At 35.4% G+C, this 107,341-nt stretch overlaps 11 protein-coding genes across 13 annotated transcripts; 4 read left to right on the plus strand and 7 right to left on the minus strand.

The window, feature by feature from the left end:
- Window positions 1-11,615: 11,615 nt before the first annotated feature.
- Window positions 11,616-14,360, minus strand: LOC110783335 (probable LRR receptor-like serine/threonine-protein kinase RKF3). The gene has a single exon (XM_021987664.2). It carries the CDS (start codon window positions 13,917-13,919, stop codon window positions 11,958-11,960), a length of 1,962 nt encoding a protein of 653 aa, XP_021843356.1. The 5' UTR covers window positions 13,920-14,360; the 3' UTR covers window positions 11,616-11,957.
- A 4,382-nt stretch (window positions 14,361-18,742) lies between these two features.
- LOC110783240 (uncharacterized) lies at window positions 18,743-24,047 on the minus strand. Its single transcript, XM_056827137.1, has 8 exons — window positions 23,869-24,047; window positions 23,712-23,779; window positions 22,455-22,574; window positions 21,641-21,714; window positions 21,478-21,532; window positions 21,293-21,394; window positions 20,907-21,018; window positions 18,743-19,271 (listed from the first exon to the last, which is right to left on the minus strand). The coding sequence occupies exons 1-8, from the start codon at window positions 23,928-23,930 to the stop codon at window positions 19,151-19,153; spliced, it is 714 nt and encodes a 237-aa protein (XP_056683115.1). The 5' UTR covers window positions 23,931-24,047; the 3' UTR covers window positions 18,743-19,150.
- Window positions 24,048-24,717: 670 nt separating this feature from the next.
- Window positions 24,718-26,200, minus strand: LOC130459547 (uncharacterized). Its single transcript, XM_056826992.1, has 3 exons — window positions 26,187-26,200; window positions 26,000-26,090; window positions 24,718-25,255 (listed from the first exon to the last, which is right to left on the minus strand). Exons 1-3 carry the CDS (start codon window positions 26,198-26,200, stop codon window positions 24,944-24,946), a joined length of 417 nt encoding a protein of 138 aa, XP_056682970.1. The 3' UTR covers window positions 24,718-24,943.
- Window positions 26,201-26,875: 675 nt separating this feature from the next.
- Window positions 26,876-33,143, plus strand: LOC110783338 (hydroxymethylglutaryl-CoA lyase, mitochondrial). Its single transcript, XM_021987667.2, has 9 exons — window positions 26,876-27,270; window positions 28,520-28,642; window positions 29,101-29,257; window positions 29,488-29,667; window positions 30,606-30,686; window positions 30,774-30,937; window positions 31,318-31,454; window positions 31,983-32,098; window positions 32,678-33,143. Exons 2-9 carry the CDS (start codon window positions 28,521-28,523, stop codon window positions 32,924-32,926), a joined length of 1,206 nt encoding a protein of 401 aa, XP_021843359.1. The 5' UTR covers window positions 26,876-27,270; window position 28,520; the 3' UTR covers window positions 32,927-33,143.
- A 1,115-nt stretch (window positions 33,144-34,258) lies between these two features.
- Window positions 34,259-40,796, plus strand: LOC110783339 (uncharacterized). The gene is made up of 6 exons (XM_021987669.2): window positions 34,259-34,428; window positions 36,612-36,668; window positions 36,754-36,802; window positions 37,266-37,306; window positions 40,358-40,417; window positions 40,523-40,796. The coding sequence occupies exons 1-6, from the start codon at window positions 34,363-34,365 to the stop codon at window positions 40,586-40,588; spliced, it is 339 nt and encodes a 112-aa protein (XP_021843361.1). The 5' UTR covers window positions 34,259-34,362; the 3' UTR covers window positions 40,589-40,796.
- LOC110783340 (uncharacterized) lies at window positions 34,435-35,959 on the plus strand. Its single transcript, XM_021987670.2, has one exon. It carries the CDS (start codon window positions 35,514-35,516, stop codon window positions 35,766-35,768), a length of 255 nt encoding a protein of 84 aa, XP_021843362.1. The 5' UTR covers window positions 34,435-35,513; the 3' UTR covers window positions 35,769-35,959.
- A 5,212-nt stretch (window positions 40,797-46,008) lies between the features above and the next one.
- Window positions 46,009-49,435, plus strand: LOC110783341 (60S ribosomal protein L10). Its single transcript, XM_021987671.2, has 4 exons — window positions 46,009-46,163; window positions 46,929-47,430; window positions 47,995-48,076; window positions 49,133-49,435. Exons 1-4 carry the CDS (start codon window positions 46,154-46,156, stop codon window positions 49,208-49,210), a joined length of 672 nt encoding a protein of 223 aa, XP_021843363.1. The 5' UTR covers window positions 46,009-46,153; the 3' UTR covers window positions 49,211-49,435.
- A 3,744-nt stretch (window positions 49,436-53,179) lies between these two features.
- Window positions 53,180-56,157, minus strand: LOC110783342 (10 kDa chaperonin, mitochondrial). Its single transcript, XM_021987672.2, has 3 exons — window positions 55,886-56,157; window positions 55,389-55,528; window positions 53,180-53,479 (listed from the first exon to the last, which is right to left on the minus strand). The coding sequence occupies exons 1-3, from the start codon at window positions 55,988-55,990 to the stop codon at window positions 53,431-53,433; spliced, it is 294 nt and encodes a 97-aa protein (XP_021843364.1). The 5' UTR covers window positions 55,991-56,157; the 3' UTR covers window positions 53,180-53,430.
- An 875-nt stretch (window positions 56,158-57,032) lies between these two features.
- On the minus strand, window positions 57,033-61,254 carry LOC110783343 (uncharacterized). Its single transcript, XM_021987673.2, has 4 exons — window positions 60,970-61,254; window positions 58,244-58,314; window positions 58,057-58,143; window positions 57,033-57,766 (listed from the first exon to the last, which is right to left on the minus strand). Exons 1-4 carry the CDS (start codon window positions 61,103-61,105, stop codon window positions 57,473-57,475), a joined length of 588 nt encoding a protein of 195 aa, XP_021843365.1. The 5' UTR covers window positions 61,106-61,254; the 3' UTR covers window positions 57,033-57,472.
- Window positions 61,255-63,501: 2,247 nt separating this feature from the next.
- Window positions 63,502-66,397, minus strand: LOC110783242 (uncharacterized). Its single transcript, XM_056843757.1, has 3 exons — window positions 66,196-66,397; window positions 64,356-64,499; window positions 63,502-63,884 (listed from the first exon to the last, which is right to left on the minus strand). Exons 2-3 carry the CDS (start codon window positions 64,476-64,478, stop codon window positions 63,825-63,827), a joined length of 183 nt encoding a protein of 60 aa, XP_056699735.1. The 5' UTR covers window positions 64,479-64,499; window positions 66,196-66,397; the 3' UTR covers window positions 63,502-63,824.
- Window positions 66,398-67,065: 668 nt separating this feature from the next.
- On the minus strand, window positions 67,066-93,186 carry LOC110783344 (uncharacterized). Of its 3 annotated transcripts, XM_021987674.2 has the most exons (35): window positions 92,891-93,186; window positions 91,389-91,556; window positions 91,185-91,274; window positions 90,869-91,005; window positions 90,683-90,773; window positions 90,443-90,525; window positions 90,225-90,331; window positions 89,495-89,647; window positions 88,795-88,859; window positions 87,727-87,814; window positions 87,507-87,585; window positions 87,304-87,412; window positions 86,864-86,923; window positions 85,758-85,876; window positions 83,492-83,864; window positions 83,217-83,401; window positions 83,070-83,142; window positions 82,004-82,154; window positions 81,733-81,899; window positions 81,282-81,632; window positions 80,544-80,711; window positions 80,151-80,444; window positions 79,798-79,974; window positions 76,334-76,597; window positions 75,568-75,666; window positions 75,302-75,486; window positions 74,727-75,062; window positions 73,740-73,893; window positions 73,512-73,622; window positions 73,210-73,377; window positions 71,047-71,173; window positions 69,243-69,401; window positions 69,046-69,158; window positions 68,893-68,952; window positions 67,066-67,541 (listed from the first exon to the last, which is right to left on the minus strand). In XM_021987674.2, exons 1-35 carry the CDS (start codon window positions 93,101-93,103, stop codon window positions 67,338-67,340), a joined length of 5,481 nt encoding a protein of 1,826 aa, XP_021843366.1. In that variant the 5' UTR covers window positions 93,104-93,186; the 3' UTR covers window positions 67,066-67,337. The 3 variants fall into 3 exon arrangements, with proteins under 3 accessions (XP_021843366.1, XP_056682996.1, XP_056682997.1); XM_056827018.1 differs by lacking the exons at window positions 67,066-67,541; window positions 68,893-68,952; window positions 69,046-69,158 and having other exon boundaries at window positions 69,262-69,401; window positions 71,047-71,133; XM_056827019.1 differs by lacking the exons at window positions 67,066-67,541; window positions 68,893-68,952; window positions 69,046-69,158; window positions 69,243-69,401; window positions 71,047-71,173 and having other exon boundaries at window positions 73,237-73,377; window positions 74,842-75,062.
- Window positions 93,187-107,341: the final 14,155 nt, after the last annotated feature.

Genomic DNA, 107,341 nt, shown 5'->3' on the forward strand with positions numbered 1-107,341 from the left:
TATAAATTTATATGAGCTTTAAATTTTAATTAAATTTGTATGTTTCCGGTTAGACTAGAAATACAATTTTATGTTTAAAATTAGTAAAGCATATGAATTTATTGGTTTGAGTGGGAGCGCCTTTTAGTCATAAATTCTTGATTAGGTCTACAAATCCTTAAGGTTAAAACAACTCGATTAGAATTAATAAGGACTGAATAATTGGTAGATTATTGGTGACCTTGATTAATTGCTGCAAATGTTTACGTGATGCATAATGTGTTTTACTAACCAGCTATGTGGGCCATTCATGATAATGAATGGGTGAATGGTATATATTGTATATGTACTGTTTTGCAGGTTATGAAGTGACTAGTATGGCCCAAATAGGATAGAAAATATGGTCTGCGTACCATTAATTTGAATGTAATTGGTCTAAAGTACCAAAGTTATTTTTCAATTCAAATATGGTCTGCGAACCATCAAATAGTTGTAATTAGTTATAGCTTATCCTATTTGAAGAAAATGGTGCCTCCCAAGGAGATTTTCAAGACGGACTTTGAAGTCAAAGCTTCAAGATGAAGTCGGGCCATACTAGATCACAAATATCTTATGCATGTTTTAAGTTATTTATTGCTTTAAATATGTCTTAAAATGCATGAGATCAAAAGCTTGATTATGTTGCATGATTAAGGATTTTAGTTCACTTAAAATCTAACCAACATAGTAAGAGCCTTAAGTTCCAAACTTAAAAAATTGAGTTAAAAGGTGCCATGCCAAAATATACACTTGCTTGGATATCCTTTACATCAATCTAGTAATAGTTTTCGCTCAGCGAGGTGTTACTTATTGGTCCTAAAGGGGCAAGGTACACAAATAATTGTGAGTACATGTTAGTTTTGGTGAAACTCAACGATATAAGTAAGGAGTCCTTTTATGTCGTGGCAAATTCGATAGGTTTACCTAATAAGTTCTTAGACGTACCTATCAACCAAGAATAGTTTCTAGACTATTAGCAAAAGGCTTTTGCTTCCCTAAGATGTTCTAGGATTAAGTCGACAAACTGTGCTTAGTTCTTCAATGATTTTAGGATCTTGGAATCATTTTATTCACACCTGCCGGAACACATAACTTGAATAAAATGCTTAATAAACATTGAATTATGCATGTATGCTAGAATTTAAGTTTATTAAGAGAAACTGTGAATGGTTATTTATTTGTTTATTCTTTTCAATTGTAGTTTTTAATATGGCAAACAACAATCAAAACATCATCATGGGTTCTGAGCTTATGGTCAAGCTGAACCTGACAAATTTTCTTGAATGGGAAGCTAAGCTAGTTGAAATAGTCAAACTCAATGGACTTGAGTATGTACTATCACATCCCATGCCAAGCTACTATGCCAGAGACATGACCCCTGAGAGATTTTACGCCTGGGATGCGGATCTCAAAAAGGTTATGAGTCTCATGCTGAACAATATCCCTGATGATTGGGCTAGAAGGTTTGTAGCTTATGAACCTTTTACGCTCATCAAGAATCTGAGGGATATCTGTCGTGGAAGTACGGAGGACAGGGACCTGAACGTCCATGAGTTGATTGAATCAATGTCTGGGCTAAAGGTTAGTTCTCCCAACAGGTGTTATAGGATGGAGGTCCAAGAAACACATGTTCAGCTCCTTCGCACCAAACAGAGGGTAGGCGTCCCACTGAGGTTCCATGTGGATCTTATGTGTTCATATTTTGATCGCCTAAGTCTACTAGGAACACCAATAAGCGAAAGGATGGCAGTCTCTGTCTTGCTCAATTCACTACACAGTGGGTTTGGTCGCTTCAAGCAACAATACCTAAGTGAACCAAGAGAAGAAACAATTGCAGAATTTATTCACCTTGTCAGAAAGGCTGAAATAGTACTGGACTGTGAAGCCAAAGATTTACTCAAGGCTAGAAAGAGACCATTCAAGAAAGGTGGAAAGTCCAAGGGCAATGCTAAATCAAAGCAGGACAAGTCCACATCAAGCTGTCTTTATTGTGATGGAATAGGCCATTACAAAAGAGAATGTCCGAAGCTAAAGGAAGATCAGAAGAACGGAACAGTCGTTCCATCTTCAGGTATTTTCGTTATAGACTGTATACTTGCTAATTCAACTTCTTGGGTATTAGATACAGGTTGTGGCTCACACTTATGTTCCAATCCACAGGGACTAAGAAGAAGTAGAAAGTTAAGCAAGGGAGAAGTCGACCTACGAGTGGGAAATGGAGCACGGATTGCTGCATTAGCCGTAGGAACTTACTATTTGTCGTTGCCCTCCGGGCTAGTTTTGGAACTGGAAGAATGTTTCCATGTTCCAAGTCTTACTAAAAACATCATTTCAGTTTCTTGCTTAGATGCTAAGGGATTTTCCTTTATAATAAAAGACAATAGTTGTTCGTTTTATTTTAAAGAGATGTTTTATGGATCTGCTAGATTAGTCAATGGACTTTATTTATTAGATCACGACAAACAAGTATATAACATAAATACCAAAAAGGCCAAAAAGGATGATTCAGATCTCACCTATCTGTGGCATTGTCGATTAGGCCATATAAACTTGAAACGCTTAGAAAGACTTCAAAGGGAAGGAATTCTAGAACCATTTGACTTAGAGGATTATGGTAAATGCGAATCATGTTTACTTGGCAAAATGACAAAGCAACCTTTCTCTAAAGTTGGAGAAAGAGCAAATGAACTATTGGGTTTAATCCATACAGATGTATGTGGACCAATGAGTACAAATGCTAGAGGTGGTTTCAGCTACTTTATCACTTTCACTGATGACTTCAGTAGGTATGGTTATGTCTACCTAATGAAGCATAAGTCTGAATCCTTTGACAAATTCAAGGAATTTCAGAGTGAAGTAGAGAATCAATTAGGCAAGAAGATTAAGGCACTGCGGTCTGATAGAGGCGGTGAATATCTGAGCTATGAATTTGATGACCATCTGAAAGAATGTGGAATTCTATCAGAATTGACTCCTCCTGGAACACCACAATGGAACGGTGTGTCAGAACGGAGGAACAGAACCTTGCTAGACATGGTCAATGATGGGTCAGGCCGAACTTCCATTAGAATTTTGGGGACATGCACTAAATACAGCTGCACTCACTATAAATAGAGCTCCGTCTAAAGCTGTCGAAAAGACTCCATACGAATTATGGTTTGGAAAGCCTCCAAATGTGTCTTTTCTTAAGATTTGGGGATGTGAAGTATACGTCAAACGATTAATTTCAGACAAACTTCATCCAAAATCTGACAAATGTATCCTTGTGGGCTATCCAAAGGAAACAAAGGGGTATTACTTCTACAATACATCTGAGAACAAAGTGTTTGTTGCTCGAGATGGTGTCTTTTTGGAGAAGGATCACATTTCCAAAATGACAAGTGGGAGAAAAGTAGACCTCGAAGAAATTCGAGTCGAACAACAAACTCTAGAGAATGCTCAAGATGACATTCAGGATGAAACTCAGAGATCTTTAGAAGAATCTGGTGAGAATCATGGTCAATCTAGAAATGTTACCCCGCGTAGATCGCAAAGATATAGATCTCAACCGGAAAGGTACTTAGGTATTTTGACGAACGAGAGCTATGACGTTCTATTACTTGAAAGTGATGAACCTGCGACTTACAAGCAAGCTATGACGAGCCCTAGCTCCAAGCAATGGCAAGAAGCCATGCAATCTGAATTAGACTCCATGTCTGAAAACCAAGTATGGGATTTGGTCGATTTGCCAGATGGCTACCAAGCCATTGGAAGCAAATGGGTTTTCAAACTGAAAAAGGACAAGGATGGGAAACTTGAAGTTTTCAAAGCTAGATTGGTTGCAAAAGGTTACAGGCAAGTCCACGGTGTGGATTACGATGAAACCTTTTCACCAGTTGCAATGCTAAAGTCTATTCGAATAATGTTAGCAATCGCTGCATATTACGATTACGAAATATGGCAGATGGATGTCAAAACTGCTTTCTTAAACGGCGTTTTAACAGAAACTGTGTTTATGACACAGCCTGAAGGTTTTGAGGATCCAAAGAATGCTAAAAAGGTATGCAAGCTAAAGAAGTCAATCTACGGATTGAAGCAGGCATCCAGGAGCTGGAATATACGTTTTGATGAAGCAGTCAGTGACTTTGGTTTCATCAAGAACGCAGACGAATCTTGTGTATACAAGAAGGTCAGTGGGAGCAAAATTGCTTTCCTAGTATTATATGTCGACGACATATTGCTTATCGGAAATGACATTCCTATGTTGAACTCTGTCAAGATTTGGCTTGGGAAATGTTTTTCGATGAAGGATCTAGGAGAAGCACAGTACATATTGGGCATCAAGATTTACAGAGATAGATCTAAAAAGATGATTGGACTTAGTCAAAGCACTTATATCAATAAGGTGCTTGATAGGTTCAAGATGGCGGACTCCAAGCGAGGCTACCTACCCATGTCTCATGGAATGACTCTAAGCAAGACTCAGTGCCCAAAAACACTTGATGAGCGTAGACGAATGAATGGGATTCCATATGCATCATTGATTGGTTCAATAATGTATGCTATGATATGTACACGCCCGGATGTTGCGTACGCACTCAGTGCTACGAGCAGATACCAGTCAGACCCAGGAGAGGCGCATTGGACTGCTGCCAAGAACATTCTGAAGTACCTGAAAAGGCACAAAGATGACTTCCTGGTCTATGGTGGAGATGATGAATTAATTGTTAAAGGCTATACGGACGCAAGTTTCCAAACCGACAAAGATGATTTCAGATCACAGTCTGGGTTTGTCTTCTGCCTCAACGGAGGAGCAGTAAGCTGGAAAAGTGCTAAGCAAAGCACCATTGCGGATTCTACAACTGAAGCGGAGTACATTGCTGCACATGAAGCAGCAAAGGAAGCTATATGGCTAAGGAAGTTCATAGGAGAACTTGGTGTAGTCCCCTCCATTAAAGGACCAATAGCCCTGTATTGTGATAATAACGGAGCTATTGCACAGGCAAAAGAGCCTAGACACCACCAGAGAGTCAAGCATGTACTTCGTAGATTTCACCTTCTACGAGAGTTCGTTGAAAGAAAAGAAGTCGAGATAAGCAAAATTGGAACTGATGACAACATATCAGATCCATTAACTAAACCTCTGCCGCAAGCGAAGCACAACTCGCACACTGCAGCTATGGGAATCAAGCATATTGGAGAATGGCTTTGATGTCTCTGTTTAATGTTTTAAAGTTTTAGAGTTTAAATCTTTGTAAAACATTATTGGTTAATCATTCACAAATAAATGAAAGGAATTCATTTTTCCATTTAATTCGTGGTTTATTAAATGATGAGTCCCTTCAACTTGACGATATATTCAAGATAGACTGTCAGGACCAGTCCTGTGACTAAGAAATGTCTATCAAGTGAACTTGAATGTCAAAGGTTGAAAATGGTCCCTAATCGGAGTTTTCTATAAAATTGGACGCATAGAAAACGTTAGACGATTAGAATGCAAGATGACTAGTAGTTCTGTTTCTTGAACTATGTGGACATGGCAATGTCATAATCATTTGCATAGATACTTACTTTGGGAAGACTAGTATCGGACAAGACCTATGAAACTTTACTGTAAGAGATGAAAGTCTGTCATAAGTAAATTTCATTAAATTATTAGACACTAAATCCTCAATACCTGAGTGATTTGAGATTACTTGTTTGAGAACTGGTTACTTTGACGTTGACCAACCGTCGCACCGTAAAAGGAGGCTATAAAGGCAACGCTCAGGTAATCACCTATCAAACGAAGTCTAATCTCAAGATCGCAAGATTGGGATTGTCCTCCCATAAATCAGGATGAGATGCTTAAAAGTTGTACAAGGCCACTCGGAGAGCTAGAAACTGTGAAATGCATGGCCGTGCTCGGATGAATCATAGGCTATGATTATCTGTTTATTTGATCAGTTGAACTCTGAAACCGAGGAACACCTCTGGACATAATAAGGATGACAACTCTTACCTTATGTTCAAGAGCAAGCATCGAGCGACAAAGGAATTAGGAAATGCACACTTGTCCCTAAGGACAAGTGGGAGACTGAAGGAAATAATGCCCTTGGTCCAAGTATGCATTCTATGTTAAGTCTAATAAATGCGGTTCAGTATTAATTAACAAGTTAATAATTCAGTGAGATCAAGTGAGCTGAATGCCTAGCTAGAGGCCGCTTCAGTTCAAGTGGAATTAATGATATTAATCCACAGCTTACTCTTGACTGAACCCGTAGGGTCACACAAATAGTACGTAAACGGATCAAGTATTTAATGGCATTAAATACTCCATCTATGAATATTCGGAACCGACGGATCTTGGTTTCAGTGGGAGCTAAGATCGTCACAGGCAAGAAATGAATACTCCGGAAACGATGATATTGCCGGAAACGGAAATATGGATCGTATCGGAAATATGAATATTATCCAAGTCGTAGATGTTGCCGGAAACGGAAACATGGTACGTATCGGAAAATATTATTGGAAATGGAAATATTACCAGAATCGGAAATATTGCCGGAAACGGAAATATTGTCAGAATCGGAAATATTGCCGGAATCGGAAAATAATTCCGGAAACGGAAATATTAAATATTTGTTCGAAACGGAAATTAATTCCGGAATCGGAAATATTAAATATTGTTCGTATCGGAAATAGATTCCGAAAATGGAAATTTAATCGGAAGCGTATCGTACGAATTAGCATCGGACGAGGCCTGCCGGACGAAGGCCCAGCACGAAGCCAGGCCGTCGCCCAGCAAGCACGCACGCCACAAGCCCAGCGCGCGCCAAGGCCACGGATGCGTGGGCCTTGCTGCGTGGGCTGCAGCTCGCACGCATGGGCAGTCCTTGTGGCTGCCGTGTGTGTGTGAGTTTGTGCTCATGCGTGATTCCTGAATCTGCAAGAGTCAGTGTATGATTAAATGTCTATTCCTAATTGGATAAATTAATTAAATAGAATTCATGTAGGATTCTAATTCCAATTAATTCGCATCCTACTAGGATTACGATTCCTTTTCCATAACTCTATAAATAAAGGCCTAGGGGTCATAATTTATATACAAGTTTCAAAGTATTCAAAAGTGAGTTTTTTGAGAGAAAATTAAAACACATCTTGCTCATAAAAGTGCCGAATTTTCTAGTACCTTAAGGGCGATTCTAGTTGGTCAATCTTAAGGCGGATCCGGACGTGCTGTGGACTATCTACGGAGGGACGACACTTGGAGTCCTAAAAGACTTGTTCTTGTTCGGTTCGGGCGCAGCTAGGGAGGGCACGCAACAAAGAGTATGCATCTAATTATGCTATATGATTATGTGTAAATAATATGATTCCTGGGTTAATGGTTGTTTCCGCATGATTTATGTAAATGTCATATGTATCATAACCTAACAATGCGTGCATCCATCTTGTTCAGGCGTTGGGTCACCGGATCGGGAGCTTCTCCGTCTTCTTCCTCGCGGGTTTCCTCCTCATCGTCGGTCACATCTTCGAAGTCATCGGGCATCTCGAACGTTAGCTTTTTTGGCTTCCCACCTTTGTAGCGGGACTGGTGCTTGTTGCTCTTCACGGATTCGAGCTCTTTCTGGAGGGTTTCATTGGATGCCCTCTCTTGGGCTAGCTCGGCTTGGGCTTTCTCGTAAGCCGCTTTCATCTCTGCGATCGTCATCTCTCCAGTAGTCATGGTGAAAGGGGTGCTTTGTGTAAAACCTAGTTAATGTCCCCACAGACGGCGCCAAACTGTTTATGCCAAAATTCGTATGGAGGCGACTTTCGGCTAGGATCGACACTAACTAAGCAAAGAATTAATAACACAAATAAAAAGACACGACACAGAGAAGTGTTGACGCGGAAAACCCAGGAATAAGGTAAAAAACCGCGGATAGCTATGAGGCTATCAATCCACTAAGTATTCTGTATGATTGTTTATGCTCTTCTTTTTGAGAATTGATATTGAAAATCTAAAGTACAATAATGAATGCTAAAACAGTTGATAGCTTAAGAGTTTGAGTGCTTGAGTTCACGTCTCCCTCCATCATGCCGTTCTTTATGCTTTTATATGCCAAATGCTAACGGTTCTATCGGTTGGGAAGATCCCTGGAAGATAGGGGTTTCTCCTTGGCCGTTGCTCACGTCTTCAACAAACTCCCTAGTCTTCGGTCAAAGCTTGGACCTTTTCCCATCTTATGACGGCGTGGCCCATGTTGGGCTTCTGGGCTTGGAACTTGACCTATCTCCTCTTACTTGCTCAAGCGTTGTTCTTCTCTTGTCGTCAGACCCCTGTCGCTGGTCGTATGTCGCCTAAGCTTTGTCTTCCGTCGCCTCACTTGACAAGCTCACTTGACACGACGCCACCTGCGACACGATGATACCTGGATGGCACGACAATATCAGACGTCAAAGCAGTTATGTCGTTAGTTCAATAAAGTGGGATAACACAATCCAAGTTACATCGTTCGAGAAATGTGTAATAAATTGGGTTTTCAACAAGAACAACGACGACGTTTTGATTTCTTTACCTCCTTACACAAACAAGACCTTAGACTACGAAAACAACGGAAATATAATCTACTTTATTTTTGCCAATTGCAGAGATCAGGCTCGTTCGTTTAAGTACACATATCCTGAAGAGGAGTTTTATAACCCTTTTATGAGAGCGACAATTGCCAGCCTTGTTGAGAGGGGTTACATTAAGGCTAACTCAAATTACGAAAATGATTTGATAGAAACCGATGCCATATTCAAAAGGGGTGCGGAGTTAAGAGAACGTTGGAGGGCCAAGAGCCGTATTCGATGAAAATATTGGCAATTGGCCGGATTCGTTACTGAAAGGTACAATCGATATACGGTGAAGATTCTCGAAAAAAGTTTTTATTTTTATTTTTATTTTGAGTTTTGAGTTTGGAATAAATGTTTTCTTTTAGAGGTAAGGTCGAGTTATGATTTGTTTAGGGTTCTAGTACGTTAGAAGAGTAGAGTATGTGTTAGTTTAGATACGGTATGGTCCAGTGTCGTGTGTCTATTATATTTATGTTATGTTTTTTCTATATAAATTGATGTAACATATATATATATATATATATATATATATATATATATATATATATATATATATATATATATATATATATTCAATTATAGGATTATCTTTTCCCGAAAACTATTGTTTAATTTTCTTTTTCTTCTAATCACGTTCGAAGACTTGAGAGTGTGATCGCACATCTCGTTGTTAGATCAATCCCCTCCGTAATGGCGTAATGCTATGCATAATTTGATTCGTATTCCAAGTGTGATTCTAGTACATAATCTCAAATATTATTTTATTTTTTGAAGGGAAGTAAATAATCTCAAATTGAGCCAAATTAATAATACTAGGTTAGCACCCGTGCGATGCACGGTTTTATACAAAGATATTGTAAAATTTGTTTACAATAATTTTTTTTCCTAACCTGAACATTAGTAAATTGTATTTCGTATAACATATATATTTTCAGATATACCCGTATGAGGAATATTATTTTAAGTTACTCTGTAATCCGTAAAACATAATATGGAGTCGCAATTACAATTTTGAATAATTATCTTCCAAAAAATTTATTTTTAAATTCGATTTTTTAAATATCTCATTTAACGTCAATCATTAAAACACTTGGTGTCTCAACCAAGTAATTCAAAAAATAAAAAATCTCAACCAAACTTTCCTCTAACTTCTTTTCTTTTTTACGGGAGCTTTGCACTAACTCAAATAGAGGAAGCTCCAAAAAAAATTGTACCACTAAATTGATTTTCTTTATAGTAAAATCGATTTTATTAATAAAAAAAAATCATATTATCACAGGTAATTAGAGATCCCCTAAATAACTACGGAATACTTCGTATCTTCATTATCAAATCAACAATCCATGATTGAATTGGAGTTATTAACAACATGTTGGCTTCTGAATGGCAAATTCAATCATAAGAAACAAAATAATATAAGTATTTTTTATATACGGAGTACATGGTTAATGGAATACAAATTCAAATAAGAAGATACTCCCTCCGTCCCGGAATACTCGACCCGGTTTGACCGGCACAGAGTTTAAGGGACTTGAATTGACTTATTTAATTTAATAAGTAGTAGTTGATAGTGGGGTTTTATTTTAATGTAGTTAGTGGGAAATGTGTAAAGGGTGGGGTTGGGGGAGAGTAGGGGTTGAATTTTTAATTATTTTTTGTATGGGGTAGGAGGTAGGTGGGTTAATAAGGGTGGAGTGAGAAATAATATAATATTGTTAGAATATTTCCATTTTTAGAAACAGGTCAAGTATTAAGGGACGGCCCGATAAGGAAAACAGGTCAAGTATTCCGGGACGGAGGGAGTAGAGAGGAAGAGATGTACACTTGTTGGGTTTAATACTTCGTATACTGGTAGAGGTACAACTGAGAGGGAATTCACATCTATTTATATAGTAAATTCAGTATTCTAATTGATAGATTAATGTAATTATTATTTCAGTATTTTGAAGAGCCATGCTTGTTTAAAATACACATTAACAAATTAATCTAGTACAATGAACTACTGAGTATAATCGTTTTAGAAAAATGGCTTTGTACATTCTCCTCTAGAAAATTCCCCCAACTGTAATTTAATAATTTCTCTTCCCAATGCATGGAAATATGATTTCAATGTGAACATATTTTTAAATTAATCTAAAAACATTAGTTTCCATTATAGTGCACGGATAAACATGTACACTTCACATTCCACTTTAATGGGAACACAAATAATTATTAAAATCTGATTAATATCAATTAATAAGGGAGGATGAATTGTGTAGCAAGCAATGTACATTTGAGCGGGAAAATATTGAAGAAGAGAGTGACACGTGTACAGTTTGGAGGGAAGATGATGTCAGCAGTATTTCTTTTAGTAATAGTTATAGAAGATGAGGCCAATAATATGATGGTTGTACAATATTTTTTTGTTAAAAAGTAAGACGAAATCATTCAATTGCACACTACACACCTTAATGTAACATAGCATGATTCTAACTTAACTTAATTGTCACAATACTACCACAATAAAGAAAAACCTCAGTCCGGAATTAATTATCACAAAAGACTTCATATTACACCTTGATCGATGATTAAATATAAGCTTAAAAATTGTATAAACACGACGCGCGAAGGGTGGTTGCTTGTGGGTCGAGCTTCGTGCCGAGCCCACAAGCCTTGGGCTTAAACAGGCTCGACCCATGCTAAACACACTTGTTTCACACTAGGCCACTCCAGGCCGAAAACTCAATAAGGTGGCTCAAAGTCTCAAACACGACCCAAGCACACATGACCTCAAGCCAGGTTGGGTTGTGTCTTCGTACCTAAGCTTAATTTTACTCAACATAACGTGCCATGTCTTACTTTTTCAAAAAATTATGGCCCTGGCCCAATCCACGGCCCATAATTTTGTGCTTGTGTGAAACCGTGTTTTTTTCATGTCGAGGCCCGGCCCAGCCCAATGCCTCTTTACACACGGCCCGCACACTTCTCATCTTTGTAAACTTTTCTTTCCGAAGGTTCTCATCTTTGTCAACTTGACTTTAAACAACTTCAAATGAGCAATGAATCAATGAACTAATGAAGTAAAGTTTTGAGCTTTATATATACAACCCATCCCTATTATTTTTCCTACTCATGGTACAAGTTCATCTTCAACCCACAAAAAACCCAAAGAAAAACCAAAGAAAAAAGACATGGCTAATCTATACAATCAAAGTATACTACTACTCCTACTACTACAAATTGAGGGATCTAACGATTATCTGTTGGTTCAGCGGTGATTGAGTTGAACATGGTAGGAATGACTCGTGTTCAATCCCCCGCAACAACAATTGGGAGGGGACTGAAACCCATCCACCCATAACTCACCCCGAATAAAGATTAACCCTAAACTAAAATCATCTCAAATTCGTACCATTATCTTCTACTTCTTCCAACCCATTATGACTACCAAAATCAACATGACCCATCGAATAATACGACTGAAACCCACCGGAAGTCGACATTTGACCCGACCCGCTACTACTCGCCGACCTCTCAATATCCTCCAACTCCGCATTAAACGAAATCGGCCGTTCCGGTATCGCCGGAACCTGCATATTTTCCGTCTCCAAAATCTTCACAACTTGATCCATTGTTGGCCTAGCATACAATTGTGGATGCGAACACAAAACCGCCGTCAAAACATACTTCTCCATCACAGATTCCGGCCCCAATTCCGGCATCCCTTCTTCAATAACATCTAACCCATGCCCTTTTCTGACCAACGACCACGCCCAATCCGTCACCAACGACGGCGACAACGACGGATTCCCGGCGTCAGATAAGATCGCTTTCTTACCACTCAAAAGCTCGAGTAAAACAACCCCGAAGCTGAAAACGTCGCTTCTTTCCGTTAACTGACCGTAAAGAGCATATTCCGGCGCAACATACCCCATTGTTCCGGCAACACGAGTACTCAAATGCGAAAACCCTTCTGGGTTAAACTTCGCAAGACCGAAATCAGCAACTTTCGCTTCAAAATTATCATCCAATAATATGTTGCTAGCTTTAATATCACGATGAATTATCGAAGGTTGAGCTCCGTAATGAAGGTAAGCTAACCCACGCGCCATCCCCAACGCGATTTTCTGTCTCACCGGCCAACTGAGCTTCGTTGATCCGTATAAATGATCATGTAAACTACCATTATGCATTAAATCACAGACGATTATTCTTTGGTGACCTTCTAAATTGGTGGTGGCGACGCAATAGCCTCGGAGTTCGACGAGATTAACGTGACGAATACTTGCGATTACTTCGACTTCGTGGGTGAAACTAGCGTCGCCGGCGGCGGAGCAGTTTTTGAACCTTTTGACGGCGATTTCTGTGGTGTTATCCGGTAATAGACCTTTGTATACGTTTCCATAGCCGCCTTTTCCGATGAGGTTATCCCGGTGGAAGTTTTTTGTGGCGCGTTTTATCTCGTCGTACCCGAATTTCATCAAATGGGTACTTCCACCTATTGAGGAGAGATTCGGTCCTGCTCCTGACCCGACCCGGTTGATTCTCCTTTTTTTTTCAGCCATTTTCGCTCGATTCTTCTTCAACCTCGAGAAAAAGTAACCCCCGACGAAAATTGAGCATATTCCGATGAACCCTACGACTGTAATTAGAGAAATCAGCAGTATTTTTTTCTTCCGATTGTTGCGATTTTGGGAGGAGGAGAAATCGAGTGAGAATAAGCATTTCGCGGTGCCAGGATCAGACGGTCCGTATTGATTGATTAAAGCTCCGGCGTAAATCAACGGTAGATTTGTACAATCGGAGATGTTACCGTTGAAAGGACTATTGGAAGTGAGATATGAAGCTTGCAGAGTGGTGAGGCTGGTGAGACAGGAAGCGCAAGGGGACCCGTTTTCCAGCGACTGGTTACAGTTCGAAACGGCGTCGTCTAAGGCGGATTGAGGAACGAGTCGCTCGAATTCCGACCGAGTTGAGATGTTCATACAACCTTCGGAGATCCACTGAGTTCTGAACCCGCATGAGGACCGGATCTTGAACCCGGGGAGGAACGAGTCGACGACTGAGTCGTATGAGGTCCAGCATGACTCGGAGGTGTTAACGGGTGGGTAGAATGACCCGGTGGATTGGAGGTATTGAGAGAGGACGAGGCGTAGACCTTCTGCTATGTAGCCGCAGTTTGCTCCGACGTCGTTTGAGGGTTTCACGTCTGCGTCTCGGACTAGTGTGCTCAAGGTGGTGAAGTTCAGTGGACATGGTGAAGAAGATGATGAGGTGGAGGGTACGGTGTCGTTTTGAGCTGAAGAAAGGAGTAGGAGTTGAAGAGAGAGAAAGAGGAGAAGATGGAGATGACACATTTCTATTCTAGAGTTGTTGTTGATTCCATGGATGTGGGTTTTTGGTTTTGGTTTTGGGTTTTGAAAATGATTGGATATAATTGGGATATGTTGATTTCAAGAACTCAAAACAAAAGTTGAGAGTGGTTGTTGAATCTATGGATGTGAGTGGGTTTTTGGTTTTGATTATGGGGTTTGAAAATGATTGGATATAATTGGGATTTGTTAGGGTGTTTGTATTGCCGTCTGTTATGTTGATTTCAAGAACTGACAACAAAAATTAGTTGAGAGTAGTTGTTGAATTCATGTATATAAGTGGGTTTTTGGTGTTCGTTATGGGTTTTGAAATAATTAGATATAATTGGGATTAGTTATGGACTCGGTATTACCGGCTGTTATATTGATTTCGAGAACTGATAACAAAAGTTATTTGAGAGTAGTTGTTGAATACATGGAGTTGAGTGGGTTTTTGGTGTTCATTATGGGTTTTGAATGATTGGATATAATTGGGATTAGTTAAAAGGTTCGGTATTACTGCTGGTTATGTTGATTTCGAGAACTGACAACAAGAAACTGATTGTTGATGGGCCAAGTGGAGGTGTTAACCAAGCAAGACTAAGAGCAAGCGAGGGCTCTGATATCACCACCAGTTATGTTGATTTTGAAAACTGGCAGCAAAAAATGGTAACGAACGTGGCAAGTGGAGTTATTAATCAAGCAAGATTAAGAGCTTGTGAGGGGTCTGATATCACCGCCAGTTATGTTGATGGATCTGACAACAAAAAATGATAACTGGCGGGCCAAGTGGAGGTGTTAACCAAGCAAGATAAAGAGCATGTGAGGGGTCTGATATCACCGCCAGTTATGTTGATTTCGCAAACTGACAACAAAAAATGGTAACACACAGCGCAAGTGTAGGTGTTAATCAAGCAAGATTAAGAGCATGTGAGGGTATGATATCACCACCAATTATGTTGATTTCGAGAACTGACAACAAAAAAGGGTCACGAACAGGGCAAATAGGGGGGTGTTAATCAAGCAAGATTAAGAACATGTGAGTAAAATTAAGGACTAATAATAAAATAAGATATCTGGAAATTAATAGTGCAAGGAACAGCAGCCAGAGGGATAGTGTGTAGTGATGTTGATGCTGAGCTGATACTATGAATGGAGACAAAGTTAGATGGCTCCTTCATGCTTCTAGGAAAGTTGGTTTATTCCTTTTCATGTTTTTTTTCTTCTTCTTCCTATTTTAAGGGGCCACTTGTAACTATGTAGAAGACTTTTGACTGGAATGGTAACTAAAGGTTGTTAGAGCAAGCAAGCTCTTGGTGTTGGTCTTGGTGGTGGACTGGTGGTGCAGATGGAGGAGCAGAGTTGGTCGCAGCGGGGCGTGGAGGGGGAGACCGTGGTCACGAACGTTGAGGGTTAGTTTGGGGATTAGACAATGGGATTACGCGGGTGACTAAAGTTGGTAAAGAGGAATTCATAAGCAGTATTGTATGGTCACCTCAATTTTCACAGATTCGTGTTGATCATTACTTGTACTTAATATACTTCGTATAAGTTATTCATGATATATTGGGTAAACCAAACTCAATGTATGTTCTATGTGGAGTACATATCTTATCATTGGATATACTTTTGCAAATATTCATTTCTTTTACTTTTATCGCAAAATTTTGACTTTGCAAATAATAAAGAACGGAGGAAGTAACTCTTTGATTTCGTAACCATTTTCTTGTTTAGCATACAATAGAACATACTCCCTCCGTCCCTTAATACTCGCACCGTTTTGACTGGACACGCTTGCCAATGCACAATTTTGACCACCAATATCTTTAACTACATATTATAAAAACTTGTAAAAATATTAATATTTTGAAAATATATATTAAGATGAAGCCAACAATATATTATATACTAACATTTGTTTTCATATACTAGCATTAAATTAGGGTCAAAGTGAATTATGTGAATAGTGCAAAAAGTCAAAACGGTGCGAGTATTAAGGGACAGAGGGAGTAGAATTTTTAAATAAAATAGTAACATAAATTACTCAAACACCCTTACCTAAACTCTAAACTCTTCTTTCCCTTTTCTTTTTCATTGATGGAAAAATGGACAGTAGGTAGAGGGTGTTGAATGATCATCCCAAACCCTACCAAAAATTCCCACTCAACTTAAACAAATATGAAGAGATAATGGGAAGGGTTATATGGGTCATTCTACTTAAAAAAATATACTAATAAGTTGTTGAAATTAGGTTGTACATAGTGAAGTAGTTGTTACAGACTTACAGTTCATCTGGGCAGGTTAGCTCAATGATTTGGAGTATTATTATGAGATTTAAACATGGAACTTGAGTTACACTTTTGGTCCAACTGTCCAGGTGGATTTAGAAGACATGAAACTATTTCCATCTCTCAGCAAATAACGCAAATTTTTGGCTATACCCGGGTACAGCCAAAGCTGGCTGTACCCCCATCCAAAACGATGTCGTTTTGTGTTGTTTAAAATGAATATTAATATACTGGTACAAAAATGAACATCTACTATTTCGGAAATGAACATTTATTTATTTATTTGGAATGAACATTGACTATTTTGGAAATGAACGTTTATTTATTTATTTGGAAATAAACTACAAAAATGAACATTTACTATTTCGAAAAAGAACATTTATTTAGTTATTTGGAATGAACATTTACTATTTTGGAAATGAACATTTATTTATTTATTTGGAAATAAACAATATAGGCGCTTGTAAAAACATAAAAGACCAATGAAGTGAATAATTTCATTATGAACATTAACCATATATTTATTGTGAACAAACAAATAAACAAGAAAGAACAAATAATTCAACAAAAAAGAACAAACAATATAAAAAAGAACATAAAATTCCAGAAAAAAGAACAACCAATACAACAATTATGAACAATTTTATGATGAATTTTAAAGCCAACATGAAAAAACAAACAATACAACAAGAAAGAACAAATACTGGTACAAATATGAACATTTACTATTTCGGAAATGAACATTTATTTATTTATTTGGAATGAACATTTACTATTTTGGAAATTAACATTTATTTATTTATTTGGAAATAAACTACAAAAATGAACATTTACTATTTCGAAAAAGAACATTTATTTAGTTATTTGGAATGAACATTTACTATTTTGGAAATGAACATTTATTTATTTATTTGGAAATAAACAATATAGGCGCTTGTAAAAACATAAAAGACCAATGAAGTGAACAATTTCATTATGAACATTAACCATATATTTATTGTGAACAAACAAATAAACAAGAAAGAACAAATAATTCAACAAAAAAGAACAAACAATATAAAAAAGAACATAAAATTCCAGAAAAAAGAACAACCAATACAACAATTATGAACAATTTTATGATGAATTTTAAAGCCAACATGAAAAAACAAACAATACAACAAGAAAGAACAAATACTGGTACAAAAATGAACATTTACTATTTCGGAAATGAACATTTATTTATTTATTTGGAATGAACATTTACTATTTTGGAAATGAACATTTATTTATTTATTTGGAAATAAACTACAAAAATGAACATTTACTATTTCGGAAATGAACATTTATTTATTTATTTGGAATGAACATTTACTATTTTGGAAATGAACATTTATTTATTTATTGGGAAATAAACAATATAGGCGCTTGTAAAAACATAAAAGACCAATGAAGTGAACAATTTCATTATGAATTTTAAAGCCAACATGAAAGAACAAACAATACAACAAGAAAGAACAAACAATAAAGCAGATAATTATTATGAACAAAAAAATAAACAAAAAATAACAAAAAATAACAAACAATATAAAAAAGAACATAAAATTCCAGAAAAAAAGAACAAACAATACAACAATTATGAACAATTTTATGATGAATTTTAAAGCCAACATGAAAGAACAAACAATACAACAATAAGTTTGATGAATGAATTTAAAAAACAACAAGAAAGAACAAACAGTACAACAAGAAAGAACAAACAATACAAAAAGAAATAATAAAAGATTAATGAAGAGTTTAATTATGAACATTAACCATATGATTATTATAAACAAACAAGTAGACAAGAAAGAACGAGCAATATTAAAAAAAAAACATAAAGTTCTAGAAGAAAGAACAAAAAATACAACAATTATGAAAATTTGATGATGAATTTAAAAAACAACATGAAAGAACAAACAGTACAACAAAAATGAACAAACAGTACAACAAGAAAGAACAAACAGTACAATAAGAATGAACAAACAGTACAATAAAAAAGAACAAACAGTCGACAAGAATGAACAAACAATATGAGCGCGTCATTTTTGGGGGGTACAGCCAGAGTTGGCTGTACCCGGGTATAGCAGTTAGCAATTGAGCAAATAATGCCTCTTAAAAACTTATTCATATAATTACATAAACAGCTGAATTCGAGTAAGCGATCATGCATTTAGGTACGGGTCAGGTCGGGTTTCACTGTTTCAGGATATTCTCTTTTTGAGAGTTCAGGTTGGGTTTTCAGACCGGGTTAGAGATGGCTAGCTCTCTCTAGTCCTCTACTACTTAAACGTAAAGGACAATTTGGGTTTAACACCTAATCATCGTTCGAGAACTGAGTGTTGTGCTGGATTCTGGCTATTAATGGGCCCCCAGCCCGTTGAACAGGTCTCTGCTGGAGTATCAAACACCAATCCTAGGAGGGTTTCAACACACTTTCACAAACCAGGCTTAAATGACATCTAAAATAACAGAAAGCAGCAATTATTCTTCCCCATATGCTTGTTATGCTCATAGCAATCATGTCACAGAAAAGAGGTGTTCCATTCATTCACAAAGGGGCATAAAATAGCTATTTCTAGTTATTAATTTGAATCTTAGAGAGATAACTGGTGATTGATGAACACCATCTTCTCAAATTTCTAAAACATAATAATGTGATGCATCAGTGTGCATCATAACAGAACAGCAGAGGAATCCGAGTGAAAAAATTAGAGATATCATTAAAATGTTAAAAGCTACCTTTCGTTTTTCCTATGTTTTATCAATATTAAAGTTCTCTTGTTTCATAATGTTATGCTACCGTTCCTATGTCTGGAAAATAGGCAATGTGTCGTTACCTCAGGTTGCACCTTCTTGCTTACTATCTATCTGAAAGCTGTATTTGATCCTAGGCTCCAAACTCCAAGTACAAAGCAAAATCTGTTTGATCTACTGAAGGGTAATCTCGTAAATGACCCCTTCCAAGTTTCCAACGACTGAACGGGTTCCACAAACTTCTTTCGTTGACAAGCCATGTCCCTGGGCCTCGTTGAGCACCATCTGATCCATTCTGTGTAAGGATGAAAGATGTGAGTATCAAAAATACTTTCATAGCAAGAATTTTGAAAAGTAGATAACATAGATGAACAACGATACCATCAGACACGGACACACCAAAAATTAATATCCAAATTTTAGTCATATAATATCCTTTTTCTTGTCTTAACCATAAGAGAGTCATTTTTACTGTATATAATTCTAGTTCTAAATCTATACCAAGTATAAGGAAAGTTAACCTAACATCATATATCCAGAAACCGGTATACAAAAGGGGGGAAATGAGTGGTTTGTAATGACTTTTCAAGCTTTTCTACAGAGTATCGTTTTGGTGTCATAAGAGAGAGTCCATTTTTATCTACTCATTTCGGATCTTATACCAAGTATATGCGAAGTTAACCTAATATCATATAATTATCAAGAAACCGTTATACAAAGGGGGGGAAATGAGTAGTTTGTACTTTGTAATGTCTTTTAAGCTTTTCTACAAAGGATTAATTACTTTTAATAATCCAACCTTTGAGCCATTTTCCAAAATTAATCCAACCTTTTGATTATTATCTAATAATCTAACCTTTATACCCCTTTAACTAATAATGCACCCTACCTGTTACGAAACAGGTAAAGCCGGTCATATTGATGACGTGGCTTATGGCTGTTGTAAGTAGTGTGAGTGGGACATTTAAAACACCACTTTCCTTTTATTTGTCCCCCTTTACATTTATTCCTCCTCTTCTTCTTCTCCAGATCCTTAGAAATCGCCATTGATGGCCAAGCTTCAATTTTTATTTTATTTACTTTTAATTCAAGGTTAATGGCCTTTCATGGATCTTTAGCAAGGCGATTAGCAATTCGAACTTTGATGTTTGCTCTTGTCACTTCGATTTTGCCCCTTTTGCAACTTGTGATTGATATTGATCCTGCAAAACCCATGTTTATGAGCTCTAATGGAGTAATGGATGTGATACTAAAGTGGGTTATTTTGACCCGGATTCGCTCTTTGGCAGTTTCTTAAACTCAATACTCCATTCGTATTCCCACATTTGAGATCTGTTAAAGGGGTATTCCCAAGTCCCGTTGGCAGCGCGCAATGCTTCAGTTGACTTGTTCAGTCGGTTCCCAGTTTTTTGGAGCATTATCGGTTAAAGGGGTATAAAGGTTAGATTATTAGATAATAATCAAAAGGTTGGATTAATTTTGGAAAATGGCTCAAAGGTTGGATTATTAAAAGTAAATAATCCTTCTACAAAATAATCTAAGTATATTTGTGCATAAAAATAACCAATTTGGCCATTGTGGTAGGCCTCTACTATGGTTAGCTAACCACATTCTCTTCCGTTGTGGGCCCTCCTAATCTCTTCCTTCTATGGGTTGAAGTTACGGAAGAAAGAGAGAGAACCAAGAGAAGGTATCAATAGAAGCTCATATCAAACGTCTTAACATCTAGCAACTAGCATTGGGTGGACCTTCTAGTTTATACAAAAAGTTAGCATAAAAGATGAAAATATATCACTGTCATAAATTTCCTCAATGTTAATAGCATGTTATTGTTATAGATTCTTTGCTGAGAGATCAACCAACAAACTACATGGCTTAAAAGTTTATTTTAAAACAATGGAAAATTTAAGAAATCACGAAATTTACTCACACTTTGGCGCGAGAGACATAACCCAGAATGAATCTGCATCTTCCTTTTCCTCTGATTTGAAGAAGCCTCTTAACTGTATCGAAAAGCAAGGGAATACTGGATTGTTGGAAGCGTATAAATTGTCAAGGCCCACAACAAATATATGCCCACGAAAATAAACGCAAAAGTGATAACTGAATACTTTTCTACGAAAAATTGCACAAAGATGACAAACATCAAAGTAAATCTCAATCAACTGCACGCTTCAACAGTCTATCAGTCTATATATAGACATAGGCTGGTTGAAACATAGCACATAAACACCATCAATGAAATAAGAACTAGTAACGATAGCATGATTTGAATTTGCAAGAATTCACAATAAAATAAGAGAAAAATCAGGATATAAATATCTGCTCCAAGAATTAGATCAAATCCTTCCGGATATCTTTGCAGAATTTCATTTCTCTGGTCAGAACTTCCCCATTCTAGTTTTTCGGCTTCCAAATCTGAGAGAAAGAAATTGTAAATGCATATCAGTTCACTGACATGACATATACCACAATTGCTGCTCCAAGTCCCTTTTACACACCAGAGCAAGGGAAATTCTCAGAAGATGCATGTAGATCTATATTTTTCTTCAGGATCTGCATGACAGGAAAACACAAACAGTTACGCCAACAAAATTAAACCCAAATCTTCTAAATCTAAGTCTATAAACTATTAATTATAAACTATTAATTACATGACCTTGCCTTAAGAACTTCATCACTGTGGTCAGTCATCAGAACTTTTTTGCAAAATCTACTACAGAGTACTCCGGTGACACCTGTGATATTGGAGTTGAAAGTTGAAAGATTTGAAAAACAGTACAGTAGGTAGAGAAGTAGGAAAAAAAGATAATTGTTTATGCAATTTGTTTTAAAGATGATGTAAGAGAAAATGAAAAAGTACGAGACAGATTCAAGGTTCCCCCACAATCTGCAACATATCTCAATGCATGGGAATAGCATAAATTCCTTGTAAAACAAAGAGTAACACACAAAGTTCTTATGCTGAATTTGTCAAGAACTATCACTATCATTCTATCAAGGACATGGCCTGATGGCTTCTATAAAAACCTATTTCCATTCTTTTATTAATTCCTTCGAGATAAAGAGGTGTTCAACATCATAAGCATCTACTCGACCATAATTTATCAAGGTTGCATGGGAATTGTTAAAGTAAAACATAGCATATTTGGCTTTCTGTTCACAAAAACTAACATTACCAAGTTCAATCCAATATAATAGTTGTGCACACTGAAACAGGCGAACAGCTGAAGAGTGGAAAGGGTGGGGTGGAGAGGGAACATACACGCCAAATAAATAAGCTATTAAAGTTAAAATGAAAGAAAGCTCAAGAGGTCAAAGCTCTGGATTCTTGAACCACACCAAACACAGATATAATTATAGCCTTATTGAGCTCACAATTTATCCAAAATACAACGCGACTAATTTCCAATTCCAGATTACAAAGTTCTACAACCCTACATAAAGAAGATAGCTTAGATCAAAGAAAATGGCATACCAACACCAGAGCCTAACTCAATAACAGAAAGTCCTTGAAGCATCTCAGCATTTTTCGACAGGTATTCATTCAACAGCACCGCTCCAGGCCACACCAGTTGGCCAGTCAGATCAAAATCAGCTGCCCCAAAACATACCAATTTCAGTATTACTTCTCCATGGTACATTTAAAAATTACCAATAGAATTCTAATCAAGTAATCAGGCTTTGATTTTTGAAATAGATTATGCGTAATTGCAGCACATAAATGTAACTGATCAACATCAAAATGGTTATTTTCTTGCAAATTCCTGAAAACCCATTTCATTAAACCAACTATTGAAAGCAAATTTACTCACTTCAACCTAAATGAAGGCAAAATAGCTCAAAAAAATAAATTGTTCTTACAAAATTGTTTGCAATTCCAGAACATTTTACCCAATAGTGTAATCAACCAACAACAGTTGAAGTTTTGCACAATAAGTTGTAAAATCACACAAAACTCAACTGATAATATTAACAATTGGAAGTGAATTTACTCACTTCAACCTAAATGAAGGCAAAATAGCTCAGAAAATTAAATTGTTCTTAAAAAATTGTTTGCAACAGCAGAACATTTTACCCAATTGTGTAATCAACCAACATCAATTGAAGTGTTGCACAATAAGTTGTAAGATCACACAAAACCCAATTGATGATATTAACAATTGGAAGTGAATTTACTCACTTCAACCTAAATGAAGGCAAAATAGCTCAGAAAATTAAATTGTTCTTAAAAAATTGTTTGCAACTGCAGAACATTTTACCCAATTGTGTAATCAACCAACATCAATTGAAGTGTTGTACAATAAGTTGTAAGATCACACAAAACCCAATTGATAATATTAACAATTGGAAGTGAATTTACTCACTTCAACCTAAATGAAGGCAAAATAGCTCAGAAAATTAAATTGTTCTTAAAAAATGTTTGCAACTGCAGAACATTTTACCCAATTGTGTAATCAACCAACATCAATTGAAGTGTTGCACAATAAGTTGTAAGATCACACAAAACCCAATTGATAATATTAACAATTGGAAGTGAATTTACTCACTTCAACCTAAATGAAGGCAAAATAGCTCAGAAAATTAAATTGTTCTTAAAAAATTGTTTGCAATTGCAGAAAATTTTACCCAATAGTGTAATCAACCAACATCAATTGAAGTTTTGCACAATAAGTTGTAAAATCACACAAAAACCCAGTTGATAAAATTAACAATTGGAAGTGAATTTACTCACTTGAAGCTGAATGAAGGCAGTATAGCTCAAGAACTTGAGACCCAAATGTGAAAGTGGTCAATTGGTAACTGCAAAATCAAATTAATTTACATAATTGATTCAACATTCAGCAATATCAGTTGATAGATTAATAGATAGAGAGGGAGAGAAGGGTTACTTGTCATTGATGAAGAATGATTCGTCCAAACAAACAATATCATCTTCCTCTTCTCCTTCCATTGTTAGGTTTTTGATTTTCCCTCCACAGAGATAGAACCCTATTCTTCAGAAAAATACTGGGTACGAGAATTAGCTTTCTTCGATTTTTTGAAGTTTGGATGCTACTTGAATCCATATTCGTTTCATTTCGGCCCATGATCAGCTATGTAACTATGTTTGAATTTTGAGGGGAAAAATTAGTGCGTTCATTAATTAAGGGATACTTTGTCCGTGAATATATAAGAACGTATTTCACTGTGACAACTGTTCTCCCATTATTTGTTATAAATTGGACGTCACTAACTTAGCTAAGTGATGGCAACGGAGTTCTCATCGCTTTTGACATGAGACCAATCAACAAAGGAATAATATGTGCTAACTTCTAAAACATCCTCAAGTATAGAATCAGGTCTGGAGAATAAGTTAAAACATCACTCAATCTGGTCACCATGCTCCGACAATCTGATTCAAGAATAACTCTCGACAACCCGTACCTACGAGCGAGCTTGGTAGCAAATAAGATGGCCTTGCATTATGTTATGTCTGGTGGTCGATCAACTTCCTCGCATACGCCTGACTCCGACAAATAGCGTTATGTTTGAATTTTGTTCTTGATATATTTAAACTTTTCTTAAATGAAAAGCCTGTTTACCATCATCTTGATTTTGTTGTATACAAAATAATGTTTCAAATTGTTCTCTTGAGTTTTTTTTCCCCCTAATAAAACAATGAACAAACTGAGATATGAGAAACTTAGTTTGACTGGTTAGAACTTAGAACTATGAGTGACCAACACAAGCTACCTTATCAATAATTTATGGAATTGAATCGAAAGTTGATTCTTGAAAATGAAATCGGAATGTTCCCAAGTCATCCCGACCTATAGCAGACTCAATAGCAGAGATTGAACCCTAACGTTGTGAACTTGAGATTGAAAGCTGGAATCTTTTCTAGATGGTCAAGCAACTTGTGCACCACTGCAACACTATGGAAATAATTAGCCAATATGTAAAACCGCAACATCATGGTCTTTATTACTTTTCCACTTTTTTCCACAAGACATAGTAAATTAGGAGGAAGTATTTACACATATCTGATATGTGTAACCCAACACATATCTGACTCAAAAGAAAAGATAAAATAAAAAGTAAAGTGATTTTGGGGGAAAATGAAATTGAATAGCGAAAGACAAATGACATCTCTGCCAAGTTGGACCATGTGACGTGGAAAGAAGGGAGCTTCACCCCAAAACAAAATTTGTCTCCTTTCCCCCAAATCGTCTTCTTCTCCCCCAATTCACTTGTTCTTCTTCTTCCCCAATTCACCTTATCTTCATCAATTCTAACCTATTGATGAACAAAAACAAACAAATTTAAACCACAATAAAATTAGCTTCCGAATTATGGACGGAATAATTTTTTTGCGATGAGTTCGAGAGAAATAGATGCTGAAACTGGACGATTATCAGGCTAAATATAGTTGCATTCCACAATTTAGATAGTGCCATTCCAATTAAGAAAGTACCATTTATACTTTATAAAGTACCATTTCAATGTATAAAGTACCATTTCTTATTAAAAAACTACCATTCATATTTACAAATTCAACGTCATTTTACCTGAATTTTGCACTCTGAGATTAACTAATTACGAAACTTTTGGGAATAATCCAACAACATTACCATTAAACAATAACACTCCGATACATTACACACGAAAAAATCCATTAAACAATCACATTAACAAATTTTCAGATCGACTCAACCAATTTTTCAATTCAATAAAAAAATTGAAAACTTAGGGAATTACCTTCAAATGAAAAAGACCCACAAAAATCTGAGTATAATCACACTTCTGAGGAGAATCACACTTTAGAGAAGAGTAGATCTGAGCTTCAACAAGGAGAAGAGGTTGGAGGAGAGAGAAGAGAGAAGAGAGAAATGAGGGAGATGAGAGAGATTGACGAAAGATTCGAGAGAGCAAGCAGAGACTAATGCCACGCTGGAAAACATTACCCACCAACAACCAACACACATGGATTTCATTAAACAAGTCAGCATTTTCAAATTTAGGATGAAGTTACCAACATACCCCTGATATGTTTTTCTTGGTGCATGTCTGATAGCCGCTGCAAAAACCTCGTAAATTAGAGGAGTAATACACTAAAGTAGATGCAATTTGACTTAAATACAAGTCAACATTTAATGTCAATTGAAATGGCAAGGGACTGGCTTTTTAAGGAGCTCACAATCTTTGAATTGATGCATATTCTCCTCACCTCTTCTTTGTCATGAAGTGTATAGTTAAGGGGAAGTATTGAGTTTCACTTAAGTTACTTTTCTCATTTATATTTTAATATACATAGACCTTTTTTTAGGGAATATTTTAATATACATAGACAAGGTTTCACTTAAATCACATTTCTCATTTATATTTCAATATACATAGACAAAAAAAAGTAGCTTTAAAATTTTGAAAAGTAAGAAATATTTCTTCCGCGACTGATGTAACACACGAAATAACCTTCTCTGGATGTCAAGTTAAAACATCTTAAACATTTATTTTTAAAAAAGTAAGAAATTTTGATTTTCATGGCTTTGCCGCTCACTAAAACAAAAAAATATAAGTCTTGTTTGACAGTCAACTATTTAACATGGTATTTAGTTATTTTAATTTGCTGATTCCCAGTCAACCACTCATACGATACTCCATACTACATATTATAAGGTAACTTTCCTAGAAATACCAAATGACGAATTCAACTTAAATATTCCTTAAAAGTCACATAATAATATTATAACATCAAGAGTAATTGACTTAAAAAAGCAAAAGAATAAATGGAATTGAAGAAATTGACCAACTTCCAACTAAAAACTACCCACCCACCAATTTCCCTCCCTTTCTTAACTTCTTTGGTCATCAAAGGTTGAATTTTTAATTGAAAAATACAAGTCAAGTGTCTCAAATCACAAACCTTTAAATTGGGACAAAGTATTTTTCCTACCACAAGAATCACTCTCACACCTTTCAACAATCAAGAATCAACACACAATTTTCAATTTTTTTCCATTTCTCTCTCAAAAATAGTTTTAGTTTCTCTCTCTACATCTCATTTTCTACAACAAACACCAAGAACGATTTATGAGCAGCTAGCTCCCTTTACATGTTTGTTGTATCTTTAATTATTATTATCAATTTTTCTTCTCTTTCTCAACTACCCACAAAAATTTGATCAAAAAAATTGAATATTATTGAATTTTAGTGGAAAAAAGCAAAAAGCAAAAGAGGAAGACAATTCCCCTTTTTTCCCTGAAAAATCTAGGGTATTCAGTTCAATTTTGGGTTTTTTGACTCAATTTCAGGTTTGTTTTTAGTTGAATTTTATGGGTATTTTTCTTGTTTTGTTGATCTTGTTTATTTGATTGGGAACAGAGGATCAAGAAAGATAATGAAATTAGGGTCACGAATTGGGGAAAACCCTTTTTACTTTATTTCTGGTAAAATTGGTACTCGAATTCAGCAATTTAGGGCTTTAATTACATTTTTCTGTTATTTTACCGTGGAATTGACTGAAATTGGAACTGGGTTATCTGAATTCCTCTGTTTTTTTCACAAGTTCAGCTCAAATGGAAGTTGTTCTTAAAATTGCTGGGTTTTACTTGTTCATATAGTTGTTGGGTTGGATTTGATGTCAATGTTTACAGTACTGGCACACCAATTAAGTAGTTATTGACGAATTTTGGTATACACATTGTCATTTTGGTAGATTCTTCGGTTTTCCTTAAAATGTTAGGTTGATCTTGAACTAACTATGTTAGAGTTCATTTAAGTTGGTTAATTCCAATTTTGGCAATAAATTGGAAAACTATGTTTAAATGTGTCTAGCATTGAACAAACTGAATGTGATTTTAAGTGCAAGATACTTCCTCCATTCTAAATTAATTGCAACACTGCGAATTTTGCCCTATTCATATACTTCTACAGTTCTACAAAAGTGTTTTGATCACGTAAATTTTACTATTGCTTAATAAACAATTCACATAGACTGTGCAATATATTAGAGTTCATTTAAGTTGATTGATTCCGGTTTTGGCAATAAATTGAAAAATTGTGTTTGAATGTGCTTATGTTGAGCAAACCAAATGTGCTTTTGAGTGCAAGTTACTTCCTCCGTTCTATATTAATTGGAACAATGCGACTTTTTCTCTATTCATATACTCCTATAGTTCTACTTACTAACTTTGACCACATATTTTTACTATCGGTTAATAAACCATTCACATGGAGTGTGCATTATAATTGTTGGTTGACTTATTTTTCTTAACAAGCTAACAAAAAAGTACTGTAGTACTAGTTTCTGGTGAAGTGATCCTGGTCCATTTCTATGATTGTAGCATTTGTGGGATTTATTGGATTTATTCTGTTTGATCATACTTAGCTGATTTATTTCCTTAGACAAGTTAGTGCACCTTTCTTCAATGTTTGCGGAATGCGAGGTTTGTAACCTATAGACAAGATGCTAACAATCTCAAACATGGCTTATTTGAAGTATCTATGGAGAAATTTTGTTTAGATATTTAAATTTTTTTCTTTTCCCACATGTACTTTCAGAATGTCGAGTTTGGAGGAACCCCTCAGGTTTTCATCTGGTTCATGTCGGCCACGAGGAGAGGATTTGGGCATGGGAGCTCGTTGGATTGAAGGAAGCAGGTGCAGCACATCCAACAGTTGCAGGTCAGTGTTCTTTAAGGGCTCATTTATAATACTCCCTCCGTTCCTTTTTGTTCTTAACTTTTGGTATTACGCACGCGATTTAGCGACTAATTAATGTGCATTAAGATTCTTCTACTTTTTTTTACTTAAACAAGGCAAATTACGTTCTTTATAATGTTTTCACTTTTATCAAAAATCCGACACTAAGAAAATGAGAAAGATTTAATTGCCCAATGGAAAAACGTGAGAGATTAAATGACCCAATCAATTTAATTGGTTAAAATAATATTTGGACACAAAGTTTGATAGAATATTAAGGCATTTATGTGATATTATAAAAGGAAATGTAAAGAACAAAACGGGACACCCAAAATGGAATATGTAAAGAACAAAAAGGGACTGAGGGAGTATTATCTTATATGCAAATCTTTGTTTGTGGCGGAGTTTTACATTCGATGTGCTTCTTAATTTTGTTGCAGTGAGGATACCGAAGATTATATGGGAGAAGCTTTTCTATGGGGGAGGAAAAGTAGGGAGTCCCATGGTAACTCTTTCAGCTGGAGAAGCTTAAGCTTAGGTAGAAATCATATGACTTATGTAAATCATGACAAGTGCACTGGTGCCAAAAGGAGTAAGGTAATTGGATACTTTGTTCATCTATTCTTCGAGTTCTAGTATTTTGTAGCTGTAAATCTGTAATGCAAGTCTTTCGCAGTAAGCGTTTGGCAATCATTTTATTCGTGACGTGAATTTGGTATATGGATTCCTTTTCATCCGGGAGTTGCTTGAGTTTTGTCAATTTGCTTCATTGATTTTTCCTTTTTCTTATGGACTTTTGTTTCCCGTGGCATTCAAACTTTTTGCAGGTTACAAATGGCATACCAAATTATGTGAAGATCGTGGAGGTTGGTCCGAGAGATGGACTCCAAAATGAGAAGAACATGGTGCCTACTCATGTAAAGGTTGAGTTGATCCATAGACTAGTTTCTGCTGGATTATCTGTTGTTGAGGCAACAAGTTTTGTCTCGCCCAAATGGGTACCTCAGGTATCTTATCTTCCCTTTTTCTCAGTGATTTGTACTTATTAGGCCCCGTTTAGGGATGTCAACGAGCCGAGCCGAGCCGAGCCGAGCCGAGTATTTGGTTGTTCGAGCTAAGCTTGATAAGATATTTCTAAGCTCGAGCTCGAGCCGAGCTTAATCGAGCTTTCATTCCCTTGTTCGAGCTCGGCTCGTTAAATTTTTTCATTGTTCGAGCTTAGCTCACGAGTAGCTCGTTTAAATTCAAGCTCGAGCCGAGCCGCACTATATCAATATAAACAAGCTTTTCACAAACGAGCCTCGATAAACGAGCAACATCGAATTTAATCTTCGGTATATATCAATAAACGTAATATTATTTTAAAAATTTAAAAAATAACTAATTCAAACAATTTTTTTGCATAGTATACTTACTAATACTATTTAATAATCTCATAAAATAAAGGTATTCTAAAAATTGAAGTCTAACAAAATAGGTGCAACTTAGTTCTAACTTTAAATTCGAGCTTGAATGAGCTTTAAACGAGCTTATAAACGAACACGGACGAGCTTATGAACGAACATGAATGGGCTGTTCGCGAACCTAAACGAGTTGAACACCAAGTTGTTCGAGCTAGCATCATTATTAAACGAGCTTCAAAATTTTGTTCGAACTCGTTTATTTATTAATGATCGAGATTTGACCGAGCTTGTTCACGAGTTGTTCACGAACATATCAGCTCGTTGACATCCTTAGCCCCGTTCGGTATCACGGCCAGTTTCCATTTTTTGGTTTTGTAAGTCATATGATTTAGATTGAATCATGAACTTAAAAAATAGTCATACCTATCGTAATCATGTTGATTTTGAAAACTAGCAACAAAATCTGGAAACAAAAATGATATACTGAACAGAAAATTGTTCAATTCCCGGGATATTCTTGTAAACCTTCTTTTGTTTTGCAGCTCTCAGATGCGAAAGATGTTATGAAAGAAGTTTGCAATGTGGATGGTGCTCGTCTTCCTGTGTTGACCCCAAATTTAAAAGTGAGTGATTTTCAAGGTTGATATCTGTACTTAATAGGAATTCACATGAATAGTTCTATAGACCTGTTTCTTGTATTCCGTTTCCAGGGATATGAAGCAGCTATAGCAGCTGGTGCTAAGGAAATTGCTGTTTTTGCATCCGCTTCAGAATCCTTCTCAAAGTCGAATATAAACTGTAGCATTGATGAAAGTCTTGTTCGTTATCGTGCTGTTGTCTCTGCTGCTAAAAAACTCTCAATTCCAGTTCGTGGGTATGCTCTATACCTCTGGTCTGAAAATTTTGCAATGTTCGTAAAATGTTGACATATTTACATAAGGAAAATTTGCAAATTACTACCTAGGTCTTTAGTTACAAATTACCACCTAGTTTGTTAAAAGTTGTCAATTACACCATCTAAGTGTTTAGTTATTGTTGTCAATTACTACCTTAGCTCATATTTCGGCTAATTAGTCACTAATCATATCATAATCAACTGGTTAAATGCTGTCTGTTTTGCTTTAGTTCATCTGATTTGAAGATCATTCTTTTTCTATACATGCTATTGGATTTGACCAGGTTACTGAACAGGCGAACACATTTCTCTTTCTAGTTTATCGAATACCGATGCTAAATATGAAGATAATTTTGTAGGTATGTTTCATGTGTTGTTGGTTGCCCGGTAGAAGGGCCGATTCCTCCTGCAAAGGTGGCATATGTAGCCAAGGAACTGTATGCCATGGGCTGCTTCGAAATCTCTCTAGGTGATACTATTGGCACCGGAACACCAGGTAATGTTGTTGTTATCTGAGCTATCTTTCTTCTCAACCTAGAAACGTCTTCCGTTCTTATTTAGATGACACAATTTGACTTTAGCACTATTTATACACTGTCCTTTGACCGGGTTTTGTTATTTACGCGCAAGATAAAATGTAGTCACGTGAGATCTTTGAATCGTCTTGATAAATGTTTTCAAACGATCAACTTTTTATAATTTTTCCTTTTACAAAATTAAAGATATTAATGATAGAAAATGTGCATTGACAAAGGTGACTAAAGAATTGTGTCAACTAAATAAGAATGGAGGAAGTATCATGCAACTCAACATGGGTGTGAGTATTGGATATTGGTACAAATCTAAGTGTCAGACACGTTAATGCTCAAAATTTCACGGGGATAAGACAAAATGAATAGTCGGTGTGAATATGGAGTAGTTTTCTACATCTCCGTTGATACCTGGACTTAGATTGACAACTTTGTAATTGTTATTCAGACTTGAATAATCCTCATTGTCATTTATGTTCTTTCTTTTCTTGCAGGTACTGTAATTCCCATGCTCGAAGCTGTAATGGCTGTTGTTCCTGTTGAGAAGCTCGCTGTGCATTTCCATGATACTTATGGACAATCTCTTCCAAACATTTTGGTGTCTCTTCAGGTGAGTTCAGATCTTTATCTGTTTTCTACTGCATAATGTTTGATGTGTTTAATTTAGGTAAGACTTAGGCTCCGTTTGGTAGGGTGTAAAGTGTTTTCAAGGAAAACGATTTTCCCCATTTCAATCATTTTACGTTGTTTGGATTGGCAAGGGAGGGAAAAACAAATTAACATAACTCCCTCGAAGGTGGAAAAAACTGTTCCACTTGAAAGGGAGGGAAGCCACTTTTCCACCTTTCTTCCTTACCTCCTCTCCTTTCTTCCCCTCAATCTTCACCATTTACTCCCATTTCTTTTTAAGGAACCAAACAAAGGAAAACTGATTTGCAATTATGTTTTCCCTTGGAAAATCATTTTACACTGGAAACATTTTACACCAAACCAAACGGAGCCTTAGGCTTTTGTTCTTTCAGCCGAGTTTTCCTTGACTAAACTTATCTGAACTTACCTGAACTTATGAGTTATGATCCCTTCTGAGATTTTTCGTACCATTTGCTAGTTCAATTCTTACGGCATGTTCTTTCCGAACTTATCCTAAACTTATCTGAACTTATCTGACGTTTTTTTTCTTTCCGAACAGATGGGAATCAGTACACTCGATTCCTCGGTAGCAGGACTTGGTGGATGCCCATATGCAAAGGGAGCATCAGGAAATGTTGCAACAGAAGATGTGGTATACATGCTTCATGGACTCGGCATCACCACTAATGTAGACCTAGGCAAGCTGCTGTCTGCTGGCGAGTTCATCTGCAAGCATTTGGGTCGGGTTTCTGGTTCTAAAACTGCTATCGCGTTGGGCCGAGCAACCTATGATACCTCTAAGATGTGAACTTACAAGTTACAACTATATGATATGAAGATCAAGTGAAACGAGGCGATAACGATAATCTTGTTTCATGTATTTCTTATTTTTGTAACAAGTTATATACAAACAATTCTGCAAATGCAGTTACTCTAAAAATATATACCATATGTAGACCATTGAGAATTTGAGATATCTCCCACTTAACAATAATTGAATGATTATGCAAAGTGTATTTTGGCTATTTCAAGCAATTTGTTGAGAAAAGCTCCTCCTTTTTTAAAAAAAAGAAAATTAATAAATGTTCATTATTTACTAAATTAGCAAGTTTTTCAATTGTTTACTAAATGTTCAAGCCTTTCAAAAAAAAAAGCAAGTTTTTCAATTGTTTTTCAACATATCAATCAATTATAAGGGGTGTGGACATGTTGGCAAAAGTTACAAACTTTAAAGTTGCTAATTACTCGTAGTACGTAACTGGTTGTAGTCAAAAGTTAGAAAGTTAGTAACAAACTTTTTTGACATCCGGTAAGTTTATTAACTTAAAATAAAGAGTAACGAATAGCCCAACATGATTTATAATAATACTAATAAGTTGAGCTTTACTAGATTTTTACATTCCGAATTAAAACAAAAACAATAAAAAAAACAAGCAATTTGCATTCGGAGGCGCTAATAGTTAGATAAAATCTTCAAATTAAATTGAAAAAGCCTCTCAAAACTAACGAGTCCCGTGAATATTTTCCGTCACGAACTTATCATCTCAGGACATTTTGTATACTGTGCATGAACGAAGAAATAACCGATTGCAAATAGAAATACTCCATAATCAAATAATTAATCCATAAACTCTTGTGTAATACGCTTAACGGTTTGACCATTTTTTTTGGTACTAACTAAACTAGTGTAAAACATAACTAAAAGTAATAAAATCATAACTAATTGAGTAACAAAATAACTAAGGTATAAAGACAAATAGTTTTATGAGTCGAATAATTATTATTTTTTAACAAACTTATTATTAACTAAAACTCATAAAATCTTAACTAATCGATGTCATTGCTTAATCAATCAGTTACGTTGTTTAACTAATTGGTTTAGTGCTTAACTAATTAGTTCGGTTGCATAACTAATTAGTTTCGTTGTTTAACTAAGTGAATTTCATACTTAACTAATTGGTTTCAGTGATTAACTAATTAGTTAAAGTGAATAACTAATTAGTTACAGTGCATAACAATGACGATTTTTCTGTTTGACCGTCTTTCTTAAAAGTTTGTATAATTAATCACATCTTAAACAAAAAATTAAATTTAAATTATTCTATAAATTCAAAATAAAATTTCTCTCAATTCCTTTTTGACTTGAAATTTTACTCTACAAACTTGAGGAAAATCAAAGTTGGATCAACAAGAAGACACAAAACAAAGATCTAAACTTGAAGAACAAAAGGAAGCACTAACAGCATGGATGAACGCGAATTTCAACGCCTTCTTCTCCTCTTCCCTGTCATCCGAACACCCGATTACTGTGTATTTTCTCTCTCCTCTTCTTGTTACAGTAAAACCCTAGATTTTGTTTGTTGTTCCCAATTTTGATTACTGCGTATTTTTCTCTCTTCTCTTCTTGTCAACAGTAAAACACTAGATTTTTGTTTATTGTTCCCAATTTAGATTACTGATTCATATGGGTACTTTGTGATCTTAAATCCATGATTTATACCTGCTCACTTGCTTAATTTTGGGGTTTATGATTAATGTTTTTGATGGGGTTTTGTGCATTGTTCCCAATTTAGATTACTGATTCATATGGGTACTTTATAATCTTAAATTCATGATATATACCAGCTCACTTGCTTAATTTTGGGGTTAATGATCGATTTTTTAGATGGGGTTTTCGCCATTGTAAGTCTGATTGATGGGATTAGTCCCTAGTTCCAGATTCCAGTTTTACTACACATTTCTAGTAGTCTTGCTGAAATTCTATTCTGGGTATTGCATTTACAGTAGTTAAGCTGTGATTAGCATTCAATTTGTGGGAGAGGGCTGGATAGAAATTGAAATATCAAATTTGCACATTTGGGAATTGGGAATTGTGTTTTTCTAGTAATGAAATCTCCATATGCTTAGAGTAAATATTGGTACAATGTGCTTGGGGTCGTTTCGTCTGGAAATCATAGTCACATGTGCAAATTTGGGATGTCCGGAATAAGTTGTCGGAATGGGAAGAGTGCATGATTGATACAATTATTATAAAGACCTGGTAGGACCATGTCATATTTTAACTATATAGGAGGTTGGAACAGTGTAAATTCTTTTGGGTGGTTGGACTGTTGGAGTATGACAATGTTGCCTTAAAGAGTTAAGCGCCTCCAAGGACCAGGGTTACCTGGTTCGCTAGTATGAGATTGGGTACGGGTTTGCAATTCGCTACCTAATTTGCTAAATTAGACCAAAATTATACCATTTTGATGTTGTAATTCTCTTTTTCGGTTCGCGGTTTGTGGGCTGATTGGAGGATTAGGTAGCACTGCCGAGGACAATAAATTGAAGCTTCTTTCAGTCTATACTTTCAAAGAGAGAGGTAGAATTCAGAGAGAGACTTTCAGTAGAACTTAATGGATATAATTGCCGATAGACTAGCAACAATTCAGAACGAAATCCGTCAGGCAGAAAACCAGAAGATCCAATATGAGCAAATGCTCGGTCTGTTCTGGGAGCATCCGCCTGCTCTTGATATCGAAGATGTAGGAAGAAGGATGCATTTTTTACTGGACTGCATTCAAACCCTAGAAGACCAGAAAAGGGCCCTCCTTAATGAAGAACAAGACCTGATTGTGCAGGCCACCACCCTTGCCCGCCACGGAGATTAGAACAGAAGATTCCGTCGACTCTTTCTAGAAGATTTAATAAGTGTCTGTAGACGCATAGTAGTGTGTTTTAATGTATGGTCTTCTTCTTCTTTGTTTGGTTTTCTTTGTTATGTTTGCGTAAATAAATAAAAAAATCGAGCAATGTTCTGAAATCACTTTATATATACTATTATGCCCATAATGATTGTTAACTTTCTCTTGCTCCATTCTCTTTTTGAGTTTTTGCTCTAGATGTTCTTGATTTTGAGTTCAAAAACGAATGTACAAAATTACCTTTGTCTAAGCTCGCCCCAATCTAGACTTAGCCCATATCTTTTGCCTTGTCATTCTGATACAATATTATAGAAGCTCTGCCATATCTATCAGCTAATTAGCTAGCCGCCGTTACCTAGTCTTAGCTACTCTCATTTTCCTTCGGCTTCTGAAGTGAAGGTTCTTACTGATGACTGCATTTATTTCGCTTGCTTCTATAGTGATTACCCGTCCCTTGCTAAGAAAAGGGAATTCCAAGTAGTCTTGTCATGAATCAAAAGAGTAACCCTCGGGGTTGAACTGGCTTCTTGAAATATAAAAAATGGCTCTGATGTTGATCGGACGGATCAGGAACATGTTAATAGCCCCCTGACACCAAATTCACTGTCTGCCTATCCTTGAGCAGCAGGGAAGAACTTTGGTCATAACTGAGATAGGAATCCGGTGGTTTCTGTCAAATATTTTTGCTTGAAATGATTTTATTATGGGTGTAGAATATTATGGAGTGATGTAATAAACTAAGAAATACTGTTGTTGTCTTTCCTTTTCCGTGTTTTGGATCTGATTAATTTCACCGTCTTTTTGAAATAGCAAGCCGACGCAGAATCTTCAGGTCAATCTACCTCACAGGCAGAAAAGAATGAGGAGGTGGTCTCACTTAATTTATTTATTTTTGCTTCGTGGTATTGCATTGCTTGCTTTTTTTCCCTATATGACCATTTTTTATCTCCAGGCACTAGAGTGGCAAGATGCTTGGAGTGAGCAAGAAACCAATAACCAAGGTATTTTCCGATAGTGGTACTCCGTATTAGATTGTTGTTTTATTGAAAATTTTACAGGTACTTTGATGTCCTTGAGTGAAAACTTTGGATCCTAAGTGTGCCTTTACTTTCATAAGTTGTTCCTCACTCCCTCTTCTCCTTATTGCATTTAGAACTTATGTATCTTACGTTGTCATTTATAGAAGACATGAAAACCAGTTTTGTGAAGAAAATATTTGAATCATATGTTCCAGTTGATAACTCTAATCCAATGTCATGCAGATTTGTATACCAACGTCGTGACCTTTTTTTGCTATCTTAGACTCCTTTGAGGGTTTAGATATGTCCACTTTTCTTCAATTATTTAGTTGCTCTGCAAATGTTTAAAAACCTTAATGATGTCATTGATGATGACTTGCTTTTTTGACTGATCCTATTTTTTCGAACTGTAACCAATTGATATCGTTTCCACGTTTTGTAACAGATGTCTTCTGGGATAAGTTAAAATCTACAGCAGGAAAAAAGGTGAGCACAAAGCATGTAACAGTTCTTTTATAATGTGGTACTCTCAGGGCATGACAAGTTAAGCTAATTGGAAATTTATGTTTAAACCATAACATATTATCATATCGAGGCCCTATATTGTTAGAAATTCATAAAAAATACTTCACTTCAGGAATTCCTTACCACTCTATAGTATGTTGTCATGTAATGCCTTGCTGGTGTTTGCGTGATTAGTAGGTAGCAAAATCTATATGAGCTGATTGGTTTTATTAGTTTTTTGTGGGATCTCATCAGCGTAAAGTCCATGTCTATGAGTCTATCAAGGAAGTAACTTCCAATTGCGGTTTGCGTTCTAGATGCTAAGTTTATGAATCTTCTACCTGTCGCAAATTCTTAAATGTTCAATTTGTTGAAGGAAGGAGGAACTGATAGATGTCTCCGTATTCTTTCTCTTTGTGAAGTCTATTGGTGGACAACCAAAAGTTGCCAAATTTGAGTTGTAACAATAGCTAATTAAAGATTATTATTATTCAACCAAATCCCATAGTTGGGTATACCACCCTAATATTCTCCAAGCTCTTCTTCACTACCTTGCAGCTTCTTAGGGGGCGTTTGGTTCGCGGATTTTTGGTATGAGGTATGGGTTTGGAATGATCAAAACCCATTCCTTGTGTTTTGTTTAGACAAATTCATTTTCTAAACCATACATCGAACCCACAAGGTATGGGGTTTAGAAACCCAAGGGGAGAGGTGGGTATGGCTCATACCAAACCTTTAGGTATCAAATAAAAGAAAAATATTCATTCCTGGATATAACCAAGCACATGACATTAGGAATCAAGTTCCAACCCCATACCTCCATGGTTTCATTCCTGATTCCAAACCCATTGCACTACGCGAACAAACACGCCCTTAAATCTTTAATTGTTCTTTTATTTTTTCCCTTATCAAAAAAAAGCTACAGGATGGAGTTGGAACGGTGGATTTAAAGGGGAGATCATTGTGATACAGAGAAAAATCCCGCTTGTTTGCCTTTTGATCATATCATCTATAATCACCCATGGTTAATACGGGAAAGATACTGATGATATTAAACAAGTAGGGACGTAAAGACAAAGTGGCTTCTCTTGTGTGTGTGGTTTTGGTCTTTTGGATAGAATGCCATTTATAAATGGATAGAATGACCAACATTAACTTTAGGCTACCCTGGGAGGATGACCGAGTGTATACTGCTCCAGATACTTCTTTTATTTGAAAACAATTATGTCATTGGGCGATGCTAGGCTGTCTCTTAAGTATATACTCTTGAATGCCATCGGGGTAACAGTAGGATTCTATCAAGATTTGCCACCAAAAATATAGAAGTTTTTCACGGGCATGATTATAGGCTTATCGAAATCAAGTAGGGCTGCTTTGAGGTGATCATATTTCAGGGTTGTCATTTAAAGATCAAATTACCTATATGTACTCCATGTGTCTGTCTCAGTGGGACCCTTCTTTCAGCCATTTCTTGAGATTTTTAACCCCAATATTCTTAAAGTGTCTTTGTGGAACTTGTGGTTTTTACTTAAGCTTTGTTTTGTGTCACACCAATTCTTCTTAATTCGTTTGAGAACTTTAGAATGGGCTTATTAGAAGTGATTGAGAGGCTGGTATCATCTATGGATTAAATGACTAACATAGGTTTGAAGAGAGAGACATTTTGGTTCAACATTTTCTGCAATTTTTTGGTCAAGATAGGATCTCTGAATAATAATGTGGAAATCAGTATTGTGTCTCGTGTCATAACTCATAAGTGATCCACCGTCTGGAAGGCCTTTGAGTGCCGAAGGATGATTCCCACGTGTTTTTCTAGAGTAAGATAACCCTCAAAGAGTGATTCGGGGTCTAATATCATGTATGGATCAAACGTTCAAATTTGGATCTTAGGAAACCTGTGGTTCGATACCTTACACACCTTGTCCTCCAGTCTCTTCTTGAAAATATTTTCCATCAGTTTTTTAAATGGTTTCTTTAGCATAACGTGTGACTTTTGTCTGAAGCAATTAATATTGTGTCTATTATCCAATCTGAAGAAAGTTCCTTCTAGTTTCTATGGAGTCTTTATCTTCAATTTGTGCTTTTTTCGTTTTTTTTGGAGGATTGAGGGTTTCGGTTCAGATCATGGGTCAAATGACAACGCAGGCTTTAAATGACCTCTATGAACCTTAGGTGCCGTGAAACCACCCTTCAATACTTCTTGAAAATTTCCACCATGCCCGAAATGGCTCTTATTTGACTTCACACCTTTCTAGATCTACAAGTATTGAATCCAGTATCATCTGTGGTCTCAAAAGCCTTTGAGAGATGAGAGAACTCTCATTTTGATTTTGATCATGATTTTCCGGAAGTCACAGATTGATCTGATGTTCCGATATGGCCTCTTCATTTGCATTTGCTTGGCTAATCGGAATAATTTTGTGTTATTTATAGTTTTGAAGGCCTTTTGGGTGACTTGTGGACTACACCTTCTAATTTTCGTTTAGACTTTCGAACTAGTTTCAGATATGAATCAAATATTGAATATGGACGGAACGGACCTTAGACAACTTCACGGGTGCCTGAGAGACTTCCTTCCAACCCTAGCATGAGTTTTGTTTTTTTAATTGACACAGTCATTATTGGTTTTGACATATGCTGGGATTTCTCTTCTGTTTTGCTTATCTAGTGGGTATATTTTTGGTGATTTCACATATGCTGGTAATTTTTTATTAATTTAAGCTCAAACTTTATTCATTTAAGCTCAATTTTTTCCATTTAGTATCAAACTTTATTCATTTAAGCTCAATTTTTTTTCATTTAGTATCAAGCTTTATTAATTTAATTCAGTTTTTTGGTTTTTTTTTCATTTCCACCCTTTTTTTCTTTTTCCCTTACCGATTTATTTAAGAAAATGCCATGGTATTTGCACTATTCACAAATCACAGTTCTTGACAAATACATTTCCATTTTAGATGAGTTAGTTTGTATGTTGTATGTTCTATTCTTTTTCTCCCTCCTTCCGCGGTTTAACGATTTTTCATTTCTTGGTAGGTTGGCTCGGGTGAGGCAGAGAAGTTCTGCAACGCGTTCCAGAAAATTTACCAGAAACTTGTATGTAATCCCATATTCGAGTTTTGAAATTCTAAACTAAATAAATAAGTAAAAGCTATATTTGTTGAGTATTGTTGATGATAAATACCGGTTTTCTTGTTCTAGGTGCATGAAGAGCTAAGCAGAGAGACGATGGAAAGCTTCTTAAACTCATCTGAATCTGTTAACTGATTCAATTTTTCCGGTTTTGCACGTTTTTCCAATTAACATGAAGCAATTGCCTAGATTTTAAGATGATGCATCAACAATGTATGTAACTCCATTTATGTTATGTTGATTCACGACGAAAAATTGTTGCTAATACAAGACTATGTAATGTAAGCGACTTTTAAGGGTTTGTACTAGAAATTTTAAGTTACTATGGAGTACTTAACCTGTATTTGTTATTGCATTTGCATTGAATATTTACAAGTAATAATAGTGTAACCAACATAAATTGGTGGAGTTGGTGTGGAACTCAGACTTGGAGGTCACAAGTTCGAGTCCCATCAACTGCGAAATGCTTGGGAGTGGCTCAAGCGATAACCTGCGGAGCTGGGCTGGTTAATCTGTGCTAGGTGCTGGTTCAGTTAGGGTCCCTTCTTATTACCTATTAAAAAAAAAAGGCAATAATAGTATGGATTTAAGAGATTTTGGTTAGTTGTCAAAAATGAAGTTATGATACTATACAAGGTAAATAATAACTTGCTAATTGCAACCATAAATCACCTTATACTAGTAAAGTTATCAAATCACACTAGGTTATCAAAAGTGTCCTAGAAAAATCTAGTAACTAAAATGTGTAGAATTATCCTAAAAAATATCTAGTAGCTAAAGATATGCAGTAGTTAGAAAATATAAGTCACCACCTACTACTATTGTATATATATATATACCTCTTGTATGCATGATTGTGATGAAGAAATAAGAAAATATAATCAGATCCCACAAATTAACTGTAAAGTTAATCTTCATTTTAAGATCTAGCTAGGACAAAAGACATTCAATTTTCTTTACAAATGAGCAACGTGGAAAAATGGATTTAACTTGTAAGTGAAATCTCGAGAACAAAGGACAATTTGAATATGATCCCAAACAACAATCCAAATTCCAAATATGGTACAAAGGTAGTTATCAAAATGATAGCAAAACTTAAAATAAAAAGATACGAGAGATACTTTGAGATAGAAAAAATAAACACCCAGATTTTTTGTTTTTTCTTATGCGCGATCAATGGACATAGGAAGGAGATCGTGTTCTTGATTTTTTCTTACGTGCGCATGTTTTTCATTGCTATCTCTCACATAATAGGAGTTTCCAAACTTCGAAATAGAGCAGCCGTTTAAACACATTGTGTGGAATCCTCTATTATTGGGAGCTCGAGCTCTCTAAAATCCGATATGGCACAGTCGACATCTCGACATCTATACGGTCTCTTTGTAATGCTTAGTTATAAGGATCAAGCGAGCGCCAATAGGATGGTTGCGAAGAACTTGAATTATTTCCTTCCCTTGATCACCTCGAACCACTGCTACATCACCGATAAAAGCTACACGTGCATTGATATGCCTTGGTTTGAGCATTTTTTGTTTTGCAATCCATTTGTTGAGATAATCACTGTCCAAGCAAATCCCATGACACTTGATCCATTTGAATGCTTCAAAACAGAGAATGAATATGTTTTATCCTAATGCACAAGACTTTGACATTTATAAGTAGCTCATGTTTCGATTATAATCTTCTCTCTATTATGTGTGAGGCAGTATAGGGCTTCTAAAGTATCCACCAAGCTGTAAAGCCGACATAAATCTATAATTGAAGCACAGAATAGTAGTTAATAAAGTGAGATATTCGATCAATCTTAAGGAATGATTAGCTAGAGTTCATTTGCACTTACTATATTCCTGTTTTTTTCAATAGGCTCATATAGTACAAAATTCAATTTAAGGTTCCATGAATGTACATACCCAACCGCCATTCTACAAAAGAAAAAAAAATCAACATGCATATATAACATTTGCAAGGCATTTTTCTCTAATTCTTTGGTACTCTGGTGCTTGAAAAATCTCAAAATCCATGGAGTTCTATGAATCTATGAAAAAAAAGTGCATCAAACCTACCTTAAGCACCTATAATTCACTAATTGATGTAGGCAGCAGAAAAGGCTTACATAGATAACATTTATAACATACATATAGGATTACCTCCTTGACATATACATGTATGTGTTGGAAAAATTCAGATCTGAACATAAAAATATTTAGATCCGAATTTTTTGAAGAAATTTGGCAATAAAAATGGAAAGAAAAAATGGAGATTCAACCATAAAATTTCTAAATTACTTAAACATTAAAAAAATGAAAATAATATGGTTTTAAAAAAATGAAAATAATCTAATTAATAATACGGAGTACTTCAATCATCTTTTTTTTTTTTTTTTTCCGTTTTTCATTCAAAATATTACACATAATGATTTTTGTTTCAAACGTCAAAATTTTTTGAGGAGGGTAAAAATTTGAGAAGAGAGAAAATTAAAATGACAAATTTATGTTTTAATCAGATTATTTATATGCATAATTTTAGGGCTCGTTCGGTATCATTTTCTATTTCCAGTTTTCTGTTTTTTTACAAAACTAAAAACCAAAATATGAAAACCACAAAAAGTAGTTTTCAGTTTTTTGTTGTCAGTTTTCAAAATTAACATGATTATAATAGGTATGACTATTTTATAGTTGATAATTCAATATAAATCATATGACTTACAAAACCAAAAAACCAAATACTGAAAACTGACAGTGATACCGAACTAGGCTTTAGTTTTTTACTAGATTTAAAGCCCGTGCGATGCACGGGTTAATTTTTTTTTTTTATGAGATATTTTTTCAACTTTAAGTGATAGTTAAGAATGGGTCTTTATTTATCTACTAAATTTTTAAAAAATAAATGTTTAAAATTTATCTCTTATAATCTTTTACCGGATCTTTATTTATCTATTTTTAATTTTCTCGTACTATCTTTTACTCCCTCCATTCCTTTTTGTTGTTCCTATTTCCTTTTTTGGCGTTTCTTTTTGTTGTTCCCCTACTGAATCTTTACTATTTTTGGCCATAGTTTTTTTTACCAATTTACCCTAAGATTCCCCACTATTTACCAAAAATACCCTAAGATTCTACCCTTTCCCACCCACTTTTACCCCACCCACCTTATTTAATTATTTAACCTAACCCCACCCCCCTCCCTTTATAACCCGTCGCTTTCTCACACTTCACTCTCATCCCTCATTCTGATTTCTCTCTCTCACCTCTTCGGATCTCTCTCTCTCTCTCTCTTATTTCACTCTCTCTCTCTCTTAAAATCCCTCCCCTGTTCTTGAGAAAATCCTAGGTTTTCCGCCTCTGTTCTGGGTTTTCCTCTCCAAATCTCTCAAATCTGAAACGTTTTCGCCGAAAAACTTTCATAAAAATTACTCGGATTCATTTTCCGATCAGATCCCCTCTATGTTTGTCCCCTTTTTGGTCCCTAATCGTCGTTGATCTTTGTTTTTCTGGTACGTGATGGGTTCTTCTTTGTCTAGAACTCGAGATGATTCTGGGGTGGAAACTTCTGGTCAAAGAATCCCCGATTCCAACTGTGATTGGGGATCCAAGTGCAACTGTCCCAATAACGAGCATTCCTACTCCGCCGAATATAAAAACAATCTGTATTTGGCCCAAAAAGAAAATACGAGTACTCGAAACTATTTGGAAGAATGGTTTCGGAAGAGGGAAGTGGAGCCAGGAGAGGAGGTTGAGTCAAAATATGACGATCGGAAACCCACTCCCTCAGATCTACGTTTTTTCGGTGAAGGAGATTCCGATGAGGTATTACTTTTGATTTTTTGCGATTTATTTAGGGTTATTTATGTCGGTTTTATTAAAATGGTTTGATGATTGTTTGCATGTCTAAAAAAGTGGGATTTGATAAATGTTGGATTTATTTAGAGTATTGTTCATTGAACTCGGATTATTTATTGGATAAGTTGCTCTGATTTCCCATTGCATGTGTTAAAAATGCAGATCTGATATTATTTCGAATTTGTTGGGAATTTTTTGGAGATTTGTTGGATTCAATCGGACTTTTTATGTTATTTTTTGCTCTGTTTTCTCATTGCATGTTGTTAAAATTGAGTTCTGATTTTATTTGGATATATTTGGAAATTATTTGAAGAAAATCGGAATATTCATGTGTTTTGTTGATCTGTTTTCCCATTGCATGTGGTTAAAAATGGGATCTGGATGTATTTGGGATTTTTTTGAAATTTTTTCGGTAAAAATGGGATCTGGATGTAAAAATGGGATCTGGATTTATTTATCTTTTTTACTTCCTAGCAAAATTTATCTTTTATTATCTTTTACCGGGTTTACAATTTTAAAAGACGAACATATCTGAATCATCCACCTAAATCGCATCCATATGTCAAACTGCTAATAAAGCAACTTAATTCCGTCAAAAAGAATGCTAAAACCAGATATAATAAGCAAAAATTAGGAGAGAAGAAGTACCAATAGATTCATGTAATGGTCAGGATCAAAGGATGGAGAATTAATTGTATCCAATGTAGCGTACTTTGAAGAAAGTGTACTTGAATTAGCTACTGAAATTGTTTGATCCGTGAAATAGAAGCTCGATAAAGATTAACTCGGCAAAGAAGTAATCAACATCGTGCAACAGAAAAAATAACACCATTGAATCTTCTCGGAGACTCGGAGTCATTGAGACATGAACGTAAAGGGATATTTTCAGCAACAAAATTCACCTTAGATGGTAATACAAAGCTAGAACAACGATGTGATTAAACCATAGGTAAAAGAATGGTCATATTATACAAACTATGGAAAACCGATATGATTTTGTCCAAGGTCGTCAAAAAGTTGATCTCAGGATCTTTGAAGCAATGTTAATCATAAAATATGATCAAGATGTTAACCGAGTTAAAGAACAAATCTAAACTTTAGCATAATTCTTTGCCTTACCTAGGATAATCCTTTGCAATTACTCGTATCCATTATGGCAAATCATAAAATCATTCTTGGAAAAAAAAAAAGTAAGTACCCTACACAATGCCTACAAAGTATAAAGCATTAACAAATGAACAAATACTAATAAGGCTTACTATGAAAAATACATTCAACAAATTAAAAACAAATTATTAAGAACAAATTATACAAAACGTTTATTTGCTTAAAGGAATACGTTTATTTGTGCTGAAAGATATTTATTATCTCAATTATTCATCCCAAAAGGTTTCCCTCTTTATATATACAAAAAGGTAGAAGAGAAAGATAATTTTTTGTTGAAATCTATCTTTATCATATTATCTACTAATTTAATCATGGCAAGGGATCTAATATTTATTTTTTATTTTTTAATAAACCTAAAATATTAGTTAATAATATGTGATGATGTGGAAATCCTACGTGGACGCTCTAAATGCTCTCCAAAAAACTCCCCTTTATATATATATATTAGACTTGTTTTCAAAAAAATATACGTATTCATTTTTTTTTAATGCATTTCATTAGAAAGGTGGGTACACGTATGCCAATAGATGGTTACACCATAAACATCACAGCCCGGCCCAACAAATATGGGCCCAACTCGTCCATCACTCGTTCTATAAATAATTAGAAGCCCAGTATTATTTCTTATCATATCCCCCACCCCCCAACTAGGGTTTTTCAGAGATTTCGGAGCTGAGCATTTCGTGAATCGCTCGCAATGGGAAGAAGTAAGATCTTCATCTCTTTCGTTTTTCTCTCTTCAATTGCAGCTTGAAATGCCGACTATGTTTATTTATTTGTAATGGATTATGCGAATTCAGTTTGTTTGAGAAATTAGGATACTTTATAATTGAGTGCCTTCCCCCTAGTATTTTTAATGGTTAATTGCTTCCTGTGCAATTAGTTATTATTAGGTTTCGGTTGTTATAAATTAGTGTAGAATCGTCTATGTTTTTTGTTGATTTTTCATGTAAATTGTTGATTTGGGTGTTTTTGTATGAGGTTGGATAGATGAATATTTGAGAAGTGACCATGTAAAATAACAATGATCTAGTTTTTGTATGGTTTAGGATGAAATGTAAACATTATGGTATAATCCCCTTATAATTTTTCATGGGTTGCTTATCTTAATTAGATAAGAAAGATGATTTGCTTTCATGGGGTAGTTCTTTTTCCTAAATAAGGGAATCTGATTTGTTTGATTGGGTTTGTTTGTGCTGAAGAAACTGAAATGTGACTTAGTTTGTTTGGTTTTGTTGAAGAAACTGAAATCTTATTGGTTTTTTTAGGGCCTTTTAATTTTTCATGGGTTGCTTATGTTAACTAGATAGAAAGATGATTTGCTTTAATGTGGTAGTTCTTTTTCCTAAATAAAAGGGAATCTGATTTGTTTGATTGGGTTTTTTTGTGCTGAAGAAACTGAAATGTGATTTAGTTGGTTTGGTTTTGCTGAAGAAACTGAAATGTTAATGGTTTGAATTGGGTTTTTTTAGGGCCTGCTAGATGTTACCGTCAGATTAAGAACAAGCCGTACCCTAAATCACGGTTTTGTCGAGGTGTCCCTGATCCTAAAATCAGGATTTATGATGTGGGTATGAAGAGGAAAGGTGTGGATGAATTCCCCTTTTGTGTTCATCTTGTGAGTTGGGAGAAGGAAAACGTGTCAAGTGAGGCATTGGAAGCTGCCCGTATTGCCTGCAACAAGTACATGACCAAGTTCGCTGGAAAGGATGCTTTCCATCTAAGGGTTAGGGTGCACCCGTTCCATGTTCTTCGTATCAACAAGATGCTTTCGTGTGCCGGGGCTGATAGGCTCCAAACAGGTATGAGGGGTGCTTTTGGCAAACCTCAAGGTGTTTGTGCTCGTGTTGCTATTGGTCAGGTCCTCCTTTCTGTTCGTTGCAAGGACGGTAACAGTCAACATGCTCAGGAGGCTCTCCGTCGTGCCAAGTTCAAGTTCCCTGGCCGTCAAAAGATTATTATCAGCAGGAAGTGGTAATGTTTATTGCTGCTATTGCTTCATTGGAATTAATTAATTGTCGAATAAGAGTTTTCTTGTTATTTCTAATTTGCTTTTGGTTTATTTAAGAATTCAGCGCTCATGCTAGCTTTTGTTCTATTAATCTGATTAAGGCATGCTAGTTAGTAATTAAGATTTTCTCAGTGTGTAAATTTATGTTGGAACTGGTTTAACGTAGTATTACATTGCCGTCAAAAGATTATTATTAGCATGAAGTGGTATGTTTATTGCTGCTATTGGCTATTGCTTGATTGGAATTTAATTAGTCTCTCTTGTAGCCTGCATCGAGGATGTGTGTCTATGCTAATGCATAGAATAAGATTTTTCTCGTTATTTCTATTTTGCTTTTAGTGTATATAAGAATTCAGCGCTAATGCTAGCTTTAAAAATCCAAGCACATGCAGTTAATTTGCTGCTTAAATGTATATTGTTTACTTTTGTTTCTTGAAATGAACTACTTAATAGTCTGAAAAATGGGATGCTTGGTACTCGGTGGACTTTCCTTGCTAATAGTATTTTTCTTTGACTTTGTGTTGCAGGGGATTCACCAAACACAATCGCGCTGATTATCTCAAGTACAAATCTGAGAACAGGATTTTAAATGATGGTGTCAATGCCAAGGTTTGTTAAGTTTGGTGCTTAATGTTTCAACAGAACTTATGAACTTGCTTGTTTCTCGTGACTTGTATTTATTATTCCCTGATTTGTTTCAGTTTTATTGTTCTGTGATCTAATCTCAATGACATTGGTATTTCATGTTTTAGCAAGAGTATCAGTTGTAAACTTTAAAGTATATGGATTTTGGTGAAAGTTGTGAAAAACTCATCTTTTGTCATTACTGGGTTATATGCTGTCAAAATGATTTTTCTCTGTATTTCTGTGTAGTTAAGTTTTGAATTATTTATTCTAGGGTTGCTTAACTTGTGATTCACCATGAACGTGTAATTGAACCCCGATATTGGAAGTAATTGCGCATTGGGATGTTATAGTTAGTTTATTTTTCGGACACAATTTGCATGAAGTGTTCCCTTTTGTTGGTCGAAAATAATCTCTACTTGTTATTGCACAATAAACCTGATTTCCCCACTAACTATGGAGATGTCCTTTCAAAAATAGTCCTAGCTCTGAGGCATGTTATGTTAAACTGTAAATCTGTAATGCATGTGGCTTATCTGGGGTCAATATATTTCTGTGAACTTGGTGAGACAATGTGTAGCAATGTTTTTCATGTGAAATGTTAATTCCAATTTATTTATAATTATACTGTAGACTTGATGTTGTATTGCCTGCCTAATCTGGTACTCCCATTTTGGAAAGCAATCCCAAAGTTGGTATCATTGTGGTACGGATTCGTTTTGGTAACCAAATGAAATACACCTAACTTGTACCGGTAGATTTTGGTCCATTGTGTTTGATGACCGTTTAAAAGTTGATGGATATGTAGCATAGCAGTTTCGATGACAATTACAAGTATATATAATAGGGTGATAAATGTATGTAAATACTTAAAGATCGTACGTTATTAGGGTTCGATCTGATGATTTCTGTTATGTAGAATATCAGTTTTGCTGAAAGTACAAGTATATCTAATAGGGTGATAAATATTATACGTAAATACATAAAGATTTTACGTTTTCTAGGGTTTGATCTGATGATTTATGTTGTCGTAATTTGCAGCTTCTTGGATGCCATGGACCTCTTTCCAATCGTCAACCTGGAAGAGCTTTCCTCACAGCACCTAGTGTATCTACATGAGAGAATACAAGCTTCATAATTTCTTTGGGTTTGAGTTAGTTGTGATCAATCAAAACCAGAATCCTTTTTTTTAACTGTAGTTTCAACTTTATGTTATTTTCAGAGATTATTGTTGTTGGCCCAAGTTTTGATATTGGAGATCCTTTTTGTTTTAAACGTCAATTAATGTATCCTTAAAATGTGTACCAATGAATCTGTTTTACAGTTGTTGCTTTTGAGCCTGAACTACATTGTTTGAACTTAGGTTGGATTAAAAAACACTATTATCACACCCAAAATACTGTTTTTTGGTGTGATAATAGTGGTGTAACAAGTCTTCACTTATAACCTAATGGGTTGTTATAATAGTGTTTTTTAATCCAAACTAGTTTGAAGTAAGATTGTGATTGTTGTGGAGCACAAATTAGAAGGTGCACCCAATTGTGTGTATTTCTACATACAATTGGGGTAAAAAGCGCATTTTTCAAGGATTTTTTGTCATTTAACACCTTAAAAAAACTAGTTTTTGTAATTTAACACCTTACTTATTTTTTATTGTTTTTAAACACCTTAAAAAACAAAAAAAAATTTAGAAATCAACACCACTTGACAATTTTTATTAGAAAAAATATTAGTTTTTAACTATGCTAAAGGTTCCAAGGCATGATATGGTGGTAAACAACTCCTTCTACTATCAAATTATGCTTTGGAAGTTATAGCATGATAAAAAATCAACGTTTTTTTCTTATGAAAATCGTTAAGCGGTGTTGATTTATAAATTTTTAGATTTTTAAGGTGTTTAAATATAATAAAAAATAAGTAAGGTGTTTAATTACAAAAATTAATTTTGTTAAGGTGTTAAATGATAAAAAATCCTTTTTTCAATTTATAAGCACATTTTCGTGGTTTAAAAGCACATTTTTACCATTTAAAAAAGTACACTATTTTTGTAGAAAAAAATCTTTTTATTTTAACAATTATATATTTATATTGCATTCAACAATATGTTGTTTTCACTTAGGAGCTGTGCGACATGCAAGTCTCATGCATGGTTTTTAATGAGAGTGTAGAAGTGAGGAATCCTCTTTTCGACTCAGACTCTTCCACTCCAATCGTTGCTTTTCTTTCTGTTACTTCGAAAGTAGCTGCTTCAGCTTCACCCACTCGAATTTTTGACATTCCCTTTTATTTCTCATCAAAAGAATGGCATATTCTTCTGGAAATTCTAGCTATTCTTAGCATGATGTTGGGGAATCTCATTGCTATTACTCAAACAAGCATGAAACGTATGCTTGCATATTCGTCCACATGTCAAATCGGATATGTAATTATTGGAATAATTGTTGGAGACTCAAATGATGGATATGCAAGCATGATAACTTATATGTTGTTTTATATCTCCATGAATCTAGGAACTTTTGCTTGCATTTTATTATTTGGTTTACGTAGTGGAACTGATTACATTCGAGATTATGCAGGATTATACACGAAAGATCCTTACAAGCCATAATAGTGTGGATTTGAGAGATTTTGTTTATTTGTCAAAAATGAAGATATGACACTATACCCGTCAAAATTTAAAAATAAAAATAAAAAATGATACTATACAAGGTAAATATAACTTGCTAATTGCAACCATAAATCACCTTAGACTAGTAAAGTTATCAAATCACACTAGGTTATCAAAAGTGACTCTGCTAGTTGTTAAAATATTAATCTAGAAAAACCTAAAAATATATGAAGGTATGCTATAATCTAGAATAATTTTAGGAAATATCTAGGAGTTAGCCTAGAAAAATCTAGTAACTAAAATGTCAAGAATTCCTACAAAATATCTAGTAGCTAAAGATATTTAGTAGTAAGAAAATATGTTAGAAAATATATGTCACCTTCTACTACTATTATATATATACACCTCTTGTATACATGATTGTGATGAAAAACTAAGAAAATATATCAGATCCCCACAAATTAACTGTGAAATTAATCTTAATTTTAAGATCTAGCACGAGCAAAAACATGAATTTCACTTGTAACTGAAATTTCAAAAACAAAAGGCAATTTAAATATGATCCTAAACAACAATCCAAATTCCTAATATGGTACAAAGTAAGTTATCAAAATGGTAGCAAAACCTAAAATAAAAAGATATGAGAGATACCTTGAGATAGAAAAATAAAAAACACCCAGATTTTTTGTTTTCACTTACGTGCGGTCAGTGGACATGGGAAGAATATCATGTTCTTGATATTCTTAATGCACATATTTTTCATTGCTATCTCTCACATGGTAGGAGTTCCCAAACATCGAAAGAGAGTACCGGTCAAACACAGTGCGTGGTATCTTGACTATCTTCCATCATATTGTGAGTTCGAACTCGTTAAAATCCAATATGGCGCAATCAACATATGTATAGTCTCTTTGTAATGCTTAGTTATAAGAGTAAACGAGAGGCAATAGGATGGTTGCGAAGAACTTGAATTATTTCCTTCTTTTTATTGCCTATAACCTCTGCTACATCACCGATAAAAGCTACACGTACATTGAAAGACCTTGGTTTGGGCACTTTTTGTTTTGCAATCCATTTGTTGGATAGTCGTTGTCTAAGCAAGGCAGTATAGAGCTTCTATAGTATCCGTCGAGATATAAACTCAACATAAGTCTATAATTGAAGCACAAAATAGTAGTTAATAATAAGTGAAATTCCATCAATTCTAAGGAATGATTAGCTAGAATTTATTTATATTTACTATATTCCTGTTTTTTAATAGGCTCATAAAGTTCACATTTCAATTCGAAGGTCTATGAATATACATATCCAACAACCATTCTACAAAAGAAAAATAAAATAAAAATCAACATGCATATATATGAGTCATATTCAGATTAACTATTTCTTCTTGTTCAACATACGAATGTATGAAATTGCAACAACATGCAAGTTTGTTATCCACTTTATTCTCTTGGTTTTGTTATTCATTTTGTTCTTAAGGATTAAAGTAACTTTCTTCCCTTCTATTGCAAGTACTCGTATTAATTCTTTCTCTTTTCTCTTCTAATTCGTTATTGAAAATTATACAACATCTCTCTTACAGAAATTACAACAGATGAGCAAATAACATTACGTCTGACCCATTTGAAAACTTCAATAATAGGGTAAGTGTAGAAGTTTTTTGCACCTAGACATGATTATGATTTTGCCTCAAATGTTCTTCCTGGTTTGACATTTTTCTCATACAAAAATATGATTACTCATTTATTTACTAGAAAATAATCAGATCAAAGCAATTACATATAACATTCAGACGAGATCAGAATAGATAAGACTATACAAATTCTGATAGACCCGACCAAAAACAAAAATTATCAAACCACATGATGAAGAGAATAGAACCTGGTTGTAATGAAGGAAACATGCCCTTCAGTAAAGTCTGTATTAGTCTAATAAGTACATTTTAAATTAATTACAAAGATAATTATTTTGGTGAAATCACATGACCGGAATGCCTAACTGGAGGTCGATTTCTCACAAGTAGAATCAATCTCCGATTAAATCTAAAACTAAGTCTTGACTAAACTCAGAGTCACACAAATGATATGTTAACGGATTAAATGTTTCGACGAATAAATAAATATTCGGTAAATATTGTAAGTAACGTTAAAGTTCAGAAATGATGGATGTTGAGCTTAGTGGTAGCGAAAAATCGTTTAAGCCAATCAACAGAATTATTTTAGTGGACCAGATAGTCCAACGAAACAAATCGGTGATCCGATCACCCGATTTGACAGCCCTACTCAACACGATTCAATGTGTAAGGAACAACAAGTACTAATTAAAGCTGTAACATTCTCCGTACACATTTATTTGGGTGACGGCCGCTACTAGAACCAACGACAGTCGATAGAAGATGGAACTACAGAAGCCATTACCTTCACAAAACTCTGTGACATCTCAATTCTCACACATAATGCAACGATCAACAAACAAAGGAGAAAACGAAACCATATATGCTAATTTCATAACAAAGTGATTGAAAAACAATAACAACATGAACAAAATCCTCAATTCTGCAATTCAAAGACTCGTTTTTGGTTCAAATATTGTTCAAGGAGAGCTTTTCAACTTTGTCAATTGAGCTCATGAACTCCTTTTTTTGTAACTTTTTTTTTTATTGTTTGGGAGAGAGGGGAACTCCTACAAATCGGATTAAGCGTGCCACAAAACCGCTACTGAATCAGAATCAGTCATGTAGAGTTCCAAGAATGTCGTCTTCCCGGTACAGATGATACCTGCAAGAGGGGAGTGAAGCTAACAAAAGTTACAAACATGAAAAATGAGACTTAATATTCACGCGCATGATACTCAACCATGGAATAAGAAATTCAGAAGTATTATTGAATTAGTGATTGAGGCAACCAAAATCAGGTAATGATGAACAAAGCTCGAGGAATGCATTCATCAAATAAACCAGAACAATTATACCCACAAACAGTGGTAGATAATGAGGCTCGACAATCCAGGTCAAAATAAAGCAATGAAATAACAATCCCCGGGAATTGTATATCCCAACCACTACAATCATTTGGTATACTACTCCCTCAGTTCCTAAACAAGTGTCCTATTTGGATAAATGTGCGAGGATGAAGAAAAATAAGAGACGTGTAAGAAGAACAATGGTTGAGAGTGTTTTTGGGGAAAGAATAAAGTACATAATTGTTTATTGATAAAGTACAAATAAAAGTGGATGTGGGGATGAAAAGTGAGAAAACTGTAGAATGTGTAATAGCAATCATGATTTATGGAAAAGTGGGAAAATGTATGGAAACTTGGGAAAAGTGTATGTCCAAAAGTAGAAATAAAACACTTATTAGGGAATGCTATTTATAGAAATAAGGCACTTATTTAGGAACGGAGGGAATAATATTATATGGATTTGAATGGCTATGGTCAAGATTCAAAGTTAACCTCATTGTTCGAGTTTGAAAAGTTACATAATGGCAGAAACTTGACGTACAAGGAGTCTGCTAGGCTTAATCCTAGTCATATCACCACAATACCACATCAGATTCATATCATAATACCAATGCATCCATTGAAGCATTACAAAAGGATAACTACCACCACAATCATCCATATACCTCCATAACCATATGAAATACCGCCAAAGCTCTTTTATCTACCTAGATTGGAAGGTTTAGCAATATCAAAAGAAATTTCACTACGTATCCTCAAACTAATGCAAATAGACCTAGGGAGGAAGAAAATGGAAGAAAGCTACACGATCATGTATAGTTCATACACCCATATACTATGTATTGTAAAGATAGGAAGCCTTTTGACTCGCAGAAAGGGAAATTGAATAACACAAACATCCATACAGCTACCAAATAGACACCACAAACATAAAAATGCAAAAATCACTTCTAATCTTCTAGCACACTTCCCTAGCAAAGGTGTGATTAATTTGTATAGAACTCCATCATAAACGATATCCTTGAACCACGGGACACCATACTACTCCCTCCGCCCCTCTTTGATTGGCAGATATTCCACTTTGGGGTATTCTATTGAGATTGCTCTCTCTTAATGACTTGCTCTATATCTCTATATCTCTCTCTTAATCAGTCCACCTTATCAATCAATGTGCACATTTTACATCAATGCCTAATATATTGAATTTTGGCTATGGAGCAATAAAAAGGGGGACAGAGGGAGTAATATTAGTAAATAGTAATACTACTACACGTATGGTGTCAGCTCAAACGAAGCAGCAGCAAACTGCTAGTAAATGTTTCTGCAGTTAGGTTTATATAAGCATCAACAACTATCAATCATGTCAACGATCACGCAATGACAAATCAATATCTACACGTATGGTGTCAGCTCAAACAAAGAAGCAGCAAATTGCTAGTAAATGTTTCTGCATTTAGGTTTTTCTATAAGCCTCAACGACCATCAATCTTGTCAATAATCAAGCAATGATAAATCAATACTCTGTATGAATTTCCCAAGCCTCAGCCATAATATACAGTTTAACCACCATTCAAAAGCAGATTTCAAGAATCTAAAGCTCGTAGTAGATTCGAGGACAAAATTTACGACAAACTAACACAAAATTACTCATAATCTAGCTTCAACAATGCACAAATAATGCACTAAAAGTAGAGCTCATATAACAAAGCATAAAACAGAACTCACGTTTTATCTTCAAGCTTATACTCAGAGCCACCATATTCAGGCAAAAGAACAGTATCTCCCTCCTTCACACAAACAGGGATTAGTTTCCCTTCATTGGAACGACTTCCGGGACCAACAGCAACCACTTTCCCAGAGTTCAGCTGCATCAAATTAACCATTTTTAGGCAAAACTTATCTTTTTAATTTTCAATTAACACTAAAGATTAATCAAAACAATTTGGGCATTCACAACCAAAATATAAACAGCATTAATTTCAGACAGATTAGAACAAAGATGTACCCAAAATGCAATTAACCTAGCTATATCAAAAGGAATTAGATCAAAAGCAACAAAATTTATGCAAAAATGTAATAACCCCAGATTAGATTTACTCTAATATCGCTGAAACAAGATGTGGGTATTTGCAATAGAGTTAAAAGAATCAATTTACAAACAAAAATCAACGAAAAAGCAGCTAAATTCGATTAAAAAGAAAAGAATGGGGGTTTAATTGGACCTTGTTTGAAGATTCTGGAAGCAAGATTCCAGCATTTGTTTTGGTGGGAGCAGTGATTTTCTCAATCAAAATGCGATTGAATGTGGGAATTAGCCTCTTTGCCATCTCTTTTCAAACTCTGCGAAATACCCAGAAAAAATTGAGGAGAGAGAAATGAGGGGTTTTTGACGATTTGTAGAAGTTGTAATCAAGGGTTTTAGTTGTGGTGGCTAAATACTTGGGTAACTAGTGTTCGCTGGAATCGAAGTAAAGCAACTAGAACCTTCCAAAATATCATTTGCTCAATTAGGGTTTATCTGAGATTTATGGCTCTTGGTTACTACTTTTACTAAACTACCCTACTATAAATCACTTTCCTTTTACTTTGGGTTTGTTTATAAAATGTTACTACTCCCTCCGTCCTGGAATACTAACCATTTTGATCAACATAAAGTTTAATAGTCCCTCTGTTTTTTTAATATTCGCACCGGTTTGATCGGTGCGGAGTTTAATACATGTGAATTGACTTATTAATTTAATAGATATTAGTTGATAGTGAGTTATTCTTTTAATATAGTTAGTGGGAAATGTGTAAGGGGTGGGGAGTGGTGGGTGGGGGTGTGAATTTTAAATGATTTTTTTGTAGAGAGTAGGGGTGTAGGTGAGTTAGTAGCTAAGTGTGAAAAATAATATTATATTGGACAAATTTCCTTTTATAAAAGCGGTGCAAGTATTAAGGGACGACCCGAAAGGAAAGCGGTGCGAATATTAAGGGACGGAGGGAGTACAAAGTAATTGACTTATTATTTAATTAGATGGTAGTAGTTGATAGTGTAGTATTTTTTAATATAGATAGGGATATGTGTCAATTTTTTAAAGGGGTAAGAGGTAGGGTGCATGGGACCACAAAGTGACAAAATAACTTAGTATTTCGGGACGGAGGGAGTATAACTTATTCAACCTAAAGAGAAAAAATAACAATAAGACTCTGTTCTATTTGACTTATTTTGACTAAACTTGTTTTAATAAACTCATTTGTTTGTGAAAATGTCTGAGATAAAATTATTTTTGCAAACCTATATTACCAGAACTTAACTGAACTTATTTTGTCCGAAATAAATCAAAATAAGTTGAACAAAACAGAATTGAAGTTGCTGAGAATTCTGAATTCAATTTGTATAAATATCAATGTTTTAAATTCCATTTCTACACATGTAAAAAATTCGGAGTACATACCTTAATATTAATTTTTTGAACTACTAGTTAATTATTCTAAATAATACAAGTCAAACAGTAAGCGAAAACAAATATGATGACATTATAAAGGTTAAAACTACACGATTCAATCAAATTTCCAAAAGAATATGATACTCGTGTGTTTGGAAACCATCATTTCATCACCCCAAATAGCCAATTTGGAGAAAACAGAAGGATCTACATTGAATTTGGCCCAAATTTTAGACTTGGAAAGATAAGTCAGTTGAATTTGAAATCCTTCTAAGCATGCCACACCCATCATCATCATCCTCTCTCCACTAAAAATCCGACACCAGCTTATCCACCACCACCGCCACTGCCACCGCCACGGAATTTGGCACAATAATCTTCTTAGTGACGCTTTTTCCCACCACGTCCACCACCGCCGCCGCCACCACCACCGCCCTTCTTGCCACCCTTCTTTTTACCACCCTTCTTTTTTCTCCCTTTGCTGGCCTTAGGAGGACCCCTATCATCATCGTTCCTTGGAGGTGGAGCAGATTTTAGTAAATGTTTAACATCAAGAATTCCATTTCGGAAACGCCCTTCGCTTGATTTCAGCACTCCGTCTTCAGGCCTGCGCTTCTCTTCGGGTTTTTTGGTCCTTTTGATGAGATTTTCCCCACAATGTCCGATAAGTAACTCCTGCAGAAAGTTACTGTCAGCAAGTTTCCACTTTAAATTAACTACTCCCTCCATCCCAATTTATAGTCCCGTTTGACTAAAAACACGAGTTTTAAGAAAAGTGGAATATAGTACTTCGTATATGGGAAAGTGTATGGGAAAGTGGGAAGAATAATGTCCAAATAAGGAAACAGAACTATAAATTTGGGACGCCTGAAATAGAAAACAAGACTATAATTTTGGGACGGAGGGGGTAATAACAAAATCTAGCAAATTCATAACAGATTAAAGTTCATATCTGAAATCACAACCTGTTGCAACAACTTCTCTTCCTTCTTCTTTTGATTCTTCATCATTGGCCGTGCTACACTAAGTGGTAGTCTCTGTTTCTTAGGAGCCTTTTAACAGATAAACATAACATAATCGTTGTCAGCAAATGGTTCACTCAAAGAGTTCAGATTAGCATTAAAACACAAGGGATAAGTCAACATCCCTTACCTTTCCGCCCAATGAAACGACTTTCTGATTCTGCAAATTCTTCCTCTCTTTCCATGTCATATCAGAGGAGCCTGCAGTGTAACATAATGTTTAGTTACCAGCAATACATTTGAAAACCCGAAGATCTCAGTTTAGGAAGAATGTGAAAGCGTTACGGGAGCAAAAGGTGGTTACAGTGGGACTCTTTTGTGAAGAGTACTTAAGGAATCAAGGTATGATTATTAGGCTTAGAGTCAAGAGTATTATGAGTAAGAAAGTGTCACAATCTGATCAGGTTTGGTTTGCCGCTCTTTAGTTGTCAGTCAAATAGTTGTATTTTGGTTTTTGCCGGTTTGACTTGTACTATGTACGTTTCTTGGTTCTAGAGGGAATAGAGATCATCCTAGATGGTTTGTTTCCCCTTTAGTTCCCTGTTGTATGAAGTTGATCTTTTGAGAAATAAAATTGCTTGCTTACCGGAAAAAAAGAAAAAGAAAAACATTAGAACAACTCGCTAGTCTCAAGTTTAATTTAAGGTATAGTGTCCTTGGGATTCAGGAGTGAGGAGTATAGTCTAAGGCACACACGTTTCCGCAATATATAGATTTCAATTCATTAAAATTAATTTTAAGTTATGATTTGTCCTTGAATTCATTTTAGTGCACTATTTGTCGTATTTGTTTGTTGTCACTGATTTCCTATCAGTGGAAGATACGAATAAAACACAGCATCTTTACTATTTAGGGGTAACAATACATTCTTGTCGTACATTTTTTAGGCTTACATCTCTCACAATAAAACTTATTCACAGTGCTTTTGTAAAAGATATGTACCACATATGCCGCATCCTGCATCCCCCACCCCCTAAAATTCTAGTTGGATACTGAGAAACTAGAGAAAAAGGTACTTCATTACTCTGGCAGAATAGTTTCTATCATCAAAAGGCAAGCACTCAATTTCAACTTCCAAGGACGGTAAAAAAACTAAAGTTCTTGCTCTTTGATTAGTCGGTTGCACTACCATTGTTCCCTTCGACAATTTCTATTATACAACCGGTCGGTATTGGTACTTCATTACCCTAGCAGAACAGTTTCAATCATCGAATGTAAGCCAAGGCAGGCACTCACATTCAACTTCCAAGAATGTCAAAAACTTAGGCTCTGTTTGGCAACTCATTTAAGGTGACTTAAATGATAAGATGCTGAAATTTTAAGCGAGCTTAAATGATTAGTTGTGTTTGATAACTACGTGAAATTAGATTTAAGGTGCAAAAAGTAGCTGAAATTGGAACGTTAATCAAACTAACGTTTGAAAAATAGGACTTGGAATTTCTTTGTTTTTAACTTTTTTTTATCCTTTCTACAATTTCATATCTTCTGGTTCAAATCCCCTGGTGGACCGTAGTGCCCCAAGAACTATGCGGCGGTCAAGTAGGAAGTTGTATTCTATGGGAATGCAAGAGGAACTAAGCGTTGTGGTCGATTGTTAGGAACGTAACGGCGGTGCAGTGCTATGAGATGGCAAAAACTGAACCATCGGAAACCATATGCCGCCTGTGCCGGGGAAGGGTGGAAATAATTATTTTTAAACTGAGTAGAAATCCATTTAAAATTCAACTCTAACGAAACTAGATTAAGTTTTCCATTAGATCAATCGCATGGCGGATAGGCGTCAAAAGAAATGGAGGATTGGCTTCCATTTCTTGGTGAAGGTTGAAGAACCAGTATAACGGTATGTCCATCAACACACTTTACTCTTCCTTTTTCTTTTATTTTTGTAAAACAAACTTTACTCTTCTGTTTGTAATACCACAAGTAATCACTCATGAATTACTCCGTGTATAATTATACACGTATACTGTAATTTTATTTGATAAATATATATACTACTGTAATATACAATTCTCAAAAGTATTTTAAAATTTTCAGCTACTTAAAAAATAAGTTTTACCAAACAATGTACCTAATTAGTTACCTTCTCGGTTCAGCTATTTATCAGCTTCAGTTCCTATCTTATCGATTTCAATTAACTTATCAGTTTCAGCTCTATTTCAGCTAGTTAGGTTCTTGCTCTTTGGTTAGTTGGTTGCACTACCACTGTTCCCTTCGACAATTTATATAAAACAACCGGTTGTATCATATGAAAAAAGCTAAAATAACAATCCCAATAGTCTTATTTAGGCCATACACTGTCATAACCTAATCCCAATTCCTAAATTCTGCAAATTTACACCAAACATTGTATTCAAGTCCAGCTCCCTTCGATGATTTGTATTGTACAACCGGTTATATCTTACGACAAAAGCTAAAATCAAAATCCCAATAGTCTCATTCAGGTTGTCATAACCTAAGCCCAATTCCTAAATTCTGCAAATTTACACCAAACATTGTATTCCTATCCAGTTCCCTTCGATAATTTGTATCGTACAACCGGTTATATCGTATGACAAAAGCTAAAATCACAATCCCAATAGTCTCATTCAGGTTATACACTATGTCATAACCTAAGCCCAATTCCTAAATTCTGCAAATTTACACCGAACATCGCATTCCAGAAGGAAAAAGAAAATCGAAGATTCAATCATATCAAACCCAAATTACAAATTTAATCAAGCAAATTTTAACACATTACAGAAATCTTCTAATTCAATACTTAAGATTATAGTTCAGTACTCGTAACTAGCAATAAAAATCATTAAAAAAAACAAAAGTAGCAGAAATTGAAAGATGAAAAGGGGGGAAATTTACCAAGAAGTTCAACCTCCTTCATAATAGAGCGAAAATCCAATGGTATGCCATTTAATTCCAAACCACTTCTGGAAGAACTTCCTCCTCCTCCTTGAACTGCTGCTTTCGCACCTCCCTTATTTTCCCGCATTTTCATCTTGCAATTGGAACTTTTCACGCACAAATCAATTTGAGTATGAACCCTAGAAAGAATGTTTTAGCTTACGAAGGGAAGAGGAAAGGTTTGTTTTTTGGGGGGAGGTTTTCGAAGGGACGACGGTGTTTTTTTCAATTGCTTGGGAATTGTTAGGGTAGTCTTAACTCTTAAGCCCGTTCTTTTTCGCTTCAAAAGGTCTTGTGCGCACAAGGTGTACAATAAATTTATTGTACACCAAGATAACTTTAACCATTTTTTTTGTAACTTTAATCTAGTTTTGATTAACTTTTATATTAGTAAAAAAAATTGATAGATAAATATTTTAAAGGGTTAAATGATTAATTTTATACATTATTAGTTATTTTGAAGAAATAAGTTTTACTAAAATGAAAAAAATTTATCACTGAAAAATAAATAACTTTTACATATATATGCTTAACTTTTAAGAATTTTGAGTTAACTTTTACTCCGGTGTACAATATTTATTGTACACCCATTGTAAATAAGAATTTGTGTTTTCGCTTTATTTCAGTTTCTCTTAAAGCATCTCCAATAGTCGTAGCTAGGGACTAACTTGTAATTTTTAGAAATTTCAAGCTACTAGCTTAACCATTGGAGTTCAAATGATAAATTAGTTTGGCCAAGCAAAATCTCATTTGCTTGAAAAAAATTGGCCAATGAAATAATATAATATTATATTTAAAATATTGGTTGATAAATATCACTACATTAATATCAAGCTAGTAGCTAACCATTGAGGTGCCAACTAGCTAAAAGAGAAAGTAGATTGATATATTATGTGACATGGTAAGCTAATTTAGCAATTGGCTTACTGTTGAAGATGCTCTTATATTTTTCAGTTCGGTTCAGTTTAGTTCAACTTATTATTATTATTATTATTATTATTATTATTATTATTATTATTATTATTATTATTATTATTATTATTATTTTGTTTAATTAGTGGAATAGTTGAACACTCCCACCGTTCTAGTTTATTAATTTCTTATGTAATATTGAATAATTCGCTAAAAGAACACCTTGCATGTGAATCTCTAAATAATCACTTATATGGGTAGTAGACAAAAAAAAAATTGTAATGTTTACTGTTGTTAAATTAGAAAATAAAGGGACCAATTGCATATTTAATTGGGAAGAAAAGAAAATTACAATTGTAATATAAGGGTAAAAGGAGAATAATTGTTGGAACAAATAAGGAAATGTTATAAAAAAGAATAATAAAAAAATATATCTCAATACAGAAAAAAGACTAATAAACAAGAACGGAGAGAGTATAAAATATATTTTTTGTCCACACCAATATTAAATAAGTGATATATATTGACATATTGCTATATTGCCTCCTATGATTAGTTTGAAAGACTAAAATTGACAATACGTTATGTTTGATGAATAATAGTTGGTTGTGTAAAGAAAATGTAACTTTTTTTTTTTCCGGATAATGAAAGTCAATAAGTCAATTACAAAGCATAGATGTCAATTGTGTAAAACCAATTACAATCGGTTTCCTCTTGATACAAATACGGTTTCGGGAAGAAAGGAAAGAATAAATGTAACTTGTATCATACTCGGGGTACATTTTGAAACTAAATTAAAAAATATATACCTCGCAGAACTTTTTAGATTGATATCGGGTTAGAAATGCATAAAAAAACCCATGCGTTGATTGCAATCTTTAAAATGAAGCATTAACGAACTATTTTGGAATGGGACATTTTGTTCCCAAGGTGATTTTTTTTTAGCCATTGGCGTTAAAGATTAAATCTATCATTAGAAGAAGAATTGGGCCAAAATTTAGGATATGTTTTGAGATAAACCAAACTTCAATAAAGAGAAGCAAAAGAAAAGCCATCGCTTAAAACACTTGAAAATATATGTGACAATTAATTTCGAATAAGATTAATTTGCCTCTCGCTAGACAAAGCCAAGCTCAAAGCGCCTTGAAGTAAAGATGGTTGTGGGTCGGCCTGAGCCCACGGGCCGTGGGCCTAACCGGGTCAGGCCCACAGTAGGCCCACATTGTATCGTGCCGTGTCAGGCTGGGCCAAAAAGTTCAAAATAGGGACATGCTCACGGGCTTTCGTGCCGGACTGGGCCGACCCGTCGTGCCTAAAGCTAATTTTACTAAATTTAGCGTGTTTTGTCGTGCCGGATCGTGCCTTTTCTAAACAATTAAGGCCCAGACCCGACTTACGACTTCGTTCCCGTGTCAGGCCGGGCTTTTTTCGTGCTCGTGCCGGGCGGGGCTTTTTTTGTGCCGGGTCGGGTCAGGCTTTGGATCGGCCCGGCCCACAGCCATCTTTACCTTGAAGCTCACATTAGTACCTACAATAATCTCTATAGTCACTATTATTAGCTCACAAAATCACAAATGCTCATGCCCTCAAATCAGGCAATAATTGTTTGTATGCTCATGCTAAATAATTGATACAACTATACAGTACATACTACATACCCATTTCATTGTCAACTATTTCCTTCATTCAATTGAAACAAAGTCCCTTAAAATTGCTTTGTTTTCAATCAAAATTCAGGAAAAAAAATGGAATTTAGTGTCAAATACAACCAAACTGTCTCTCCTAGTAGTCTCCTCTTTCAGTTTGGAAATTTACAGTCCTTTTTTCTTTTATGCTACATGCTCCTTTGCTCATGCAACCGATCTCTAACACAAGAGTTAGCTTAATGTTGAAGCTGAAAATTAAGCCGACATTGAGCCTTTTCCCATGGAAGCTTCGCGTTCTAAACGTAGCCTTTCTCGCTGCAAAAAATCCAAATTCAGCAACCAAAGTAGAAGAAAAAAACATGTCGAATACCATGTTCAATGTTAACCAGTATAATTGAGGTTAACAATAATAAAAATAGAATGAAGTGATGTTTATTACAGTTCTTGGGGCTTGGAGACACATTCACCTATAATGGTCAAGAAATATGCTAGTGCAAAATCAAAATTATTGCAAGAAATATGCTGTGAATTAGTCACCTCTTTACTTTATTTGATTTACAAAGAAAATTAGAGAAATCAATGAGGTTGTATAGTAAACATTCCATAAGAATAGAGAAATTAATGAGGATAAATAAGATTTTCTCAAAAGCTGTTATTCCAAGTGAAAAATATAGTTTATGATGATGTGAGTTCTGCAGAAATGATTCCATTGAAATAAAAGCAAGACATGAAAATTAAAAATAAGGTAAGAATCTAAAGATAATAGCTTATGATGCAAGATCATACCCTTCTTTCCCAATAAGGATGAAAGCACACATAATCATAGACAGGTGAAATTGTCGACACCAAAACCGCATTCAGGCCAAAAAACAAAAGAATCCCTGTCATAGGCCGCGCTCTATGAGGCATTGTCAAGATTAAGCTTCTATTCTGCAAGTATAGATATAATCACGATCAGAAGATTAAAAAACAGTTGTAGCAATCACAAATAAAGAAAAGGGTCCTTATCAAAAAACAAAAAAACAAAATGCACTGAAAATGTAACAACACTTGGACTAGCTAAGCGCGCCTTGCTCAAGGAAGGTTCTAATTTTCATATTTCCAGCTTGTAATTACCATGGAAGGTTCTAATTCAGTCACTCCATCAACGGGATCACGCGATGCTTATGAACCGGCAAGAAAATATGACACTCCAATAGTATTATGTAGTTTTGAGTATAGATTGTGTTAATTTTGTTCTATATCAAATTTTAAGGTTTATTAGGAAATTATGTGCGCCTCGTATCCAAAAGGCGCGCGCCTGAGCCTTGCGCCTAGGCTCCATGACCCTTGTGCGCCTTTTTAAACTAAGCTTGTCCGGCTCAAAAGCCTAAGTGACAAAAAAAACCAATAAATACATAGATGGAGTAGCCACTGCAGTAAGTTATGATCCTATTGACTATTTGACGAACCCAAAGAATCGTTTTTGTCAAGTAAGAGTGAAAAATGTAAGGTAACAAAGCCTCAAATATTATTTGAATGTATAATTGTGAGGCACCCTCTCTAAACCTGGATTCAGATTAAAACATGCTGTATTTTGGAATACTCAGCAGTAACAGTAGAATAAACAAAACCAAGAGCCATGATAGACAATGAGACCTACATTCTAAAACCAGAACGTCACCAAAGATTTGGTATCTTAGGTGATAATATACTCACTTATTCCTTTCAATTGACGATGAATCTTGTAATATTAACAACCAATTTTTCTTCGTCAACCCAAGAAATGCACAAAACAAACCCAGAAATATCCAAAGTTCCAACAAATTAGCCAAAGAACATACACAAAAGGCCCAGATTCCATCCAAGGTAGGATCATATCAATACAAAATGATCCTAATAATGTGTTACCTCGTTGAAATAGACCACTATTACCTGATTCGCTAGTATGAGACTTGGTACGGGTACAAAATTCGCTACTTAATTTGCTAAATTAGACCAAAATTGTACCATTGTCATGCTATAATTCGTTTATTTGGTTCGCGGTTCGTGGGGTGATTAGAGAATTAGGTAACACTGAAATAGACAATATTAGCATTGGTAAGACTTCCATGAAAAATTTATGGTTAAATCCAAGTCTGAAGAAGCATAAACTTGAGCATTGGTCAGTATCATATTGTTTAGTAAAACCCAGAAATGCAATTGAAGATTAAGTGCCTAGAGAAATCATTTCCTATAAATGGATTGCTATGACCGAATTGTTCTGCAATCAAGGCTTTTCTTATTCAATTAGCTCATCATTCTTCATTTCCTAACTAAACTAATGATAAATCTATAAATACTTCAAGATCAACACAAAAATCCAACAAAATCCCTCAATATAATCCCTCATCATTCTTCATTTCCTAACTAAATTAATGATAAAATCTATAAATACTTCAAGAACAACACAAAAATCCAACAAAATCCCTCAATATATAATATATTTAACAATTTTAAACATCATATGAGGCAAAATCTATAATCCCCAGACGAGATTGAACACTTGTTGGGTCTTTAACTACAAATAAAAGCAATACAAAAATCCAAAAAACATTGATATGAAAATAGATAAGCGAAGAAAGTGCATGAGGAAAAGAAGCTATACAGTGTGGTGAAAACGGAGAATAGTAGCGGCAAAGAGGTAGAGGTGGTTGGAATTGGAAGTTCCCCAAATTGAAATTCGCGGTGGAAGAAGCGCCGCCGACTAGAGGTGGTGATACAACTTCAAAATTGTGGTTTTGATAGAGGATTTTACGAGGAAGCAGGAGTTTGGAGTTTGAAGAAAGAGAATTTTATTTCGTTGGATTGTTTTTTTTTATCTAATATAATTTGAATTTTATAAATTTTTATAACTTTGATGTTATATAAGTTAAACAACGAAATCAATTAGTTAAGCGTTGAAACTAATTATTTTTGCACTGAAATCAATTAGTTAAGCACTACAACTACTAATGAAACCAATTAGTTCAGCAATCAAAGTAGTATTTTCGGTTAAATGGTCTTACACAAAAGTTGGCATTAATGAAATCAATTAGTTAAGCATTGAAACTAATTAGTTTTGCATTGAAATCAATTAGTTAAGCACTAGAACTACTAATGAAACCAATTAGTTCAGCAATCAAAGTAGTATTTTTGGTTAAATGGTCTTACACAAAAGTTGACATTTGAATTTTTATTTTCCGATCTAATCTAGTTATTTCTGATCCGATCTTATCTAATTCTTAAGGATTAAGGATATACGATTTATAATCAAAATTTTAAACAGATGAAGATTAAAAAATAAAAGTCAGAAATAAATAATCCCTGCGTTCTTGTTTATTTCTCACTTATAGGGAGTATCTATTTGCCCGTCCTTTGGGGATTCTTCAAGCTTTAGCGGAAGGAACCAAACTGCTTTTTAAAGAAAACTTTTTTCCATCTAGGGGGAATGAAAATGAATGGCAATGCATTCTGTCAATGATGGAATGAAAAGAGATGACAAAACAATGAAAAGAGGGTAGTTTATATTGTAATAATTCATCCAAATAGTTGAACCAAAATTGTAACTCGTACAATTAGTGTCCCAAAATGTCGAACTTTTACATAAAATGAGTAGACAGTGTAACTGTGTAAGTAAACATATTTTGGCACTAGTTCTTCCGCTTTCCTTTTGTACAAAATTCAATTACCATCTCGATAAATCTTCGTTTTACAGCGGTTCACTTCATGCCTTCATGGTTTAGTGCCAATCCAAAATTTCAAGATGTCTCAACATGGGGACATTGGGACTATTTGCAAGTTCTCGAGGAAGATGACGCAGTTTTTCAATAACGATTTTGCCAGTTCGTTTTTTTCAGTTTCGCACAACTGAACTACATTTTCCTTAAACCCGATGTCTACGGCAGTTGTAGGTTGAATAGCTCCATAGAGTTCAATCACTTGCAGCAAACACTCTGCGGCAGCAACATGGACCTAGAGTTGAATAAGAATAGAATAGAGGCACCTTGTAAGTTGTAAGATCACGTTTATAAATTACAACAACAACAACAACAACAACAAAGCCTTAATCCCAAAATGATTTGGGATCGGCTAACATGATCGTCAATGTGACATGAATCGACGTTTATGAATTTAAACCTAACAAAAAAAAAAGCATACAACTACCAAAAAAGACATAGTCACAATAAGCTAGAAAATTAAAACTCCCACCACTCTTCATGAGAAAACAAGAGGAATTATCCAGTGTCGTTAATGAATGCATCATATCTTAGTAATTGTAAATTTTCTACAGAATTAGAGTAGATCATTCCTTGGAGTGATGCATTTATTCTTAGACGGTTTAATTTCTCAGGCAAAAGAATAACACCCATGGAAAACTAATTAAACATATAAACAATAACGCATACTCTGTACGAGAGTAGCTTCCCTATTACTCCCTCCGTTCCTAAATAAGTGTCACATTTCCTTTTTTGGCGTTCCCTTATAAGTGTCACATTTCTATTTTTGAACCTATACTTTTCCCACTTTTTCATACACTTTTCACATTTTTCCATACACTTTTCCCACTTTTCTATAAATCATGATTACTTTTACTTACACATTCTACACTTTTCTACTTTTCAATCCCCACATCAACTTTTATTTGTACTTTATTCAATTAAACAATTATCTACTTTATCATTTCCCCAAAAAAACATTCACAATCATTAACTCTTACACACTTTACAATTTTATTAATTACCGCGCCAGAGCCCAAATGTGACACTTATTTAGGAACGGAGGGAGTACTATTTAAGGTACAATTGGGTTGGGTGGAATATCAAATTGCACTTGGCAATACAGAGAGTAGTCAGTAGCTAGTTTCTTGTACTTCCTCCGTCCCTTTTTATTTTTTACAACACTTGGAATATTTCCTTTTATATTATAGCATAAAGTTCCTAACGTTCTGTCAAAGATCGTGCCAAGTAATTATTTAAGCCAATCAAATTCATTAGGCAATTAAATCTCTAACACTTTCCTATTGGAACATTAAATCTTTATTAGATAAAAGTGGAAATATTAGTATTAAGTTATTAACAAATATAATTTGCATTTTAAGTAAAAAAAATAAAAAAGGAATCTTTGTTCATATTAATTATTTGTTAAATCGCGTGCATGATACCAAACGTAAAGAATAAAATGGGACGGAGGGAGTAACAGTCACAGAATTGGAGGTGGATGGTAATTGAGGCAGGTCAAATGACAAAAAAAAACCGAGACACACACGAATTCAACAGGTTTTCTGATTGCAGAAGCATAATACACCAGAAAGTAAACCACATACCTGTGCGATCTTCACGGTGCTAATACAATCCACAATTTTGCCAGATACAGTGATGAATAACTGAAAAAGATACGAAGAGGGTTACAATAATACAATACAACAAAAAAGGGAGAATAACTGTAACCAATGTGAAATAATCAAATTTGGCCGAACCTCGTGGATAAATGCCATTACACCAGCAAGCAAAGGGTCTTCTTGGGAGCCACATACATCAGCTTTTAACTTTGAACAGAGCTTCTTAATGGTAAGAAATGCCGATACTTTAACTGTTCATAACAAGAGCGTAAGCAAAAATTGCTAATAATAATTTTTAGATCGGTAATCAAATCATACTATCATAGTCGAATTACCTGTCCAGGGCAATGCAGGTGACAAGGCGTGTGACAACAACAACATCAAGTTTTTCTTTTGTTGAAGAACGTCCTTCATGGGAGCAACATTTATGCAAGATGTAGTGCAGTCTAAAATGTTACTACGTGGCACATAATTATCTTCTTCCTTATCCGAACCTGCCGTTGTCAGACCATACATGCAACAGTTATCAAGACCATTCAAATACCATAATACCATACATAAGGCATGGAGTTCAAATTTAAAGACGTGAAGCAGGCAACAGATCCAGACAACATAGCATGATAAGCTCTTTACAGTTCCAATTGAGCTTCAGAAGTATAATTATATTAATTTTCCTTAATTAAGATTAAAGTCATAATTCATCAAGCCTCCTGCATGGTTTTTCGGAAGGGAAGGTAAAAACTCAATCAATTTGCGATGAACCTGGTTTCAGGTAGAAACTACCGGAAGGATTTCAGTTCAGTCAACTAGATCTAGTTATCAAGCAAGGGAATACAAAACTCATAAATGTAAGGAAACAGGATGGATTTCCTAAAGTAACTTCATAGATAATCTAAAGATTAACAAGATAAGATCAGGCATAAAAGGTGCCTCCTAAGATTTTAGGCATCTCAATGATGTGAAAGAATCAAAGAAAACATGCATCTGTATAAGAAACACGTAAAGTTGATGAAACCAAGAAATGTTGGTTTAGCAAGTCAATCTCCTGCGATCTGTATAAGAACACGCTGGTCAATATGCAAGCTATTGAACTGTTTTCCCCTGTGAATGTGCTTGAAATATCAAAAGTTAAAAAAGTATCTGTTACAGGAAAGGCTAAAGTTGCTGGAAGGATCAGTGCACCATGATTATTATCAATGCCAATCAAAAGCCAAACAACACTGCGTCAATTTTTGTGGTACTTGCAACCAGAGACAAAAGAAGAAGAAAAAAACATTTTCTAACAAATTGATGCTCATGAATTCATGATTCTACATTGTCCCAGAAGAAAACTGATTATGTGAAACTTCAGTGAACAGAATGGACAAGCTAGCATGAAAATATTTACGGGATCTCCGAGGAAACAAAGTTGAGTAGTTTGTGGGTGAGACTGTGGGAGTAATTAACTACTCAAGACAAGAAGATGATGCTCTGTGGGTACTGGGTACAACCGTACAAGTACAACAATAAACCTCTGTAATATGGGAAAATTGTCCCGCAACAATGAGTATAATGATGCCCAAATGATCCATGTAATATGTACAAAGGCAGACCTAAAATTATTTTTGCCCAATTGGCACCCCAATGAAACATAAAAACCTCTGAACAACACCTTTGATTTTAGGTCTTTAAAATAAATTAACTGAAACCCAATTTCTTTTGGCACCCCAACTCAACTCCCCAAGTATTTTAAAATTCTGAATCCACCCGGATTACTTAGATGTCTGGCTATGAACTGATGGTGTTGGACTTAAAAAGTGAAAAAAGAGCAGCATCAGTAGAACGAAATTGCGACAGAAACACCTAAATAATCACCTAGATGGAATAGGACTAATATATGATGATATTGACACAGTGATTCTGCGACAGAAACACCTAAATAATCAAAATTCCTTTTAAATAAATTGAACATGGCGTAACATGATAAAAGACAAAACAACCACTCAATGCATCAGATTCCAGCACAGTGAACATATCATGACTAAACAAGGGTTTGGGTTTATGGTCTTTAATTAGGGCCTAGGTTTATATTATGTTGAAGTAGTATCTACACAGCCCATACTTTGAAAAGTTATATATAAATATCATTTCACATGCTACCTAATTTCAGAGAAGCGCTTCCTGATGATTCTTGCGTAGATTTACCACCGGCAGCTGGATCAAACATCTCACATAGCAACGGGAACACTGCATTAAAGAACTCAGGTGAATCGAAAGACTTGATAACCTACAAATGAAGAGGGAAAATGTTAATATTGTATCTCAACGGCTAACCAATGTTAATGGTCCTCTTGCACAGACCAACGTACTGTCGGTCCTTAAAAATTACAGTATAAATTTCCTCGTAGAAAGATTCATCTAGTCTTCTTTTTCTTTTCAGATCAACACTTTCTAATTGGTTAAGAGCAGGTTTTCTTGTATGGATAAAACTAAGTTAGAAGCTGTTGTAATGTTAACAGCTATTGAAGCAGATGAGGGTAGTTTCTGGTATAGGAACCGGTCCATAGACAACGCAAAATTGAACTGTCTTTTCTGAATGCAAGTGTAGTCAACAAAGAAAGAAGAACTCCAGTCACACAAGCTAGACAGTAATCAGTTGTCATGTCATGCTGTAGAAAAACATACTGATTACTTTCCTATGGAGTATTGAAGAAAGAGAGATAAAATGATACCGATTTTATTTATTTATAATCGGATCAGTTGGGACATAGAGGGCTAGAGTGCAGAGCCCGCGGCATCTGCCTTGACAAAGTGGTGTACAGCTTCTGCCTTGACAAAGTGGTGTAATTACCATTAAACTACTATACTTGGCAACTAAGATACTCCGTCTGTTCAAAACATATGGCGCCAACCCTTTACAAGGTTGAAATTTGACCTTTTCTCGAAGTAAATTGATAAACAATACTACAAAATGACAGTATAAAAGTACTTTTCATTATCGGTAACAACATATTTTTCACAACTTATGGCTATAAGATTTTGGGAAAGATTAAGGGTCAAAACTCATCCTCGAAAACTGGAATTACTTCTAAAACAAAGGGAGTATACAAATATATAGTATTCATCCTTTTAATTATTTGACTCCAAGATTTCTACTTGATGTTGCAGTTCTGTAACAGAGACGCAAGTTATTTATTAATCTCCGCTTAAATATGCGTTTTATAAATTTTGTAAGAACAACATATTCCTAGTAAAGTTTCCTCATTCTAAAAGTAAATAAGAAATAATCTTACAATAAAGAATAGTTCTCTCCTTGTTGACACTTCTTTTTAGTGCATAACATAAATCTCCAGCAGCAAACTCAAGTTTACATGTGACATCTAGTGATGATTGTTTACCAGAACTTTGAATTAGCGTATTGACAGAGGAAAGCAGGAACGAGGCATACATTAGAGGAAAGCAGGAGCGAGGCATACATAAGAGTAGTGAAGATGAAGAAGACATGGCATGAAACTAGTTTTTTTTTCGTTCAAGCAAGAGTCCAGTTACTCCAGTACTTATGTCATTCTGTGCAACACATTAGCACTATAGGGCAACAAAAAAAATGGAACATTATCAGACTGAAACAGGGACATAAGGACTGAAAAAATAGCTATATAGCTAGAGAAAGAAATTCTGAGCCAAGTCTAAAAGTCACAGAAGATCGAGAGAAGGATGTGCTCAGCGTTTAACTATGCTAGGGCCAGAGGAGGGCAAGAAACTATGTATTCAAGGAAGTGCACCAAGGATGGAAGATAGTTTTTTAAGAATGAGTCCTTTGATTTTAATCAACACGAAGTGGCAGAATCAGTATTGGAAGTCAACCCAAAAAGATTAGAGAAAGCAAGTAAGAACATTTATTAGGGACAACCTTAGGATGAGAGCCTGAACTAGGATTCTGTCAATCTCAGTGCCGAATAGTACCTTCAAAAAATGTCACGACTACATATTGATCTGGATGCCTCGACTTACAGGTGAACACACCACTCATCCTAAACAGTCCCCCATTCATCAGATACCAGTATACCACTCCTGCGGCATTCTGCCCCAGCTTCTACCACCCAGCCTATACAGCTATACTCTATACATTGAAAAACATGTACTCTCTCCCTTGCAAAGTAACCCTGCTCTATTTTCAGAATACTTCAAAGTTGCTGTCCTTATTACCAATTGGTTCAATTTTATTTCTCTCAATTTGTGGAATGCACTAGGATGAAAACTGTAAAAGAAGGTGATTTCATTCACTACGGAGTATTTCATAACTAAGAAGCTGAATATAAGTACCTGATCTAAAGCACATAGAGCTGCTTCTTGAAATTTCTTCTGCTTCTTTGTGCATGCAGTGGTAACCACACTTAAGACATCATTAGCAGCTGATGGATCAGCAGAAGAAATTGCACCGTGGCAAGATGTGCAAAGGGAAGCTAATGCATTTAGAAGAGCCTCCTTTCCCTGTTGCAAAATCAAGTTCGAACAAACATCAGTTAAAGTTGGAACAGAACATAGACATGAATGAGTGGTCAGTTCTTCTCAAAATTCACAAAAGTAGACTCTAGGAAAGAAGTTATAAGCAGAAAACTACACACCTCCCACAGTCGGCCAGGAATCTCCTTCAGTAACGAACTCAGCAGAACTTGACAGTAAGTGGAAAGCGATTCATGCAATGTCTCACTAAGTTTAGTAATTGCCTGTGCCGCCTTTTGTCACCCAAAGTAGTTCATATAAAGGAAAAAGATGTCAATAACATAATCTACAAATATATCCAGAGATTTGAGCCACATGAGCTCATTGATGACAAAAGGCAGAGTTTTGACCTTTCGTTTGGAACTCCAAGACGATGAAGAGATGCTATCTGTAATAAGTGATACCATCTCTCCCAAATACAATTGAAGAGTGACGTTATCGCCACTAGTATTTTCTTCCCACACCTCTTCAAATAAACCAGAAACGTGCTTGTCGTCCTCAAATCTGCAAATCCAAGGGAAAGTTAAATTCAATCATACTCTGTCAACTCAAATTAAAAATAAAAATATAATAACAACAATAACAATAATATGCAGTAGTAATAATAACAATAATAATAAGTAATAATATCATAATAATACTGAGATAAGATGCAAAGCTCCCAAAATGGATTACTAGTTAGCTGAAATACAAATTCTTTGTCATATTTTGATGACCCCGACTCCCCGAGAATGGATCAAAGAAACACACCTCATATGGCATGTACTTCGTTACCAATTTACATTCTCGGGATGATATCTTCACAGCTATCATTCATTTCCATAGTTCACAAAATATGACATTACATCAGCCCACCTATGGCCAGTCAGGCTCAAGCTTGATCTGCTCCAACACACAACTAAATAAACCCCCCCCCCCCCCCCCCCCCCCCCCCCCCCCCAAAAAAAAAAAAAAACAACAACAACGTAATCAGTAACACGGCTAAAAAGCCCCACCATCGCCTCCTTTACCACTTTCTTTCTTTCCTGTAGATTAATTTCTCTCTTCCTCCCTCTCTCCCCTGATTTCAAATGTTAAATCAGGTAGTTAACCAAGAATGCAAGAAACATTTGTGTTGGAAGGACAAGCTCAAGGAAGTGAGGGTTGCCGGTTGCATTACAGATAGAAAGAAACAGAGAACAGAGACTACACAGCAACAGGTTTATCTGGAAGCCAACACTAAGTTTCTAACACTGACGAACTTGTAAGTTGTAACAAGTAAAAGATGCATTATTAAGCATAGAATGATAAATATTCATCCGAAGAAATGTGTAAATGCCTAATATCCTGATCCAGACCTTGACATGAAAATGACGGGTAATATTGTCACATGATAACCACTCAAAACATCAGCAGCTAAGGACGCGCAGCTTTTTAACAGAAGTGCACAGGACACCTGAGCATTCCTATCACCTGCATGTAATGCAGCCACTTCATCAATAAACTGCTGAGCCTGGGTAGGAGTTGAATACTTCAGGGCCATCGCAAAAGCACTGGCAAAGGCACGCTTAGCAGAACCGCTTCTTTCCTCAATGACAGCAGGGAACAAAAGCCTCAACAAAGATCCTGTGAAGGGTTTAATCTCGAGATTGACTCTTTGTACTAGTAAAGTAATAAAAGATGCTACACCAACCCTGGAAGTCACAAAAAGAAAAGAGTGAACTATGAGGAAAAAATTGTCTAAATCAGCAACTAAGACATTTGAGTATTTGACCATAAGATTATCTTTACTAACTTGCATATTAAACATGTTACAAAATTTTGTAAGCTGTGGTACAGTTCAAATCATAAACAGAATGACTCTGACCTAACTATGAAAAGGGAGGAAAAAGAGGTTATGTATGCACCCGAGACCCCTAGTTTAATTTCATACCTAGTGTTCAGGCCAACCCCGGATCTGACCAACTGAGCAAGCCGAGGAACCAAGAGATCTAATGACGGCTGATCTACTACATCAATGCATAGCTCGAGAGTTTCCCACATTGCAGAACCTTTTGCAATTGAAATCCGTAAATTTTCGAGCTTATCTTTCTGTACACCGATGTTTGCCGCATGCAACTACGATAGAGAAAAAATTGAATAGGTCAAGCTGGCTTCAGAATAAAGCACATGTCAGTTGAAATATTATATTTACGATACCTCAACATAATTGAGTCCTTGGTCTTCCAGGCTTGACAAACTCTCAAGCATGCAAGTCACTAAATCTGCCAAATGCGGACGGATAGAGACTCCTGCACCCTGAAATTTACAGCACTATATTATATAAAGCCAGATATATCTACCATGATATGGAAAAATCAAATCTTAAACATTTACAATATCAAATTTTAAATACAATAGAAAGTACTTCAGTTTAGTAGTTTACAAATCACATACAATCTTTCCATATTATTCAATCAACTGTCTTATTACACTTATTCATTAAAATTTTGTTTAGTGAAGATCTTTTCTCATAAAAGAAATGCGTAGTATACAACTTCTACAACAAAAATAGCCTTGTGCACAGCACAGATCACCAAACTAGAAAAAGCTTTAATGCTCATTCTATCACACATTACCGTTGCAACAAACTAGCAGATATAATTTTACACTACAGCGTTAGAATTTAACTATTATTGTCAACTGAAAGTCGATAGTTTGAGACACAAACCCATCACAGTCTTCAGCAGCAAAACGAAGTAAAGATTCATAGTAAAATGCATAGCATAAATCATTCAAGAGTAATCAAGACACATAAGGAATACAGCTGGACAGAAGAAAACTTTGACCGTCACATTCTTTTCTTTCCCAAATATAATTTAATCTGATAGACAAATGACAGCCACGAGAAAATTAATATTCAGTCCTGCTAGAAGTTACAGGCATATGACAAGTAGACTATAACAATTGACGCGTAGTTGCTAACCTTTGCAAGCTTCATAACCACTCCAATAGATGCCTTGCGTACGCTATCAACTTTACTCATAATCCCTTCTGCCAACAGTAGAGGCAGCACAATATCCATAGCTTGGCTAGTTATAGATTTATCAGTGAGTGAAACATCACAGAGCCTAATAGTGAGAGAACTGACAGCACGACATAACTTATCACCGGAACTCCTAACAGTTTCCTTTATATCATCCATTGCACGGAATGCAGCCATCCAGAGTCTTTTAAGATGCATCCCAATCTGAAAAAAAAATGTGGCGTTTCTTATTAATATGGGCAAACTAATGAAAACATAAAGATAGGACACATATAAGTGCAACTTTAGACTCAACAACTAAACCCTGAATGTGATAATGTCATAATCTGATAAAAAGTCAAAGATTAAATACCTGAGCACATCTGTTGCGGATCAAGATTAAAAACATTCCTCATGTAGTCACACTTTGATGACAATAAAGATGGTTATCTAATGAGTTACAAGCCTTACACAGTTACACCGATCACAAACTGAGTTGGCAAATTAGAAATACATCGTATGAGATTTCATTAAAGTAACTCCAGTCATTTCTAAATGAAATTTATAATTTATACTCCCTGCCTTCCTAACTATTCTAGTACAAGTTTCACTATTAATATCTATATTATATATATTAGTAAAAAAAAATTAAAATTATATTTGAAATATATACATTGAAACTAATCAATCAAAATATTAAACTATAACATTTGATTTTTATTAGTAAGAATATGTGGTCTAAGTTAGTATATGAATATTGTAAAATGCAAATTGTTGCGAGTATGTAGGAAAGGAGGGAGTGCTTGAGAATATACCTCCAGGACCCTGTTATTTAATGAAGCAAAGAGCATCTACAAATTTGAAAAGTTCGGAATGTATGAGTCAAATGTTTTCCTCCATGTGATACTCCCTCCGTCCCAGAATACTCGTTACACTTTCCTTTTTCATCCATCCCAAATTACTCGTTACACTTTTTTTCTAACCCATGTGATGTCCCTTTCTCACTTTGGCCCACCACACAAATATTTTAATTTCAACTCTCCTATCCTTCAATATAAAAATATCATACATTCTCTTTCCTCTAATATTAAAATACCCCACTAACTTCCATCAGGGGCGGATCCAGGAATTTATAAATGGGGTCCAAATTTTTTTTTTTTATTTGCTTTCTAATTTCTCATATTTGCTCTTTTTATAGGGTTAATGTTGAGAAGTAAGTAGACGAAATATTAAAAACGTTATAATAAAATACGTGGATGATTTATGATCTTTAATTTTGGTTTTTCATAACAATAAAACTCAACACTTAGTTCAAATTACAACAATAATTTGGCGCAATTTCAATTTAAAATGAAAAAACGAGTTTATCATAATCTGAAAGAGATTTACTTTATTACAATAATTGTTACTGAACAAATAGTACACAAAAACCCTAATAAGAAAAAGGAACATCATTCTTAACGCTTATGGGGCATTATGCTATTATATACGAAGGAATTAATTAAGCCTCTAAGTCTAAGAAACATGCAACTATAAGTCTATAAAAGTGGAGTATTAAAATACATTATTAGAAGTATATGTTATGGAAATTGCAAAACCTTTTTGAAGAAAAAATAACAATCCTTTTTTTTTTTTGTAAAAGCAAAATCATGAACCATTATAGGGGAAACAAAAAAAAAAGGGATGACGGAAAAACGACTTGTAAAAGGAGATAAAAAAATCATATTTAGCCTCCGTTTAAGAGGATTCGAACCCAGGTCCCATGTGTGACATAGTATTCAAGCAACCATTCTGCTACAAGTATATTTCCTTGTCACTAATATAAGTTAATTAGACATAACTTAAATATTTCAAGTGCAATTAATTACCCAATATCAATTTTACAGTTTTTTTCCAAAAATAATGGGGGTCCCTTTGGACCCCTCGGGGTCTATATAGGTCGCCCCTGACTTCCATCACATCTACTTTCTAATAAAATAATATTGATAACCATACAACTACTTATCACATTAAATTGTGTGCCCAGGGGAGTGTAATGACTATTCTGTGACGGAGGGAGTAGTAAAGAGTACAATCCGTGTAACAGATTTAGTGATGGATGGATTGCAATGATGCAGAAGGCAACAGATCATCACATAAAGCTTATGGATCATGTAGCAGCTTTTCTTTAAATTCATAATGCAAATCCTCTAATTTGAATACAGGGAAGAGAGCTTATCAGAAGACCACGAGGTATGCACTATCACACTATGCACACTATGTCCCAAGGTAATACTAGTCATTTTTGTTATATGATTGTCTGCAACTGCATTACACATAATACCTTCCTCTTTTCTCATTTTCTACGGAAACTGAGATAACTGGCACATCCATTCTAAAAACATACACACAAACACACACACACACACAGCAACAAAGACCCTACTTTATGAAGCCTTACCACTAACTAGTCTAGACTACTAGAGAGATTATTTCCAAAACAGCTGCAGAAGAAGTTCCGTTAAAGCAAAGCATATTTTGAATAAGTGTAAGTCACTATTTTAGAGAACCCATTCGGGGAATCATCACACATGCATAGCGCACAAACACATGTATGTCTTTATGAATATAAATATATACACATGCATATTTTACACACCTCACAAGCCCCAACACACCTCACATGCACATGACACAAGAGATACACATGTGCGTGCAAGCACACTCATGACACAAACATGAGAACAAGCGCGCACACACACGTACACATGGCTGCACACACAAACACAGGAAACACATGCACTATCACACATGTTCAAACACGGGTGTCCTCACATGCATAAGCTTACGTGAGATATCATACACTAAGAGAGACATCTACTATTCTACTTAACCGTGAAAAGACTGTCATCTTTCACACAGGCCGCAAATTTGAGTGAAACTGTGGAACATTCACGTTGTAAATTTTTAATTTACTCAAAAAAAAAAACTATAGCAGACAAAAAAACTAATCAATACAGATGATCCTCCCAAGTGGTAAGATGTAGCAAAAAGGCATGCAACTAACTCACGGAGCCATCCACCATCAAATTATATACGAAATCTATTTCCACTTTAGCCCTCGGAATAAGGTAATTACACACAAAATATCATGTTTCCTCCATGCTTGGCCTTTATTAGGGGACTCATCATTACCAATTATCATCCCAAGCAGCTGGAAATGGAAGTTGCATTGCAATACTTGCAGGCTAAGAAGTTAAATTTAGATCTTTTTCTCTATAATAAAGGTAAGATGGTCCACTAAGAAGAGGAGAAGAGGAAAACCACCTCCCAGAAGATTGTCCTCAAAAACAGAAGTTGGCTACTCAGTCCAAGTGTGGAATACAAGAAAAAGGCACAAAATCAAAGCAGGAATTTTCATCAATATATTTTGACTTTTTTCTTACATGTTCAAACCTGCGTCCCTGAATAATATCTGCTAGTGCAAGACACGAAGACTCGCGGGAACGCCAAAGCCTAGATCCACACTGCATCAATAAATCATCTAGAATAAGATCTAAGTGTTCATCGATTGTTTTCTTCGAATCAGCGACAAGTGACTTCCATATGTGTGCCATAGCATCCTGACATTAAGAACAGTAAATGTCAGGCCGTGAATTAGAATTATGATAATCAATGTGGAGAGAAATGTTGGCAATGATTTTTAAAATATAAATAAGAATAGAACAGAAGAATTCTTATAAAAGCATGTAGAAGGTAAGCACCAAAAGAACTCAAGACATGACTCAGGACTCCTTACCTGAACATTCTTATCAGGATCATATTGATAACGAACCAGCCTTGGAATCAACAAACGGAGATGGGGTTGAAGAGCATCCCCAGCATGTTTTGCTATCCTGGAAAATCCAAAGGCAGCTCCCCTCTTAGAATTTAGAGCCGCCTGATAATTAGCGAGGTCCATAAACTTATATATTAGGTCTGGCTGGCCCATCTCGTTCGCCATGTTGCACAGCTCCTTATATGTGCTCAGTTTTCCCCCACTGGGACTATCACCGATAGTTCCCTCTTGAAAGACTTCTGAATCTTCTACCAGCTAGAGGTTGCGACCGGGAGAATAAATATAAAAATTAATTTTTGTCCAACATCTACACCTAAAATCCTGATGAAACAAAAATATACAAAGCATATTTACCTTGACAGCTCTCTTTCTCTTCCCTGAACCCGTCAAAGTGCCAACAAGTGCATTCACTAAGCTCTTCTTCATTAAATCATCACCAAGTTCATAAACAAGACTCATTCCTTGTGATGCTAACTCCTGAACAAGTTCATTTTGCTCGCCCAATAGATGCGAGAAGGCTTCCTGTGATCGAAAAGCAACACAACCCCCACCCCCAAATAAAAAAGAAAAGGATAAATGAATGTTAATTATCTCCACAACCAGGTAGGCAAAAAGTATGATAGTACCCTATCAACCTTGAGAAATATACTCTATACAGATATACTGAGTTGCAGTTGTACATAAACATCCAAAAAAAGATAATATTGCAGCATAGGGAAATTCGAAGTAACAGGATAGGTGAAGCAAACCAATCCGCAAAACCTTGTTAGATCAGACAAGAGTCACATAATTACAAAAAGCAAAAAACAGAAGGGATGAACACAATTAAATCTACTTTCATGCTTATTACTATCATTTTAAAAAAAGTTACACGCAACCCGATGTGCTACACTTGTTTTGGCACAGAAACCATATTACTAACCCGGTTTCAAAATGATCTTAACACTTTCCGTTTTAGTCTGTTTCATTCACTGCATCAGAAATAAAGAGCACAGAGCAGAAGGACAAGCTATCCACTAGCAAAGCTAACATACATGGTTTCATACTTTCAATTTCGAACTTGGATTTTTAGGTTAAGATGCATTTGCAAACCTGGATGTCAGGAAGCAATTTCTGAATTGTATGATGACGGCCACAAAACATGGTCAATGACAGCAACCAGACAGTCCCAGCACAACGCTCCTCTTTCCTGCTGCTGTATAAAAGATTTTCAAATATTTTTTTGGTGATCGAATCCCTAACCATATCTCGAGCATCTTTATTGGATTCATTCTCTTCATTATAATTTTTTTTCAACCACGAAGAAGAAACATCTTCCAGAAGAAAGTTTGAAGTCATAGAAAGTGAGGTATAGTTGGTCTTCAATATAACATCAGCATTCACAGGAACAGCGCCCCAAAAAAACGCAAGAGCCTCCCCAGCAGCAAATAGAACATCCTCAACCTGTGCAACCCAAGATTTTCAAATAGCAGATCATTTTTCTTTGGTAACTAGTGCACTGGAAAAACGTAATGTTAGAATGAATTAAGTTAATAACACATACCTTTGACCGGCAAAGACCAAAAATAAGTTCTAGAGCAACATTATGACAAGGTGAGACTTCCTTCATACATATATGCCCCAGAGAAATAGCAATTTTTTTAATTGCTTTTGTATCATCTCCAGCAAGAAGTTTGCTCAGCTTCTCCCGCAGAACGGTCAGCACAGAGGCTACAAATTTTTACATTAGCAACAACTTTGTAAAACGATATACTATATATGGTTCACGAGGATACATCAAAACCAACAATAGAATTCATCAGGTTGTACTTTACCTGGACCAGAATCATAAACAATTGATGGCAATGCCACACGTAATCCAATATGACCAAGTGCTTGCATTGCAATGGAAGCCACTGCTGCAGTTTCAAGGTTAACAATATTGACCAGGCTTTTTAGAGTATCCTGAAGTACCGCCTCTGGCACCTACCACATTTTCAGAATATAAGTGCTTCCAGTCATAGTAAAAGAATTAACGTTTTATTTTAAATTTATTGAAATTCTTAAGCTGAGAACAAAATCAGTTTTGTTACAGCAAGAAAACAGAAAGAACCTCACAATTCATAAATTCAATAAAGCAAGAGTGCTGAAAGCAACTTCCCCAAGAATCCCAACTACCCCATAATTGCCCTCGGGGGAAACAAAATGAACTACACCATAATCTTAGGCCACTGGAATTCAGCACTTTGAAGATGGCAAAGCTTCTGGTGACAAGAGAAAGGCAATTGCTGGACAATAGAAGGTTGTAAAAAGGTGAAATGCCAAAATGAGTCCCTGGTGACCTGATACTTTATGGGTGGGATTCTTGGGAGGAAGGGTTGGGTCAGGATGACAGCAGTGAGTCTAGTTATTCAATCAATAAGTGTTTTTTCCCTTACATTTTTTTAGTTATTCAATCTAAAACCACAGCCCACCAGCCTAATCACACAGTACCAAATTCAAAATTTTCAAAAATAATGATTATTAAAGAAAAAAATAGTGTACTGTAAAAATTAGGAAAGACCAAGCAAGCAGCAAGAAGGTAAAAATAAAAAAAACGCATTTGACTTTGTTCAGTTCATTGTTTCCCAGGTATCAAACTCCAATTGTCATCATTTTTCACTTCATACACATTATATGGCCCATTCACCCATTGGCACCTGTTGTACTACCAAATCTAATGCCTCGATCTTTATTCTATAAGCCGAATCTTGAGGAGTTTGGTGTCCACTTAAAATGAACTCGTTTTTTTATACACTCTTATAAATTTTAGTTTCAAATATTATGAGTTATCGTCTTATCATACATGATTTTGGAATTGAAGCACGAATCTCGTGTATTAAAGAATGTAATCTCACAAACCTCAGGTATTCTTGATACACAATCAGCAGTGACAAACCCTATTGCACACAATGCCCCATGCTGCAGTTCGAATCTGAAACCAAATCAACCCAACAATCAGTACATAATTACTAAACCACAACTTAATCACAGTATAACTGAGCGAACCTTATTTTCTGTGGTCCACTAATAGTAGTGATTAATTCACTTATCAGAGAAGATGAAGTGGCCACAGGACACGCTGAAGAAGCTACACCAAGCAAACGTGCTGCAGATTCACGCGTATCATAGTCTACATGTCCCAGTAATTTCTTTAACCAGATAAGTTTTGAGGCATAGCGCGATGCCACCATCTAGTTCACAAGGAAGAACATATCAGCAGAGAGGGAGTAAATGCGCAGGGAAGAAGGGCAGGGAGAGGTAGATTCACCAATGATAGGTACCTCTGGAAAGTGAGCTGCAATGTCAATCAAAGCCTTGGAAGCATTAGCATGCAACTCAGCAGAACCTTCAACAGCCATAGCATGTTCAATAAGCGAGCACAAAGCTTCCACAGTCGGCAGGAATTCAGCTTTCTTAGGGTCATCTTGCAACATATCAGACTCAAAGCACTTCAAAAGAAATTTGATCATGGCATCATATGTCTTGGAGGGAAAAAGGAGATGTTCCCTCGTTTCTATTTCTGCAAACTCTAACACTTTTGGTTGGTGCTTGATTATACATTCCAACATGTCTCTAACCCTGGGATATTTAAGATCTATCTTTTGGCTAATAGATCTTCCTTCATCAGGGAACAACCCCTGGGTTGCCATTTCCCTAAAAGGAAGAAACATGAAATTAAAGAGACTTAAACAAATGACAAGCAGCAGGGGAGAAAGAGCAGAAATAATTAAACTAATAACATTCACCACTTTTTCTACTGACAACAACCCGAAAATTAAGTGCCAGTCACAACATTCCGCAGTTTTTCTCTATCCAAAGTATCTCAACCAGTAGCCTAGATTGGCCATAACTGCACCAGGTACCTGGCCTCAGAAAAATTTAGTGCACTCTCAATGGGAGGTACGAGTAAGTTAGATGTCACTGACTCACTCATGTAGTAACGTCAGATTAATGTTTCATATAATGAGATAGATTCATCCCTCTGAAAAAGAAATTATGGAGCCATTTGCATTTCCTAACAGCCATCTAAGACCTGGTTCAAAATATTTCCCTAGAACAGGAGCGAAACTAATTTTCTCTGACACTTTTCATGGTACATAATATGAATCAACACTTGGACGATTACAGAAAACAAAGAGAAAGTAAATAAATATAATAAAAAAAATTATGCAGCCTATAGGACCCATTATTAGGCCTTAAAATACATAATAGTAAATCAATCTACCACGGGAAATTTAGAGTGAACGTTCGCCAGCCGAGGCTGATAGGTTGTATGCTACCAAGGATGTTCTTCATTTTTGTTGTTGGACAACTAGTTTAATTATACAATAATATTTCACTTTCAGAGTTTCAGAACAATTTTAGGCTCCGTTTATGTGCAGCTAAATATCAGTTAGTCCTTTTTTAGAGCTTGTTTCATCCTCCATCTTAAACTATCAATTCCATACACAAAATACAGTACAATAGTAAATAGATAGGTGAGAGCTCATTTATGAACGTGGCATTTATTGTGGAAACAATAATTGAAAAGAATTCATTAATTAAATGACTTACGGGATATATTAAAGCATATACATGAGCATTTACTTAATGAACCATATATGAAGAAAATCTAGGTTGTGAGCTCATCTCAATAATAAACGTGAACCTATATTGAACTCAGTCACTACTAAATGATCTGATTCAAGCTAGGATCTGAGTCAAGCTTTAGCCAGAGCTCTATCAATTTAAACAAGATAGAACATATATGCTATGTTACCCGGACTCGGATACAAGTATTGGCAGATTGACTACATGGAAATATCTAACCACAGTAATTTATAATTGATCATTAGTTTCCTCTTTGGCAAATGCAAATGCAAAGGCAAAGTTCATCCAACTTCTGACCCAGCACATGTTCCTATTTTCCAGTTTCTAAGTTCATAGCTGAAAATAATTGAATGAAAAAAATCCGAAAAAAGAAAAATAGCTTCCTCATTCACAGATTTTTCCGCTTCATCTCTAATATATATCTTTTTTCATCCTCTGCATCATATTTAGCTACTTGAGAGTTTCCATTTGAAATTTTCTTAGCTTTGAAATGTAAACCACTTTGTCATACAGTATCAACACAATCAATAAGAAGCAATGCAACTACATAGCCATTGGGTTATCCAAGGAGGAAATTTCTTCAAGAAAATAAATAGTTTTTACTATCTTAGTAACGCGCCAAATTCAGAGGTGGTGCCATGAGAAATTTTTCTCGAAACTGTAACTGGAGTTTTTAGAAAAAGGTTAAGGCTTGTCAATATATGTGCAAATATACAATAAAAAGACAAGTGCTATGTGCATTGAATATGTATCACCACACCAAGAGCCCAAAAACTAGTGAGAGTGATTTGACCATAAAGCAGTCATGACCAGATGCTTCATCTGAATATCATATGCGCTAAAGAGATTTCACATCCAGAAGATTTTTAATAATTCAAAAAGAAGTTGACAAGCAATAAAAATACTCACAAATAAAAGATGATTTGGACAGTTACTACAATTGAAAGCTACTAGTACCGTATATCCAACTTTGGGTCAGCAGCTGCAACCATACATAGAAACCGGCTAGGACAGTGCTGCAAATCAAACAATGATGTCGCCCACCTCACAGCACAAAATCGCACCTCGCTTTTGTCCTTCAGAACATTTTTGAAAAGAAATTTTATCAGAAAACGGGATTCATAAACGACTGAACCTATGTTACTCAGACACGAGTGTCGGTGTCGTGTCCGACAAGGTGTCGGAGTATCCGACACCCCGATCTAAATATTTGCAGACACTCCGACACAGTCAAAGGAGTGTCTTGACTTGTGTTTTAGACACGGCTCTTAGACAAAGTGTCGATAAAAAATAGCGACACTTTTTGTAAAAGTTTTAAAATAACTATTAAATTAATAATAAAATAAAGATTAAAATATTAATAAATAATAAAATAAAAATAACAAAATAAGATAAAAGGTCGTGAAAGAGTTGAAAAGTCATTATATAATCCCTCAAAAAGTAAACATATAATAAATAAATAAATAAATAAATATAAAAAAGCTGAAATGAATAAATGATATCACGTGGGTTTGTTCCCTCTTCCCACATACTCCTGACAGACCCACACCTTAGGTCTTTATTTTTAATAAAGGTCAAAAAGAAAAGAAAAAGGAGCAAAGCCCAATAAATCAGTAAACCACGCCCACCACTCCACCAACGCTAAACAGAAAACTCCTTCAACGCAAAACAGAGGATGAAGACCGCCGGAAATCATGGATGATTCTGAAACATGAGTGAAATCAAAGATTGAAGAGTACAGTACGCACGATTTTTTATCTACAATAAAAGCCCCAATGTGTTTTTTCTTCTCTCGTCTTCCCCGGCCTTCAATTTCTAGATCTAGGGTTTCGAATTTGAATTTTTTTACTCAATTTTTTTTTTTGCTTCCGATTTCGACACTGCATTTCGGACTCTTTTCCGACACCGGTGTCGACACCTCCCCGGACACGTGTCGTGTGTCGTGTCGCGGGTCGGGTCGTGTCGACACCGACACCAGCCGTCCGATGAAGTGTCGGAGTAACGTAGGACTGAACAAACAATAGAATAATAGATAGAAGCACAAACAAAATAAAATGTATTACCACTTGGGAATTATCAAGCAAGAGTTGCTCCAAATCTTTTAATATGCTTGCTGATGCTCCCTGATGTTCACAACCAGAATTCAGAGGTAAGAGCAAGAGAAAGGAATACTGAGCCCAGAAACAAGTGTTCTGGGAAATCCTATTTCCATGGAGTTCCAGTGAACAAAGCTAAAGCAATGGAGTTTACCAGCACACTTGAAAAAATCCAACAGACATACTAGTCGTTATCAATCACAAATGACGCATACTGACAAGAAAGCATACCCCCACACCTCCCTCTCAAAAATGAAAGTATCTACAACCAGGATACCTAAGAATTAAGAGAAATGTACGGCAGGCACATGTGGAAGAGTAATAAAACAGCAAATTGACATTAATGTAATGTTGATAATGATATCCTTAGAGGTTAGAGCTAGGAATACAGGCAGAACAAAGATTACCTTATAAGCAGTGGCCAGGGAACTTGTAGCCTCTTGAATAACTAATCGGAGAAACTGAGACTCGGACTTCAAAGCATCAAAAAGACGAACAGCCATGTCTATCTTATCCCTGAAAGAAGCAGTTATGATCAGAACACTTTCCACGAGAGAATTAAGAAGGGGCAAAGGGAATTGGACAATGGAGGAATGTCCTCAGAGATTACCTGAAAAGCGTAGGCATACGCTGAGCAAGCATTCCAATTGCTTGATAAGCAAATGTCCTGGTCTCCCGAGATATAGTATCTGCACAAACACATCTTACATTCAGTACGGAAAGACTATGCCTCCGTTAAACAAAGGTTAAGCATTACAAAGTTAACAAACTATAAAAATATTAAAAACCTAGCAAAGTACAGCACAAAAAGAAACTTTTTTTGGATATACCTGCTTCCCGATTGTTATTCCCATCAAGAGACTTCAGAATTCCAGTCAAAATGAGTGGGCCCATAAGCTTAAGTTGATCCATTCTTGCCTGAAAAATTGACAGGAGCATGAAAGAATAAATAAGTGCAATAAATAAACCACTCATAAATGAACTGTGTTATAGTCATTCGGCTATTAGACGGTATGCAGAAAATAAAAAAGTTACAACTCAAAATCCCTTTACTATTAGTTTTTTAACATTCAGAGATATCAGCTAATTTGGGAGTAAATGAGTAAAGAGTGCACGTTATCTAATAAACAAACTCAAAACCAGGACAGAAATTACTCTCACAAACAAATTGATAAAAGAGCCACCAAGAGAAAAATACGCGAGTCGAACGAGACCACTATTATCTCTATAGAATAAGAGCCAAAGTCGAACGAGACCACTATTATCTCTATAGAATAAGAGCCAATCACTTTCTATACGGCAATGAGTCCTGACATCTGAAAGTTGTACCAAACTAACAAGTTAATGTATAACAAAACAAATATATTAAGAACTTAGGTTAGTTGTCAGACACCAAATAATCACCTACAATCTCATGTACATGTGCAATCATCAAGACTCAAAGTCCACTCTCTCTGCATTGGCTCTCAAAAACACCATGGACATGGGATGCTCAGTCATCCAACTCCTTAATGGAATCCAGATATCTCACTGTGGATTTTGAATTTCCAGGTGTCTTATCACCAACCACTTTCAAAATCTATGATTGTCACCCAATGTCGAATCTATAATTATCATTCAGTTTTGCGATTCTTGTAACTAAGGAATAGCATCACCCTGAATCAAAATCTATTATTGCTATTAATCTCCATTCTTCGACTGTAGCTTCATGGCTTACTCAAAAGAGGTGTAAACAAAACATATTCCCTTTTGATGAGGAAACGCAACAAAAACTAAGTTTCGTGTTACTCAACACTATTAATATTATTACAAATTTATTATAGCATGCTGTTACGAAATACGGAGGAAGTATTTGATAACTCAACTGAAAAAACTTATACCAACACAATAACCCTTACATGTTTAAGAACCCAGAACGCAAATTCCATTCCTGACTGCTTTAGTCTTGGTGTAGTGTCATTTCCTGTCATAAACATTTTTCAAAGAGCATATCAGGTACATGATCTAATTCCACAAGGAGGAATCAACACACAGCCTAATGTAAAAATGGACTGTGTATGTAACAAAAAGTTTGAGATTAAAAAAAAAAAGTCACTCTGGATTTACTGCAATTTCCCGTCAGCTAGTAACATTAGCTATTAAGATTTTTTTTGTAAAATCAGATGTTGGTTTAAGTATTAAAATGGCTACTTTCTGAAAGAGGCAGCTATGTAACCTATACCAACAGCAAAAGCCAAAAAGCAGCTCCAAATCTTTTCATTTTGGACCGGAAGTCTAGCTCCTCAGCCAATAAAAAGGCCAAATATTTACCAAACATATAGTACTATAGTAGTATTTATGTAATGTGACCACATTTGCAAGCTAAAAGCCATTTTCACAAACACGCACAAGCCCCGCAAGCCGCAAATCAGGGATATATAAATCTCCGTACACATCAAAAATAATACGACAGAAACCACAAATACACATCTACAACGATGTATATTCTTCCAAGAATCAAAGAGAACCCTGCAGTATCCTGGAAAAGCACGATGAGGTCCACGACTGCTTTCCAGAAGATTTATGTTTCAGGAATCAAAGTGAGTGCAACAAACATACCATAAATACAGGCAAAAATGCACTGCAAAGTCGAAGGAAAACTATTTGCAGCAGAAATGGACCGACAGAACACAGACATCAGCCTAGCCTTCAAAGGATAAAATGCAGGTACGACTTTGTTCTCTGGAGCAATAGTTTCCGCAGCAGCATTACCTGATAAACAAAGGGTGTCATAGAGATGAGAATGGAATAGACTATTTACTAAAACTAATATTCTCAGAAATTTCTTAGACTGGATAGCTTTAAGGTGATGCACTACACCACTAACAATAAGTGTTCACACTGCAGCAACATTCTAAAACCACAAAATAGTGTATTTGGCATGACTATTGTACGAAAGTAAATGCATCCAAAACTATACAATTTCCTTACAGGGTCTGTATTGGGTATTACTCAGTAAATTACAATTTGGGTGGAGTTTAGAAGACAGTCACAGATTTTCGAATAGAGAGTTGATATTTTCTCATTAACACTAACAATAGCTTCTACCAAAAAAATGAACCTTTATTCATAATATCTTAGGGTCTTGAACCAAAGTTCAATGGCCCTTTCATCTGTTGTATTTATTTTCAATATCAATGAGATGTCATAGTAAGTCGTGATGAAAGTAATTTGGTACTCAGGAGAGGGGGGGGGGGTTAAACGGGCAAAACGGGAAGATAAGGAGCGTTAAATTCAGTAAATTAGAATTGGAGACGCATGTGCACAGCTAACTAACCAAATATCTTACCATTGAATAGTAAAAACAACTTTCTGACAAGAGTTGGATTATCTAAATCAGCAACCGAACCCTTCTTCTTCAAGAGTCCCTCCCCTATCTTGGCAACAGGCTCTTGACTTGCATACATATATTACAGAAACATATCAGGATCCACATCTCTCGTGAAAGCTTCAATATTGTAATATATTAGCTCCCAAGATACATACACCTTGAGTATGTAAGTTTACCTATCTGCAGCGGCAGCTAGATATATCGGGTAAACAATATCTGCCGGAAGGTCCATGGATTCAATGACATTCAATATCCCCAACTGCCAGAGGAAGAGACGGTAAAAATACGGGGGGAAATAAATAAATAAAATCAGCACTTGCACACAATGCAAAAAATTAATTAAAAAAGATGAAGAGAAAACCATCAACCAGAGAAAGAAAAATAAAAGAGTGGATAAAGCATTGAACTGATGTTACCTTCCTACTCAAAAGAATCTCATTCTTTAGTGGTTGCTTCGCAGTGACGCGTTCTGCCTGAGATATAGAAAGACCAGCTGGACATCCGCCACTGAAAAAACACCATATCAATTCACAGTACAAGAGGCCGAAAAGGAACACTAAAACCCCAAAATTACATAACCTTGAAGGCTAGCTAGATTAGACCTTGCGGATGAAGGTTGGTACAAGACAGTATGGAAGCAAAATTCAACAAACATTTCAGAGTCCTGAGAACCCCTCATCATCTTATATTTTGCAGCAAAGTCTTCATCAATTTTAGCAGAATGGGCTTCACCAATGACCTGAAGCCAGCAATAGTAGATAAGGTTAGATGTTGAGAGATTGAGACTTGAGAAAGCTCCATACTAAAAAATGCAGGGGGAAGAGAACAGGGCATCCTCATGCGCCTGACTTACAACAGAATAAATCACAACAATTTGCCATCAAGGAGACAGATTTTTTAGTTTTTATTGAAGTATACCTTTACAGCTATTCTCAATATTATTGCTTGATGTTGAGGAGGAAGCTTTGAGATGTTCACCAAAAGACTGGGAGCCATACTTTTCTGAACCTGTGAAGAAGTACAAGGAAACAATTTTTTGAAGAGGTTGCTTGAAACAAAAATAGAGTGTCATTTGATCTTGAAAGATTGGAATTCAGGCAAAGTAAAGAAATCAACTCAAACCTCTATCTCTGAGCGATCAAATGCCATCTCAATGTAGATGATGCAAAAGTTCCGGACCATTGGAGCAGTGCTTGCTTCTGTATACATACTCCACAATTCGGACAATGGCAATCCAATTCCTGCCTCATGTTTTACTCGCTTATTTACATGACTCAGTATTTCAAGTACCTACTTCATACAGCAACAACATAGAAACCAATAAGAATGAAAATCCGCCATTCTCTTGCCAACCAAGCAAGTTTATGAATTCTTGAATTATTCAAGAGCACTTAATAATAAAAGAAATTAAAGTTGTGCGGTGAAGCCAGTGTTTAGAATGCAACCACACTGTATTACAATAGAATCACATGGAAAAAATAAACCAAAGGTCAAACCGTCAAATAACAACTCCTTTTAAGCTTCTTATATTTGAGTATGGTTAAACACACTTTCTAATCGTCCCTCCACCACATATGACATATGGAACAACCTTATGCACCATAGATGAAGCATAGAAATTACTTAGACTTTTATGCCAAAGAGCTATCTTGTAGAAAGAATGTCTATCCTAAAAACACGCTTTGCAACAATTGCAAATGGATCCATTAGCAATTCTAGCAAAAGAAAAACATTGTCTTGTACGGTCAATTGCACAAATTTCTTGTAGACATTCGTATTGTTATTACCAACTTACCAATGACCTAAAAGTCACCTAACCTCGCAAAATGCTCAACATTATTTCCTCTTTTCGTACATTATAAGTTGTTCGTTTCTCAATTCAGGAGAGCAAACAGCACTTACATTATAAGTTGCTATCCAAAACACACACACTATTAAATGGCTATTGGACCCTAAACACACACACACTATTGGTTTAATCCATGAGATCCTCAATGTGTAGCAAATGATTGATGATCTTCATCTTTTACATATTTACCGAAAACGAATTCTGCTAGTACGATCAATCACCGTTAACCTCCAACTACAATCCGTTCACTAAAAGTCTAAAACCATGCTTAACCATCAAGTAACTAAAGATAACAAATAAAATCACTCAAAGTTCAACCAAACTTCAATTACTTTCATCCTCAATCATCAAAAACCCTAACCATCAAATTCAAAACACATAATGCAGTAAACAAGTCGAAATTTAAAGAAATTCAATCCGCAACACACAAAATGGAGAGATCCTCAAGGCTTAGCAAATGATCGATGCTGTTCCTCTTTTACATATTTACCGAAACCGAATTCTGCTAGTACGATCAATCACCGTTAACCTCCAACTACAATCCGTTCACTAAAACCATGCTTAACCATCAAGTAACTAAAGATAACTAATAAAATCACTCAAAATTCAACCAAACTTCAATTACTTTCATCCTTAATTATCGTAAACAAATTCAAAACACATAATGCAATAATCAAGTCGAAATTTAAACAAATTGAATCCGCAAAACACAAAATGCGAAAACAATACCAAAATTCAATAGAAAAGGAGAGATGAAAAAGAGTGATTAGAGGACCTTGTTTCGAATTGCAGTGGATTGAGAGGTAAGACAAGCGAGAGCGCAAGGAAGAAGCCTGGCGAGTAAGCTTTCGAGCTTGGAATCGTCGCAGAAAGCTAAGTTAGTAAGCATTCTCTCCAACCTTTCTTCTCTTTCCTTGTCGGAGATAGCCGCCATAGCTGATAACAACGTCGACGGTGCCAGCGACGGCGACGGCGAGGATTCCGCCATTGATTTTCGCTTCAGCTTTGTACTTCTTTGTTGCTTTGGTGTATGTTTTGCAGTGAAGTTTTGAGAATGTAGAAACTTGAGAGTTCGGGCTTAGTCCGAATTTGGTCGGTCTTTTATTTATTTTTACCATTCGGTTCACCTTTAGGGCTATTTCGGGGCGAGTTCTAAATGGATAGGTTTCAGTCCTCTCCCGATTATTGTTGCGGAGGATCGAACACGGAGTCCTCCCTAACCATTTCTTTGTTTGTTAATGGTTGTATCACCAAGGATACATGTAGAATGTAATCAACTATGCTTAGAATAGATAGAGCAAATACCTTCTTTTTTGCTCTGTTTGGTTAATTGAATTTGACTGAAATTAACTTATCTAAATTTAACTGAACTTATTTGAACGTAATTTTGCTGCAAAAAACCTTGGTTCTTGCCTTATTGGTGTATGTTTAAATAGATTAGCAATATCAAACAGATACCCACTATTTGATCCACTCGTAGTATATGAAATGAGCGGAACCTGAATCAAATTATTTTTTAGGTAGTGAGAGTCGTAAAGGGAAAGGCAATAAACATAAATTTTAATTCTTGTTGCAACCATTATATTCGCTCACTTTAACTAAAAACCTCTCACGAAAATTTTGAACCAATTAAATTGAGACGAAAAGTATTATTTTTCATTTTTTATATGTTAGAGTTGTTGTAAAAAAAATGTAATACTAAGCTTTTGTCCTATGTGCTTGTATCTTGTGAACACGTGGACAACAAATATTTGAGCATACCTTGCAAAGTTGCAATTTACAATAATCAATTAGATGGAGAACATTCTCGTCCTTCATTAGTAAATTGATATTGTCATGCGAATTTTAAATTTCTACACCCAACTAAACAAATTAGCTTTGGCATTACGTGTGTTATAAGTTTTTATGAAAATTGGAGTTTTATGTAACCAAACGGCCCTTACTGCGATTGATATTGGACTACTTTGATCAACATCAATTTCTCAACATCCACTTCCACTTAAATAGGCAATTTTTCAGAAAAATGTTGTTGTTATGGAGACTGATTTCGGTTAAACGTTAGAAGAGCTCAAAATTTCTAACATACTCATTTCATGAAGTTATCAACAATATCCACACAAGTTTGTGAAAAACTTATTTTTCTCCCGGTTCTGCAACAAAACTCGCCAATTGAATTGTCGATTTTAGTTTAAGTAAAATCTCCAATTGTTATGAAAATGGACACGTCTTTATAAGCTGGAGAATTGAGTTTTGATAAATTTGATATAATGGGAAATGATTTTGCGCAACCTACTACTGAGAGGAGAGTATGATGCATTTATAAGCCAGTGACAGATGTTCCTTATGGCTTGGGTGGGCATGGCCCTACAAGCAGAATTTTGATACTGTATATTTAGTTACTCTCCCCCCCCCCCCCCCCCCCCCACAAAAAAAAGTGTGTATAATTGTATAGATAACATAATATATTGCTTAATTTTTCTATTGGCCCCTCGTAAAACTGTTCAAGGTCCGCCACTCTAACAGCCCAAAGGACAATCCACACTAAAAACTTTGGAAATAGTGAGAATAACTCCTGATCAAGCTTATCCAAAAATCAAACTTCCATCACTTTATGCTATTGGATTCATAGTCCTTTGACATGAGATTTTTGTTTGATTTGGATAGATCTGTTTTAGTTGTTATTAAATATCTATTGTAAATGTATGTGATATTAATCAATCACATCTAGTATTTAGTATCCCCTAGAACTTCCATCGCCTTTTTTTTATTCAACTGAGAAAAAGAATTCCAAATAAAAAAAAGAACACACACAACCCAAACGAAAACTTCCGTAACAAAAATAGTAGCATAAATACTACGTATGAGAGTAATATTATAGATATATAATCCCGTACAAATAAATATTTATACCCTTGTCCGAAGGGACTCCTAAATTTATTCTTAATATCTTCATTAAAAAATACACAAATACTTCGTAAGAGAGTAGAACGTTAATTGGGATAGCAGCAACATATTGCGTCATCAGGCATAGTCGTATTGTAACATCTTCCGCCTTTAGGGAAACCTTTCTCGTTGCAAAAGTCAAAACAGCTCTCGCTGCCTAAATTTTCGCATTGGGCAACGCAAAAGTGACTCGGCACATCAGATGCGAGAGATGAACTTGCAAATAAGGGCATAATACTTCCTTCAACTGAAAAATAAATAAAAAAAATTAACAAAGGAGATTGATTAGTTAATTTATAGTGATTGATTGACCCAAAGTGTTAAAAGTTCTCAAATGATGAACAATTGTAAGAAAAGATGATGATAATGGAATCAATATTATCAAATGCTTAAGGTTATGGGTTCAAGACTGAATTGAGAAAATATCTTTTAACATAATAGGAAAAATTCGTCAAAATCAATCAATCAATCATCATCAATCAATCAATACTATATACTAAAAGACACACCAGGAATGACACGTGTCATCTCCTGGTGTGTCCTTACATTTTTTTTAAATAAAACTTTAATTAAATAATCTTCTAAAATATCTAAATTTCTGATTTTTTATTACTCCGTATTTTTTTTTTCAAAATTACGATTTCATGTGTATTATGGCAAGAATTTAACATAATATATTAATACTAATTTGAAAAATATATGTCAGGAAACAGTTACCTGATAAAGGTATGATAAGTTCTTTTCCCCAATTTAAGTATTTTTGTCGAAACCCTAAACACCTAATATTTCACTAATCAATTCATAATTCGAATAAATAATATTTTTCTCTAATTTTCCAACAACCCATTATAAAATTTTATATGATTTTGTTTTATTAAAAAATTAGTCAGAATAGAGAAAAAAATTATTTAGTCTCATCTGTGCGTTGCACGGGACCTAGCCTAGTTATCTTATAAAATCGTGTTTTTTTTGTGAGAAAAGTACCTTATAAAAAGAATATTGTAATTAACTACTTTCTCCGATTCTTTTTAGTTGTAACACTTTGCTTTTCACGCTTGCAATATCTTGAACAATTGATGTATTTAATTACCGATAAGTAAAATATAAAAAAATTATTTTCGCAAAATATAAATTAAGAAGAATCTAACAAGATCCCACATGAATATTTTTTTTCCTAGAGTATAGATCATCAAAAATAAATAAAGTAGATTATGTTAATAGTGCAAAAACAAAGTGTTGCAACTATTTTTAAACGGAGGAAGTACCTTATAATAAATAAAAAATTATGTTGTAATATACTCCATTTGACCGAATTATGAACGTTGACTCGTAGTTTCGGGATTGAAATTACGATGTGCATCTCAAGTGCTATTTAATTAACCCCTTTCTGTGATATGCAACGTGAGATACACATAGTAAGTCACAACCCCAAAATTTTGATTTTACCTTCATAATCAACCAAAGATAACATCTTACAACATAAAATTTTATAAGTAGTTAATTACAACTTATTGCATTAACATAGCTTCTCGCAAAAATTTGGTTTTATAAGGTACGTTTTTGACAATTTTACCAACGTAAAAAATAGTTTCAATAGCTCCCCTATAAAGGGATTACTTCAAATAAATCAATAAAGCTAGTACGTATACTTTGTAATCAAACTATTATACTTTGTAACTATACTTTTTTTGGGTCAAAACTGTACATTAAAAATCGCGTGAAACAAATTATAACCAACAAAAATACTCGGGGATTATAAATTTTTATCGTATTACGAACACGAGCAAGAAAATAGAATTAAAAAAAACAATCAATACCATATGAAAATATTAGAGAAATAGAATTAAACAAAACAATCATTACCATTGTTCGTGACAAGAAAAGCCAATAGGCAAACGAGCACAATTTCTTTCATCATTTTTGTAGAATGTAGAGTGGTGTGGATAATATTTTTCTTAATATTTGTGCTCAAATGTAATTTAACATAAGATGATGAACATGAAGAACATATTGCAGCTATTTATACTCCAACAAATTCTATTCACAATAAATGTAATTCATAAAACCTTATGTGTTGGGGTGTTAAAATGGGCCCACCATTTTAACCTAAAAGCCAATAAAATCCACTCAAGCCCAATATCCCTTACAAGGCCTCAAAGGCCCAACAAAGGCACTATATATACCCCTCAAAGGGCAAGGTAAAGGGGTCATTCTCTAACCCTAGAGAAGCCACCCTACTCTCTCTCCCCTAAACACCTCATTTTATACATCAATTGTACTGACTTGAGCGTCGGAGGCTCCGCCTCGGGGACCCCCCCTTGGCCCGGAGTTCATCTTGCAGGCACCGTACGTGATCGGAACTCAAGACATCAAGGACGCTCCTTCCATCGTTTCAACCCCGGAACAATTTGGCGCCGTCTGTGGGGATCGAGAGCAATAACCCATGAAAATCCACATTTTCATACTATTATGTTCATCCGCAAAAATGGCCGGAAATTTGAAATAGCCGACCAAAAATTACTGTTTGTCAACAAATTACGTTATAATGGGTAGTGTGGTGACAAATATGAAGGAAATAATGCCCTTGGTCCAAGTATGCATTCTATGTTAAGTCTAATAAATGCGGTTCAGTATTAATTAACAAGTTAATAATTCAGTGAGATCAAGTGAGCTGAATGCCTAGCTAGAGGCCGCTTCAGTTCAAGTGGAATTAATTATATTAATCCACAGCTTACTCTTGACTGAACCCGTAGGGTCACACAAATAGTACGTAAACGGATCAAGTATTTAATGGCATTAAATACTCTATCTATGAATATTCGGAACCGACGGATCTTGGTTTCAGTGGGAGCTAAGATCGTCACAGGCAAGAAATGAATACTCCGGAAACGATGATATTGCCGGAAACGGAAATATGGATCGTATCGGAAATATAAATATTATCCAAGTCGTAGATGTTGCCGGAAACGGAAACATGGTACGTATCGGAAAATATTATCGGAAATGGAAATATTGCCAGAATCGGAAATATTGCCGGAAACGGAAATATTGTCAGAATCGGAAATATTACCGGAATCGGAAAATAATTCCGGAAACGGAAATATTAAATATTTGTTCGAAACGGAAATTAATTCCGGAATCGGAAATATTAAATACTGTTCGTATCGGAAATGAATTCCGGAATCGGAAAATTTAATCGGAAGCGCATCGTACGAATAAGCATCGGACGAGGCCTGCCGGACGAGGCCCAGCACGAAGCCAGGCCATCGCCCAGCAAGCCAAGCGCGCCGCACAAACAGCCACGCCAGGCCCAGCGCAAGGCCAGGCCCAGCAGGCTGCGCAGCGCGCACAGCGCGCACAGCACGCGCAGCGCGCAGCGCGCGCGGGCGCTGCGTGGGCTGCTGCTCGCGCGCACGCATGGGGGCCCATCGTGGCTGCCGTGCGTGTGTGTGCAAGTGTTTGTGTTCGTGCACGTTTCCTAAAACATGCAGAGTTCGGTTAATGATTAAATTCCTAATTCTATTTGATAAATTAATTAAATTAGAGTTCTTGTAGGATTCTAGGTTTAATTAATTTGTATCTGAATAGGATTTCGATTCCCTTTCCATACCCCTATAAATATGAGGCTAGGGCTCACAATTTATAACAAGTTTCAAAGTATTCAAAAGTGAGTTTTTTGAGAGAAAATTAAAACACACATCTTGCTCATAAAGTGCCGAAATTTTCTAGTACCTTAAGGGCGATTCTAGTTGGTCAATCTTAAGGCGGATCCGGACGTGCTGTGGACTATCTACGGAGGGACGACACTTGGAGTCCTAAAGACTTGTTCTTGTTCGGTTCGGGCGCAGCTAGGGAGGGCACGCAACAAAGAGTATGCATCTAAATTATGCTATATGATTATGTGTAAATAATATGTTGTCCTGGGTTAATGGTTGTTTCCGCATGATCTATGTAATGTCATATGTATCATAACCTAACAGTGGTATCACGAGCCCCTTATTATTTTCATAATCTAAATTGCATGAACATGGTTAAATATTACAAATTTGCAAGAATTAAAAGGGGTGATTAATTTTCGTAATTGTTAATTAATTGCAAATTGCGTTTATTTAATTATACGTACGCAGTTTTTCGGCAGTTTCTTCGTTACTCATCCGAATTGAGTGATTTTTGTGTCAATTCCGCATGTAAAAGGCATTCTAAAATTTTGACAAAAGTAGTATTTTTCTGCCGAACCCAGAATTCTCAAATTCGAAGCCTAACTATGACTTTTCGAAGGTTTTAGTTTTTCGAATGCAAAATTTCGTAAATTTAAGATGTTAAATTAAATATTTGCGATTCTTGTTGATAAATCTTGAATTTTTGATTGACCTACTGCATATGTTTAACAAGTTTGAATGCCTAGTCTTGTTAATTATGCAATCTAATTTGTAATTATGATTAATTTGTTGAAAATTAGAATAATTTAGAATTAATTTGATTTTCATAATTAATTGTAATTTAATTAGAAACCTATGATTAAAAACCACCATAAAAATTGTAAATTTATGATAAATTTAAAATTTTTATGACCTAGACTTGAAATCCATAACAATCGGAAATCAATTGGATAATAAATTTTCGATTTTTCGCCCTAAAATTATGAAATTAATATTATTTATTAATTTGTCATTAATTTTAAATATAAATTTTAAATTTTTTATGCGATTCGTTCATAAAACTTGCACGCACGAAGCAATGGACGCTTCGTGTTACCCTTAAGGGGTGTTGTATAATGCGGGCATGCGACGACGAGCAAGGGAGCTCGTCGCCCGTGCGGCACGAATGCAATGAGCAAGGGCGTAGTGCACGAGCACAAGGCAGCAGCCCTGCCTTGTGTCGTGTGCCACGAGCAATGGACGAATGGGCATGGGCGAAGGGCGAGCCAAGGCAGTCGCGTGTGGGCAGCAAGCGAGCTGCGCCACAACGCGCGCTGCCTCGCACAAGAGCGCGCAGCCTCGCGCGCAGCGAGCGCAAGCTCGCGTGCCACGAGCGCTGCGCCCAGCATTGCTCGCGCGCACAACGAGCGAGGACTCGCGCGCACAGCCAGCATTGCTCGCGCGCACAGCGAGCGATGTCGCGCGCCCAGCGAGCGATGTCGCGCGCCCAGCGAGCGGTGTCGCGCGCGCACTGCGAGCGATAGCTCGCGTGCGATGAGCGCTGGCGCGCGCAGCGAGCACCAATGCGTGCGGAGGCTTGCGATGGGGATGCAGCAGCTATGCGACGAGCGCATGGGCTGCGCGCACATGGCCAGCAATGGCTGTGTGCGTGCGGCCCATGGGCGTGCAACGCGTAGGGTGTTTGCGTTACGATTAAAGATCGTTTTGAATGTTTAATTTGAAAATTTCAGTTCACGTAATTTTAATTAATTTTAAAATTAATAATTTAAATTATTTTCTTGGATTTTAATTTTGAATATTGTAATTATAATAAATTTTATTTATTCTAATTATTTTACTAAAATTAAAATCATGAATTAATTTAAATAACGACTGAAATTAAATTAAACTTTTTGGATTCAATTATAAATTTATATGAGCTTTAAATTTTAATTAAATTTGTATGTTTCCGGTTAGACTAGAAATACATTTTTATGTTTAAAATTGGTAAAGCATATGAATTTATTGGTTTAAGTGGGAGCGCTTTTTAGTCATAAACTCTTGATTAGGTCTACAAATCCTTAAGGTTAAAACAACTTGATTAGAATTAATAAGGACTGAATAATTGGTAGATTATTGGTGCCCTTGATTAATTGCTGCAAATATTTACGTGATGCATAATGTGTTTTACTAACCAGCTATGTGGGCCATTCATGATAATGAATGGGTGAATGGTATATATTGTATATGTACTGTTTTGCAGGTTATGAAGTGACTAGTATGGCCCAAATAGGATAGAAAATATGGTCTGCGTACCATTAATTTGAATGTAATTGGTCTGAAGTACCAAAGTTATTTTTCAATTCAAATATGGTCTGCGTACCATCAAATAGTTGTAATTAGTTATAGCTTATCCTATTTGAAGAAAATGGTGCCTCCCACGGAGATTTTCAAGACGGACTTTGAAGTTAAAGCTTCAAGATGAAGTCGGGCCATACTAGATCACAAATATCTTATGCATGTTTTAAGTTATTTATTGCTTTTAAATATGTCTTAAAATGCATGAGATCAAAAGCTTGATTATGTTGCATGATTAAGGATTTTAGTTCACTTAAAATCTAACCAACATAGTAAGAGCTTTAAGTTCCAAACTTAAAAATTGAGTTAAAAGGTGCCATGCCAAAATATACACTTGCTTGGATATCCTTTACATCAATCTAGTAATAGTTTTCGCTCAGCGAGGTGTTACTTATTGGTCCTAAAGGGGCAAGGTACACAAATAATTGTGAGTACATGTTAGTTTTGGTGAAACTCAACGATATAAGTAAGGAGTCCTTTTATGTCGTGGCAAAATCGATAGGTTTACCTAACAAGTTCTTAGACGTACCTATCAACCAAGAGTAGTTTCTAGACTATTAGCAAAAGGCTTTTGCTTACCTAAGATGTTTTAGGATTAAGTCGACAAACTGTGCTTAGTTCTTCAATGATTTTAGGGTCTTGGAATCATTTTATTCACACCTGCCGGAACAATAAAATCGAATAAAATGCTAATAACTTGTTTGAATTGCATGGTTGCTTTAATTTCAAGTTATTATTCATGATAAATGTTTAGACTTTGCATGCTTCAATGTATGTTTTAATTATTGTTTATAATTAAATATCTTGCACTGCAATAAATCCTTTTAGAAAGGTAACAGTAAATTTCCTCGATTGGTAGTGAATCCAAGAACGATTCACGGAAATGAGAGAAAATGAGCAATTTAAAATGTACGTTTCTTATATCGACTTTTATGGTTGTTTTCGAGAATCAAAATCGAATGGCAAACCGATTGGTGATTGTGAATTCAAAATACACTGTAGTTTTGAGATCATAAAGCATTGAGTTTAATACGCTCAGCTTTACCAATGGTTAACAACCTAATATCTTTGTCCATTTAATTCTCGAATGAGTCTAGTCCCTAGACATTCGAATAGATCGATGCTTAGAGAACTTTAGAAGCTTCTGGTAAGATCATCTAGTTGAAACAGAATATTCAACATAAAATGGTAAAGAACCTTGTTGGTGACATTGGACATGTCTAACAAAGTCAACACTAAAGAATTCAATTCTTAAGACTATAAGAAAGGGTACAAGAAATAGGAAAACAAAGGAACACATGAAAGGAATTTACGATTCCGTTTCTACCTATAAGTTAATGTTTAAAGAGAAGTAACCTAGCAATCAAACTTCCTTGGTATCATATACCGCTTGAGGTTCTTACTTCGATAATAACTCAAACAATGGAAGCTAGGATACACTAATGACCTACAAGTGGGAAATGAAGCATGGCAATGCTACATTAGTTGTAGGGTCATCTAGTTTGTTTTAAGTCCTTTCAAAGGCTGGAACTTAATGGCTATTTTGTTCCATAATCAGCATACCTAAATTTCTGCTTCAAACACAGAAAGACTCACATTCAAAGAAAAACAAAAACAATGTTTGTTTGTTTATTTGAATGAAATGGTCAATTACAGGTCGAGTCAATATGCTTGATTAAAACAAGCAACTCTTTAAAGAACTTTACTAGGTTCAAATCAACCCCTTGATTTGAGTTCCACAAATCTTTGGCATTGTTGCTTAGACCATATCAACAAGTTAACATTCATAAGCTCTATTTTGATGGACTTCTGAAAGTTGATTGATTTCTAGATCATTTTAAGACAACTAGTCTTACTTGTTGAAAGTAACAAAAGATATGAACTATTGTTAGAACGCCTAGACAATGGAGTTCAAAGCTAAAGAAAGATTTTATGACTTTATTATTTCACATGGATTTGAGTGAATATAGGTTTATTTACTCAAATGTGATATAAGTTGAATCTGTTTGGCTAGTTCAAAGATTCAGAAGTATAAAATCCACTTGGTAAGAAATCATAAAGATCTAGGTTAGATCATGTTAATGATTACTTGAGACCAAATATGATCATCAATGATTGTGTGTTGTAATTTCACAATCTAGCTCCATAAGATATGGCATATCTACGTTGGAATGATCGAAGTCAATTAGTACTTGATTCGATCAATGATGAATCATAAAGACTTTTCCTATAATTTCTAAAACAAAATGCTCAACTACCACCAAACTAAACCAAATTCGTCAAAGCTATTGAAAAGTAATTTCAGAATATCTTTTCATAATATATCTAAAGAGTTCCTAAACTCAGTGGGAGCTTAGTGTTTGTTATTCAACAAACTAAGGCCCAAGTATAGATATATGTATCATTGTGATTTATTCAAATGAGACACAGGGTATTGTTTCTACCACGAATTTTTGAGAACATAATGTTTGTTTGCTCGAAATAATGTCCTTTTGAAGATTCGTTTCCAAAATGACAAGTGGGAGAAAATAAACCTCGAAAGTTTTCGAGGCGAACAACAAACATAAACGGACATTCCGGAGGCTTTTCGAAGTGCTTCAGAAAATCCGAACTAATTCTTTAAGGACTTTAGAAGTGGCTTTAAATAATAGACTTCTCTTAGAAGACTTTACAAGTGCTTCAAAGAGAACAGAATATTCAAAGGACTTTCAAGTGGCTATTGATATTCTGTTGTTTGATGTTCTATACCCAAGTAGGCATAGAGTTCAAGTCACTGAAACTATGAGATTCTTCTATAGTGAAGAAACATGGAGTTCAGGTCCCTGAAACTATGCAATTCTTCTATTAGATAGTGAAGAAACCTACAACTTGCAGTCAAACTATTATCATGTAGATTAATGAGTTTGTGACTTGTAAGAAAGCTATGACGAAATATAGATTCCCTAAAATGGTTAGAGGCCATATATAGACTATATGTTTAAATGGTTAGAGGCCATAAAACATACTCAATGTTTTGATGACAAAATTGAAATTTTGTTGATTTGCAAGAATAGTTTCACACCTATTGGTTGCAAGTTTGTTTTAAGGATAAAAACCATCAAACATGGAATTGTGTCCACACACAAAGCTAGATTAGTTGTTAAAGGTTAAAAGAAAATTCATGGCATGGATTGTGTTGAAACCTCATGCAAAATCGTAATGCTTAAGTCTATAATTCAAGCAATGATTGCATATTGGTACATATGGCAATTGGATGACAAAACGTATTCCTCAATCAAATGTTGGAATATAATATGTACATGGTATGTCATAGAATTTGTGCATCCAAATAAATGCTTGAAAAGGAAAGCTAGCTTATAAAATCTAAGTACAGATTTAAGCAAGCAATTGGGAATTGGAACTGTATTTTAAGTGAAGCTAATAAGCATTTTAGTTTCATAAAATATACATGATTCTTATAGATATATAAGAAGTTTAGTGGGAGTACATAAAAACTTAATTGGTCCTATGTGTATCACACACATATCTCTCTATTGTAAAATAACATTCAAATGCTAATGACTTAGATTTGAGATTATTCATCAATGATGGACCATGGCGAAACTTAGTACATACTGGGTATTAAGATCTATTTACAAAGATCTTATGATATTGTTTTGGATTAAGTAATGGCATTTACTAAATCAAACACGAAAGACTCCATTGGAGATATTCGAACCATATGAATAAATCTAAGTAAAGGATGTTTGAACTATGTATAAGCATTTACTAAGTTAAACATCAAAGAGTCTAAATGAGATTCTTAACCTATATTATATGTCAAAGAATTTAGCTGAATTTAGTATCTACTGAAACTAGATAAGCTAAGGTTACATGAATAGAATTCAATTGGGAAATATTCTGCAAAAGAATTTATCATGTATGATATAATATGAGGATCGCCAAAAACGTATCGTATGACTTTAGGCATGACGAACATATACCAATCTCTATTGATCTAAGTAAAGATCAACTAGATTGAGATCAAGAATACTTATGGTACTTGAAAAGGTACATAGGAATAGTTCTTGATTCAAGGAAATAAAGATATGCTAAATATTGATGCTACACGCATAAACACTGGCAAAGGATCAAGCAAGACCCTTTGGAGTTAACCATTGACAAGGACGAGCTAAAGAGCATCGTGTTTCGAAATGGCAACATGGGTTGGAGACCATGAGTTGTTGCGTGGGAAATTAAAATAATAATTTCTATGTTCTAAGATATAGTTGGAGAGTCTTCCACATATCTATGAACTGCTTGGATAGGTAAATCCAAACAAAGCATCACTAGCAACCTATACAGTTGAAGTAAAAGTAATTATTGCCTAAGAAGCAATAAAACAGGGTTGTTTAAAGTTCTTCACTGAACTTGGGTAGATCACCTATCTGCTGGCTTGATGGTTCTTCATTGAAAAATGCGTAGAACCACACTTGAAGCAAGAAAAACGTCTGCTAACTTGATGGTTCTTCATTGCAAAATGAGTAAAACCACAATCGAAGTAAGAAAGACTAGATCACATAATAAACAAACTCGAAAATATCTTATCATCATATCTCAAAGAACATTCGATGAAAAGGATGTTAAGATTGGCAAAGCATGATAACTAAACCTATGCAACAAGTGAGAAACAACACTCACATTGTAGCACTGGAAATCAAGCATAGCTTTGAATTCCATGAATTGTTTTAGAAGATGGGTTTGAGGCCCATGGTTATAAAACATTGGGGTTGAACATTTATCATATATGAAATGTATTTTTCATATTCCATTTAATCTTGGTTTAGTATTAAATGATGAGTCCCTTCAAATTTGACGAAATATTCAAGATAGACTGTCAGGACCAGTCCTGTGACTAAGAAATGTCTATCAAGTGAACTTGAATGTCAAAGGTTGAAAATGGTCCCTAGTCGGAGTTTTCAATAAAATTGGACGCATAGAAAACGTTAGACGACTAGAATGCAAGATGACTAGTAGTTCTGTTTCTTGAACTATGTGGACATGGCAATGTCATAATCATTTGCATAGATACTTACTTTGGGAAGACTAGTATCGGACAAGACCTATGAAACTTTACTGTAAGAGATGAAAATCTGTCATAAGTAAATTTCATTAAAATTATTAGACACTAAATCCTCAATACCTGAGTGATTTGAGATTACTTGTTTGAGAACTGGTTGCTTTGACGTTGACCAACCGTCGCACCGTAAAAGGAGGCTATAAAGGCAACGCTCAGGTAATCACCTATCAAACGAAGTCTAATCTCAAGATCGCAAGATTGGGATTGTCCTCCCATAAATCGGGATGAGATGCTTAAAAGTTGTACAAGGCCACTCGGAGAGCTAGAAACTGTGAAATGCATGGCCGTGCTCGGATGAATCATAGGCTATGATTATCTGTTTATTTGATCAGTTGAACTCTGAAACCGAGGAACACCTCTGGACGTAATAAGGATGACAACTCTTACCTTATGTTCAAGAGCAAGCATCGAGCGACAAAGGAATTAGGAAATGCACACTTGTCCCTAAGGACAAGTGGGAGACTGAAGGAAATAATGCCCTTGGTCCAAGTATGCATTCTATGTTAAGTCTAATAAATGCGGTTCAGTATTAATTAACAAGTTAATAATTCAGTGAGATCAAGTGAGCTGAATGCCTAGCTAGAGGCCGCTTCAGTTCAAGTGGAATTAATTATATTAATCCACAGCTTACTCTTGACTGAACCCGTAGGGTCACACAAATAGTACGTAAACGGATCAAGTATTTAATGGCATTAAATACTCTATCTATGAATATTCGGAACCGACGGATCTTGGTTTCAGTGGGAGCTAAGATCGTCACAGGCAAGAAATGAATACTCCGGAAACGATGATATTGCCGGAAACGGAAATATGGATCGTATCGGAAATATAAATATTATCCAAGTCGTAGATGTTGCCGGAAACGGAAACATGGTACGTATCGGAAAATATTATCGGAAATGGAAATATTGCCAGAATCGGAAATATTGCCGGAAACGGAAATATTGTCAGAATCGGAAATATTACCGGAATCGGAAAATAATTCCGGAAACGGAAATATTAAATATTTGTTCGAAACGGAAATTAATTCCGGAATCGGAAATATTAAATATTGTTCGTATCGGAAATGAATTCCGGAATCGGAAAATTTAATCGGAAGCGCATCGTACGAATAAGCATCGGACGAGGCCTGCCGGACGAGGCCCAGCACGAAGCCAGGCCATCGCCC

Source organism: Spinacia oleracea, chromosome 4, assembly GCF_020520425.1.
Source record: "Spinacia oleracea cultivar Varoflay chromosome 4, BTI_SOV_V1, whole genome shotgun sequence".
In the NCBI taxonomy this organism is placed as follows: domain Eukaryota; kingdom Viridiplantae; phylum Streptophyta; class Magnoliopsida; order Caryophyllales; family Amaranthaceae; genus Spinacia; species Spinacia oleracea.

What these genes read in the sequence shown, in the direction of transcription:
- LOC110783344 (XM_021987674.2), bottom strand. Translation starts at nt 93,103, where the DNA reads ATGGCGGAATCCTCGCCGTCGCCGTCGCTGGCACCGTCGACGTTGTTA. An exon ending in AGGGACGCAGGTTTGAACAT is followed by an intron (nt 76,598 to 79,797) that starts GTAAGAAAAAAG and finishes TTTTTTTTTCAG; the next exon opens with ATTGGGATGCATCTTAAAAG. An exon ending in ACCTGCATTGCCCTGGACAG is followed by an intron (nt 69,159 to 69,242) that starts GTAATTCGACTA and finishes TGTTATGAACAG; the next exon opens with TTAAAGTATCGGCATTTCTT.
- LOC110783338 (XM_021987667.2), top strand. Translation starts at nt 28,521, where the DNA reads ATGTCGAGTTTGGAGGAACCCCTCAGGTTTTCATCTGGTTCATGTCGG. An exon ending in AGCACATCCAACAGTTGCAG is followed by an intron (nt 28,643 to 29,100) that starts GTCAGTGTTCTT and finishes ATTTTGTTGCAG; the next exon opens with TGAGGATACCGAAGATTATA. An exon ending in TGTTGACCCCAAATTTAAAA is followed by an intron (nt 30,687 to 30,773) that starts GTGAGTGATTTT and finishes TTCCGTTTCCAG; the next exon opens with GGATATGAAGCAGCTATAGC.
- LOC130459547 (XM_056826992.1), bottom strand. An exon ending in CCAAGAAAAACATATCAGGG is followed by an intron (nt 25,256 to 25,999) that starts GTATGTTGGTAA and finishes GTTCATCAATAG; the next exon opens with GTTAGAATTGATGAAGATAA.
- LOC110783340 (XM_021987670.2), top strand. Translation starts at nt 35,514, where the DNA reads ATGGATATAATTGCCGATAGACTAGCAACAATTCAGAACGAAATCCGT.
- LOC110783242 (XM_056843757.1), bottom strand. Translation starts at nt 64,478, where the DNA reads ATGCCTCATAGAGCGCGGCCTATGACAGGGATTCTTTTGTTTTTTGGC. An exon ending in ATCCTTATTGGGAAAGAAGG is followed by an intron (nt 63,885 to 64,355) that starts GTATGATCTTGC and finishes GATTTTTTGCAG; the next exon opens with CGAGAAAGGCTACGTTTAGA.
- LOC110783335 (XM_021987664.2), bottom strand. Translation starts at nt 13,919, where the DNA reads ATGTGTCATCTCCATCTTCTCCTCTTTCTCTCTCTTCAACTCCTACTC.
- LOC110783343 (XM_021987673.2), bottom strand. Translation starts at nt 61,105, where the DNA reads ATGAAAATGCGGGAAAATAAGGGAGGTGCGAAAGCAGCAGTTCAAGGA. An exon ending in TCGTTTCATTGGGCGGAAAG is followed by an intron (nt 58,144 to 58,243) that starts GTAAGGGATGTT and finishes ATCTGTTAAAAG; the next exon opens with GCTCCTAAGAAACAGAGACT. An exon ending in AAGAGAAGTTGTTGCAACAG is followed by an intron (nt 57,767 to 58,056) that starts GTTGTGATTTCA and finishes AACTTTCTGCAG; the next exon opens with GAGTTACTTATCGGACATTG.
- LOC110783341 (XM_021987671.2), top strand. An exon ending in ATTATTATCAGCAGGAAGTG is followed by an intron (nt 47,431 to 47,994) that starts GTAATGTTTATT and finishes TTTGTGTTGCAG; the next exon opens with GGGATTCACCAAACACAATC. An exon ending in ATGATGGTGTCAATGCCAAG is followed by an intron (nt 48,077 to 49,132) that starts GTTTGTTAAGTT and finishes CGTAATTTGCAG; the next exon opens with CTTCTTGGATGCCATGGACC.
- LOC110783240 (XM_056827137.1), bottom strand. Translation starts at nt 23,930, where the DNA reads ATGGAAGGAGAAGAGGAAGATGATATTGTTTGTTTGGACGAATCATTC. An exon ending in ACAGTGATGAAGTTCTTAAG is followed by an intron (nt 21,533 to 21,640) that starts GCAAGGTCATGT and finishes CCTGTCATGCAG; the next exon opens with ATCCTGAAGAAAAATATAGA. An exon ending in TATGTCTCTCGCGCCAAAGT is followed by an intron (nt 19,272 to 20,906) that starts GTGAGTAAATTT and finishes ATCCTTACACAG; the next exon opens with AATGGATCAGATGGTGCTCA.
- LOC110783342 (XM_021987672.2), bottom strand. Translation starts at nt 55,990, where the DNA reads ATGGCAAAGAGGCTAATTCCCACATTCAATCGCATTTTGATTGAGAAA. An exon ending in TTCCAGAATCTTCAAACAAG is followed by an intron (nt 55,529 to 55,885) that starts GTCCAATTAAAC and finishes AATTTGATGCAG; the next exon opens with CTGAACTCTGGGAAAGTGGT. An exon ending in TATAAGCTTGAAGATAAAAC is followed by an intron (nt 53,480 to 55,388) that starts GTGAGTTCTGTT and finishes CCCCTCTTGCAG; the next exon opens with GTATCATCTGTACCGGGAAG.
- LOC110783339 (XM_021987669.2), top strand. Translation starts at nt 34,363, where the DNA reads ATGGATGAACGCGAATTTCAACGCCTTCTTCTCCTCTTCCCTGTCATC. An exon ending in AGGCAGAAAAGAATGAGGAG is followed by an intron (nt 36,669 to 36,753) that starts GTGGTCTCACTT and finishes TTTTATCTCCAG; the next exon opens with GCACTAGAGTGGCAAGATGC. An exon ending in GCAAGAAACCAATAACCAAG is followed by an intron (nt 36,803 to 37,265) that starts GTATTTTCCGAT and finishes GTTTTGTAACAG; the next exon opens with ATGTCTTCTGGGATAAGTTA.